The sequence below is a fragment of the Limanda limanda genome, chromosome 18 (assembly GCF_963576545.1).
Source record: "Limanda limanda chromosome 18, fLimLim1.1, whole genome shotgun sequence".
Lineage (NCBI taxonomy): Eukaryota > Metazoa > Chordata > Actinopteri > Pleuronectiformes > Pleuronectidae > Limanda > Limanda limanda.
The window spans coordinates 9187119-9312052 of record NC_083653.1 but is presented as its reverse complement, the minus strand read 5'-3'; the positions used below and the strand labels follow the sequence as shown (position 1 = coordinate 9312052).

At 40.7% G+C, this 124934-nt stretch overlaps 8 protein-coding genes, 1 long non-coding RNA gene and 4 pseudogenes across 9 annotated transcripts in view; all 13 read left to right on the top strand.

Moving 5' to 3' along the window:
* Nucleotides 1-4252, top strand: part of LOC133024467 (hydroperoxide isomerase ALOXE3-like) — a 7651-nt gene extending 3399 nt beyond the window's left edge. The window contains exons 7-14 of the mRNA XM_061091580.1: nt 1692-1835; nt 1973-2176; nt 2493-2579; nt 2722-2888; nt 3164-3285; nt 3388-3488; nt 3775-3945; nt 4073-4252. Coding sequence (XP_060947563.1) covers nt 1692-1835; nt 1973-2176; nt 2493-2579; nt 2722-2888; nt 3164-3285; nt 3388-3488; nt 3775-3945; nt 4073-4252 — 1176 coding nt within the window. The remainder of the gene's footprint in view (nt 1-1691; nt 1836-1972; nt 2177-2492; nt 2580-2721; nt 2889-3163; nt 3286-3387; nt 3489-3774; nt 3946-4072) is intronic.
* A 3781-nt stretch (nt 4253-8033) lies between these two features.
* Nucleotides 8034-18270, top strand: LOC133024514 (hydroperoxide isomerase ALOXE3-like). Its single transcript, XM_061091649.1, has 14 exons — nt 8034-8180; nt 8744-8948; nt 9081-9162; nt 9268-9390; nt 9486-9589; nt 14607-14779; nt 15677-15820; nt 15960-16163; nt 16508-16594; nt 16733-16899; nt 17198-17319; nt 17405-17505; nt 17791-17961; nt 18091-18270. Exons 1-14 carry the CDS (start codon nt 8034-8036, stop codon nt 18268-18270), a joined length of 2010 nt encoding a protein of 669 aa, XP_060947632.1.
* Nucleotides 18271-20787: 2517 nt separating this feature from the next.
* LOC133024878 (F-box only protein 30-like) lies at nt 20788-22767 on the top strand (annotated as a pseudogene).
* A 2016-nt stretch (nt 22768-24783) lies between these two features.
* Nucleotides 24784-30036, top strand: LOC133024561 (hydroperoxide isomerase ALOXE3-like). Its single transcript, XM_061091706.1, has 14 exons — nt 24784-24984; nt 25205-25409; nt 25541-25622; nt 25722-25844; nt 25927-26030; nt 26193-26365; nt 27197-27340; nt 27480-27683; nt 27931-28017; nt 28152-28318; nt 28782-28903; nt 29005-29105; nt 29385-29555; nt 29685-30036. Exons 1-14 carry the CDS (start codon nt 24838-24840, stop codon nt 29862-29864), a joined length of 2010 nt encoding a protein of 669 aa, XP_060947689.1. The 5' UTR covers nt 24784-24837; the 3' UTR covers nt 29865-30036.
* A 4506-nt stretch (nt 30037-34542) lies between these two features.
* On the top strand, nt 34543-35574 carry LOC133024839 (uncharacterized). Its single transcript, XR_009683131.1, has 3 exons — nt 34543-34737; nt 35099-35200; nt 35292-35574. It is a non-coding gene; the product is annotated as an uncharacterized LOC133024839 (long non-coding RNA).
* Nucleotides 35575-40109: 4535 nt separating this feature from the next.
* LOC133024634 (hydroperoxide isomerase ALOXE3-like) lies at nt 40110-53299 on the top strand. Its single transcript, XM_061091794.1, is given in 15 exon segments — nt 40110-40331; nt 47271-47475; nt 47607-47688; nt 47788-47910; nt 48006-48109; nt 48932-49027; nt 49030-49103; nt 50024-50167; nt 50308-50511; nt 51097-51183; nt 51285-51451; nt 51850-51971; nt 52074-52174; nt 52464-52634; nt 52764-53299. Coding segments are annotated over 15 exon segments (2007 nt in total). The 5' UTR covers nt 40110-40184; the 3' UTR covers nt 52944-53299.
* A 3778-nt stretch (nt 53300-57077) lies between these two features.
* LOC133024633 (polyunsaturated fatty acid lipoxygenase ALOX15B-like) lies at nt 57078-67792 on the top strand (annotated as a pseudogene).
* A 3821-nt stretch (nt 67793-71613) lies between these two features.
* Nucleotides 71614-78108, top strand: LOC133024602 (hydroperoxide isomerase ALOXE3-like; annotated as a pseudogene).
* A 2689-nt stretch (nt 78109-80797) lies between these two features.
* On the top strand, nt 80798-83353 carry LOC133024534 (F-box only protein 30-like; annotated as a pseudogene).
* A 1913-nt stretch (nt 83354-85266) lies between these two features.
* On the top strand, nt 85267-90626 carry LOC133024632 (hydroperoxide isomerase ALOXE3-like). Its single transcript, XM_061091793.1, has 14 exons — nt 85267-85466; nt 85687-85891; nt 86023-86104; nt 86204-86326; nt 86409-86512; nt 86675-86847; nt 87679-87822; nt 87962-88165; nt 88413-88499; nt 88634-88800; nt 89155-89276; nt 89378-89478; nt 89758-89928; nt 90058-90626. The coding sequence occupies exons 1-14, from the start codon at nt 85320-85322 to the stop codon at nt 90235-90237; spliced, it is 2010 nt and encodes a 669-aa protein (XP_060947776.1). The 5' UTR covers nt 85267-85319; the 3' UTR covers nt 90238-90626.
* A 2647-nt stretch (nt 90627-93273) lies between these two features.
* LOC133024613 (polyunsaturated fatty acid lipoxygenase ALOX15B-like) lies at nt 93274-99062 on the top strand. The gene is made up of 14 exons (XM_061091770.1): nt 93274-93420; nt 93665-93869; nt 94001-94082; nt 94181-94303; nt 94398-94501; nt 95367-95539; nt 96473-96616; nt 96754-96957; nt 97304-97390; nt 97532-97698; nt 97974-98095; nt 98198-98298; nt 98585-98755; nt 98883-99062. Exons 1-14 carry the CDS (start codon nt 93274-93276, stop codon nt 99060-99062), a joined length of 2010 nt encoding a protein of 669 aa, XP_060947753.1.
* A 3776-nt stretch (nt 99063-102838) lies between these two features.
* Nucleotides 102839-108915, top strand: LOC133024598 (hydroperoxide isomerase ALOXE3-like). Its single transcript, XM_061091749.1, has 14 exons — nt 102839-102985; nt 103545-103749; nt 103882-103963; nt 104069-104191; nt 104287-104390; nt 105250-105422; nt 106308-106451; nt 106591-106794; nt 107139-107225; nt 107364-107530; nt 107830-107951; nt 108048-108148; nt 108436-108606; nt 108736-108915. Exons 1-14 carry the CDS (start codon nt 102839-102841, stop codon nt 108913-108915), a joined length of 2010 nt encoding a protein of 669 aa, XP_060947732.1.
* A 6565-nt stretch (nt 108916-115480) lies between these two features.
* On the top strand, nt 115481-121406 carry LOC133024619 (hydroperoxide isomerase ALOXE3-like). Its single transcript, XM_061091778.1, has 14 exons — nt 115481-115627; nt 116204-116408; nt 116541-116622; nt 116723-116845; nt 116940-117043; nt 117751-117923; nt 118827-118970; nt 119101-119304; nt 119647-119733; nt 119876-120042; nt 120318-120439; nt 120542-120642; nt 120929-121099; nt 121227-121406. The coding sequence occupies exons 1-14, from the start codon at nt 115481-115483 to the stop codon at nt 121404-121406; spliced, it is 2010 nt and encodes a 669-aa protein (XP_060947761.1).
* Nucleotides 121407-124934: the final 3528 nt, after the last annotated feature.

Genomic DNA, 124934 nt, shown 5'->3' with positions numbered 1-124934 from the left:
ACGCAGTCACATAGTGACGACACATCCAAGATGGAGGCCGACAATGTTAGGCTTAAAACTACAAAACAAAATGGCGGGTTCGTTATGAATTTAGAGCCAGAATTGAGGGCGGGTCTACCGATGAATAATCTCCATTGGCCGCCGGACCACGTGTGAGGCACAAAGGAGGAGGTGGAACAAAGGATTCTTTGTTCTGGTTTAGCTTTGGCTTCAAAATGGCGGCCAGATGTTTTCAGGCCCTTTAAATATAGATTTAACTGTTACATGAACTGTATTCTAAATACAGATCGGAACGGGTGTATAGGTCGGTTTAGAAGGAGAGAGAGAGAGAGAAGGCATGCAAGGAGAGTTCAAAGAAGCTCTTAAAACACGCCAGAGATAGATTAACAGTGATTTAACCACTCAGCCCCAAGCGGACGTTGTGGGCTGAGGTTCTGATCGGTAAACTCACTGCAGACTAACACAGACGTTAACAGCGTGGCTGGAGGCTTTCCTCGCGGCGCTCAACCACTAACACAAAACCCGGAAATGAACCGGAAGTAGCGGCTCGTAGTAGCCGGTTAAACAATGAGACTCAGCGGTCTCGCAACAAATACAATCAAATATTAAACAATATACTACGTATCTGCCCAGATAATCAAGTCTCTTACTGTACAACCCTCGCGATGTGCCTGCGCGTCTGCGCGAATGTGTCGGGGGCCAGTGAATCACGTGGTCTCTCTCACGAGCGGAGCTCCGGGCTCGGCCGCTGGACCGGAAAAGGAAGCGAATTATTCGTGCTGTCTTGACGGAATGAAACTTCGTCTTCTTCTGTAACAGCGGAGAACATGCTGTTTTACAGGAACGGAGTGGATTGCCTCTTACTCCTCAGCGGGATGAACGTCGCGCTTCTGCAGGGGACGGCTGGTTTTAAGCCGTTTGTAGATCGTTGGAAAAAAGAAAAGTCTATGGAAGTGTCGGAGTCCGTCCAGCGGGGCACTTCCTGTTTCGGTCTTTCAAGTTAAGACAGCAAAAAGTCCTATCAAGATAAAACTTTGACTGAGATAAAAGAAGAAAATGAAACGACTTCAAATAAAATGATATTAAACAAACGTCTAATCGCCTCCTTAGTTACTGAGTCGTGTGGTTAGACCTCTTGAGGTCAGAAGACAACTTGAGCAGCGTGGAAAAGAGGCAGTTTTCTGGGAGCACAGGGGTTTTGTTCTACCTGGGAGGTACCTGCCGCCCTGGAGGAGGGGTCAAGGGTCAGTGTTGCCCTCAGCCAATTAGATGTCAGGGTCCCGACCTTAGTGGGCGGGGATTCGACCTCAGTGGGCGTTTCAGAGTCTCATTTGGGTTTTTGCAGAGCGGCCTGCAACATCTCCCCACCAGGGCCTGCTGGAGGGGGGGGCACAGTGGGGTTCAGGAGATGCTTTCCCCACCAAGGTGAGGCTCCAGGCTGTCTAGAGAAGGTGTGACTTAAGACTGAAACTGGTTGAACTGGTTTCAGCTGGGCCTTGTAGGCCTCAAGTATTTACAACCTATTGTTTGATGGTCACTCAGGACCTCACCCCCAACACATCTTATGTTTTGTCTATCAACTGTAAAGCACTTTGAACTGCACTAATTTAGTTTGAAAGGTCTGATTTAAGGTTGATTGATCCACTGATTAATTACAAATCTGTGTTTCATCTTGATTCCTTCCCATACAGAAAGGCAATATATTCCTCTATGACCAAAAGAAGCTGGATGGAATCCCCCCTTATGTCTACAATGGAGAATCTCTAACTGTGACTCCTGGTCTCTGTTTGTTCTACTTGAACCCAGAAAACAAACTGATGCCAATTGCAATACAGGTATATTTATACGAAAATCAAGTGTCGTCATTGAATCACATTCTTTTCCAAATTACTTTATGGTTTTTCTTTAATTTTTGCAAAAGTCCTGTTTCACTCTTCAAACTTCAAAGTCAATGTCTTTCGTCACATTCCAGCTGCATCAACAGCCCTCAGAGAAGAATCCAATCTTTCTGCCAAGTGACCTGGAGACAGACTGGCTGCTGGCCAAGATGTTTATCAAAAACGCAGATTCACTTGATCATGAAGCCGTCCATCACCTCATGAATACTCACTTCATGGGAGAGGTCTACACTGTTGCCACTCTGCGCTGCTTCCCAGTGATTCATCCCCTCTACAAGGTACGACGACACAGCAGAGATCACTCTGCTCGTACATGTGTTTTTCTTTTGGATCTGGACTGATGTTTCACTGGTATTTAAGGTTTTTGTTCATGAGTTTAGGGAGACCTGTTTTGTTATGGTTGTGTCTTCTCTTTGCTGATCAACACAGCCAGGATGGTCTGTCTGCTGTTTATTTCCTTGTTTACAGATTTAGTTGGTGTGAAGGATATAGTATGGGTCAGGGAAGAACCCATTTTTGTTGTAGATTCTGTGCCATTCTGGCTGAATTAGCATCTTAACTTGACATTTAAAATGTTCCTCTCTTTCTCTTCAGCTGTTGATTCCACACTTCAAGTCCACTCTTGACATAAACATTAGAGGCCGTGTCAGTCTAATGGGACCTAATGGGATGTTTGAAAAAGTAAGGCTCTTTCACATATATAATACAGTCAAAGCCGGACTATTCTATTCATCTTGAACTGTTGAAAAACTGAATTTCTATAAGATTTACAACAAAGCTATATTTGTCTAATGGAAAATATTTCTGGATAATTTATTATTAGAGTACAGCTGGAGTTGAGGGGATGATAGAGATCATGAGGAGGTCCCTCCGTGAAATGACCTACAGCTCCGTCTGTCTGCCAGAGAACATCGCTGCACGAGGACTGGAGTCAATCCCCAACTACTTCTACAGAGATGATGGATTGAAGCTGTGGTCCATCATAGACAGGTAACTTTAAATTTAGGTAATAAATATTGTAGATAAGTTCAATAATCTGTTTTACAACGAGCAGCTTGTCTTCAGTAAAGAAGTGGTGCAGCATGTAGGAGACAGGAATTAATGTTTTAATACTCTGCTGAGATTTTTTTTTTTTCATTTTGTATTAAAATGTCATCAAAGCAACCACTAGCTGGCGGTGAATCCTGTGGAAGAGTATTACACACTTCTTTTTTCCGAATTCTTCCACATAATTACTCAGAATCCCATTTTTTTGTATCAACCAGCTTTGTGAGGGCAGCAGTGGAGTACTACTATCCCTCAGACGCTGACATCTGTAAAGACACAGAGCTGCAGGATTGGATCTGTGAGATATTCACCTACGGCCTCTTGGGAAACAAAGCCTCAGGTATTTAACCAATGTTCTGCATACAACATATAGTCTATAAAAAATGTCCGATGCAAATTGTGAATGCCAAACATTAACTAATGATGGTGGTGCTGCCGACAGGATTCCCACACTGCTTTCATTGCATTGAGGAATTGATAAGATTCATCACCATGGTCATCTTCACAGTGTCCGCTCAACACGCAGCAGTCAATAATGGACAGGTGAGGCAAGAGTGAATAAGTTAGGACACTGGAATATGTGCTGAGGTTTGTTTTCACATTTCAAATATATGGGACGAGTGGCAGATGTAGAATCTGCTTCTTCCACTATCAGGTTTCATTTCCTACATTTACATCACTTTTTTTGTAACTTTTAATGAGATTCAGTCGATTCAATTATTCAGACATCAAATTTCCCAAACCTAACTACATGAAATAAAATAATACATAAATACAAAAATGTTGAATCATACATTACATCCATGTTGAAACTTCTCTCATCATCTAGTTTGACTACTACTTCTGGATGCCGAATGCCACCTTGATATTGCACAAACCTCCTCCGACCACCAAGGGGCAGTCAAGCATGGAGACAATTATGGAGACCCTCCCGAATGTTGGAGAGACTGTCGCCATATCAGTGTTGATAAATCAACTTTCAGATGAATACAGTGATGTTGTAAGTTTTATCTAAATATTAATGCATTTATTAATTCATACTTGTATAATTGAATAAGAATGTCATTTTTTCCACCATGATAAACTCTGCCGCTTTAATATTTCTGTCTCGACTTTGTCATTGGCAGATTCCTTTGGGTCAATATCCTGAGACAAGATTTGACGAGCCTGAGCTTACACAGGTGATTCTGGAGTTTCAAGCGGAGTTGTCAAAACTCGGTGAAGAAATCGCAAAGAGAAACTCGCAGCTTGAAGTTCCCTATGACTACCTGCTCCCTTCTCGCATTGAGAACAGCGTGTCTATTTGAGAAAGTCAGAGAGATCAATTCTGTATCATTAACCAACTGTATTTCATCCTGGGAGGTGTTTTTGTTGTGGGTAGGTGTTGCATGATTTGATAAAATATTTGTGTTATGTGGGCCTGTGGTGTAGTTGTTCAGCAACAACTTAATTGATGGACGTAGGAAAGAATAGCTTAAATTCCTTTGACTTTATTACACAAAAAGGGGATGTATAATTTAACTTTTTACTCTTTACTAACATTGAGTTTAAGCTTTTTCCATTCCTGTAATGGTGTGTAATTTGATGGATGTAGGAAATAATTCCTTATTTGGCGGTGTCTTAATGCTGTGACCTTGACAAACTGTATGCCCTTATTCGGTAATGTTTCCTACTGCAACAGCGACCGGACACAGCAGATAGACAGATGATGATTTCATGTCATTTTTTCATGTTATGTTTTCTGAAACGCCTCTGTATAAGAATTGGCTTTTTAGGACTTTGAGGCAGTTCAACTTTGAGCACCCTTGCTAGTTGGTTAACCTCTGCATAGCTTCCTATTAAAGACTCAAAGGCAACTCCAGTCTGAGAATCTCATTATTTCAAATCTCAAGATGAATTTCCATCACAAGCTCATATTTGCAACCTCCTTTTAGTTTTATAACATCTTGCGTGATTTATCAATTAATGTCCATCAGAAGTGCATGACTGATTGTTACGGTTTAGATGGAGAGATGGACCCAAATGCAGAGATTATAAAGTAAAAGGTAATTTAATTAAATAAGTTATTTAACAAAACAAACAAAACAGTAACACTAACAGGTAACAAACAAAACATGAGGCTTACGCAGGGATACAAAGCTCAGGAGATGAGGACAGCACCATGGAAGACAGGAGGGTAGATGAACAAACACCGCAGGAAACACAGACAATCCGACAGAGGACAAAGGGAAGACAGAGGCTTAAATACACAGGGAAGGCAGGGGCAATTGAACACAGGTGAAACACATGAGGGCAGGGCTGACGATCACAGACAGGAAGTGAAGACGGAGACAACACACAAGGAACAGAGACTACAAAATAAAAACAGGAAACAGAAACAGGGTGTGCAAACATGAAAACAACTAGAACACACACAACAGAGATTTACTAAACAGAAAACACTTTTACAATTAAACTTAAATTGCCAGACTGTTACACTGATGCAAATGTTGAAGCCATTATGTTAGGGCTCTTTATAATAAATACATTGGGACACTGCAGACATGTTGGGTAAAGCTGAGACATGTTGGGCAAAGTGACGACATGTTGGGGGAAATTAAGACATGTTGTGGAAACTGAAAACATGTTGGGGAAGATGACATTTTGGATAAAGTGAGGACACTTTGGTTATGAGAGGACATTTTGGTTAGGATAAGGGGCCAGAAAATGCAGTATACCAATCTGTGTCCTCACTAAGATAGAATTACAAACATTTGTGTGTGTGTTATATTTAGATGACACCAAACACTATCGACTCCACTGAGTACCAACCGCGCTATAATCTAACAGGGGCTAAAATAACCGTGCCGTGCCGTGTTAGACACACGTGACCATGTTGTTCAGATTCGGGGTCATTCTTGCTCCGGACTTGCAGCTCTTGGTCCTGGGCTCTCGTGAGGAGATGGGTCGGTGGGACCCGGACAGAGCGATGCACATGAAGCCCGTACACGAGCTTCAATTCAGAAACCTGACCCTTTGACTTCACCGCACATCTACTTTTAAATATCAGTGGAGTTTTGTCATAAAAGTACCTCTTCGAAGTATCAAATATTTCATTGCATGTAAAACATTCTACATGCAAAATTATAAATATATTATTCTGCAAATATTAGTACATTATTATTGAATCTATAGAGGAAATTTGATCTAGACACTGCTAGGCTTCATCGTACTTTCTTTTCAACTTGGTTTTTGAACACTATCTGTTGTTTGTCCCTGACCAGCTGCTTCACGTGAACGAGCTCTGATCTCACTGTGAGTGTTTCTCTAAGCGAGTGAATGAGGGCGGGGCAGAATGGCGGGGCCTGTGTGTGTGCGCTGTCTGGGAGCGCGCACCCACACACACACACACAAACACACGCACAAAAAGCACACAACCACACACACATTCGCCTGCTCCTGGAAAATATGTGCGACATGCACAACACTGCACAGGGAGCCACTGCAGAGGGGCTGAAGAGCCGCATGCAGCTTCAGAGCCGTGGGTTGCCGACCCCTGGCTCCGGCGAAACAACAATTTGTTTACTGTTCCGCTGTTAAAAAGATGCGGCCGACAAAACAATAGTTCGGCTATAACATTAGTTCCGCCTCACATTTCCCCCTGCTGGTCACGCGCCGCACATGTTATGCCCCCGACACAGTTTGATAATCGCTGCTTTAGATAGATGCTGCACAACATCAGGAGACTACGTCCCCTTCTCAATCAGAAGGTGGCGCAGGTTCTGGTCCAGGCCCTGGTCATCTCACGCCTAGACTGTTGCAACTCCCTCCTGGCAGGTCTACCTGCTAGCACCGTCCGACCTCTGCAGCTCATCCAGAATGCAGCGGCTCGACTGGTCTTTAACATACCCAAATTCACTCACACTACTCCTCTCCTCCGCTCCATTCACTGGTTACCAGTGGCTGCAGTCTACATCCAAAACATGATCAGTCGTTACACCCCATCCGGTTCACTCCACTCTGCATCTGCCAATCAGCTTGTTGCTCCCTCACTGCGAGCTAAACTCACAACTGTTTACTGTCCTGGCTCCTAAATGGTGGAATGAGCTCCCCAATGACATCAGGACAGCAGAAAGTCTATACATCTTCCACCTTACACTAAAAACACACCTGATCCGACTATACCTTGAATAAAAGTTTAAACTAACAATTTAGTAGCACATAAATGGCACTTACTTATAGCACTTTGTAATTTGGCTTTCTTGATTCTTGTTGTTCTGGGTTTGTATCCTCATGGTTGATACACTTATTGTAAGTCACTTTGGATAAAAAAGTCGCATAAATGTAAAGTAATGCAATGCAAGGTTAGGTAAGTGTGCTGGGTCCCAGCATGTCCAACACTGTTATTATCAGTACCAGGCAGGAATGTTGCAGCGCTGAAGGCAAATCAGGTTATAACCTGAGGCCCTGACCTCATTCCACCCCAAGAATGGCTGATTTCATAAGAAATAACAGTTGTTTAGGGTCCCCATACAGGTCTCTTAAAGTCCCCACAAACACAGGTTCAACCACCTATGGAGCGCGCCTGCAAGCTAGTTCAGGCTTCCAATTCGAGCTGCGCTGCTCCAATCATGTGACATACATCATTTGACATACCCCACTCTCCACAACCATGTATAATACTCACCCACCTTATCGGGTGGTCTATTTAAGCTGGGGACATTTTCCATCATCCCCTTTGCTCGCACTGCTGCTGCAGTAGTGCTACCAGTTGCTTCAGCCCCTCCACCATCCCAGCATCCACCTGTAGGCTCCAACAGGGTTACAAGTATTTGCTCAACATTCCAATTCTTCCTGTGTAATCATATAGGGGAGTGATTAAGTTGGAGCCTAGATGCCAAACACTAAACCTGTTCTGTTGCAATAAACGTCAGATTGTGAGTTGTCTGACTGAACTTATGACCAAATGAGGTGTGGTCTTGTAAAGATCTTAAATAGGGTGCAGGGTTGTGAGGAGAAGAGGCAGAGATCAAGAAAACAGAGCACAGAGAGGGAAAATCTGGACCCGGTATTTTGTTAGTTCTTCTGGACCGGATTCACTGAGTGACCATGGCTGAGTACAAGCTTCAGGTGTCAACAGGTGACATGCCAAGTGCAGGAACATGGGATCACGTTTCTGTCACTCTAATTGGAAGTGACGGAGAGAGTGAGAAAACTGATCTGGACAACTGGGGTAGAGACTTCTGCACCGGGAAAGTAAGTTGAATCCACCTGCACGACACTCTAAAATGTATTAACATACTAAAGGATAGTACATCCACAAGGTGACCAGGCCTTTCCTGTCAGGGCTTCCTTCCACTCTCTGGATCAATATCCTTGAGGTGGTCAGTCCAACAAACTCCTTATACTCTTTTAAATCTCTCATAAAGGCCCATTTCTACTGGTTCGCTTTCTCCCTGGTCCAGATTTTTCTGTCTATTTGAATCATTCCTTATTTTATTTTACATAGTTTCTACATAATCAAAATTTGATCAACACCAATTTTTCAGTTAAGATGAGCAGATTTCTGCTAGAACAAATCAATTACATTTTTGTGGATCACATCTATCATCTGAAAAAATCTACCATGTTTCAGCAAATTTCAACCACTTGTTTTGTTTCGGTGTGCTGGTTGTCCCACTTTCACCAGCCAGCTGCCATGTTTGTCTATCTCTGTGTACTGGGAAACGCTTGTGAGACTGATTACATCAAACCCAACCCTTTTCATACGATGTCTCACTTACTTCACTGTTTATATTTACATTAACTCTTACTTCCAGACCGGGACCTACACGGTGAAAACCAGTTTGTCTCTTGGGAAACTTCTGCTGGTCAAAGTGGATAAGGATCCCTTTCTCCATTTCCAAGAAGACGAGTGGTACTGCTCCACCATAGAGGTGACGACTCCAGAGGGAGTTGCCATTCTCTTCCCCTGTCACAGATGGATTTCCAGGGGAGAGTATGTGGAGCTGAGAGGAGGGAGAGGTCTGATATTTCATTATAATTAATTGTATAGATCTTTTTTATTAAACATTCTATATTTTTTTGGGGATATTTAATCCTCCAATTTTTTGACAGTTGAAATTTGTCTTCCTTAACGTTCTTTTCACTTCTCAGCCATGAAGTCTTTTGAGGATGACCATCCGCTGTTGATTGAACATCGGAAAAAAGAGCTGACACTTCGAAAGAGCTTGTACCAGTAAGTGTGCAGCACAGTACGTCCTGTACCTAAAGATCCAGGCATGTCCGCTTTGAGACAATTTACTTCTATGTAACTTTGTTCATGCGAGTAATTTTTTTTCAGGTGGAAGCTTCTAGCTGAAGGACTACTCCACATTAGCAGTTTTGAACATGCGTCTGAACTACCAGCTGAAATCCGCTTCTCTAAGGCCAAAGTGGACGAAATTGAAGATGCAAACAAACAACTGTGGGTCAACTGTAGATACAAATTTTCAACACAAACTGGTTCCAATATACTCACGCTCTTTTTTTCTCTTTCCCTTTTCGCTTGTCATAATTAAGTGGAATGAAATTCCACTCTGAGGGAATGGTCGGATCCACCGAAAAATGGAAAAATTTCGACGACCTGAAAAGACTCTTTAAATTGCAAAAGACACCAATGTCAGGTATTTCCTATTTTCCAGTAAGATTAGATCCTAGATTTCCTCAACAGAAATGTCTTTTCTTCTGGTTTCACAAATCAGAGGTGGCTGTGGCTCAGCAGGTAGAGGTTGTCTTACTAATCAGAAGTTCCATGGTCTGATACCTGGCGTCTTGTGGCTGTGAATGTGACTGGAGAACCGCTCTAGAAATACAGTAACAAGTGGCTACATGTTAGGATGTGGGACACAATTGTGAGACACAATTATCAGTTCACAAGTGATCTAACAGAAATTGACAGATTGGTAATCATTTAAATCTCCAAGGCTGATATTATACAGCCTATATATGGACTCATTGCTGTAAACCACACATGTGAATTGACTAAGCCTACATCCAAAGTAAAAACAATTATTCATACGTTATAATATACAGGGTAAATGTTTCCAACATACTGCCCGATATCATGAAAAATAATGCACCTACGATGTGACAAACATTTATAATATGAACAGTTGTATTTAGGTGCACTGAAAAAAGAAAATTGGATACAGTATATATGCATATATAACATTGTCATAGTTATCAAGCATTAAATAATTGAAATTGTTAAGTAAACATCTAACGACAGTTTATTTTCCCGCAGGCAAATGCATCATTCCACATCCCTTGTTATGGTTGTTGCATCTCAAATTTCAACAAGGAAATCTATTGAAATCAGCTGATTATGTCTCATGTCTAGTTCACTTAAACTTATAACTTGGAATGTCCAGGGACTGGGCCATGTAATTAAAAGGAAGAAGATTTTAACATATTTGAAAAAACAAAAATGTGATATAGCATTACTTCAGGAAACCAGGCTATCTGATACAGAACATTTGAAACTTAAGAGGGACTGGGTAGGCAAAGTTTACTTTTCCTCCCATTCACAGAATAAAAAAGGTACAGCCATTCTTATAAATAAGAACCTTCCCTTCATCTTGGAACATGAAGAAAAGGACTCAGAGGGGAGATTTATTTTGATTAAGGGTTCGATTCTTGGACAACATATAACTATTCTCAATATTTATGCACCAAATATTGATTCACCCCAGTTTATGTCGCAAATGATTTTGATGTTTAACCATCACTGCAAGGGCTTGGGCTTCCTAGCCGGCGATTTGAATTGTATAATGAACATCTCTCTGGATAAATCCTCTCCTGCAAACAAGTCTAACCCGAGAGCATCTGCTGTCCTTAAAAACTTATGCACAGATACCGGATTGATAGATATATGGCGACATTTAAATCCTAAAAGGAGAGACTACACGTTTTATTCAAATCCCCATAACTCGTATTCTAGACTAGACTATTTTTTTATTCCCAAAGACTTTTTACACTCTGTCCAGACTTGCTGTATAGATTCTATTGTCTTATCAGACCACGCTCCGGTACATCTATGCATTAACCCATTATTTAACATTCCTAGAACTCCCATTTGGAGATTCAATTCGTCATTTTTAAATAGTGACTCTTTTTGCGTTTTTGTCCGGAACAACTTATCACAATTCTGGCTCGACAATAAAAGCTCTCCAGTGTCCTCTGCCACGATTTGGGATGCAGCTAAAGCCACTTTACGTGGTTACCTTATATCCTACAGCTCTCATCAGAAAAAGGTTTTAGAGGAAAACAGAAAGAATCTTGAAAAAGAATTGACTAGGCTGGAGCAGATACATAAACAGTCACCTACTCTAGCAAACTTAAAGGCGCTAGTCGCTGTTAAGACTGCACTTAACTTGGATCATACTCGCCATGTTCAGAAACTGTTACTTTACACTAAACAGAAATATTATGAATTTGGCAATAAGTCCAGTCGCCTGCTTGCCCATCAACTGAAAAATCTAAATAATGATCGCTCAATTAATATGATAAGAACACAGAATGGGGATGTCACACATGATCCAACGATTGTCAATAGTACTTTCCGGGATTTTTATAAATCCCTGTATAGTACAGATAAGGCTGACGAGGCTGACATTGCTTCATATTTGAACAATGTCCCTTTACCTACTATTGCGGAGGAGGATCGCTACAGCCTAGATGCTGCATTCACTCCAGAGGAGGTCTGGGCTGCAATTCAGTCTATGCCAAATGGGAAGTGTCCAGGCCCCGACGGGTTTCCACTGGAATTTTTTAAGAAATTCTGGCCAGAGATCCGCACAATTTTTATGCCTGCCGTTAATGGTATCTTGAGAGATGGCATGCCCCCCTCCTGGAGGTACGCTTCCATTAGTTTACTTCTAAAAAAAGATAAAAACCCTTTAGATTGTTCATCATTTAGGCCTATTAGTCTCCTCAATGTGGACTACAAAATTATGGCAAAGGTACTGGTTCGGAGATTGGAAAACATCCTTCCGAAAATAATAAACCCAGATCAAGCGGGGTTTGTAAAATCAAGATATGGCACAGACAATGTACGTCGCGTTCTTAATATTGTTCAATATCTTAACGCACACAAAAATCCAGCACTTATAGTCTCCCTTGATGCCGAAAAGGCATTCGACCGGGTTGAATGGTCTTTTCTGTTTCCGGTGTTAGCAAAATTCGGCCTGGGCTCTAATTTCATTAACATGATTAAAACCTTCTATACAGACCCAATAACCACAGTTAATACAAATGGTTTGATGTCTGATGGCTTCCCGGTGCGCAGGGGTTGCAGACAGGGGTTTCCCCTGTCACCTTTACTGTTTATACTGTTTATTGAACCTCTGGCCGAGGCCATCAGAACTAACCCTGATATATTTGGGATTGGGGTGGGTGAGGAAAACCACATTATTTCCTTATTTGCAGATGATGTCCTTTTATATATTTATAAACCTGAGAAATCAATTCCGGCAGTTTTGAAATCTATAGCCACATTCAGTGCCCTGTCGGGTTATAAGATCAACCTGGGGAAGTCGGTTGTTACACCCTTTGATATCCCCCAGGATATGTCTATACAATCTCCTTTCCAAGTGTCCAGGAGGGGTTTTAAATATTTAGGTATCTTTGTCACCCCTGATTTAAATAATCTGTTTGAAACTAATTACTCACCTCTAATTCAAAGGGTTAAGAACGATCTGACAAAATGGGCCTCGATACCAACTTCTTTCCTCGGGAGAATCAACACTATAAAAATGAATATTCTTCCTCGATTGAACTATTTATTTCAAAATCTCCCGTGCTACCTGACCTCTGCATTTTTTAAGTCTCTGAATTCTCATGTATCTCGCCATATCTGGAACAATAAACATCCAAGAGTTAAGTTCTCTACTCTTACTAAGCCAAAGGATCTCGGAGGCCTGTCATTGCCTTCTCTACAACTATACTATTGGTCAGCACAACTTAAAATGATGTCAGAGTGGTTTTTGAATAGGAAAGATTCCTTATGGTTGGGTCTTGAATCTCAATCTTGTTATCCCAGAAAACTTACTTCCCTTCCATTCATCAATAATATAGATCATTTAAATCATCTCAAGAATAACATAATTGTTTATAACACACTACTAGTCTGGCGAGACGTGAGGAAATACCAGAATATTCCTCCTGTCCTCTCTCTCCGATCTCCCCTGGCTCTGAATCCAGATTTACCAGCACAGATTAGGAGTATTGGTCTGATGGAGTGGGCATCTAAGGGCCTATCTAACTTTATGGACCTGTTGGACTCCGACTCTGTTAAACCATTTGAGCAAATCAGGGCTGATTTTAATATTCCTCACAAAGACTTTTATAAGTATCTCCAAATTCGTCACTTCATAGGGTCCCTTCTGAGGACAGGCAAGATTCGCATGGGACTGTCAGAGTTGGAAAACACAATAATTCTGGCTAAGTCTCCCAAAAAACTGATATCAAAGATTTATGTTTCACTTTTTTATTTTGAATCTTCAGGTTATGACTCTTTGAAGCCGGTATGGGAGCGCGACCTGGAGGTGACGTTTAACCCTATAGACTGGGACAAGATCTGTAGTGGGGTTTTCCCCAAATGTACCTCAATCTCCATACATGAACAGAACTTTAAATTTTTTTTTAGAACCTATTACACACCTGTTCGCCTCCAGAGAATGTTCCCTGACACCTCTAACCTTTGTTATAAATGTAAAGTACATAAAGGTACATTTATTCACTTGTTTTGGTCATGCAACCTTATACAGACTTTCTGGAAGGGGGTACACTCTGTAATTCAGGAGGTCACGGGTAAAATATTCTTGCTGACTTCCTCTTTCTGTCTCCTCAGTCATACCCCAGACAATCTCTTTGATGCGGACACTAATTCTTTGTTGATAATTCTTTTATTTTTGGCTAAAAAATGTATTTTGCTGAGGTGGTCAACCCCTCAGGTCCCTACAGTCGACATGTGGATATCGCAGATTTCTGCTCTTTTCCCCATTGAGAAGTTGACCCACGACCTCAATCACAAATCAGTCAGGTTTTGGAAGATCTGGGAACCGGTGCATTCATTCTTACAAAAGCCATAACTCATATTCTTTTTCTGGAAGGGGAGGACTAACTGCTCTTTTATTTGATTTGTTTCATTCTTTTTATTTTATATACGCTATTCCCTTGTCTATCTCCTGTCATCCTGCTGATTGTGTATGTATGTATGTTTGTGTATACACGGATGTATGTGTGTATATATGTATGTGTGTATATATATATATATATATGTGTATATATATGTGTATGTATATATGTATGGGTATGTGTATGTGTGTATATAAATATATGTATATATGTGTGTAAGGATATATACTGCAGTGCTCATTGTTAGTTTGGGGTGGGATTTTTGTTGTTCTGTTTGTTTTGTTGTCTGTTCTGTTTTTCTAATGTTTGTTCTATAAAATGGTTAAAAACCAATAAAAAGAATATTAAAAAAAAAAAAAGAAATCAGCTGATTATGTTGAAAACATTTTCTTTTTGTGTTTTTTTTATACACATTAAAAAAACATGAATTTTATATGAATAGGATCATGTCGTACATCAAACCTGAGCAGATTAAACCTTATATCTCTGTTTCTTTTTTTTCAGAGTACGTTGCAGAGCACTGGAAGGAGGATGACTTTTACGGATACCAGTTTCTGAACGGAATCAACCCCACTTTGATCAAGCGCTGCTCAGAGCTTCCCCAAAACTTCCCTGTCACAGAGGAGATGGTGAAGCCGTTCCTGGCTGAGGGCAGCAGTCTGAGTAGGGAAATTGTGGTAAGAAAGAAGAGAAAATGAAATAATCTTTTCTCATCCTCAATCCTTGAATCATTGATTCAGATTGAAAACAGCAATTTAACATTTGTTATCGTGATGCAATTTCTCTTTGAGCAACACTGAGAGACAAATGCATGTTTTTGTAACAAGCAGAGACAACAAACAACATCGAACACAATTTATTAGCGACAATTAATTTAAAACTCTGCCTCACCAGTGATGACAAAGCCCAAAAAGACAGTACACATCACACCTTTTTTAAGTCTTTACACTGGCTACCTGTTAGTATTGAAAAAGACTTTAAAAAAGACTATAGAATGTGTTAATGTGTAATACTGTTACTGGTACAGAAAGTTTAAAGTTGACTGGGTCACAGACTTACTAGGGAGCACATTCAAACACAGGGATCCAAGAACCATTTAACCATTTACCAAGGTCACAATAGGTGGATGGAAGATAAACAACTGTTATTAATTCATAGAAATAAAGATTATAAAATAAATTAAATATAAATTAAGTTGCTTACATATGTGAAACATCCACAAAACCAACAAAGCATCTGAAATGCATGTGGTTTTTGAAGCTGGAGGGAAAGACCCCTCAGATTTGTTGATATTTAGTTTGGCTTTAATGTAGTGTTTTATAATTTATGGTTAATTTAATTTCTTAACTTTGTTTGATTGCTGTCTTTTTTCCATTATTGATTGCTTTGGTATGCGTTAGTCTTTAAATCTTAACATCTTCGTACTTCTTTTCAATTAATTTATACCATCCTATGTTTTGTCAATCACCTGTAAAGCACTTTGAATTTGTTTAGTTTGAAAGGTCTGATTTAAGGTTGATTGATCCATTGATTATTTACAAATCTGTGTTGCATCTTGATTCCTTTCCATACAGAAAGGCAATATATTCCTCTATGACCAAAAGAAGCTGGATGGAATCCCCACAAAAGTCTACAATGGAGAATCTCTGACTGTGACTCCTGGTCTCTGTTTGTTCTACTTGAACCCAGAAAACAAACTGATGCCAATTGCAATACAGGTATATCTAGATGAAAATCAAGTGTGCTCATTGAATCATATTATTTTCCACATGGCATAATTACTTGTATTACATTTTTTCAATAGTCTGTTTCAATTTTCAAACATTTAAAAGTCAATATTTTGTCATCACATTCCAGCTGCATCAACAGCCCTCAGAGAAGAATCCCATCTTTCTGCCCAGTGACCTGGAGACGGACTGGCTGCTGGCCAAGATGTTTATCAAAAACGCAGATTCACTTGATCATGAAGCCGTCCATCACCTCATGAATACTCACTTCATGGGAGAGGTCTACAGTGTTGCCACTCTGCGCTGCTTCCCTGTGATTCATCCCCTCTACAAGGTTTGACGACACAGCAGAGATCACTCTGCTCCTCAGTGTGTTTTTCTTTTGGATCTGAACTGATGTTTGACTGGTATTTAAGGTTTTTGTTCATGAGTTGAGGGAAACCTGTTTTGTTATGGTTGTGTCTTCTCTTTGCTGATCAACACAGCAAGGGTGTGTTGCTGTTTATTTCCTTGTTTGTTATAAATATATTATACAAAAAGTACCCGAAAGATTAAGTTGGTGAGAAGGATATAGTATGGGTCAGGGAAGAACCCATTAGTTGTTGTAGATTCTGTGCTATTCTGGCTGAAATTAGCATCTTAACTTGACGTTTAAAATGTTCCCCTCTTTCTCTTTAGCTGTTGATTCCACACTTCAAGTCTACTTTCGACATAAACGTTAGCGCCCGTACAAGTCTAATGGGCCCTAATGGGATCAATGGAAAAGTGAGGCTCTTTCACACATGTAAAACAAAGCCGGACTATTCTATTCATCTTGATCTGTTGAAAAACTGAATTTCTATGAGATTCACAACAAAGTTATATTTGTCTAATCGTACATATTTCTGAATAATTTATTATTAGACTTCAGCTGGAGATGAGGGGATGACAGAGATGATGAGGAGGTCCCTCCGTGAAATGACCTACAACTCCATCTGTCTGCCAGAGAACATCGCTGCACGAGGAATGGAGTCAATCCCCAACTACTACTACAGAGATGATGGATTGAAGCTGTGGTCCATCATCAACAGGTAATAATGTATTTATTCTGCTTAGATTTGTTTTTTAATTTTTGCGCCTGTCACATATTAGATACGTCATCAAAGCAGCCACCAGCTGGTGGTGAATCCTGTGGAAGAATTTGACATACTTTGCACTAGGTGGCTGGTTGGAGAAACTCCAGGTGTCGATTGAGATGCTTTGGCCTCACTTTTGGGGAGCTGTCATGATATCCATGTTTAATTTCAGTCTGTGGGTTTTAATAGGGACTTATTTTTACCACATTCTTTCACATAATTACTCAGAATTCTATTGTTTTGTGTTAACCAGCTTTGTGAGGGCAGCAGTGGAGTACTTCTATTCCTCAGACGCTGACGTCTGTAAAGACACAGAGCTGCAGGATTGGATCTGTGAGATATTCATCTACGGCCTATGCCTCAGGTTTTTAACCCGTGTTCTGTATTCAACATATAGTCCAATGTCCAATGCAAATTGTGAATGCCAAACATTAACTAATGATGGTGGTGCCGCCGACAGGATTCCCACACTGCTTTCATTCCATTGAGGAATTGATAAGATTCATCACCATGGTCATCTTCACAGTGTCGGCTCAACATGCAGCAGTCAATAATGGACAGGTGAGGCAAGAGTGAAAAAGTTAGGACACTGGAATATGTACTGAGGTTTGTTTTCACATTTAAAATATATGGGACGTGTGGCAGATGTGATCTGCTTCTTCCACCATGAGGTTTAATTTCCCAGATTTACATCACTTTTTTGTATTTTTTAATGAGATTCATACCAATCAATAATTTTGACATCAAATTTGCCACAACATAACTACATGAAAATAAAATAATGCATAAATACAAAAATGTTTAACCATACATTACATGCATGTTGAAATTTCTCTTATCATCTAGTTTGACTACTACTTCTGGACGCCGAATGCCACATTGATTTTGCACAAACCTCCTCCGACCACCAAGGGGCAGTCAAGCATGGAGACAATTATGGAGACCCTCCCGAATGTTGGAGAGACTGTTGTCATATCAGTGTTAATAAATCGACTTTCAGACAAATACAGTGGTGCTGTAAGTTTTATTTAAATATTAATGCATTTGTTAATCCATACTTGTATAATTGAATAAGAATTTGTCATTTTTTCCACCATGATAAACTCTGCCGCTTTAATATTTCTGTCTCGACTTTGTCATTGGCAGTTTCCTTTGGGTCAATATCCTGAGAAAAGATTTGACGAGCCTGAGCTTACACAGGTGATTCTGGAGTTTCAAGCGGAGTTGTCAAAACTCGGTGAAGAAATCGCAAAGAGAAACTCGCAGCTTGAAGTTCCCTATGACTACCTGCTCCCTTCTCTCATTGAGAACAGCGTGTCTATTTGAGAAAGTCAGAGAGATCAATTCTGTATCATTAACCAACTGTATTTCATCCTGGGAGGTGTTTTTGTTGTGGGTAGGTGTTGCATGATTTGATAAAATATTTGTGTTATGTAGGTCTGTGGTGTGGTTGTTCAGCAACAACTTAATTGATGGTTTCATGTCATTTTTTCATGTTAATTTTTCTGAAACGCCTCTGTGTATAAGTACTGGCTTTTTAGGACTTTGAGGCATTTCAACTTTGAGCACCCTAGCTTGTTGTGTAACCTCTGCAGAGCTTCCTATTAAAAAGACTCAAAGGCAACTCCAGTCTGAGAATCTCATTATTCTCAAGATGAATTTCCATCATACGCTCATATTTGCAACGTCCCTTCAGTTTTATAACATCATGTGTGATTTATCAATTCATGTCCGTCGGAAGTAAAGTGCATGACTGATGCACATGTTGAAACCATTATGTTAGGGCTCTTTATAATAAATACAACTGGACAGAGATGCATCTGACATTTTGGGATGGTGAGGACACTTTGGGAAAGTGGGGACATATTGGGGAAGGTTAGGAAACATTGGGACAGTGCAGACATGTTGGGCAAAGTGACGACATGTTGGGGGAAGTAAAGACATGTTGGGGAGCAAGGGACACTTTGGGGAAAGTTAGGAAACATTGGGACAGTGCAGACATGTTGGATAAAGCTGAGACATGTTGGGCAAAGTGATGACATGTTGGGGAAGATGACATTTTGGATAAAGTGAGGTCACTTTGGGTACAAGAGGACATTTTGGTTAGGATAAGGGGCCAGGAAATGCACTATGCCAATCTGTGTCCTCACTAAGATAGAATTACAAACATTTGTGTGTTATTAAGACGACACCAAACACTATGGACTACACTGAATACTAACCGCGCTATAATCTAACAGGGGCTAAAATAACCGTGCCGTGCCGTGTTAAACACCCGTGAGCATGTTGTTCAGATTTGGGGTCATTCCGGCTCCGGACAGTGCGGACGTGCAGCTCTTGGTCCTGGGCTCTCGTGAGGAGATGGGTCGCCAGGACCCGGACAGAGCGGTGCACATGAAGCCCGCACACAAGCTTCAATTCAGCAACCTGGCTTTGACTTCACTGCACATCTTCTATTAAATATCAATGGAGTTTTGTAGTAAAAGTAACTCTTCGATGTATCAAATATTTCATTGCATGTAAAAATGTCTACATTGTGATACTGTATATACTCTGTTCACTGTGTTTATAAATTATTCATATACTGTGTATTCAATTTCTTTCTAACTTTTAATGGCGTGTACAGAACATGGTGTACATGGTGTATGACTGCTGTGAGTCCAAAATGAAAATGTGATTCGATGAATCAACATGTGTTGCAGAGATATTAGAGGAGTTGAAGTCAATATGAATTGGTCTCAAGGAAAAAATATTTATTCAGTCAAATCACTACTATGTTAAGTTCATTGTGAATTCACAAGCAAATCGTATTTTTCCATTATTCAAAGCTAAAATGGATATAGGTCTGCATTGATATACCACTCAAAGGGCTTTACAATATAGTCTAACCACGCGCACAAACACTCATACAGTGCATATATGTGCGTTCTACATCACTCATACAGCGGCATTAACTCTTAACTCTCCACAGGCCAGTTAGAATTCATTGATACTTTATTGCTATGTGTATTTCAATGCAAGAAAGAATGTGAATGGTAATAATACCAGGTTAGCCACCTGAAAATTAACATTGAAAAGTCTGAACTACTTTTCCTTCCAAGGAATGGCTCTCCCGCCCACGACCTGACTATTACCTTTGACAACTCCGTGGTAGCCCCCACCAAGACTGCTTGGAACCTGGGTGTGACACTCGATAGTCCCCGCCCCAACAAAATGGGCACAGTTCAACATGTGTATTTACATAACATACACATGAACATTCAATTCACATTACATTCAGGAATTTCTGATGTGCAATAAAAAATCTTTTTCAAACAACTTTTTGTGACATTTTTTCAAAATTCAATTCAACATAATTTCCGCCTCACATTTCCTCCCCCTTGTCGTGCGCACCACCTTTTATGCTCTTTCTGGGGGTTGCATCATCATTATGTGTTTTTAGATTCCTACACAACTGCTCTGGGTACTTTGTCATTTTCCAAGTGTGAACACACAACTGAATCGATACCCATTACATTCTGAGTATGAAGTTAAGAGAGGAATCTGTTTTATCCACATGAAAGGTTGTGACCTCTTTCATATCAAGCTGGGAAACTTCCTAATAAGGTTGACACTGACATCTAGTGGTTAAACATAATGACAGCAGCCATACAAGACAGGCCCAAAGCTGTTTTAAACCATTTCATGGTTTTAATCTCATATGAATTCAATAAAGTGTAAGGAGAATACTTTTAGAAATAGATATTTGACAATATTCATGTTCAGTACTTTGGCATTAAATTGTTTTCCCTTTCCATTTATTTGGCAGGACGGTGGATTTGGTCACAGTCCCATTCAGGAGCTCTCCACACCCTCAGCTCTGAAGATGGAGAAGGATCATATTCACTGCATCTCCTGTGTCAACCAGAGATGCATGGTCAGACCTGAACCAGGCGTTTCTTGTGATCTCATCTCATGTCCTCATGTGTGTGGGGCAGTATTTCACTCCCGTAAACCTGGCGTGCACCATCTTCTTTGCGGACTACTGAGGGTCCCCTGTCTAAACAGTGGCTATGGCTGCCCCGCCATGCTGGTTCGCAACCAAATGTATGGACACCTCAAAGTGTGTCCGGCCCGCGTGGTGTGCTGTACTATGGAGTGGAACAGACCTATTAGCGGCCTGGACTATACCTCCTATGAGAGCTTTAGTCGCGGGGTGGAGGAGGTGGAGCAGCTGGACATGGCACTCGCTCTTTAGGATCAGCGTACACTCCTCGAGTCCCTCAAGGTGATTTCCATGGCACCTACTGCAGAGGGACAGACACTTGTTCCAGTTGGTAGGAGACCAAGGTAAAGAACTCGCCAGCGCCTGCCCCAGGTTCGGAGCACTTCGGTAAACTGTATGAGGCCAGAGTTGAGACTGCAAGAAGTTTAGCTGCTGCTTTAGACTTTGTTAGCAGTGCTGGTTCTGTTGATAGCAGCTCAGTGTGTGTAAACATAGGAGCTGCTGGGCAGGAGAGTAAATCGAGCAGCAGCACAGACCTTCAGAATGGACAAGAAGCCAAAGCAGAGGCTGACGGTGTGATGAAAAGAGAGATGGAGGAGAAAAGTGTTTGTTCTAGCTGTTCAAGTGGAAACTGCGCTCCTTAAACAAAGGGACCTCAGTCAGGAGCAACAGGGGCCTGTTTAGATGCAGCCTCTTCTGCTGAGGTGCAAGGTGACATGAATAATGGTGTTTCTCAGGAGGCAGCGACGCCTCAAATGTCGTCTCCACTGCATGTCAGCCCAGGTGTGGCACAGAGGGCTGGTCACGTGGTCCTGGAAGACAGGGGGCTAGTCCTATTAGAAAGCCATGTGTCTGAGCGGAAGTTCCACAACTACCAGTATTTCAGAGGTCAGAGCCAATATCCGTTACAAAATGGACGGATAGGTTTCCACCCAGACAGGTCACCATATAGATTGCGACCCAAAATGGAGGACAAGGCAGTGGATACCTCTGATCTGGAGCAGGATGACGACCCAATGGGTCTAGGAGAGATTGATTTGATCACAGCAGCACTGCTCTTCTGCTTAGAAGAGTCTAGGGAGTGTAGGAGGATCTCTGACACAGTCTATGTTGATGGCTACTGCGTCAACTTTGGCACACAGACGTTCACTTTCCCCGCAGCAATCTTGGTAACAAACACGAGAGTGGGTGACATGGCCTCTGCATCTGCCTGTGATCATGCTGCCCCCCAGCTCGCCTACCCAAGCCCTTTCCGCACCCTACGCCTCGGACTTGTCCTGGAAGCTCTGGAGGTGGAGGCGGTCCCACATAACCGTTACCTCCCTTCAAACCCCCGCTACCAACACATGTTCCCCTTCGTCTGTGGCCAGTCATTCCGTCGGGACCAGTTTTCTTCCCATTTCACCAACGTCCACGGTGACATCCACGCTGGTCTCAATGGTTGGATGGAGCACCGCTGTCCACTAGCCTATTATGGCTGCACATTTTCCCAACGGAGGTTTTACCCATCCACCCAGGGGGCCAAGGTGGTTCACGACAGACACCTGAGGTCCTTCGGGGTTCAGCCTTGCCCGAGGGCCAAACTTCCAAATGACTCCCAGTCTGACCAATTTAGCGGGCTTCCCAATGAGATATTTTGGCACATAGCTGGGTTCCTGGACAGTTTCAGCCTGTGTCAGCTGTCACTGGTTTCCCGGACTATGAGGGAGGTGTGTGCCAGTCTCCTGCAGACCAGGGGTATAGGTGAGCTGCAGTGGGAGCGGGGACAAGGAACTGGTGCTCATGGCACTGTGTCATGGCAGATCAAAAATAGAGTGAGTAGAAAACTACATCTGTAAACATGAACTCTCTCTAAATAACTTAAACTCGTCACAAAGATGTGTGTGCTTTTGCAAGTGGAAACATTCCAAATAGCTGCCAATAGCCTTAAATCATACTATGAATACGAATTAATTGTGACCATATCTCATAGAGTTATACAGTTAAATTTATAAAGGAAAAGTGCTAATTTATTTTTGTGCCAAGAAGATTAATTCCATTGTTGTCTGTTTGATGTATAAGCCAGCAGCTAGTTACTCAGGAAAGTAGGGCTCTACAACGTGTTTGTGGGCAATTCCCACGTTGACGAAAAATACATATTAACCTTGTAGCTTTGCATGAGTTTTTTGCTGAATATGCACCTGGTGAGATAAAGTCTATTTTCTTGAAGACAAATACGCACAGTAGATTTATATTATTCTATTTGATGTAATGAAAAGAGATTTAAAAGTTTCCACTGTCTGGTCGTCAAGTTGTAGCCTTGAAGAAAAAGCAGGTTATTGGTTATTGCATTATTTCTGTGTGACAGAAAGTTATGCCAGCACTGTACAAGATTTACTTGTGTCTCCTCTTTCTCGTCTTACTGATCCCGATTTATGATGTCAACCCCAATGCAAGTCTGCGTCTGTAGGACAGAGTCAAATAGATGGATATTAATATGAGGATAGCTCCATAAATGCATGTGATTTGCTACCATTCAATAAAATCTTTTCAGCCTTCTACATGTTTTCTTGAAGCTTCCTCCGGTTATCGTTCAGGCAGGGTTTTGTCTACGTTATCACAGATTTTCCTGGAAGATTCTTGCATTCCTAGACATCTGATATCTAGGAGAGAAATGCATTCGATCGATGAGGCGATTTTGAACATCCAGCAGCTGTGTCCGGGCACAGTTGGACTTGTCTGATTAAGTTTGTCACACTTCTCACACCGCTTCATATTGAGCGTGGGAAAAATCACCACATAGAGATCGAGAGGGCTCAAAGGTATCGGATGCGCCGCAGGTGACTCCTCTACAGGTGAGCATTAAGAAGATGAAACAATTAATATGCCATTACTTTAATCTATAGACTTTCCCAGAAATTGAATCAATAAAGTAAAGTATTTACCTTAACTCTCCAAGGGCCAGTTAGAATGCATGGATTCTTTATTGCTATTTGTATTTCACTGCAAGAAAGGAGTGTTAATGATAACAACACCAGGTTAGGTTAGTGTGCCAGTTCCCAGCATGACCAACCCTGTTATTATCAGTACCAGGAAGGAAAGTTGCAGCGTTGAATGCAAATCAGGTCATTACCTGAGGCCCTGACCTGATTCAACCCCAAGAGTGGCTGATTACACAATAAATAATGGTTGAGTAGGGTCCCCATGCAGGTCACTTAAAGACCCAAAAGTTTCTGGAAACCGCCTTGCCAAAAGGCCACATCTCACCTTATCAGAGGAGTCCGGTCTTTGAGTACAAAGTCAGTACTTTTGAGTTAACACATGTAAACAGATGTGAACTAGTGCAGACACAGCGACAGGACAAACCTTAGCAAATAAGTGTCATATCCTGGTGTAAAGGACTTCAAGCTGACGAAAAAAAAACAGAAACACAGGCTCCACCACCTTTGGACCGTGGCCTGCGCGCTAGTTCAGGCTGCCAATCAAGCTGCGCTGCTCCAATCATGTGACATTCCTCACTCTCCACAACCATCTATAATACAAATATTTAAGCAGAGAGAAATTTCCCATCATCCCCTTTGCTCGCTCTGCTGCTGCAGTATTGCCTCCAGTTGCTTCAGCCCCTCCACCACCCCAGCATCCACCTGTAGGCTACAAGAGGGTTACAAGTATTTGCTCATCACTCCCATCCTTCCTGTGCAACCATATGGGGGAGGGATTAAGTTGGAGCCTAGATGCCAAACACTAAACCTGTTCTGGTGCCATGAACGTTAGATGGTGTGTTGTCTGACTGAACTATTGTGAATGACAAATAGAGCTGTGGTCTTGGAAAAGTCAGAAAAAGGTTGGAGGGTTGTGAGGAGAAGTGGCAGAGAACAAGAAAACAGAGCACAGAGAGGGAAAGTCTGGACCGGATCCACTGAGTGACCATGGCTGAGTACAAGCTACAGGTGTCAACAGGTGACATGCCAAGTGCAGGAACATGGGATCATGTTTCTGTCACTCTAATTGGAAGTGACGGAGAGAGTGAGAAAACTGATCTGGACAACTTTGGCAAAGACCTCTGCACCGGGAAAGTAAGTTAAATCCACCTGCACGACACTCTCTAAAATGTATTAACAAGCAAATTTCACCCACTTGTTTTGTTTCGTAGGTTTACTCAAGGTGTGGTGTTTGTCCCACTTTCACCAGCCAGTTGCCATGTTTGCCTATATCTGTGTAACATTAAACCCAGCCCTTTTCAACAGATGTCGCACTTACTTTACTGTTTATATTTACATTAACTCTTACTTCCAGATTGGGACCTACACCGTGAAAACCAGTTCATCTCTGGGGAAAGTTCTGCTGGTCAAGGTGGAGAAGGATCCCCGTCTCTTTACCCTAGAAGACGAGTGGTACTGCTCCACCATAGAGGTGACGACTCCAGAGGGAGACGCCATTCTCTTCCCCTGTCACAGATGGATTTCCAGGGGAGAGTATGTGGAGCTGAGAGGAGGAAGAGGTCTGATATTATATTATTATTCATTTTACAGATCTTTTTTATTAAAGATTATATATTTTGGGGGGATATTAAATTTTCACATTTTATGACAGTTGAAATTTGACTGCTGTAACGTTCTTTTCACCTCGCAGCCATGAAGTTTTTTGAGGACGACCATCCCCTGTTGATTGAGCACCGGAAAAAAGAGTTGACACTTCAAAAGAGCTTGTACCAGTAAGTGTGCAGCACAGTAGGTCCTGTACCTAAAGATCCAGGCAGATCCGCTTTGAGACAATTTACATTTATGTAACGTTGTTCATTGATTTTTTTCAGGTGGAAGCCTCTCGCTGAAGGACTACTCCACATTAGCAGTTTTGAACATGAGTCTGAGCTCCCATCTGAAATCCGCTTCTCTAAGGCCAAACTGGACGAAATGCAAAACACAACCAAACGACTGTGGGTCAACTGTAGATAAAGATTTACAACACAAACAGGTTCCAATATACTCACGCTCTTTTTTTCTCTTGTCTTAAATAAGTGGATTGAAGTTCAAATTTAAGGGAATGGTCGGATCCATCAAAAAATGGGAAACTGTCGACCACCTGAAAAAACTCTTTAACTTCAAAAAGACACCAATGTCAGGTATTTCCTATTTTCCAGTACTTCAGATTAGATCATAGACTTCCTCAACAGAAATGTCATGTCCTCTCTGGTTTCACAAATCAGAGGTGGCTGTGGCTCAGTAGGTAGAGGTTGTCTTACTGACCAGAAGTTCAGTGGTCTAATACCTGACGTTTTTTTCAGAGTACGTTGCAGAGCACTGGAAGGAGGATGACTTTTACGGATCCCAGTTTCTGAACGGAATCAACCCCACTTTGATCAAGCGCTGCTCAGAGCTTCCCCAAAACTTCCCTGTCACAGAGGAGATGGTGAAGCCGTTCCTGGATGAGGGCAACAGTCTGAGGAGGGAAATTGCGGTAAGAAAGAAGAGAAAATTAAATAATCTTTTCTCATCCTCAATCCTTGAATCATTGATTCAGATCGAAAACAGCAATTTAACATTTGAGGCTTATTGTCATAGTGATGCCATTTCTTTTTGAGCAACACTGACAGACAAATGCATGTTTTTGTAACAAGCAGAGACAACAAACAACATTCTACACAATTTATTAGCGACAATTAATTTAAAACTCTGCCTCACCAGTGGTGACAAAGCCAAAAAGGACAGCACACATCACACCTTTTTCAAAATCTTGACACTCACTACTGGTATTGAAAAAAGACTATAGAATGTGTTAATGTGTAATACTGTTACTGGTGCTGAGAGTTATAAGTTAACTGGGTCACAGACCTACTGGTGAGCACATCCAAACACAATGACCCAAGAACCATTTAACCATTTACTAAGGTCACAATAGGTGGATGGACAATAAACAACAGTAATTAATTTATACTTACAAAATTATTAAATTATTAAAATATACAATAAGTTGCTTACATCCACAAAACCAACAAAGCATCTGAAATACATGTGGTTTTTGAAGCTGGGGGGAAGGACCCCTCAGATTTGTTGATATTTAATTTGGCTTTAATGTAGTGTTTTATAATTTATGGTTTAATTATACATATATTTAATTTCTTAACTTTGTTTGATTGCTGTCTTTTCCATTATTGATTGCTTTGGTATGCGTGAGTCTTTAAATCTTGATTTTTTTTGCATTTGTTTAGTTTGAAAGGTCTTATTTAAGGTTGATTGATCCATTGATTGATTACAAATCTGTGTTGCATCTTCATTCCTTCCCATACAGAAAGGCAATATATTCCTCTATGACCAAAAGAAGCTGGATGGACTCTCCACTTATGTCTACAATGGAGAATCTCTGACTGTGACTTCTGGTCTCTGTTTGTTCTACTTGAACCCACAAAACAAACTGATGCCAATTGCGATACAGGTATATTTAGATGAAAATCAAGTGTCGTCATTGAATCACATTATTTTCCACATTGCATTATTATTTTTATTAAATTTTTTCTAAAGGTCTGTTACACTTTTCAAACATTTTAAATAAAAAAAAATGTATTATATTCCAGCTGCATCAACAGCCCTCAGAGAAGAATCCCATCTTTCTGCCCAGTGACCTGGAGACCGACTGGCTGCTGGCCAAGATGTTTATCAAAAACGCAGATATGCTGGATCATGAAGCCGTCCATCACCTCATGAATACTCACTTCATGGGAGAGGTCTACAGTGTTGCCACTCTGCGCTGCTTCCCTGTGATTCATCCCCTCTACAAGGTACGACGACACAGCAGAGATCACTCTGCTCTTACCTGTTTATTTCTTTTGGATCTGAACTGATGTTTGACTGGTGTTATGGTTGTGTCTTCTCTTTGCTGATCGACAAAGCCAGGATATGCTGTCTGCTGTGTATTTCCTTGTTATAAATATATCACACAACATTTTTTGTTGTAGATTCTGTGCCATTCTGGATGAAATAAGCATCTTACTTTGACGTTTAACATTTTCCCCTCTTTCTCTTCAGTTGTTGATTCCACACTTCAAGTCCACTCTCGACATAAACATTAGAGCCCGTACACGTCTAATGGGACCTGATGGGATCTTTAAAATAGTAAGGCTCTTTCACATATATAATACAAAGCGGGACTATTCTATTCATATTTAACTGTTGAAAAAATGTCTATCAAATTTACAACAACGTTATATTTGGCTCATGGTAAATATTTCTGTATTATTTATTATTAGAGTACATCTGGACTTGAAGGGATGATAGAGATCATGAGAAGGTCCCTCCGTGAAATGACCTACAGCTCTGTCTGTCTGCCAGAGAACATCATTGCACGAGGACTGGAGTCAATCCCCAACTACTACTACAGAGATGATGGATTGAAGCTATGGTCAATCATCAACAGGTAACTTCATATTTAGGTTATAAAGCTTCCCCAAAACTTCCCTGTCACAGTCAATCCCCAACTACTACTACAGAGATGATGGATTGAAGCTATGGTCAATCATCAACAGGTAACTTCATATTTAGGTTATAAATATTGCAGATAAGTTCACTGATCTGTTTTGGTGTACCATGTAGGAGACAGGAATTAATGTATTTATACACTGCTGAGCTTTGGTGTTTTTTCTATTTTTATTTAAAAAATGGCATCAAAGCAGACACCAGCTGGTGGTGAATCCTTTGGAAGAAATGTTACATACTTTGCACTACGTGGCTGGTTGGAGAAACTCCAGGTGTCGATTGAAATGCCTTGGCCTCACTTTTGGGGAGCTGTCATGATATCCATGTTTAAATTCAGTTTGTGGGTTTTGATAGGGACTTCTTCAACATAATTATTCAGAATTCTATTGTTTTGTGTAAACCAGCTTTGTGAGGGCAGCAGTGGAGTACTACTATCCCTCAGACGCTGACGTCTGTAAAGACACAGAGCTGCAGGATTGGATCTGTGAGATATTCACCTACGGCCTCTTGGGAAACAAAGCCTCAGGTATTTAACCAATGTTCTGTATACAACATATTGTCTATAAAAAGTTTCCACTGCAATTGTGAATGCCGAACATTAACTTATGATGGTGGTGCTGCCGACAGGATTCCCAGACTGCTTTCATTCCATTGAGGAATTGATAAGATTCATCACCGTGGTCATCTTCACAGTGTCGGCTCAACATGCAGCAGTCAATAATGGACAGGTGAGGCAAGAGTGAACAGGTTAGGACACTGGAATATGTGCTGAGGTTTGTTTTCACATTTCAAATATATGGGACGAGTGGCAGATGTAGAATCTGCTTCTTCCACTTTCAGGTTTCATTTCCAACATTTCACTTTTTTTGTAACTTTAAATGACATTCAGTCGATTCAATTATTTTCACATCAAATTTGCCACACCTAACTACATGAAATAAAATAATACATAAATACAAAAATGTGTAATCATACATATGCATGTTGAAACTTCTCTCATCATCTAGTTTGACTACTACTTCCGGACGCCGAATGCCACCTTGATATTGCACAAACCTCCTCCGACCACCAAGGGGCAGTCAAGCATGGAGACAATTATGGAGACCCTCCCGAATGTTGGAGAGACTGTCACCATATCAGTGTTGATAAATCAACTTTCAGACGAATACAGTGATGTTGTAAGTTTTATTTAAATACTAATGCATTTGTGAATTCATTCTTGGATAATTGAATAAGAATTCATCATTTATTCCACCATGATAAACTCTGCCGCTGTAATATTTCTGACTCTACTTTGTCATTGGCAGATTCCTTTGGGTCAATATCCTGAGAAAAGATTTGACGAGCCTGAGCTTACACAGGTGATTCTGGAGTTTCAAGCGGAGTTGTCATACCTCGGTGAAGAAATCGCAAAGAGAAACTCGCACCTTGAAGTGCCCTATGACTACCTGCTCCCGTCTCACATTGATAACAGCGTGTCTATTTGAGAAAGTCAGAGAGATCTATTCTGTATCATTAACCAACTGTATTTAATCCTGGGAGGTGTTTTTGTTGTGGGTAGGTGTTGCATGATGTGATTAAATATTTTTGTTATGTGGGTCTATGGTGTGGTAGTTCAGCAACAACTTAATTGATGGACGTAGAAAATAATAACTTAAACATTACATTGACTTTATTTAAAAAAAAAGGTGATATATAATTACTCTTTACTAACATTGAGTTTTAGCTTTTTCCATTCCTGTAACCGACATGATGGCAGAGATGAATTAGCTGTAAGAAAACTCACTGATGTTGTGTTTTGGGGAAATACATGAATTCTTTGCTTAAACATTTAAGATAAAGATATACTGTGTATTATTACTTCCTGTCACCTATGTTCAACTTCGAATCCATTAAACTTGTAGTCGCGCATATTTGCATCCTCCCTTTAGTTTCATGACATTATCAATTTATGTCCATCAGAAGTAAAGTTAATGACATGTTGTAACCATTATGTTAGGGCTCTTTATAATAAATACATCTGGACAGGGATGCATCAGGCATTTTGGGAAGGTGAGGACACTTTTGGGAAAGTGGGGACATGTTGGGGGAAATTAAGACATGTTGTGGAAACTGAAGATAAATTGGGGAAGAAGACATTTTGGATAAAGCCAGGACATGTTGGGTTAGTGAGGACACTTTGGGGAAAGTGAGGACATATTGGGGAAAGTTAGGAAACATTGGGACAGTGAAGACATATTGGGTAAAGTGAAGACATCCTGGGCATAGTGAGGGCATTTTAGGAACCTGAGGACAATTTGGTCAGGATAAGGGGCTCAGAAATGCATTATACCAATCTGTGTCCTGACTAAGATAGAATTAAAACATTTGTGTGTGTGTTATATTTAGATGACACCAAACACTATTGACTTCACTGAATACTAACTGGGCAATAATCTAACAGGGGCTATAATAACCGTGCCGTGCCGTGCCATGTTAGACAAGCGTGACCATGTTGTTCAGATTCGGGGTTATTCTCCCTCCAGACAGTGCTGATGTGCAGCTCTTGGTCCTGGGCTCTCGTGAGGAGATGGGTCGGTGGGACCCGGACAGAGCGGTGCACATGAAGCCCGCACACGACCTTCAATTCAGCAACCTGGCTCTTTGACTTCACCGCACATCTACTTTTAAATATCAGTGGAGTTTTGTAGTAAAAGTACCTCTTCAATGTATCAAATATTTCATTGCATGTTAAACATTCTACATGCAACATTATAAATATATTATTCTGCAAATATTAGTACATTATTATTGAATCTATAGAGGAAATTAGATCTAGCCACTGCTAGGCTTCATCGTACTTTCTTTTCAACTTGATTTTTGAACACTATCTGTTGTTTGTCCCTGACCGGCTGCTTCAAGTGAACGAGCTCTGATCTCACTGTGAGTGTGCGCTGTCTGGGAACGCGCGCTCACACACACACAAACACACACACAAACAAGTACACAAGCACACCGACACACATATTCGCCCCGCTCCTGGTGAGTATGCGCGACACGCACATCACTATACAAGGAGCCACTGCAGAGGGGCTGAACAGCCGCATGCAGCTTCAGAGCCGCGGGGTGCCGACCCCTGGCTCCGGCGAAACAACAATTTGTTTTACTGTTCCGCTGTTTAAAAGATGCAGCCGCCAAAACAATAGTTTGGCAATAACATTAGTTCCGCCTCACATTTCCCCCTCCTGGTCGCGCGCCCAACCTGTTATATTTCCGACACAGTTTGATAATCGCTGCTGTAGATAGATGTTGCACAACATCAGGAGACTACGTCCCCTTCTCAATCAGAAGGTGGCGCAGGTTCTGGTCCAGTTCCTGGTCATCTCACGCCTAGACTGTTGCAACTCCCTCCTGGCAGGTCTACCTGCTAGCGCCATCCAACCTCTGCAGCTCATCCAGAATGCAGCGGCTCGACTGGTCTTTAACCTACCCAAATTCACTCACACAACTCCCCTCCTCCGCTCCATTCACTGGTTACCAGTGGCTGCAGTCTACATCCAAAACATGATCAGACCTTACACCCCATCCCATTCACTCCACTCTGCATCTGCCAATCAGCTTGTTGCTCCCTCACTGCAAGCTAAACTCACAACTGTTTGCTGTCCTGGCTCCTAAATGGTGGTATGAGCTCCCCAATGACATCAGGACAGCAGAAAGTCTATACATCTTCCACCTTACACTAAAAACACACCTGATCCGACTATACCTTCAATAAAAGTTAAAACCAGGGCTACGTTGTAGCACTAACGGGCCCGAGCACACCGCCATTTCAAGTCTGTTGCGGTCGGGGAATAGGGAGCGTTCAATGATCAAGCGCTCGTCTCCGCATTGCATGCGTTTGCGCACTGCGGTAAGGGGAAACGCTTTACTTCTTGTAGCCAGCAGGTGGCACTGTGATTTTAAGTCATGGTGTCTTTGTAGATGTCATCAGGTCGTGACTCCCTACGACAAGTATGGCAAAGTAAAAATGCGGAATTTGGCCAAAATCGTCACTGAATCCAAAATGGCGGGCTTCCTGTTTGGTTTAGCATATGTATCAGAGACATATTTCTTTGTCATGACAAGGCACATGTCCCTGTCGATTTTACTAGAAATAGGCCAATCGTAGTGCCGGGGCTGCCCTTTAGGGGGCGCTAGTCAGTTATTTTTCCACTCCCATTTCTTATACCCATCTGATAGTTTTCAGGGGGGGTTGTTGATACACACATGTAGTTTGAGGGCGATGGACCAGTGAACAAATAAGTTACAGCGATTTCATGTGTAATGGCGAGTTGAGGAACTTTGGTGCCACGCAATTAATATGGCGTTTGACGAAAAGTCACAGTAATCTTAAATCTTCATTATCAATGTCTTGAGACCCATTTGACACAGTTTGACATAGTTGCGCAAAGTGGATGAGGAGGAATACTTCCAAGTGTGAGATGTACCAAAAACAAGACATTTTCTGCTGCCACCAGGGGGCACTGTGATTTTAAGTCACTATTCTGGGTCGATGTCTTCGGGTCGCGACTCTTGTCTTATGTGTCTAGTTTGGACTGGATTGGACCAAATATGTCCGAGATACAGACGCCCGTGTTTTGATGGCGTTTAATCAAACTTTGACGCAACGCCACGGTCACACGCTCCGACGAAAAGTTGATATTGTTGTGATGACACTCGTCTAAATTTAAAGTTGATCCGATGAAAGCCCTACGACAAGTACATCAAAGTAAAAACGTGGAATATGGCCAAAATGGCCGGCTTCCTGTTGCGTTTTTCATAATGCACTGAGAGACTTTTTTGTGAGTCTGGTCATGATACACAACAGTCTTTTTTTCGTGAGAATCAGTGAATGCTAAATGAGGGGCACTGCATGAAAAGAAGCGTTTGTGTCATTATGTGTCGCAGGAAAGTGTTGGCACATTCTTCGGTTAACAGCTTTTCACACGAATCTGCAGGCAGCAAAGGAAACTCTCTGTTTCCTGCAGTTTTCAAGCCTGATATCTGTTGTGAGGTGACCCCCCTGCCTAGAGGAGGCTTTCACATGCAAATGACAATGCTCTGAGCTTCACAAATGCAAATCAGGATAGTTCCCCTCAGAGCAGATAACACCTTTTTCTAAGAGGCAGCAACTAAATTATCTGGCTGAGTACACCAGGCTTAAAATGTGTATAAAACCTGAAATTTTAAATTAAATGTTAAATTGTTCTTAAATAAGAAAGTGTGCTATAATGAATTACATTGTATACCACGAACAAAGGTCAATGCTGTCAAATGAAACAATGCACTTTATTTCAAATTTTTATTGTCATCCAAAACAATCCTGAATCTCAACCACTGTACAGAGTTGCATGATTACAGTCACTTTTTCATTTGTGCTGGTTAAATGCACAGAGGATTTGTTAACCACACCTCTACCAGCAATCCGCTCAACAGGAAGAAATTATGCTGGGTATGATATGTCTGTGCCCTGTAATCTCCAAACTTCTCCCGGCTTTCCATAAAAATATCTGTCCTCCCAAAATACTGGCATCATATTCACATGTCAATGGCACACTAAGCTGTTTTCCATGAATTTTAAATGCTACCTTTTCACCACTATTTTCAAAATTGCTACGAAACATTCATTGATTTAATGATTTATTTTTTCAGTGTAATATTTAATCCCCCATGGACTGCACAGTGACAAAACACAGCAGCCGGCTGTTTGGCTACAACATACATCTCCACTCAGTTTGATTATTATTTTAAATATAAAGAAGACACAATATAGAGCTGAAATTCCTTCATAATTTGAACTTCAATTGTCTAATTGTTGTTATTAAACTTTCTCAGTATTCCATTAAAACAGTCAACACTTTTGTCCAAAGCGACTTGCAATAAGTGCATTCAACTATGAGGTTACCAACACAGAACAGCGAGAATCATGTATGTAAATTTACTAAACACCAGAAAGAATAAACTGGGCCTCAGTCACATACTCATCCCATATGAAGGTGCAATTTAAAAGCTGTTTTAACCGCTGCTTTAAGATGACAAGGACAGCTGTGGAGATTTACTGTGAAAACCTCACGTCACCCGCTCGCGTCATCAGCTGATGGGCTCGTCCAATCACAGCCTCGTAAACGCAGTGCAGTGTCGAGTGTCCCACAGAGAGGAAACTCCGGTTTGTGTTAAGTTTGTTCCGTCCGAGTGACTCTGTTTTCGGGGTAAATAACTTGCTGAAGTCGACACGACGCTGTTTCCTTGGAGGAGAAGATGAGTGCGTGTGTAAGCAGAGCCGCAGGGCCCGGTGTGGACGAGGCGAGGCGGAGAAGAGGGGCACACAGTCCCTGAGTTAAGGTAAGAGCTAAGCTAGGAGCCGCCATTGCTAACTGCTAAGCTAACTCCTACATCTGAAAAGCATGCCAGCAACTTTGAGATAGCGAGAAAGTTGCTAAAATACGAATACAGCATCGAGTGCTTGAGCAGATGTAATGCATGTTTAAATATGTATGAATTACTTAGATCTAACAGTTTGTTCTCGTTAAGTTTTTCATCAGCGTGACTTTTTTCTGTATGTTTTTTTATTGCTCTCCTATGCATGTTGTATTTATTGCGTTTTTATGTTTCTATGTTCATTGTTTGCAGCAATAACCAGAGCAAATTCCTTGTATGTGTGAACGTACTTGGCAATAAAATACTTCTGATTCTGATTTTCCAGCTGCCTGTCCATGACGTAGTAAGACACACTATGAGCCAGTTAGATCCAACAAGACCTTACATCAGCATTGAGGAGTTCAGGAGTTGTCGGAGAAGAAAGAGGGTAAGGTTATATTGATTAAATATTTTTCCAGTTACATGTAAAGGTGTATGTTGTCATTGAACTGTGCTAATTTTATTGAATGTGTTTACAGCTGATTGAAGCGGGACAGATGACATGGATCCATCCTTCCACAGCCAGGAGCGCACCGACCTGTGTGCCACACTTCATATAAGACTGGAAGCTACACTGGATCTCACAGTTACACACCACAGACGTCTACACACTGGAGAAGATTCAGGCAGAGTCCCACAAAGAAGTCATGACCCCGAGGCTGCAGACAGACATTTCAAACTCCACCTGAGTTTTTCACTGGCTAGGCCAATTGTGTTTGTACAATATTTGTGCTGTATGTAAATAAAGCTTGACTCCACATATACCTTGTTCACATATGTTCCCTGTACAATATGTTCACCTATAACATCAAGCATCACATGAATGTATAGTTTTAATTAACTGCAGTGCTTTTGGTAAAGGCTTACTAATACATTTTAATAACTATTAATATATACATTTTTATTATTAATATTGTGTGGGAGGGGCTTACCCCACGTGTGGAATGCTGTGACCCCACGTGTGCACTGCAATGACCCATAGGGTGACCAATAGCAACACTTCTACCAGCCAATCACGTGTGACTTCGTTTCAAGGGTCTGTGGTGTCCTCCAATGGTGAGTAGAGAGAGGCTCTCGCCAGCGGCTGGATTCCGATTCATATGCTAATTAGATCACACGTCGCGATCGCTCCGCGCGGCTCAGCGAGCCCCCCGGCGGTTCTCTCCTTTGTTCTCCATATCCCCCATAAGGTTTGCAAACGCCGCTTGACTCAGCTTATTGTCACTGGCGAACGCCGAGGTAACTTCATGGAAACCGTAGGTAAAAGCAGGGGATTAGGCCTGTTCGAAGAGGTTCCCTGTGACAATAATACTGCTTTTCGTCTAGTGGGGCTTATCCGTAGCTGGCGCTGTTGAGCTATTTTGCCACGCCTATTTCCAATAACTCCAGAATACATAAATTGTCACACATTTCTACCTAACTGCAAAGTTTAAAACATTTTTGAGCATGGGAAAGCCCTCAAAAAGCCCATTCACTACGCTCAGAATAATCCTTACAATTTCAATAGGGCCTCCCACCGGAGGTGCTCGGGCCCTAATAATCTTTTCAATTTCAATAGGGCCTCACACCGTTTCGGTGCTCGGGCCCTAAATATAGGATTGAACATTCTGAAGGTCTAACATGCAACATCATGGTTTTGTCCTGGGTGGGTCTGATCCTTGAGTATCTTGTGTTTCACTTAGATAACACCCTTTATCTCCAGGGGCAGATTTTATTTACATAATTACCAAGATCACACCCTGAATGGGTGGGTAATAAGCTTTTCTTCAGTTTACCCTCCCAAAATAAAATGTGAATTTATGTGACTTGCCAGCATTACTAACTGAGCCTACTGAGGGAATTAAAATCCAAGCTCACTCGCTGGTTTAAGGCATAATGGCTCCCAGATGAGGTGTTATTTACACAACAATGCTGTCATATTACACACAGACACAAACGTTTGTACTTCTATCCTCTTGTGAGTGTGTGTGTGTGTGTGTGTGTGTGTGAACTATTATTTCAAGTAAGCTGTTTTAGTAGTTGGACACTTTACAGCTTAATTTTTCTATATAGAGTATGAGACTTGTTTCAGTGTCCGGAGGGCTGTTTTGTACCAACATGTGCAAATGATAGCTAGTCACTACAGCAGGAGGGTGTGACATTGCTGCCCTGCATAGCACTGTTCTGAAGATAAAGTGGAGCTCAACTAGCTATTTTACATCATCCAAGTTGTCATGGCTTCCGTCAGTCCCAGAGACCCTGCAGCAGCAGTAGAGTGAAACCTGTTGTATTGTCGATCTGTCTGCCACTGAGAATAGAAGGGCTCATGGGAATGTTTCATCGACACACACTTTGTACTCCATTTACACTTGAGACACTATTCTATAGCAATGGGAAAAAAAGTCCATGTGTCAGACAGAAACTACTGTGTTTTAAACCTCATCAATGTGGATACATTTAGGCCTTGCGCTCACACTATGACATTTTTAAGCTCCCAGTTTTGGAAACATTATGGATCTGTTAAGTTTCAATACTCTGGGGTCGCAATTAGTTGAATGGGCAAATAAATAAGTCTGGATGGGCAAAAGAAGACTTTTCGAAATTATGACATATTGATACACATGTTGACTTCAGATTGGTTGTCCTCAGTCAAGACTCACCTACCTGCAGTGAATGCAAAGGCTTACCAACACTCACTATCTGTAAAACTTCCACCTCTTTGTCTGTCCCAGCAAAGTAACACTTGGTTCTACTTTTCGTCACTGCTATTCCTCATTCGTATATTCTCTGTAACTAACTACAAATATAATCTGTACAATGCTATGCGCATGCCCTGCCCATTTTATGTTTATAGGCTGAAATGTTTATTTTTACACTGGCCAGTTTACCCTTTGTAAATCATACACAGTGTATGCCACACACTAACCCGCGTCAAGTCTAAATACATGTATAGCTGAAGGCTATATAAAACTAAACTTACATTACCCTATTAGTTTTATCATTAGTTACATTGTCAAACTATTGTTTTGTTTTTTTCAATGTACACATTATTGTGTCTCCAATTTCAAAAACTTTTTATGTGGCAGATGAATTATGGAAGATCCAGACCATAGACTGCATATAAAGCTGGTTGATGCATCTGCACCTCCTCCCCTACCCAGAAATGAAGCCAAAGTATCCCACATATGAATGCTGTATCTAAGGCAGGGGAGATAATATCTCATAATTATGACTTAGTATCTCATTATTATTATATAATTCGGGGTTTAGAGCTTATCACAGCACGAAGACAGCCTTGGCAAAAGTCACTAATGACCTTCTAATAGCTTCATATCAAAGATTTGTGTCTGTCCTAGTTCTGTTAGATCGTAGTGCAGCATTCGACACAATTGACCATCACATTTTATATCAGAGACTAGAACAGTTAATTTGCATTAAAGGAACAGCCCTAAACTGGTTTAAATCATATTTTTCAGATCAATTCCAATTCGTGCAAAATAATGATGAGTCATCTGTGCGCACCAAAGTTAACCACAGTGCCTCACAGGGCTCTGTGCTCGGCCCAGTTTTATTTTCTTTTTATATGCTTCCACTAGGAAACATTATCAGGGCAAACTTGGTAAATTTCAACTGCTATGCAGAGGACACCCAGTTATACTTGTCAATGAAACCTGAACAATATAATCCATTAACTAAACTCCAAGCATGTCTCAAGGACATAAAAACCTGGATGACCCGCAAATTTCTCTCATTAAACTCAGATAAAATTCAAATTCAAATAACTTTAGATCTCCATCTTGTTGTGAAGACACTGATCTAAATTTTAAGTTGATCTGATGAAAGCCCTACGACAAGTATGTCAAAGTAAATATGCAGAATATGGCCAAAATGGCCACAAAATCCAAAATGGCCGGCTTCCTGTTTACTCTAGCATATCTATTCAAGAGACTTATTTCTTTATCATGAAAAGACACATGTCCCTGTTGATTTTTGTAGAAGTAGGCCAATCGTAGTGCCCGGGGCTGCCCTTTAGGGGGCGCTAGTCAGTTATTTTGCCACGCCCATTCCTTATACCCATCTGACAGCTTTCAGGGGGGGCCTATTGACACACACACATGTAGTTTGAGGGAGATGGGCCCATGAACACGGAAGTTACAGCGATTTTGTGTGTCATGGCGAGGTGATGAACTTTGATGTGACGCCATTAATATGGCGTTTGACGAAAAGTCACAGTAATCTTATATCTTCATTATCAATGTCTTGAGACCCATGTGACACAGTTTGACATGGTTGCGCAAAGTGGATGAGGAGGAATACTTCCAAGTGTGAGACGTACCAAAAACAAGACATTTTCTGCTGCCACCAGGGGGCGCTGTGATTTTAAGTCACGATTCTTGGTCGATGTCTTCGGGTCGTGACTCTTATCTTATGTGTCTAGTTTGGACTGGATTGGACCAAATATGTCCTAGATACAGACGCCCGTGTTTTGATGGCGTTTAATCAAACGTTGACGCAGCGCCACGGTCACACGCTCTGACGAAAAGTTGATTTTTTTTGATAACTTTTGATCTCCATATTGTTGTGATGACACTCGTCTAAATTTAAAGTTGATCCGATGAAAGCCCTACGACAAGTACATCAAAGTAAAAACGTGGAATATGGCCAAAATGGCCACTAAATCCAAAATGGCCGGCTTCCTGTTGCGTTTTTCATAATGCACTGAGAGACTTTTTTATGCGTCTGGTCATGATACACAATCGTCTTTTTTTTCGTGAGGATCAGTGAATGCTAAATGAGGGGCCTTATCCGTAGCTGGCGCTGTTGAGCTATTTTGCCACGCCTATTTCCAATAACTCCAGAATACGTAAATTGTCACACATTTCTACCTAACTGCAAAGTTTAAAACATTTTTGAGCATGGAAAAGCCCTCAAAAAGCCCATTCACTACGCTCAGAATAATCCTTACAATTTCAATAGGGCCTCCCACCGGAGGTGCTCGGGCCCTAAATATAGGTTTGAACATTCTGAAGGTCTAACATGCAACATCATGGTTTTGTCCTGGGTGGGTCTGATCCTTGAGTATCTTGTGTTTCATTTAGATAACACCCTTTATCTCCAGGGGCAGATTTTATTTACATAATTACCAAGATCACACCCTGAATGGGTGGGTAATAAGCTTTTCTTCAGTTTACAATCCCAAAATAAAATGTGACTATACGTGACTTGCCATCATTACTAACCAAATGACCAAAAGAGGTGTGGTCTTGTAAAGATCTTAAATAGGGTGGAGGGTTGTGAGGAGAAGAGGCAGAGAGCAAGAAAACAGAGCAAGGAGAGGAAAAATCTGGACCTGGTATTTTGCTAGTATTCTGGACCGGATCCACTGAGTGACCATGGCTGAGTACAAGCTTCAGGTGACAACAGGTGACATGCCAAGTGCAGGAACATGGGATCATTTTTCTGTCACTCTAATTGGAAGTGACGGGGAGAGTGAGAAAAATGAACTGGACAACTTGGGTAGAGACTTCTGCACCGGGAAAGTAAGTTGAATCCACCTGCACGACACTCTAAAATGTATTAACATACTAAAGGATAGTACATCCACAAGGTGACCAGGCCTTTCCTGTCAGGGCTTCTACTCTCTGGATCAATATCCTTGAGGTGGTCAGTCCAACAAACTCTGTATACTATTTTAAATCTCTCATTAAGGCCCATTTCTACTGGTTCGCTTCCTCCCTGGTTCAGATTTAGTCTATTTGAATCAGTCCTTATTTTATTTTACATAGTTTCTACCTAATCAAAGTTTGATCAACACCAATTTTTCAGTTAAGATGAGCAGATTTCTACTAGAACAAATCGATTACATTTTTGTGGATCACATCTATCATCTGAAAAAATCTACCATGTGACAGCAAATTTCAACCACTTGTTTTGTGTAGTGTATTCACTAGAGTAAAAGATTTTAGCATGTGTTTAAATATAATGACAGGCTGATATTTATGATGTCTATTTTGGTGACTCTCAGACAGTCTCAGAGAGTCTTTCAGTTGTCTATTTAAGTAGGTCTTTCCTTGTTTGGAAGGACCTTTGACCTAGGGAATGACCCTTTACCAGCAAATGGTTAGAGGTGAAGGGACAATCTTTGACCAGTGTATTCTCATCTTCATGTACTAAACACGTCCTTATTAGGAGGCCTTAGGTGAGATGACATGTTACCCAAAGTCGTGGGTGGAACTAACCTCTCTATATAATGTGTGTTTGACCATGGCCTGTCAGACTTCACCATTTGGCTGTGTGATTTCTCCGAGTTCTAGAGCTTGTCTTGACCTGTACTACTTTGTGTAATTAACATTGTTATACTTGTAAGTACTGGGTCCGCGGTCCTTTTCCTTCATCATCAACTTCTACAACAACCACATCAACCTCTCGGCTGACCAGAATACACGTCAGACTTTGGCGTCACGATACTGAGACGATTTGTGTTCTACTACACTTCAACAGCTTCAACACGGTGAGGATCTCTCATTTTGTTTGGACGCTGGTTCGTTCATTGGGGCTGTTGTATGTGTGTCTGGGTCTATACACACCGATAAACGGCCTGTGTGTGGGGGTTTGTTGTGTTGTTTGATGTGAAGTAAAGCTCCGTGCTAAATTTGATTTTTGTTTGCGTAATGTATGACGCAAAAAGGGGGAGAACAGATATTAAGGTGAAGAACAGTACTAAAGGTACATGAAATGGTTTAATATAGTTGTTATTGTAATGATAAGGTGATTGAATGGCAGTGCAAGTTTGAGAAAATGGGCCCTCAACTTCTCAACAGTAAGTCATGTGCGTATTAATCACTGCATTACAGTTAAGCTAAGGTTTAACGTGATAAGGAACAGAGTAATAAGAGGAAGATAAGAGTAAAGAAATTATCACAGGAATCAGTCGCATAATCGGAATAGTCAAGCCCTCAGTGAAGGAGCTCGTAGTATGGGTCTCAGTTTTAATAACTGGAGATGTAGAATATACATTTGATAATATGCTCCCGCTCTGACATTGATGACGCATAGTTTCTGATGAAGCCAATCATCGAATATTTTCATCTCAATAACTGGAGATGAAGAAATATACATTCGATAATATGCTCCCGCTCGGATATTGTAACGGACAATGCTGATGAAGCCACTCATCAAATATCTACATCTCATCTGACAGCAAAAATTAAGATAATAAGGAAAATAAGGTAAAAACGGCTGATAGCAAGAATGCTCGTGATGTGAATAAGATCTTTGGCTGTGAATGTTCATGCGTTTGTGTGCAGGGAGACACTCCCAGATGGGTATGTGTGACAGAAATAGACCACTCTCAAAAGATGGTCTGTCTGTGTGTGTGTGTGTATTTTGTTTCCTTTTGGCCAGGATTGAATCAATATGATTGAATGAAATAATATAAGAGGACTATAAAAACATGAGCCTCGTAATAACACAATGAACCTCTTTTAAGGGAACTTATGAACTATGAACCTCCCTCATAAGAAGACATAATAACAAGATGAGCCTCATTAGGGCGACTTAAGTAAATGTATCCACACCTTTCATTCCCTCAACTGGTTTACAACTTTTTCCATGTGTGTTCATCTACAGGAAAAAGTACTGGGGATGTATGTGTGTGTGTGTGTCTTTGTGTCTATGAGAGATGCGCGCTCTCTCTCTCTACATGAATCCCTCTACACTCTCCTGTTGGAGAAGAAGGGGATTTTCACTGTTATTTACATTCTCTTGTGGGTCATGGTGACAGACTCGAACAATTAGAGAACTCTCTCTCTCTCTCTTTTTCTCTCTCATGTAATAATAAAATAAAGTGTGGAGTGAAAGTTGTATGAACTCCTTTAACAAATAATGGGAATAACATTTATACACTTTGCAACAGAGATCTCAATAGACTTTCAAAACAAAGGAGAGAGAGCTGTTTAAAATAATCAGATAACTTTAATATTTGTTTAAATGTTAAAGGACCTTTGACCATTGAAGTCAGGGTTTAATAATTAGGAAGTATGTGGAAGCACTGAAAGACAACAAAAAACTAAATATAGACCTCTCCTCAGTTCCCCTGAGAGAAAAGCATCTGTTCAGAGAAGGGGGAATGTGCATGCCAGGGGAGTATAATACATCTTCTAAAACTTTAGTACAGTGACATGAGAGAGGTTTTCAAGATATCACCTCTATAATTACACCTTTCTGTAAGACACAGGAAAAAGTCACAATAATTTAAGAAAACAATTCTTTTAATAGTTTAAGCTAAAAATGATAATTTGTTTGTTTGTTTCTTTATGGTAAAGAGAGACAGTATTGGGAAACAGAATTGCTTGCTTAAATCAGCTAGATTGGATATGGCTGTAGTTCTATAAAAATCTTTTACCGCTTGAACTCTTTATTTCATTGGGGTTTCATTAAATTCAACAAAACTTAGTTACAGGTTTAATTTGGGAACTAATTGGGTTTAATTTGACATTTTTGGACTTTAAATAATGGAAATTGTTTGCATTGACTAGACAATAAAAATGTGCTGGTATCAAGAGTGTTATAGAGCTACATTAAGGGCTGATATAAATAAGAATAACATATCTGGTTTTCCTCACTGGGAATGACACCTGTGCGGTGCACAGACAAAGGATCAAACAGTTAAATTGCTTTATGAAAGGACTGTTGAGTTTTTAATACAGCCGTGAATAAATAATAAATTATTGAGAACTTTATAGATATTATTATAACAAACTAAAGTATACATTGATGATGCGTTGTATGCAATTACAACTGGTGTTTAAAGGAGATAAAACATCTATTGACCTGAGTGCTGGCAGATTAAAAAAAAAAAAAAATTAAAAAAACAGCGTCTAGCCGGCCACTTTCTGTATCACATTTTCTCTGATAATAAAAGTTAATGCATGGGATGAATCAGGTTTAGAAAGGATGTTAACTGAAATTTTTACAGCATTGGTTAACACAGGCGCATAACTGTGTCTACAACAACAGCAGTTTGTTTTCTCCTACAGTATTATGGTTGATTTGTTGATTTATTGATTGAAAACAACAAAGGGGGGAGGAGTAATCTACATAGCTTCAAGTATCTTTAAAATCTTAGCGATTACATTTTTAAATTTACAATAAGAGAACAAAAGGAAGCCGCTACTATGGGGAAAAAGAGCACTGAAAGTCCAAAAGTACTTACTCCTGTTGATGTAGTACAGAAAAATAATCCTTTAATTAAAGACATCAACATTGCAAAAATATCTGAAAAGTGGCAGAAACGCTGGCCTGAAATTGACCAACCATGGCCGGTAGAGGGGACTTTCAACCCAGATGTAATTAAAATAATTAAATTACTTGTGTTCACATATAAGGTAGGACAAAAGGGGGGAAAAAAGGGACGGAAACGCAGAGAAAAGAAGCAAGTGGAGCTCGGCATTCTCCAGTTGTTTGAAAATGAGGGACAGAAACTGATCAAAGCTGCAAACGATAAGGAAGAGAGGAACTTAGAAAATACAAGACAAACAGAAAGACAAATAACACCGAAGGACCAGGTAGAAGAGTTGCATAAAGAACGTTCACAACTAACAGCTTTGAAAAATTCTTTGCAATCAGGAAAACAGTTGACACTCAAGAAGATGTTTCCTGTGGTTGTCAAAGGGCAGAATTTGGAGTACAAGCCTTGGCAGACTACAGATATGTCAAGCATAATTGAAAAGTTACCTACTCTTCAGGATGGAGCACATTCTTGGATTTCAAAGTTGGAAGAGATAACGGTTGGAGAACAACTTGCCATGGGAGATATTAAGAAAATCTTGGCTAATCTCCTTGGAGTTCATGCTATGGGAGATATTCTACAGAAAGCTGGACTTAATCAATATGTGGGAACTGCTGTGAATGATTCAGAATTGTTTTGTGCAAATAGAGGTCGAGTGTGTAGAGCGCTGAAAGAGACGTTTCCGACAAATTTACATCCTGACAACATTCTTATTGAACCACTGGGGCAGGAAGAAAATCCGAGGGCCTATGTGTCCAGAGCTCATCAAGTGTGGAGAAATGTCACAGGAAATGACCCTGATTTGAATCAAATGGAGCAGTCAATTTTGAGAGCCAAAATACAGAAAGAGTTGCCTCTACCAGTGAGAAGCAAACTGGCAGAGGTGGTTGGTCTTGGAAGCATGGAAAAAAGTGTTTATACGGAGCATATAGCCCATCAGGTGATGCTGTATAGGAAGAAGGAACAAGATCAAAAAGAACAGGACCAAGAGACCCTCAGAAAACTCAATCAAATACAACTGGTGGACAATAAGAAAATTAGGAAGCAAGCTCTGGTTATACAGAATCAGGCTCCACTAGATCAATCTCTTCTACAATCACAGCTGAACCAGGTTCAGGTTCCTGTCATCTCCTACCAAGAGTCAGCATTTGATCAAGAGCAGATCTGGAGAGGAAGGTTCGATCCAAATTTTGAACAGCATTCAGAAGAATGTTATAATTGTGCACAGTTTGCCTGTGAGTGTAACAACTTGATAGAATATGGAGGAGGAGAATACTGAAGAAACATCAGCGAAAGAAAGAACGGAGGATGACATGATTTGCGATTCATCCAAGGTTTCTAAGTTGTCAACGTCGCAGTACAACAGTGTGCTTTGTCTGTTCCAAATCTTTAAACAATCCTTTAGCAATGATTATCTTATGTTGATCTGGTAAATGCATTTTTCAGCATTCAAATTGAGAAAGATAGACAATATTGGTTTCTGTTTGAATCAGAGAAAGTTACACTTCGCATGTCTATGTGAGTGCTATTTACGACCAGGCATCAAAAGAAGCTTATAGGAGATGCGTTTGACCTGTCGGAAAACGCTGGATGATCTGCAAATGCTTAGCTATTTCATAGTTTCATATTACATTAGTGATGTGTTTCCAGGGGGGAAATGCAAAATGTGACTTATAATTTCTCATTTACTTACAGAATGTTAATCTGTATTGATGTTTTAATCTGTTTTGTATGCAAAAGATACTGGTTTTCTTTTCTTTCATTCTAGAACATATTGGGGGACGATCACTATGAGGGTGAATTGTTCAGGGACTCCGATGTGTTGAAAGGACTCAAAACACTTCAAACATGAATAATACGAATGGACTGAAGGACTCTGGACAAGGATGCAATATCCATATTCAAGACGCCATCGATACTACAACAGGGAGTCAATGCTGCTGAGAAACTGCAGTATCATACATGAGTAATATTAAAAGTGAATTATATTCTTTGTATGTTAATTACTGGGAAAAATGATGTTTTCTGTTATTGGCTAAATATACTGGGACCTCAGATGTTTTCTTTATTTTCTTGATGTTTAGGGACAGTGGGGCTAGGTAGGAAAAGGTCCATTGGAATGGTTCGATGGGACGACCAGCCTGACCTTGGACATTATTTTGTTATTATTTGCTGAGAGTTCCATATGTATTTGCTTAAAGTAATTTCCTTACACAATTCGCTAAACTTCCTCATTTCAATGGTGTAGGAGTACTATGTATGGTCGCCTAGGCAGAGGGGCCGTGAGAGAATTTTCCTGTCTAAATTGTTTGATGGATATTTCAAGAAAGATAGCTGCCAGACAGGTTTTTCGTTTCTCACTCCTAAACTTCATAACTGTTGCTATGTTGCTAAAATCATGCTGTAGACGGATTGTTATTTTTGGCATGATAATACACCTATCTGTTTTACTCTTTTGATTATGTCGAGACTTTATTTAGTCTCGAAGGGGGGTTATGTAGTGTATTCACTAGAGTAAAAGATTTTAGCATGTGTTTAAATATAATGACAGGCTGATATTTATGATGTCTATTTTGGTGACTCTCAGACAGTCTCAGAGAGTCTTTCAGTTGTCTATTTAAGTAGGTCTTTCCTTGTTTGGAAGGACCTTTGACCTAGGGAATGACCCTTTACCAGCAAATGGTTAGAGGTGAAGGGACAATCTTTGACCAGTGTATTCTCATCTTCATGTACTAAACACGTCCTTATTAGGAGGCCTTAGGTGAGATGACATGTTACCCAAAGTCGTGGGTGGAACTAACCTCTCTATATAATGTGTGTTTGACCATGGCCTGTCAGACTTCACCATTTGGCTGTGTGATTTCTCCGAGTTCTAGAGCTTGTCTTGACCTGTACTACTTTGTGTAATAAACATTGTTATACTTGTAAGTACTGGGTCCGCGGTCCTTTTCCTTCATCATCAACTTCTACAACAACCACATCAACCTCTCGGCTGACCAGAATACACGTCATTTGTTTTAAGGTTTATTCAAGGCGTGGTGTTAGTCTCACTTTCACCAGCCAACTGCCATGTTTGTCTATCTCTGTGTACTGGGAAATGCTTGTGAGACTGATAACATCAAACCCAACCCTTTTCATACGATGTCGCACTTACTTCACTGTTTATATTTACATTCACTCCTACTTCCAGACCGGGACCTACACGTTGAAAACCAGTTCATCTCTGGGGAAAGTTCTGCTGGTCAAGGTGGAGAAGGATCCCCGTCTCTTTACCCGAGAAAACGAGTGGTACTGCTCCACCATAGAAGTGACGACTCCAGAGGGAGACGCCATTCTCTTCCCCTGTCACAGATGGATTTCCAGGGGAGAGTATGTGGAGCTGAGAGGAGGGAGAGGTCTGATATTGTATTATTATTCATTTGATAGATCTTTTTTATTAAACATTATATATTTTGGGGGGAGATTAAATCTTAAAATTGTTTAAAAGGTGAAATTTGTCTTCCTTAACGTTCTTTTCACTTTTCAGCCATGAAGTATTTTGAGGACGACCATCCCCTGTTGATTGAGCACCGGAAAAAAGAGCTGATGCTTAAAAAGAGCTTGTACCAGTAAGTGTGCAGCACAGTAGGTCCTGTACCTACAGAGCCAGGCAGATCCGCTTTGAGACAATTTACTTTTATGTAACGTTGTTCCTCCGTTTTTTTCAGGTGGAAGCCTCTAGCTGAAGGACTACTCCACATAAGTGGTTTTGAAAATGCTTCTGAGCTACCAGCTGAAATCCGCTTCTCTTTGAACAAAAAGAACGAAATGCGAAAGACAGCCATACAACTGTGGGTCGACTGTAGATAAAGATTTACAGCACAAACTGGTTTCAATATTCTCACGCTCTTTTTTTCTCTTTCCCTTTTCGCTTGTCATAATTAAGTTGAATGAAATTCCACTCTAAGGGAATGGTCGGATCCACCGAAAAATGGAAAAATCTCGACGACCTGAAAAGACTCTTTAACTTCAAAAAGACTACAATGTCAGGTATTTCCTATTTTCCAGTACTTCAGATTAGATCATAGATTTCCTCCACAGAAATGTCTTTTCCTCTCTGGTTTCACAAATCAGAGGTGGCTGTGGCTCAGCAGGTAGAGGTTGTCTTACTAATCAGAAGATCGGTGGTCTGATACCTGGCGTCTGGTAGCTGTGAATGTGACTGGAGAACCGCTGTAGAAATACAGTAACAAGTGGCTACATGTTAGGATGTGGGATTTTACAGAAATTGGCAGATTGGTAATCATTTAAATCTCCAAAGCAGATTATTATACACTTATATATGGACTCATTGCTGTAAACCACACATGTGAATTGACTAAGCTTACCTCCAAAGTTAAAACAATCATTCATATGTTATTATATATAGGCTAAATGTTTCTGACATACTGCTCGATATCATGAAAAACAATGCACCTACGATGTGACCAACATTTATTCTATGAACAGTTTAACTTAGGTTTTTGGATAACTTTACTAGGCACTGAAAAATGTAATTGTATATATGTATATGTAATATTGTAATAGTTATCGAGCATTACATAATTGAAATTGTTAAGTTAACACCTAACTACAGTTTCATTTCCCACAGGCACATGCATCATTCCATATCCTTTGTTATAGTTGTTGCATCTCAAATTTCAAGGAAATCTATTGAAATCAGCTGATAATGTTGAAAACATTTTCTTCCTTTTCGTTTGATAAAAACTTCTGTCTTTAAATTAAAAAGACATGAGTTTTATATGAATAGGATCACGTTGTACATCAAACCTGAGCAGATAAAACCTTATATCTCTGTTTCTTTTTTTTCAGAGTACGTTGCAGAACACTGGAAGGAGGATGACTTTTACGGATCCCAGTTTCTGAACGGAATCAACCCCACTTTGATCAAGCGCTGCTCAGAGCTTCCCGAAACTTCCCTGTCACAGAGGAGATGGTGAAGCCGTTCCTGGCTGAGGGCAGCAGTCTGCGGAGGGAAATTGGGGTAAGAAAGAAGAGAGAATAAAATAATCTTTTCTCATCCTCAATCCTTGAATCATTGATTCAGATTGAAAACAGCAATTTAACATTTGTTAAAGTGATGCAATTTCTCTTTTAGCAACGCTGAGAGACAAATGCATGTTTTTATAACAAGCAGAGACAACAAACAACATTCAACACAATCTATTAGCGACAATTAATTTAAAACTCGGCCTCAACAGTGGTGAAGAAGCCCAAAAGGACAGCACACATCACACCTTTTTCAAAATCTTTACACTGGCTACTGGTATTGAAAAAGACTCTGAAAAAATACTACAAAATGTGTTAATGTGTAATACTGTTACTGGTACAGATAGTTTAAAGTTGACTGGGTCACAGACTTACTGGTGAGCACATTCAAACACAGGGATCCAAGAACCATTTACTAATGTCACAATAGGTGGATGGATGAATGGATTATTTTTCTGTATGACAAACATTAATTGATTGATACTAACAAAATTATAAAATAAATAAAATATAAATTAAGTTGCTTACATATGTGAAACATCCACAAAACCAACAAAGCATCTGAAATACATGTGGTTTTTGAAGCGGGGGGAAAGACCGCTCAGATTTGTTAATATTTAGTTTAGGCTTAAATGTAGTGTTTTATAATTTATGGTTCAATTAGACATATATTTAATTTCTTAACTTTGTTTGATTGCTGTCTTTTCCCTTACTGATTGCTTTGTTATGGGTTCGTCTTTAAATCTTCATTTTTTTTTAAACTTATTTTCAAATGATTTTTACCATCCTATGTTTTGTCAATCACCTGTAAAGCACTTTGAATGCATTAGTTTTGTTTGAAAGGTCTGATTTAAGGTTGATTGGTCCATTGATTGATTACAAATCTGTGTTGCATCTTGATTCCTTCCCATACAGAAAGGAAATATATTCCTCTATGACCAAAAGAAGCTGGATGGACTCTCCACTTATGTCTATAATGGAGAACCTCTGACTGTGACTTCTGGTCTCTGTTTGTTCTACTTGAACCCAGAAAACAAACTGATGCCAATTGCAATACAGGTATATTAATATAAAAATCAGGTGTCGTCATTGAATCACATTATTTTCCAAATTATAATATGATTTATCTTTCATTTTTTCAAAAGTCCAGTTTCACTCTTCTAACTATTTAAAAGTCAATATTTTTCATCACATTCCAGCTGCATCAACAGCCCTCAGAGAAGAATCCCATCTTTCTGCCCAGTGACCTGGAGACCGACTGGCTGCTGGCCAAGATGTATATCAAAAACACAGATATGCTGGATCATGAAGCCGGCCATCACCTCATGAATACTCACTTCATGGGAGAGCTCTACACTGTCGCCACTCTGCGCTGCTTCCCTGTGATTCATCCGCTCTACAAGGTACGATGACACAGCAGAGATCACTCTGCTCGTACCTGTGTTTGTCTTTTGGATCTGAACTGATGTTTGACTAGGGCGGCTGTGGCTGAGGGGTAGAGTGGTCGTCCTCCAACCTGAAGGTCGGCAGTTCAAACGCCAGTCTGACCCATCTGCATGCCGAAATGTCCTTGGGCAAGATGCTGAACCCCGAATGGCCGCCAATAGAATAACAAAGTGCTGCGAATAGATGCACTGTGTGAATGTGTGTGTGAATGGGTGAATGTAAAACTGTACTGTAAAGCACTTTAAGTGGTCATACAAAACTAGAAAAGCGCTCTATAAATACAAAACCATTTACCATTTATTTAAGGTTTTTGTTCATGAGTTGAGGGAAACCTGTTATGGTTGTGTCTTCTCGTTGCTGATCAACACAGCCAGGATGTGTTGCTGTTTATTTCCTTGTTTGTTATAAATATATCACACAAAAACTACCAGATTAAGTTGGTGGGAAGGATATGGTATGGGTCAGGGAAGAACCCATTTTTTGTTGTAGATTCTGTGCCATTCTGGCTGAAATAAACATCTTAACACCCTCTTTCTCTTCAGCTGCTGATTCCACACTTCAAGTCCACTCTCAACATAAACATTGTAGGCCGTCCCAAACTAATAGGACCTGATGGGATCTTTAAAACAGTAAGGCTCTTTCACATCAAACCGGACTATTGTATTCATCTTGATTTACAACAAAGTTATATTTGTCTAATAGAAAATATTTCTGGATAATTTATTATTAGAGTACAACTGGAATTGAAGGGATAATAGAGATCATGAGAAGGTCCCTACGTGAAATGACCTACAGCTCCGTCTGTCTGCCAGAGAACATCGCTGCACGAGGACTGGAGTCAATCCCCAACTACTACTACAGAGATGATGGATTGAAGCTATGGTCCATCATCAACAGGTAACTTCAAATTTAGGTAATAAATATTGCAGATAGGTTCACTGATCTGTTTTACAATCAGCAGCTTGAGTTCAGTAAAGAAGTGGTGCAGCATGTAGGAGACAGGAATTAATGTATTTACATACTGCTGAGCTTTGTTTTTTTTTCATTTTTGTATTAAAAATGTCATCAAAGCAACCATCAGCTGGCGGTGAATCCTTTGGAAGAAATGTTACATACTTTTCACAAGGTGGCTGGTCAGAGAAACTCCAGGTGTCGATTGAGATGCTTTGGCCTCACTTTTGGGGAGCTGTCATGATGTCCATGTTTAAATTCAGTCTGTGGGTTTTGATAGGGACTTCTTTTTTCCACATTCTTCCACATAATTACTCAGAATTCTATTGTTTTGTGTTAACCAGCTTTGTGAGGGCAGCAGTGGAGTACTACTATCCCTCAGACGCTGACGTCTGTAAAGACACAGAGCTGCAGGATTGGATCTGTGAGATATTCACCTACGGCCTCTTGGGAAACAAAGCCTCAGGTATTTAACCAATGTTCTGTATACAACATATTGTCTATAAAAAATGTCCACTGCAAATTGTGAATGCCGAACATAAACTTATGATGGTGGTGCTGCCGACAGGATTCCCAGACTGCTTTCATTCCATTGAGGAATTGATAAGATTCATCACCGTGGTCATCTTCACAGTGTCGGCTCAACACGCAGCAGTCAATAATGGACAGGTGAGGCAAGAGTGAACAAGTTAGGACACTGGAATATGTGGTGAGGTTTGTTTTCACATTTCAAATATATGGGACGAGTGGCAGATGTGTAATCTGCTTCTTCCACTATCAGGTTTCATTTCCTACATTTACATCACTTTTTTTGTAACTTTTAATGAGATTCAGTCGATTCAATTATTTTGACATCAAATTTGCCACACCTTACTACATGAAATAAAATAATAATACATAAATACAAAAATGTTTAATCATACATTACATGCATGTTAAAACTTCTCTCATCATCTAGTTTGACTACTACTACTGGATTCCGAATGCCACATTGATATTGCACAAACCTCCTCCGACCACCAAGGGGCAGTCAAGCATGGAGACAATAATGGAGACCCTCCCGAATGTTGGAGAGACTGTCGACATATTAATGTTGATAAATATACTTTCGGAGGAATACAGTGATGTTGTAAGTTTTATCTAAATATTAATGCATTTGTTAATTCATACTTGCATAATTGAATAAGAATTTCTCATTTTTTCCACCATGATAAACTCTGCTGCTGTAATATTTCTGTCTCGACTTTGTCATTGGCAGATTCCTTTGGGTCAATATCCTGAGAAAAGATTTGACGAACCTGAGCTTACAGAGGTGATTCTGGAGTTTCAAGCGGAGTTGTCAAAACTCGGTGAAGAAATCGCAAAGAGAAACCCGCAGCTTGATGTGCCCTATGATTACCTGCTCCCTTCTCGCATTGAGAGCGGCGTGTCTATTTGAGAAAGTCAGAGAGATCTATCCTGTATCATTAACCAACTGTATTTCATCCTGGGAGGTGTTTTTGTTGTGGGTAGGTGTTGCATGATTTGATAAAATATTTGTGTTATGTGGGCCTGTTGTGTAGTTGCTCAGCAACAACTTAATTGATGGACGTAGGAAATAATAACTTAAACATTACTCTGACCTTATTAAACAAAAAGGCGATATATAATTTAACTTTTTACTCTTTACTAACATTGAATTTGAGCTTTTTCCATTCCTGTAACCGACATGATGGCAGAGATGAATTATCTGTAAGAAAACACACTGATTTTGTGTTTTGGGGAAATACATGAATTATTTGCTTAAACAATAAAGATAACAATGTATTATGTATAACTGTGTTCAACTTCGAATCCATTAAACTTGTAGACGCTCATATTTGCAACCTCCCTTTATTTTTATAACATCATGCGTAATTTATCAATTCATGTCCATCAGAAGTAAACATTGGGACAGTGATGACATTTTGGTTAGATTAAGGGGCTCGGAAAGGCATTATATCAATCTGTGTCCTCACTAAGATAGAATTACAAACATTTGTGTGTGTGTTATATTTAGACGACACCAAACACTATCGACTCCACTGAATACTAACCCCGCTATAATCTAACAGGGGCTAGAATACCCGTGCCGTGCCCGTGTTAAAAACCCGTTACCATGTTGTTCAGATTCGGGGTCATTCTCCCTCCAGACAGTGCGGATGTGCAGCTCTCGTGAGGAGATGGGTCGGTGGGACCCGGACAGAGCGGTGCACATGAAGCCCGCACTCGAGCTTCAATTCAGCAACCTGGCTCTTTGACTTCACTGCACATCTACTTTTAAATATCAGTGGAGTTTTGTAATAAAAGTAACTCTTCGATGTATCAAATACTTAATTGCATGAAAAACATTCTACATGCAAAATTATAAATATATTATTCTGCAAACATAATTATTGAATATATAGAGGGAATTAGATCTAGATACTGCTAGGCTTCATCATACTTTCTTTTCATCTTGGTTTTTGAACACTATCTGTTGTTTATCCCTGACCGGCTGCTTCACGTGAACGAGCTCTGATCTCACTGTGAGTGTCTCTCTAAGCGAGTGAATGGCAGAGTGCCGGGGCCTGTGTGTGTGTCTGTGCGCTGTCTGGGAGCCCACACCCACACACACAGACACACGCACAAAAAGACACACAAACAAGCACACAAACACACCCACACACACATTCGCTCGCTCCTGGTAAGTATGTGCAACATGCACAACACTGTACAGGGAGCCACTGCAGAGGCGCTGAAGAGAGGCACTGGTTGCCGACCACTGACAACAAAAAACAACGATTTGTTTTACTGTTCCGCAGTTAAAGAAATGCGGACGTCAAAACATCAGTTCGACTGGAACATTAGTTCCGCCTCACATTTCCCCCTCCTGGTCGCGCGCCCCACATGTTCTGCCTCCGACACAGTTTGATAATCGCTGCTGTAGATACATGCTAAACAACATCAGGAGACTACGTCCCCTTCTCACTCAGAAGGTGGCGCAGGTTCTGGTCCAGGTCCTGGTCATCTCACGCCTACAGCCGTGGCCAAAAGTTTTGAGAATGACATAAGTATTGGTTTTCACAAAGTGTGTTGCTTCAGTGTTTTCAGATCTTTTTATCAGATGTAACTATGGTATACTGAAGTATAATAACAAGCATTTCATAAGTGTCAAAGGATTTTATTGACAATTACATTAAGTTTATGCAAAGAGTCAATATTTGCAGTGTTGACCCTTCCTTTTCAAGACCTCTGCAAGTCGCCCTGGTATGCTGTCAATTAACTTCTGGGCCACATCCTGACTGATGTTAGCTCATTCTTGCATAATAAACGCTTGGACTTTGTCAGAATTTGTGGGTTTTTGTTTGTCCACCCGCCTCTTGAAGATTGACCACAAATTCTCAATTGGATTAAGGTCTGGGGAGTTTCCTAGCCATGGACCCAAAATTTTTATGTTTTGTTCCCCGAGCCACTTAGTTATCACTTTCGCTTGATGGCAAGGTGCTCCATCATGTTGGAAAAGGCATTGTTCCACACCAAACTGTTCTTGGATGGTTGGGAGAAGTTGCTCCCGGAGGATGTTTTGGTACCATTCTTTATTCATGGCTGTGTTCTTTGGCAAACTTGTTAGTGAGCCCACTCCCTTGACTGAGAAGCAACCCCACACATTAATGTTCTCAGGATGCTTTACTGTTGGCACGACATAGGACTGATGGTAGCGCTCACCTTTTCTTCTCCAGACAAGCTTTTTTCCAGATGCCCTAAACAATCGGTAAGGGGATTCATCAGAAAAATTTACTTTTCCCTAGTCCTCAGCAGTCCAATCCCTATACCATTGAGAGAATATCAGTCTGTCCCTGATGTTTTTCCTGGAGATAAATGGATTCTTTGCTGCCCTTCTTGACACCAGGCCATCATCCAAAAGTCTTCGCCTCACTGTGCGTGCAGATGCACTCACACCTGCCTGCTGCCATTCCTGACCAACCTCTGCACTAGTGGTGCCCCGATCCTGCAGCTGAATCAACTTTAGGAGACGGTCCTGGTGCTTGCTGGACTTCCTTGGGTGCCCTGAAGCCTTTTTAACAATAATTGAACCTCTCTCCTTGAAGTTCTTGATGATCCGATAAATGGTAAATTCAGGTGCAATCTTACTGGCAGCAATATCCTGGCCTCTGAAGCCCTTTTTGGGCAAAACATTGATGACTGCATGTGTTCCCTTGCAGGTAACCATGTTAACAGAGGAAGAACAATGATTTCAAGCACCACCCTCCTTTTAAAGCTTCCAGTCTGCTGTTCTGTCTAAATCAGCATGACAGATTGATCTCCAGACTTGTCCCCATCAACACTCTCCCCTGTGTTAACAAGAGAATCACTGACATGATGTCAGCTGGTTCTTCTGTAGCAGGGCTGAAATGCAGTGGAAATGGTTTTTTGGGGATTAAGTTAATTTTCGTGGCAAAGAGGGACTTTGCAATTAATTGCAATTCATCTGATCACTCTTCATAACATTCTTGAGTATATGCAAATTGCCATTATAAAAACTGAGGCAGCAGACTTTGTGAAAATGTATATTTGTGTCATTCTCAAAACTTTTGGCCACCGCTGTAGACTGTTGCAACTCCCTCCTGGCAGGTCTACCTGCTAGCGCCGTACGACCTCTGCAGCTCATCCAGAATGCAGGCTGCCCGCATCCGTTTCAAACGGATCTAGTCCAGTCTACATCCAAGAAATGATCAAACGTTGCACCCCTACCCTCACTCCACTCTGCATCTGCAAATGTGAAATTATACTTTCTTCATTCTTGTTGTTCTGGGTTTGTAACCTCATGGTTGATACACGTATAGTCACTTTGGATAAAAATGTCTGCTAAATGTAATGTAATGCAATGCTTATGCAATGGTTAGGTTAGTGGGCTGGGTCCCAGCTTGACCAAACCTGTTTTAGCAGGCAGGAATGTTGCAGCGCTATATGCAAATCAGGCTATTACCTGAGGCCCTGACCAGCCATAACGAGTGGCTGATTACATAAGAAATAACGATTGTGTAGGGTCCCCATTTAGGTCTCTTAAAGTTCCTTAAGTTTCTGGAAACACCCCTGTTAAGCGGTCACATCTCACCCTGTCAGAGGTGTTCGGTCTCTGAGTACAAAGTCAGTTTGAGTTCAATTAACACATGTAAACAGAGGTTTACATGTGTCCCCTTTGCTCGCACTGCTGCTGCAGTATTGCTACCAGTTGCTTCAGCCCCTCCAGCACCCTAGCATCCACCTGTAGGCTCCAATGGGGGGTTACAAGTATTTGCTCAACATTCCAATCCTTCCTGTGTAACCATATGGGGGAGTGAGCAAGTTGGATCGGAAGCCCAAACCTGTTCTGCTGCAATAAACGTTTGACCGTGAGTTGTCTGACCGGAATATGTTTAAGGACCAAAAGAGGTGTGGTAATGTAAAGGTCTTAAATAGGGTGGAGGGTTTTGAGGAGAAGAGGCAGAGAACAAGAAAACAGAGCACGGAGAGGAAAAATCTGGACCTGGTATTTTTGCTAGTTTTTCTGGACCAGATCCACTGAGTGACCATGGCTGAGTACAAGCTACAGGTGTCAACAGGTGACATGCCAAGTGCAGGAACATGGGATCACGTTTCTGTCACTCTAATTGGAAGTGACGGAGAAAGTGAGCAAACTGATCTGGACAACTTTGGCAAAGACCTCTGTACCGGGAAAGTAAGTTAAATCCACCTGCACGACACTCTAAAATGTATTAACAAGCAGTGTTGGGAGTAACGGCGTTTAAGTATAACGGCGTTACTAACGGAGTTCTTTTTCAGTAACGGAGTAATCTAGTTAATTACTTTTGTCATCGTTACAACGCCGTTATCGTTATTGATAATGTAAAGTGGCGCGTTACTACAATTTGGTTGAATGAAGCGGTCAGTCGGCGATCTCAACCGGCAGCGACTCCGCAGTCGCCGACCGGCCAGGGCTTACTCAGTCTCTCTCAGAGGTCCGCTCCTTAGTTTCGAGGGTTTCCACTGCCTCTCTTTCACTTCCTCCGCTATAGTGGTCACGCTGTTTTGCCGGCTTCCTCCGCACTTCCGCATTCTCCTGTCCCTTGCGACTCCTTCTCCACCAATAAATAGGCTTGACGTCGCTCGCTACGTCATCATCCGGCGACGGCTGTCAAACAACACTCTGGTGGGGGGGGGGGGTCTCTCGATCCGTTACAATATTACACCCCAGCTGCGTGGAGAGAGCTGTCTCACTGCACGCTCTGACTACAGCTCAAGACAGCGACAATGGCGACGAGCCAGGGAAATTCAAAAGTAGCGTTCAATAACTGGAAGTACCGGCACTACTTCTCACACTACTTAATGGCCAGATTTTCCTTTGTTTCTTTTTACCCAAGTTTACATTTGCACTTGAATTTTATTTTCAATATTTATTTTTATATGTTTTAATTCTATGCATCATATGGCAGGCTGCAATCTATTGAGTTTAAATAAATACCAAATGTTCTAAAATACTGTATATAGTGTTTTTATTCTTCAATCAGTTAATATAAACATCTTTGACGTTAAAGATGTTACAGAACGTAACAGCGTTATAAAACATGAAAAATAACGCCAGTTACTTTGCTGAGTAACTAATTACTCTAACAATGTGGTAACTGAGTTACTAACTCAATTACTTTTTGGGAGAAGTAATTTGTAACTGTAACTAATTACTTTTTAGAAGTAACTTGACCAACACTGTTAACAAGTTTCAACCACTTGTTTAGTTGTGAGGTTAATTCAAGGTGTGTTGTTTCTCCCACTTTCACCAGCCAGCTGCCATGTTTGTCTATCTCTGTGTACTGGGAAATGTTTATTAGACTGGTAAAATCAAACCCAACCCTTTTCAACAGATGTCGCACTTACTTCACTGTTTATATTGATATTAACTCTTACTTCCAGACTGGGATCTACATGGTGAAAACCAATGCGTCTCTGGGGAAACTTCTGCTGGTCAAGGGGGAGAAGGATCCCCGTCTCTTTACCCGAGAAGACGAGTGGTACTGCTCCACCATAGAAGTGACGACTCCAGAGGGAGACGCCATTCTCTTCCCCTGTCACAGATGGATTTCCAGGGGAGAGTATGTGGAGCTGAGAGGAGGGAGAGGTCTGATATTGTATAATAATTCATTTGATAGATCTTTTTTATTAAACATTATATATTTTGGGGGGGATATTAAATCTTCAAATTGTTTGAAAGGTGAAATTTGTCTTTCTTAACGTTCTTTTCATTTCTCAGCCATGAAGTATTTTGAGGACGACCATCCCCTGTTGATTGAGCACCGGAAAAAAGAGCTGATGCTTAAAAAGAGCTTGTACCAGTAAGTGTGCAGCACAGTAGGTCCTGTACCTACAGACCCAGGCAGATCCGCTTTGAGAGAATTTACTTTTATGTAACGTTGTTGCTTTGTTTTTTTCAGGTGGAAGCCTGTAGCTGAAGGACAACTCCACATAAGTGGTTTGGAAAATGCTTCTGAGCTTCCAGCTGAAATCCGCTTCTCTAAGAACAAAACAGACGAAATGCAAGACACAACCAAACGACTGTGGGTTGACTGTAGATAAAGATTTACAACACAAACTGGTTCCAATATACTCACGCCTCCTTTTCTCTTTCCCTTTTCCCTTGTCTTAATTAAGTGGAAAGAAATTCCACTTTAAGGGAATGGTCGGATCCATCGAAAAATGGGAAAATGTCGACGACCTGAAAAGACTCTTTAACTTCAAAAAGACACCAATGTCAGGTATTTCCTGTTTTCCAGTACTTCAGATTAGATCATAGATTTCCTCGACAGAAATGTCCTCTCTGGTTTCACAAATCAGGGGTGGCTGTGGCTCAGCAGGTAGAGACTGTCTTACTAATCAGAAGATTGGTGGTCTGATACCTGGCGTCTGGTAGCTGTGAATGTGAGTGGAGAACCGCTGTAGAAATACAGTAACAAGTGGCTACATGTTAGGATGTGGGAAATGCAGAATTATCAGTTCACAAGTGATCTAACAGAAATTGGCAGATTGGTAATCATTTAATTCTCCAAAGTTGATTATTATACAGCCTATATATGGACTCATTGCTGTAAACCACACATTTTAATTTACAAAGCTTACCTCCAAAGTTAAAACAATCATTCATATGTTATAATATATAGGCTTTATGTTTCCAACATACTGCTCTATATCATGAAAACCATGCACCTACGATGTGACCAACATTTATTTTATCAACGGTTTTAGTTAGGTTTTTACAAAACTTAACAATGCACTGAAAAAATTAAATTGTATATATGTACATGTAATATTGTATTAGTTATTGAGCATTACATAATTGAAATTGCTAAGTTAACACCTAACTACAGTTTCATTTCCCACAGGCACACGCATCATTCCATAGCCCTCGTTATGGTTGTTGCATCTCTAATTTCAACAAGGAAATCTGTTGAAATCAGCTGATAATGTTGAAAACATTTTCTTCTTTTTCGTTTAATAAAAACTTCTGTCTTTAAATTAAAAAGACATGAATTTTATATGAATAGGATCACGTAGCATATCTAACCTGAGAAGATACAACCTTATATCTCTGTTTCTTTTTTTTTCAGAGTACGTTGCAGAGCACTGGAAGGAGGATGACTTTTACGGATCCCAGTTTCTGAACGTAATCAACCCCACTTTGATCAAGCGCTGCTCAGAGCTTCCCCGAAACTTCCCTGTCACAGAGGAGATGGTGAAGCCGTTCCTGGCTGAGGGCAGCAGTCTGCGGAGGGAAATTGAGGTAAGAAAGAAGAGAAAATAAAATTATTTGATCTTATCCTCAATCCTTGAATCATTGATTCAGATCGAAAACAGAAATTTTATATTTTAAGATTATTGTCAAAGTGATGCCATTTCTCTTTGAGCAACACTAAGAGACAAATGCATGTTTTTGTAACAAACAGAGAGAACGAACAACATCGAACACAATTAATCAGTGACAATTAATTTAAAACTCTGCCTCACCAGTGGTGACAAAACCCAAAAGGACAGCACACATCACACCTTTTTCAAAATCTTTACACTCGCTACTGGTATTGAAAAAGACTCTGAAAAAGACTACAGAATGTGTTAATGTGTGATACTGTTACTGGTACAGATACTTGAAAGTTGACTGGGTCACAGACCTCCTGGTGAGCACATCCAAAAACAGGGATCCAAAAACCATTTAACGATTTAGCGAGGTCACAATAGGGGGATGGATGATTGGTTGATTTTTCTGTATGACAAACATTAATTGATTCATACTTATGAAGCCCGGGTATAACTTGAGGCTATAATGGTTCTATGGTATTAATGATGTTTTATCTAAGGTGAATAGATGCAAATAAAATAACTGTTAATGGGGCAATAGAATATGGTTGTGCAATAATTGGTCTACAGAGTTTCAGTTATGGGTTTAAAAGAATAAAAAAGGTGGGAGTGTAGTCAATCTGGCATGCTAGGTAGGTGAAGTGGTCAGTAGTTGGTGGGAATGTCAATCACTCAAGAATGGTGACTCCTTATTGGATGGGAGGCGGGATCAGAGAGGAGACACGGGAGATGCAGGAGACAGAGAGAGAGAAGAGGAAAAAGAGAGAGACGGAGTTGAAGAGACTTGAGATAAAGTGAACTTAAGAAGACGACAACAGCAGCAGTGGACAGTTAAGCCACTCTCAGATTGAGTGTAACTAAGGCTGTAGTGTTTTCCTTCAGCCACCGAACGAGCACTTTATTTTATGTGTTGTTCTGAAACTAGTTAGCTAGCTCAGCACTGTAAACTTAGAGCTAGTGCTAGATAGCCACCGGGAGCAGCTCCATCAAGCTAAGAGGGACGAGTGCCGGCCAGCGACGAGGGGTTGCTAAGCAACGGACGGCAACGGACGGCAACATCAACTGTGCACGCGGCACCGACGTGGTGGTTGTGAGTAGCCCTGGTGGGGCGAAGAAGGACACAGTAACAGGCCTGCAACGGGGGGTTCAACTGATAGATTTTTATTTGTTATTTTCCATTCCGGCTGTTGTATTTTCTTTTATACCTGTATGCATGTCCCTGTTGTGAGAGGTGACTGTAATTTCATGTGCCACATTGTCTAAAGTTTGTTATCCTAAGAAGAGTGTTTTGATAGTTGCTATCGTGTGTGGCCTAGTTACAAATGTGAGGTGTTGTTTTATTTTATTTCATTGATAAGGGAGATTTCTATTTTCATTATTGGTCTAGTGCCCATATCCCTTTGAGTCTGATATATAGTGCCTAAATATAGTTTAAACAGTTTTACAACTACTAAATCTTATTTGTTGTAGTGAAGCTTTATTATTTAAAATACGTGACTGCTTGGGTTAAATAAATCATTTGTAAATAATTGACCAAGTTTTATGGACTCCACTCACTTTCAAGTAGCAGACGTTATTCAGATTCAGGTGGTATAAACTGAGCTCAGATAACAGCCTCGTCTTAACTGGGAATTGACTAAAGGGCTACACTTATAAAATTATAAAATACATAAAATATACATTAAGTTGCTTACATATGCACCTGATCAAAATCTTAAGACCAGTTAAAAAATTGCATGAATTTGCATTTCGCACTGTTGGATCTTAGGAAGGTTCTAAGTAGAGCTTCAAAATGCAAAAAGAAGAAATGGGAACAAGTGACCAAAAGTTGTGAGCAGGCAATTTATTGAAAACAACAATTTAACTCAAATAGGCTGTTCATCAGCTGATCAAAAGTTTAAGACCACAGCCTTTAAAAGCCAAAATCTGTGCAAAAATTTGGATTCCATGTCATTTCCTGTCAAGTAATCACACTGTGAAGATCTCTTGATGGCAAAGGCAAAAAAGCTCACCGTCTTTGAACGTGGTAGGATTGTTGAACTGCATAAACAAGGCCTCTCACAACGTGCCATCGCTGCTGAGGTTGGACGCAGTAAGACAGTCATTTTGCATTTCTTAAAAGATCCTCAGGGTTATGGAACAAAAAAATCAAGTGGTAGACCCAAAATCTCACCGGCGCTGAGCCGGAGGATCAGAATGGCTGTCCGTCAAGACACGGGACGATCCTCGTCCCAAATTAAGGCGATTACTGGTGCTGACTGCAGCCCAATAACCATCAGACGGCATCTGCGAAGGAAGGGCTTCAAAAACAAGAAACGTCTTCAAAGGCCACGTCTCCTTCAACGCCACAAAATTGCCCGTTTAGACTTTGCAAGGGAGCACCAAACATGGGACATTCAAAGGTGGAAGAAAGTTTTATTCTCTGACGAGAAAAAATGTAACCTTGATAGTCCTGATGGCTTCCAACGTTACTGGCATGACAAGGAGATGCCAACTGAGATGTTTTCTACGCGACACAGTGGAGGGGGCGCCATCATGATCTGGGATGCTTTTTCCTTCAATGGAACAATCGAGCTCCAGGTTGAGCAGGGGCTTCAAACAGCAGCTGGCTATGTGGAGATGTTGCAGCGGACGTCCCTCATGACTGAGGGCCCTCGTCTGTGTGGTAACGACTGGGTTTTTCAGCAGGACAACGCTCCAATTCACAATGCCCGTCTGACCAAGACTTTTTTCCAGGAGAATAACATCACTCTTTTGGACCATCCTGCGTGTTCCCCTGATCTTAATCCAATTGAGAACATTTGGGGATGGATGGCAAGGGAAGTTTACAAAAATGGACTTCAGTTCCAGACATTGGATGCCCTTCGTGAAGCCATCTTCACCACTTGGCGCAACATTCGCACTAGCCTTTTGGAAACACTTGCATCAAGCATGCCAAAACGAATTTTTGAAGTGATCAACAATAATGGTGGAGCTACTCATTACTGAGTCGGAGGTTTTTTTTTGTTTTTTTTTTAGCTGTGGTCTTAAACTTTTGATCAGCTGATGAACAGCCTACTTCAGTTAAATTGTTGTTTTCAATAAATTGCCTGCTCACAACTTTTGGGCTATTGTTCCAATTTCTTCTTTTTGCATTTTGAAGCTCTACTTAGAACCTTCCTAAGATTCAACAGTGCAAAATGCAAATTCATGCAATTTTTTAACTGGTCTTAAGATTTTGATCAGGAGTGTATATGACACATCCACAAAACCAACAAAGCATCTGAAATACATGTGGTTTTTGAAGCTGGGGAGAAGGACCCCTCAGATTTGTAAAAATTTAGTTTGGCTTTAATGTAGTGTTTTATGATTTATGGTTTAATTAGACATATATTTAATTTCTTAACTTTGTTTGATTGCTGTCTTTTCCCTTACTGATTGCTTTGGTATGCGTTCGTCTTTAAATCTTCATTTTTTTTTTAAACTTATTTTCAAATAATTTTTACCATCCTATGTTTTGTCAATCACCTGTAAAGCACTTTGAATGCATTAGTTTAGTTTGAAAGGTCTGATTTAAGGTTGATTGATCCATTGATTGATTACAAATCTGTGTTGCATCTTTATTCCTTCCCATACAGAAAGGCAATATATTCCTCTATGACCAAAAGAAGCTGGATGGACTTCCCACTTATGTCTATAATGGAGAACCTCTGACTGTGCCATTGGTCTCTGTTTGTTCTACTTGAACCCAGAAAACAAACTGATGCCAATTGCAATACAGGTATATTTATATGAAAATCAAGTGTCGTCATTGAATCACATTATTTTCCAAATTATATTATGATTTATCTTTCATTTTTTCAAAAGTCCAGTTTCACTCTTCTGACTATTTAAAAGTCAATATTTTTCATCACATTCCAGCTGCATCAACAGCCCTCAGAGAAGAATCCCATCTTTCTGCCCAGTGACCTGGAGACCGACTGGCTGCTGGCCAAGATGTTTATCAAAAACGCAGATACACTGGATCATGAAGCCGTCCATCACCTCATGAATACTCACTTAATGGGAGAGGTCTACACTGTCGCCACTCTGCGCTGCTTCCCTGTGATTCATCCGCTCTACAAGGTACGACGACACAGCAGAGATCACTCTGCTCGTACCTGTGTTTGTCTTTTGGATCTGAACTGATGTTTGACTGGGGCGACTGTGGCTGAGGGGTAGAGTGGTCGTCCTCCAACCTGAAGGTCGGCAGTTCGAACGCCAGTCTGACCCATCTGCATGCATCTTGCCCAAGTGTCCTTGGGCAAGATGCTGAACCCCGAATGGCCCCCCATAGAATAACAAAGTGCTGCGAATAGATGCACTGTATGAATGTGTGTGTGAATGGGTGAATGTAAAACTGTACTGTAAAGCGCTTTGAGTGGTCATACAAGACTAGAAAAGCGCTCTATAAATACAAAACCATTTACCATTTATTTGAGGTTTTTGTTCATGAGTTGAGGGAAAACTGTTATGGTTGTGTCTTCTCTTTGCTGATGAGCACAGCCAGGATGTGTTGCTGTTCATATCCTTGTTTGTTATAAATATATTACACAAAACTACCAGATTAAGTTGGTGGGAAGGATATGGTATGGGTCAGGGAAGAACCCATTTTTTGTTGTAGATTCTGTGCCATTCTGGCTTAAATAAACATCTTAACACCCTCTTTCTCTTCAGCTGCTGATTCCACACTTCAAGTCCACTCTCAACATAAACATAAGAGCCCGTGTCAGTCTAATAGGACCTGATGGGCTCCTTAAAACAGTAATGCTCTTTCACATCAAACCGTTATATATTATACTATACTATAGCAACTATTCTATTCATCTTGATTTACAACAAAGTTATATTTGTCTAATGGTAAATATTTCTGTATTATTTATTATTAGAGTACATCTGGAATTGAAGGGATGATAGAGATCATGAGAAGGTCTCTCCGTGAAATGACCTACAACTCCGTCTGTCTGCCAGAGAACATCGCTGCAAGAGGACTGGAGTCAATCCCCAACTACTACTACAGAGATGATGGATTGAAGTTGTGGTACATCATCAACAGGTAACTTTAAATTTAGGTAATAAATATTGCAGATGAGTTCACTGATCTGTTTTACAATCAGCAGCTTGTCTCCAGTAAAGAAGTGGTGCAGCATGTAGGAGACAGGAATTAATGTATTTATATACTGCTGAGCTTTGTTTTTTTTAAATTTTTGTATTAAAAATGTCATCAAAGCAGCCACTAGCTGGCGTGAATCCTGTGGAAGAAATGTTACATACTTTGCACTAGGTGGCTGGTTGGAGAAACTACAGGTGTCGATTGAAGAGGTCACTTTTTGGAAGCTGTCATGATGTCCATGTTTAATTTCAGTCTGTGGGTTTTGATAGGGACTTCTTTTTTCCACATTCTTCCACATAATTCATCAGAATTCCATCGTTTTGTCTTAACCAGCTTTGTGAGGGCAGCAGTGGAGTACTACTATCCCTCAGACGCTGACGTCTGTAAAGACACAGAGCTGCAGGATTGGATCTGTGAAATATTCACCTACGGCCTCTTGGGAAACAAAGCCTCAGGTATTTAACCCATGTTCTTTATACAACATATAGTCTTTAAAAATGTCCAATGCAAATTGTGAATGCCAAACATTAACTAATGATGGTGGTGCTGCTGACAGGATTCCCACACTGTTTTCATTGCATTGAGGAATTGATAAGATTCATCACCATGGTCATCTTCACAGTGTCGGTTCAACACGCAGCAGTCAATAATGGACAGGTGAGGCAAGAGTGAAAAAGTTAGGACACTGGAATATGTATTGAGGTTTGTTTTCAAATTTCAAATATATGGGACGAGTGGTAGATGTGTAATCTGCTTCTTCCACTATCAGGTTTCATTTCCTACATTTACATAACTTTTTTTGTAACTTTTAATGAGATTCAGTCGATTCAATTATTCAGACATCAAATTTGCCACACCTAATTACATGAAATAAAATAATTAGGGCTGTCAAAGTTAAAGCGTTAAGTTAAAGCGTGACCTAGATTAATGCGATAAAATATTTTAACGAAGTTAACGCAGCTTTGTTTACATCCGGTGTGCGGAAGAAAATTCAGCTCCTCCAGCAAGCTGCCAACGTCGCGCTTCAAACACAGCCCGTCAAATGATAAGTCCTGTCTGAATGAAAGCACAGCAAACTGCACAAGGACAGCAAGAAGAGTTGCTAGTTCAAGATGTTGCCACCCGGTGGAATTCTGCCTTGGAGGTTATCAAACGGATCCAGCGAAACAAGGGTCCGCTCGCTGCTACCCTGGCTCAGCGCTGGCTGAACTATATTTCTTTTATTTTGCAGTGTTTGTCTTATTTTGAAGGCCCACAGCAGGAACTTCTGGGGATTAGTGTAGCAGCGCACCCTTTATTGTCTCAGAAGCAGATTCCCCCGGTCTGAGTGAGTTGTGTCGCTCTGTCTGTTAGTGTTTTAGTTAGTTTCTAATGGTTATTTTAGTGCATGAAACTGGTTTAGTAATATGCAACTTTTCTTTTGTAGATAACTGTGACTGTGTCCCGTTATATGTTACAGAAAATAAAGTTAAACTGTTTCACTGACGTCACACAGGCAACTCCACTCTTTCCGTCCTCCCATGTGCATTTTTTTAATCTTCCTCGAACTGTGTGTGTGTTTGTGCGCCTGTTTGTGTGTGTAGTCCTACTCTGCGCTGCTGAAGCGCCGCGATTACTCGTTAATTCATTAGATTTAGTCTTTAGAAGAAAAACAAACTTTTAATCGCGATTAATCGCGATTAATGAATTTCAAAATGTGAGATTAATTAGTTAATTTTTTTTAATCTATTGACAGCCCTAAAAATAATACATAAATACAAAAATGTTGAATCATACATTACATGCATGTTGAAACTTCTCTCATCATTTAGTTTGACTACTACTTCTGGACGCCGAATGCCACATTGCTATTGCACAAACCTCCTCCGACCACCAAGGGGGAGTCAAGCATGGAGACAATTATGGAGACCCTCCCGAATGTTGGAGAGACTGTTGATGAATCAACTTTCGGACGAATACAGTGATGTGGTAAGTTTTATTTAAATATTAATGCATTGTTAATTCATACTTGTATAAGTGAATAAGAATTTGTCATTTTTTCCACCATGATAAACTCTGCTGCTGTAATATTTCTGTCTCGACTTTGTCATTGGCAGATTCCTTTGGGTCAATATCCTGAGAAAAGATTTGACGAGCCTGAGCTTACACAGGTGATTCTGGAGTTTCAAGCGGAGTTGTCATACCTCGGTGAAGAAATCGCAACGAGAAACTCGCAGCTTGAAGTGCCCTATGATTACCTGCTCCCATCTCGCATTGAGAACAGCGTGTCTATTTGAGAGAGTCAGAGAGATCAATACAGCTTCATTAACCATCTGTATTTCATCCTGGGAGGTGTTTTTGTTGTGGGTAGGTGTTGCATGACGTGATTAAATATTTTAGTTGATATGTGGGCCTGTGGTGTGATAGTTCAGCAACAACTTAATTGATGGACGTAGGAAATAATAACTTAAACATTACTCTGACCTTATTAAATAAAAAGGCGATATATAATTTAACTTTTTACTCTTTACTAACATTGAATTTTAGCTTTTTCCATTCATGTAACCGACATGATGGCAGAGATGAACTAGCTGTAAGAAAAAACACTGATGTTGTGTTTTGAGGAAATACATGAATTATTTGCTTAAACAACACAGATAAAGATGTACTGTGTATAATTACTTCCTGTCACCTGTGTTCAACTTCGAATCCATTGAACTTGTAATCGCTAAACTTGTAATATTTGCAACCTCCCTTTATTTTCATTACATTATGAGCAATTTATCAATTTATCAATTCATGTCCATCTGAAGTAAACATTGGGACAGTGAAGACATATTGGGTAAAGTGAAGACATCCTGGGCATATTGAGGGCATTTTGGGAAAGTGAGGACATTTTGGTTAGGATAAGGGGCTCGGAAATGCATTATACCAATCTGTGTCCTCACTAAGATAGAATTACAAACATTTGTGTGTGAGTTATATTTAGACAACACCAAACACTATCGACTACACTAAATACTAACCCCGCTATAATCTAACAGGGGCTATAATAACCGTGCCGTGTACTGTTAATGTTATTCGGGGTCATTCTGGCTCCGGACAGTGAGGAGGTGCAGCTCTTGGTCCTGGGCTCTCGTGAGGAGATGGGTCGGTGGGACCCGGACAGAGCGGTGCACATGAAGCCCGCACACGAGCTTTAATTCAGCAACCTGGCTCTTTGACTTCACTGCACATCTACTATTAAATATCAATGGAGTTTTGTAGTAACAGTAACTCTTTGATGTATCAAATATTTCATTGCATGTAAAAATGTCTACATTGTGATACTGTATATACTCTGCTCACTGTGTTTATAATTATTCATATACTGTGTATTCAATTTCTTTTTATCTTTTAATGGCGTATACAGAACATGGTGTATACTGTGTATGACTGCTGTGAGTCCAAAATGAAAATGTGAATCGATGAATCAACATGTGTTGCAGAGATATTAGAGCAGTTGAAGTCAATATTAATTGGGCTCAAGAAAAAATATCTATTCAGTCAAACCACTATTATGTTAAGTTCATTGTGAATTCACAAGCAAATCCTATTTTTCCATTATTCAAAGCTAAAAAGGATACAGGTCTGTATTTATATACCACTCAAAGGGCTTTACAATATAGTCTAACCACTCGCACAATCACTCATACAGTGCATATATGTGCGTTCTACATCACTCATACAGCGGCATTAACTTAACTCTCCACAGGCCAGTTAGAATTCATTGATTCTTTATTATGTATATTTCAATGCAAGAAAGAATGTGAATGATAATAATAACAGGTTAGCCACCTGAAAATTAACATTGACAAGTCTGAACTACTTTTCCTTGCAGGGAATGGCTCTCCCGCTCAAACAACTTTTTGTGACTTTTTGTGAAAGAATTAAATTCAACAAAATTTCCGCCTCACATTTCCTCCCCCTGGTCGTGCGCCCCACCTGTTATTCCTCCGACACAGTTTGAGAATCAGTGCTGTAGATAGATGCTGCACAACATCAGGAGAATACGTCCCTTTCTCACACAGAAGTTGGCGCAGATTCTTGTTGTTCTGGGTTTGTACCCTCATGGTTGAATACACTAACTGTAAAACGCTTTGGTAAAAGCATCAGTTAAATGAAATGTGATATTAGGTTCAGAAAACTTGCTAAGCCTGGTGGTAGGGCTGCTAGAAGGCACCCGCGGGGGGGGGGGGGGGGGGGGATTTTGAATCGGATTTTGAGCTGGACACCATATATCATACCATCTTATACTCTAAACAGGTTGCACTTTGTTTAATATGCACACCTAACTTGTTTATTTTGAAAAGGGGTTAAATAGATACTTTGATATCTTTTTGAGTTGCACTGCTGACTTAACTTATAAGCCCTCTTTTTTATTTATTTTTATCACGTTGGAGCTGCTAGTTTAAACCTACAGTTTTGCACTTTAATATTTGAGCCTTTGTTTACATTTTGTTTTGTGCTGCATTAACATAGCAGTCAGGCCTCTTATTTCAGAAACAATGAACCGTAACAGTTTGGTTACCAATAAAAGGTAAGCCTACTACTTCTTTGCTTTCAGCCAGCTACTCAAACAGACAAGCAACAAAATAACAAACAAACAAAATACACAGGCAAGTGTCGGCCTACTTTGAAATAAATTAAACACAGAACTTTGTAGGGCTATTTGAATCCTCCCCATGTTTGTGGAAAATGTATGAAATAAGAAGTACCCTATTTTTAAATAAATAAAACCAAATATCTGCAGCCTAATAGTGTAACGGACTAGGTTTATGTTTATGTTTGGTTTTGACTTATGTTCAGTAAAACACTGTTGAAGGAGCGTTCTGATGTCTGACGGTCAGTGAAGGTGACGTATGTTCATTAAAACACTGTGTTGAAGGAGCGTTCTGATGTCCGACGGTCAGTGAATGGGTATGGGTGGGACATGTGACTGTTTGGACCAATAGGATGGTTGCTTTGGGATCGGGGCCATGTCTCTGATCGGGGCTCAATGAGGAAGTGAAGTGTTGTTGATGTGCGCGAGTGACGTATTATTATTATTATTTTTTTTTTAAATAAAAAAAGCCTACCCTGGCGGGGGGGGGGGGGGGGAGCCTGGCGGCCCGCCAGGCCTATACAGCACTGGGGGAAACCCTGAGGTTAGTGTGCCAGTTCCCAGCATGACCAACCCTGTTATTATCAGTACCAGGCAGGAATGTTGCAGCTCCGAAAGCAAATCAGGTCATTACCTGAGGCCCTGACCTGATTCCACCCCAAGAATGGCTGATTACATAATAAATAACGGTTGTGCAGGGTCCCCATGCAGGTCTTTTAAAGTCCCTAAGGTTTCTGGAAACACCCCTGTTAAAAGGTCACATCTCACCCTATCAGAGGAGTTCGGTCTTTGAGTACAAAGTCAGTACTTTTGAGTTAAATTAACACATGTAAACAGATGTGAACTAGGGCCGACAAAGCAACAGGACAAACCTGCGCAAATAAGTGTCATATCCTAGTGTAAAGGACTTCAAGCTGACAACAAAAACAACAGAAACCCAAGGAGCGTCGCCTGCAAGCTAGTTCAGGCTGCCAGCTCATGTTGCGCTGCTCCAATCATGTGACAAACCTCACTCTCTACAACTATCTATAATACATACCCACCTTATCAGGTGGTCTAGTTAACCAGAGAGACATTTCCCATCAACCCCTCGCTCTGCTACTGCAGTATTGCTACCAATTGCTTCAGCCCCTCCACCACCCTAGCATCAACCTGTAGGCTCCAACAGGGGGGGGGGGGGGGGGTTACAAGTATTTGCTCATCACTCCCATCCTTCCTGTGTAACCATATGGGTGAGTGATTAAGTTGGAGCCTAGATGCCAAACACTTAACCTGTTCTGTTGCAATAAACGTCAGATTGTGAGTTGTCAGACTGAACTTTTTTTGATGACCAAAAGAGGTGTGGTCTTGTAAAGATCTTAAATAGGGTGCAGGGTTGTGAGGAGAAGAGGCAGAGAACAAGAAAACAGAGCAAGGAGAGGAAAAATCTGGACCTGGTATTTTGCTAGTATTCTGGACCGGATTCACTGAGTGACCATGGCTGAGTACAAGCTACAGGTGTCAACAGGTGACATGCCAAGTGCAGGAACATGGGATCATGTTTCTGTCACTCTAATTGGAAGTGACGGAGAGAGTGAGAAAAATGAACTGGACAACTGGGGTAGAGACTTCTGCACCGGGAAAGTAAGTTGAATCCACCTGCACAACACTCTAAAATGTATTAACATACTAAAGGATAGTACATCCACAAGGTGACAAGGGCTTTCCTGTCAGGGCTTCCACTCTCTGGATCAATGTCCTTGAGGTGGTCAGTCCAACAAACTCTGTATACTATTTTAAATCTCTCATAAAGGCCCATTTCTACTGGTTCACTTTCTCCCTGGTTCAGATTTAGTCTATTTGATTCAGTCCTTATTTTATTTTTCATAGTTTCTACCTAATCAAAGTTTGATCAACACCAATTTTTCAGTTAAGATGAGCAGATTTCTACTAGAACAAATCGATTACATTTTTGTGGATCACATCTATCATCTGAAACAATCTACCATGTGACAGCAAATTTCAACCACTTGTTTTGTTTCGGTGTGGTGGTTGTCCCACTTTCACCAGCCAACCGCCATGTTTGTCTATCTCTGTGTACTGGGAAATGCTTGTGAGACTGATAACATCAAACCCAACCCTTTTCATACGATGTTGCACTTACTTCACTGTTTATATTTACATTCACTCCTACTTCCAGACCGGGACCTACACGGTGAAAACCAGTTTGTCTCTTGGGAAACTTCTGCTGGTCAAGGGGGAGAAGGATCCCCTTCTCCTTGTCGAAGATGACGAGTGGTACTGCTCCACCATAGAGGTGACGACTCCAGAGGGAGATGCCATTCTCTTCCCCTGTCACAGATGGATTTCCAGGGGAGAGTATGTGGAGCTGAGAGGAGGGAGAGGTCTGATATTGTATTATTATTCATTTGATAGATATTTTTTATTAAACATTCTATATTTTTTGGGGATATTAAATCCTCACATTTTTTGACAGTTGAAATTTGTCTTCCTTAACGTTCTTTTCACTTCTCAGCCATGAAGTATTTTGAGGATGACCATCCGCTGTTGATTGAACATCGGAAGAAAGAGCTGAGACTTGGAAAGAGCTTGTACCAGTAAGTGTGCAGCACACTACGTCCTGTACCTAAAGATCCAGGCATGTCCGCTTTGAGACAATTTACTTTTATGTAACTTTGTTCATGAAAGTAAAATTTTTTCAGGTGGAAGCCTCTAGCTGAAGGACTACTCAACACTAGCAGTTTTGAACATGATTCTGAACTACCTGCTGAAATCCGTTTCTCTAAGGCCAAAACGGACGAAATAGAAGATGCAAGCAAACAACTGTGGGTCGACTGTAGATAAAGATTTTCAACACAAACTGGTTCCAATATACTCACGCTCTTTTTTTCTCTTTCCCTTTTCCCTTGTCATAATTAAGTGGAATGAAATTCCACTCTGAAGGAATGGTCGGATCCACCGAAAAATGGAAAAATCTCGACGACCTGAAAAGACTTTAACTGCCAAAAGACACCAATGTCAGGTAATTCCTATTTTCCAGTACTTCAGATTAGATCATAGATTTCCTCCACAGAAATGTCTTTTCCTCTCTGGTTTCACAAATCGGAGGTGGCTGTTGCTCAGCAGGTAGAGGTTGTTTTACTAATCAGAAGATCGGTGGTCGGATACCTGGCGTCTGGTGGCTGTGAATGTGATTGGAGAACCGCTGTAGAAATACATTAACAAGTGGCTACATGTTAGTGAGAGGGGGATGATGTGGGCGACACATTCCGTATCCCTAGTTATGGTTCTTGCATCTAAAATTTCAACAAGGAAATCTATTGAAATGAGCTGATAATGTTGAAAAAATTTCTTCTTTTTCGTGAAATAAAAACTTATGTCTTCTGTTTTTTTATACACATTAAAAAAACACGAATTTTATATGAATATGATCATGTCGTACATCAAATCTGAGCAGATACAACCTTATATCTCTGTTTCTTTTTTTTCAGAGTACGTTGCAGAGCACTGGAAGGAGGATGACTTTTACGGATACCAGTTTCTGAACGGAATCAACCCCACTTTGATCAAGCGCTGCTCAGAGCTTCCCCAAAACTTCCCTGTCACAGAGGAGATGGTGAAGCCGTTCCTGGCTGAGGGCAGCAGTCTGAGTAAGGAAATTGTGGTAAGAAAGAAGACAAAATAAAATAATCTTTTCTCATCCTCAAACCTTGAATCATTGATTCAGATTGATAACAGCAGTTTAACTTTTGTTACCATGATGCAATGTCTCTTTGAGCAACACTGACAGACAAATGCATGTTTTTATAACAAACAGAGACAACAAACAACATTGAACACAATTTATTAGCAACAATAATGTAAAACTCTGCCTCACCAGTGGTGACAAAGCCCAAAAGGACAGTACACATCACACGTTTTTTAAGTCTTTACACTGGTTACCTGTTAGTTTTGAAAAAGACTTTAAAAAAAACTATAGAACGTGTTAATGTGTAAAGGGCGATATATGCTTCTCCATTTTTACTGACACAGACAGATAGGACCGCCCTCTCCGCCGTGGAACGCCCTATCCGAGCGCCTTGGAGAGCTTTTCGTGCACCTCTGATTTTTCTAACTATCCGTGGGCATGGCGAGAGCCTAGGGACAGCCTTTGGCTGTGATTGGTCCGCTAACGACATAATTTCGGAACGACATAATTTCTGGACCTCAAATTTCCTGTCTCATCCCCATGTCACAATAAACCCAAACACAACTACAATTCTACGATTAATGTGACGTGTGTGTTAAGCCAGCGGAGTTGTCCGGCTGACGGTGGCTGGTGAGAGCACTAACGGCATGTGTGTACGGTCACATACGGTTATAACGCCGTGTCATAACGGCGCTAGCATGCTAGCCACCATGCTAACCATGCAAACACTGGGTAGTAGTTAGTATCAGGAGTCCCTGCTGACTGTGTGTGGAAGCTCGGGTTGAAGCTAGCTGGGGGGGAAGCTAGCAGCTGCCTCCGTGTAGCTTCAAGCTGTGGGATTAGCAACGCAGTTCGGAAACAAGACCAGGGAACCGCTGCGCTAAGAAACGATAACATCAGCATTTTGACCCGCTGGGTGTCACTTTATTTAGTTCTGTTAGTTGCCATGGTTCAGTGTGTGTGAGGAAATCCAGGAAGACCGGAGGAGGTAAACATCCGTGGACCTCTTCTTTGCGCCCAGAGGTAGGCTTCTCTAAGCTCTTCTTCCGTTGCGCCACCTACTCTTCTGGTGGTGAAAAGTTGTCCGAGAAGCATAAATCAAGAGTCCGTGGTATCCGTGCGTCCCTCTCCGCGCCACGGACACGTAGAAGCATACTGGAGCCTTAATACTGTTACTGGTACAGATAGTTTAAAGTTGACTGGGTCACAGACTTACTGGTGAGCACATTCAAACACAGGGATCCAAGAACCATTTAACCATTGACCAAGGTCACAATAGGTGGATGGACGCTAAACAACTGTTATTAATTCACAGTAACAAAATTATAAAATAAATAAAATATAAATTAAGTTGCTTACATATGTGAAACATCCACAAAATCAACAAAGCATCTGAAATGCAGCTGGAGGGAAAGACCCCTCAGATTTGTTGATATTTAGTTTGGCTTTAATGTAGTGTTTTATAATTTATGGTTTAATTTTATATATTTCATTTCTTGTTTGATTGCTGTCTTTTCCATTATTGATTGCTTTGGTATGCGTTGGTCTTTAAATCTTAACATCTTTGAACTTCTTTTCAATTCATTTTTACAATCCTAAGTTTTGTCAATCACCTGTAAAGCACTTTGTATGCATTTATTTAGTTTGAAAGGTCTGATTTAAGGTTGATTGATCCATTGATTATTTACAAATCTGTGTTGCGTCTTGATTCCTTCCCATACAGAAAGGCAATATATTCCTCTTTGACCAAAAGAAGCTGGATGGAATCCCCCCTGTGACTCCTGGTCTCTGTTTGTTCTACTTGAACCCAGAAAACAAACTGATGCCAATTGCAATACAGGTATAATTAGATGAAAATCCAGTGTGGTCATTGAATCATATTACTTTCCACCTTGCATTATTATTTTTATAAAATTTTTTCAAAAGTTTTCAAACATTTAAAAGTTCATATTTTGTCATCACATTCCAGCTGCATCAACAGCCCTCAGAGAAGAATCCCATCTTTCTGCCCAGTGACCTGGAGACCGACTGGCTTCTGGCCAAGATGTTTATCAAAAACGCAGATTCACTTGATCATATAGCCGTCCATCACCTCATGAATACTCACCTCATGGGAGAGGTCTACAGTGTTGCCACTCTGCGCTGCTTCCCTGCGATTCATCCGCTCTACAAGGTACAACGACACAGCAGAGATCACTCTGCTCCTATGTGTATTTTTCTTTTGGATCTGAAGTGATGTTTGACTGGTATTTAAGGTTTTTGTTCATGAGTTGAGGGAGACCTGTTTTGTTATGGTTGTGTCTTCTCTTTGCTGATCAACACAGCCAGGATGTGTTGCTGTTTATTTCCTTGTTTGTTATAAATATATCGCACAAAAAGTACCCGAAAGATTAAGTTGGTGAGAAGGATATAGTATGGGTCAGGGAAGAACCCATTTTTTGTTGTAGATTCTGTGCCATTCTGGCTGAAATTAGCATCTTAACTTGACGCTTACAATTTTCCCCTCTTTCTCTTCAGCTGTTGATTCCACACTTCAAGTCCACTCTGGAAATAAACGTTAGAGCCCGTGTCAGTATAATAGGACCTAATGGGATGGATAGAAAAGTAAGGCTCTTTCACATATATAATACAAAGCCGGACTATTCTATTCATATTGATCTGTTGGAAAACTGAATTTCTATAAGATTCACAACAAAGTTATATTTATCTAATCGAACATATTTCTGAATAATTTATTATTAGACTCCAGCTGGACATGAAGGGATGATAGAGATCATGAGAAGGTCCCTCCGTGAAATGACCTACAGCTCCTTCTGTCTGCCAGAGAACATCGCTGCACGAGGAATGGAGTCAATCCCCAACTACTACTACAGAGATGATGGATATAAGCTGTGGTGCATCATCAACAGGTAATAATGTATTTATTCTGCTAAGATTTGTTTTTTAATTTGTATGCCTGTCACATATTAGATACGTCATCAAAGCAGCCACTAGCTGGTGGTGAATCCTGTGGAAGAATTTTACATACTTTGCACTAGGTGGCTGGTCGAAGAAACTCCAGGTGTCGATTGAGATGCTTTGGCCTCACTTTTGGGGAGCTGTCATGATATCCATGTTTAATTTCAGTCTGTGGGTTATAATAGGGACTTCTTTTTCCACATTCCTCCACATAATTACTCAGAATCCCATTGTTTTGTGTTAACCAGCTTTGTGAGGGCAGCAGTGGAGTACTACTATCCCTCAGACGCTGACGTCTGTAAAGACATAGAGCTGCAGGATTGGATCTGTGAGATATTCACCTACGGCCTCTTGAGAAACAATGCTTCAGGTATTTAACCCATGTTCTTTATACAACAAATAGTCTTTAAAAAATGTCCAATGCAAATTGTGAATGCCAAACATTAACTAATGATGGTGGTGCTGCTGACAGGATTCCCAGAGTGCTTTGCTTACATTGAGGACGTGATAAGATTCATCACCATGGTCATCTTCACAGTGTCGGCTCAACATGCAGCAGTCAATAATGGACAGGTGAGGCAAGAGTGAAAAAGTTAGGACACTGGAATATATACTGAGGTTTGTTTTCACATTTCAAATACATGGGACGCGGGGCAGATGTGTAATCTGCTTCTTCCACTATCAGGTTTAATTTCCTACATTTACATAATATTTTTGTCGATTCAATTATTTTGACATCAAATTTGCCACAACCTCACTACATGAAATAAAATAAGACATCAATACAAAAATCATACATTTTAAACATACATTAAATGCATGTTGAAACTTCTCTCATCATCTAGTTTGACTACTACTTCTGGACGCCGAATGCCACATTGATATTGCACAAACCTCCTCCGACCACCAAGGGGCAGTCAAGCATGGAGACAATTATGGAGACCCTCCCGAATGTTGGAGAGACTGTCACCGTGTCAGTGTTCATAAGTCAACTTTCAACCAAATACAGTGATGTTGTAAGTTGTATTAAAGTATAAATGCATTTGTTAATTCATACTTGCATAATTGAATGAGAATTTGTCGTTTTTTCCACCATGATAAACTTTGCTGCTGTAATGTTTTTGTCTCGACTTTGTCATTGGCTGGTTCCTTTGGGTCAATATCCTGAGAAAAGATTTGATGAGCCTGAGCTTACACAGGTGATTCTGGAGTTTCAAGCGGAGTTGTCAAAACTCGGTGAAGAAATCGCAAAGAGAAACTCGCAGCTTGAAGTTCCCTATGACTACCTGCTCCCTTCTCGCATTGAGAACAGCGTGTCTATTTGAGAAAGTCAGAGAGATCTATCCTCTATCATTATCCAACTGTATGTCATCCTGGGAGGTGTTTTTGTTGTGGGTAGGTGTTCATTGATTTGATAAAATATTTGTGTTATGTGGGTCTGTGGTGTTCAGTAACAAATTAATTGATGGACGTAGGAAATAATTCCTTACTTAGCAGTGTCTCAGTGCTGTGACCTTGACAAACAGTGTGTATGCCCTTATTCTGTAATGTTTCTTCCAACTGCAACAGCGACTGGACACAGCAGATAGACAGATGACAATTTCATGTCATTTTTTCATGTTGTTTTTTCTGAAACGCCTCTTTGTATAAGTACTGGCTTTTTCAGACTTTGAGGCAGTTCAATTTTGAGCACCCTAGCTTGTTGTGTAACCTCTGCAGAGCTTCCTATTAAAAAGACTCAAAGGCAACTCCAGTCTGAGAATCTCATTATTTCAAATCTCAAGATGAATTTCCATCACACGCTCATATTTGCAACATCCCTTTAGTTTTATGACATCATGTGTGATTTATCAATTCATGTCCATCAGAAGTAAAGTGCATGACGGATGCACATGTTGAAACCATTATGTTAGGGCTCTTTATAATAAATACAACTGGCCAGAGATGCATCTGACATTTTGGGATGGTGAGGACACTTTGGGAAAGTGGCGACATATTGGGGAAAGTTAGGAAACATTGGGACAGTGCAGACATGTTGGGCAAAGTGACGACATGTTGGGGGAAGTAAAGACATGTTGGGGAGCAAGGGACACTTTGGGGCAAGTTAGGAAACATTGGGACAGTGCAGACATGTTGGATAAAGCTGAGACATGTTGGGCAAAGTGACGACATGTTGGGGGAAATTAAGACATGTTGTAGAAACTGAAGACATGTTGGGGAAGATGACATTTTGGATACAGTGAGGTCACTTTGGGTACAAGAGGACATTTTGGTTAGGATAAGGGGCCAGGAAATGCACTATACCAATCTGTGTCCTCACTAAGATAGAATTACAAACATTTGTGTGTTATTTAGACGACACCAAACACTATGGACTACACTGAGTACTAACCGCGCTATAATCTAACAGGGGCTAAAATAACCGTGCCGTGTTAAACACCCATGAGCATTTTGTTCAGATTTGGGGTCATTCTGGCTCCGGACAGTGCGGACGTGCAGCTCTTGGTCCTGGGCTGTCGGGAGGAGATGGGTCGGTGGGACCAGGACAGAGCGGTGCACATGAAGCCCGCACACGACGTTCAATTCAGCAACCTGGCTCTTTGACTTCACTGCACATCTTCTATTAAATATCAATGGAGTTTTGTAGTAAAAGTAACTCTTCGATGTATCAAATATTTCATTGCATGTAAAAATGTCTACATTGTGATACTTTATATACTCTGTTCACTGTGTTTATAATTATTCATATACTGTGTATTCAATTTCTTTCTAACTTTTAATGGCGTGTACAGAACATGGTGTATACTGTGTATGACTGCTGTGAGTCCAAAATGAAAATGTGAATCGATGAATCAACATGTGTTGCAGAGATATTAGAGGAGTCAATATGAATTGGGCTCAAGGAAAAAATATCTATTCAGTCAAATCACTACTATGTTAAGTTCATTGTGAATTCACAAGCAAATCGTATTTTTCCATTAATCAAAGCTAAAATGGATATAGGTCTGTATTGATATACCACTCAAAGGGCTTTACAATATAGTCTAACCACGCGCACAAACACTCATACAGTGCATATATGTGCGTTCTACATCACTCATACAGCGGCATTAACTCTTAACTCTCCACAGGCCAGTTAGAATTCATTGATACTTTATTGCTATGTGTATTTCAATGCAAGAAAGAATGTGAATGGTAATAATATCAGGTTAGCCACCTGAAAATTAACATTGACAAGTCTGAACTACTTTTCCTTCCAAGGAATGGCTCTCCCGCCCACGACCTGACTATTACCTTTGACAACTCCGTGGTAGCCCCTACCAAGACTGCTTGGAACCTGGGTGTGACACTCGATAGTCCCCGCCCCAACAAAATGGGCACAGTTCAACATGTGTATTTACATAACATACACATGAACATTCAATTCACATTACATTCAGGAATTTCTGATGTGCAATAAAAAATCTTTTTCGTGACATTTTTTCAAAATTCAATTCAACATAATTTCCGCCTCACATTTCCTCCCCCTGGTCGCGCGCACCACCTGTTATGCTCTTTCTCGGGATTGCATCATCATTATGTGTTTTTAGATTCCCACACAACTGCTTTGGGTACTTTGTCATTTTCCAAGTGTGAACACACAACTGAATCGATACCCATTACATTCTGAGTATGAAGTTAAGAGAGGAATCTGTTTTATCCACATGAAAGGTTGTGACCTCTTTCATATCAAGCTGGGATACTTCCTAACAAGGTTGACACTGACATCTAGTGGTTAAACATAATGACAGCAGCCATACAAGACAGGCCCAAAGCTGTTTTAAACCATTTCATGGTTTTAATCTCATATTAATTCAAATAAAGTGTAAGGAGAATACTTTTAGAAATAGATATTTGACAATATTCATGTTCAGTACTTTGGCATTAAATTGTTTTCCCTTTCCATTTATTTAGCAGGACGGTGGATTTGGTCGCAGTCCCATTCAGGAGCTCTCCACACCCTCAGCTCTGAAGATGGAGAAGGATCATATTCACTGCATCTCCTGTGTCAACCAGAGGTGCATGGTCAGACCTGAACCAGGCGTTTCTTGTGATCTCATCTCATGTCCTGATGTGTGTGGGGCAGTATTTCACTCCCGCAAAGCTGGCGTGCACCATCTTCTTTGCCGACTACTGAGGGTCCCCTGTCTGAACAGTGGCTATGGCTGCTCCGCCATGCTGGTTCGCAACCAAATGTATGGACACCTCGAAGTGTGTCCGGCCGGCGTGGTGTGCTGTACTATGGAGTGGAACAGATGGCCCATTAGCTGCCTGGACTATACCTCCTATGAGAGCCTTAGTCGCGGGGTGGAGGAGGTGGAGCAGCTGGACATGGCACTCGCTCTTTAGGATCAGCGTACACTCCTAGAGTCCCTCAAGGTGATTTCCATGGCACCTACTGCAGAGGGACACTTGTTCCAGTTGGTAAGGAGACCAAGGTAAAGAACTCGCCAGCGCCTGCCCCAGGTTCGGAGCACTTCGGTAAACTGTATGAGGCCACAGTTGAGACTGCAAAAGTTTAGCTGCTGCTTTAGACTTTGTTAGCAGTGCTGGTTCTGTTGATAGCAGCTCAGTGTGTGTAAACAGAGGAGCTGCTGGGCAGGAGAGTAGATCGAGCAGCAGCACAGACCTTCAGAATGGACAAGAAGCCAAAGCAGAGGCTGACGTTGTGATGAAAAGAGAGATGGAGGAGAAAAGTGTTTGTTCTAGCTGTTCAAGTGGAAACTGCGCTCCTAAAACAAAGGGACCTCAGTCAGGAGCAACATGGGCCTGTTAAGATGCAGCTTCTTCTGCTGAGGTGCAAGGTGCCATGAATGCTGGTGTTTCTCAGGAGGCAGCGTCTCCTCAAATGTTGTCTCCACTGCATGTCAGCCCAGGTGTTGCACAGAGGGCTGGTCACGTGGTCCTGGAAGACAGGGGGCTAGTCCTATTAGAAAGCCATGTGTCTGAGCGGAGGTTCCACAACTACCAGTATTTCAGAGGTCAGAGCCAATATCCGTTACCAAATGGACGATGGGTTTCCAACCGGACAGGTCATCATATAGATTGCGACCCAAAATGGAGGACAAGGCAGTGGATACCTCTGATCTGGAGCAGGATGACGACCCAATGGGTCTAGGAGAGATTGATTTGATCACAGCAGCACTGCTCTTCTGCTTAGAAGAGTCTAGGGAGTGTAGGAGGATCTCTGACACAGTCTATGTTGATGGCTACTGCGTCAACTTTGGCACACAGACATTCACTTTCCCCGCAGCAATCTTGGTAACAAACACGAGAGTGGGTGACATGGCCTCTGCATCTGCCTGTGATCATGCTGCCCCCCAGCTCGCCTACCCAAGCCCTTTCCGCACCCTCCGCCTCGGACTTGTCCTGGAAGCTCTGGAGGTGGAGGCGGTCCCACATAACCGTTACCTCCCTTCAAACCCCCGCTACCAACACATGTTCCCCTTCGTCTGTGGCCAGTCATTCCGCCGGGACCAGTTTTCTTCCCATTTCACCAATGTCCACGGTGACATACACGCTGGTCTCAATGGTTGGATGGAGCACCGCTGTCCACTAGCCTATTATGGCTGCACATTTTCCCAACGGAGGTTTTACCCATCCACCCAGGGGGCCAAGGTGGTTCACGACAGACACCTGAGGTCCTTCGGGGTTCAGCCTTGCCCGAGGGCCAAACTTCCAAATGACTCCCAGTCTGACCAATTTAGCGGGCTTCCCAATGAGATACTTTGGCACATAGCTGGGTTCCTGGACAGTTTCAGCCTGTGTCAGCTGTCACTGGTTTCCCGGACTATGAGGGAGGTGTGTGCCAGTCTCCTGCAGACCAGGGGTATAGTGGAGCTCCAGTGGGAGCGGGGACAAGGAACTGGTGCTCATGGCACTGTGTCATGGCAGATCAAAAATAGAGTGAGTAGAAAACTACATCTGTAAACATGAACTCTCTCTAAATTACTTAAACTCGTCACAAAGATGTGTGTGCTTCTGCAAGTGGAAACCTTCCAAATAGCTGCCAATAGCCTAAATCATACTATGAATACGAATTATTTGTGACCATATCTCATAGAGTTATACAGTTACATTTATAAAGGAAAAGTGATAATTTATTTTTGTGCCAAGAAGATTAATTCCATTGTTGTCTGTTTGATGTATAAGCCAGCAGCTAGTTACTCAGGAAAGTAGGGCTCTATCCATAGGCATTAAAATCTGCATACCACCACCTCTAAGGCTTGTTACGAGTAAAGTTAAGAACGTTGTTTAAAACACACAAATAAATCTGCAATCAATCAACGTAGTGCCCCTCTTCACCCAAACATCCTTTTCTATTCACTGTTTCAGGTGTGGAGATTCAGCACTGCCTTCAGCCCCCTGTCGTCCTGGGGTTTCACCGATCTCCCCAGCATGTCGGACCACCTGAAGAAGTGCCACTACAACACGGTGGAGCACAAGACGGAGCCCATCCCCCTTCCTGCCATGTGCACCGCACGCGACGGACCATCGCTGCATCGTGTCCTGCGTCCCGTGTACACCTGACCAAATTGGGCTGACCGCCCGCAGAATCACTGTAGTATTACGTGGATGGTGCAATTTCAACGTTTTTCAGTTTTGAATAAGCAATGAACTCTTCCTGCATTACACAATAGATATGAAGAAGCCTTAATGAATGAAATAACACTTTACCTGTCACAACGTGTTTGTGGGCAATTCCCACGTTGACGAAAAATACATATTAACCTTGTAGCTTTGCATGAGTTTTTTGCTGAATATGCACCTGGTGAGATAAAGTCTATTTTCTTGAAGACAAATACGCACAGTAGATTTATATTATTCTATTTGATGTAATGAAAAGAGATTTAAAAGTTTCCACTGTCTGGTCGTCAAGTTGTAGCCTTGAAGAAAAAGCAGGTTATTGGTTATTGCATTATTTCTGTGTGACAGAAAGTTATGCCAGCACTGTACAAGATTTACTTGTGTCTCCTCTTTCTCGTCTTACTGATCCCGATTTATGATGTCAACCCCAATGCAAGTCTGCGTCTGTAGGACAGAGTCAAATAGATGGATATTAATATGAGGATAGCTCCATAAATGCATGTGATTTGCTACCATTCAATAAAATCTTTTCAGCCTTCTACATGTTTTCTTGAAGCTTCCTCCGGTTATCGTTCAGGCAGGGTTTTGTCTACGTTATCACAGATTTTCCTGGAAGATTCTTGCATTCCTAGACATCTGATATCTAGAAGAGAAATGCATTCGATCGATGAGGCGATTTTGAACATCCAGCAGCTGTGTCCGGGCACAGTTGGACTTGTCTGATTAAGTTTGTCACACTTCTCACACCGCTTCATATTGAGCGTGGGAAAAATCACCACATAGAGATCGAGAGGGCTCAAAGGTATCGTATGCGCCGCAGGTGACTCCTCTACAGGTGAGCATTAAGAAGATGAAACAATTAATATGCCATTACTTTAATCTATAGACTTTCCCAGAAATTGAATCAATAAAGTAAAGTATTTACCTTAACTCTCCACAGGCCAGTTAGAATGTATGGATTCTTTATTGCTATTTGTATTTCACTGCAAGAAAGGAGTGTTAATGATAACAACACCAGGTTAGGTTAGTGTGCCAGTTCCCAGCATGACCAACCCTGTTATTATCAGTACCAGGAAGGAAAGTTGCAGCGTTGAATGCAAATCAGGTCATTACCTGAGGCCCTGACCTGATTCAACCCCGAGAGTGGCTGATTACACAATAAATAATGGTTGAGTAGGGTCCCCATGCAGGTCACTTAAAGACCCAAAAGTTTCTGGAAACCGCCTTGCCAAAAGGCCACATCTCACCTTATCAGAGGAGTCCGGTCTTTGAGTACAAAGTCAGTACTTTTGAGTTAACACATGTAAACAGATGTGAACTAGTGCAGACAAAGCGACAGGACAAACCTTAGCAAATAAGTGTCATATCCTGGTGTAAAGGACTTCAAGCTGACGAAAAAAAAACAGAAACACAGGCTCCACCACCTTTGGACCGTGGCCTGCGCGCTAGTTCAGGCTGCCAATCAAGCTGCGCTGCTCCAATCATGTGACATTCCTCACTCTCCACAACCATCTATAATACAAATATTTAAGCAGAGAGAAATTTCCCATCATCCCCTTTGCTCGCTCTGCTGCTGCAGTATTGCCTCCAGTTGCTTCAGCCCCTCCACCACCCCAGCATCCACCTGTAGGCTACAAGAGGGTTACAAGTATTTGCTCATCACTCCCATCCTTCCTGTGTAACCATATGGGGGAGGGATTAAGTTGGAGCCTAGATGCCAAACACTAAACCTGTTCTGGTGCCATGAACGTTAGATGGTGTGTTGTCTGACTGAACTATTGTGAATGACAAATAGAGCTGTGGTCTTGGAAAAGTCAGAAAAAGGTTGGAGGGTTGTGAGGAGAAGTGGCAGAGAACAAGAAAACAGAGCACAGAGAGGGAAAGTCTGGACCGGATCCACTGAGTGACCATGGCTGAGTACAAGCTACAGGTGTCAACAGGTGACATGCCAAGTGCAGGAACATGGGATCATGTTTCTGTCACTCTAATTGGAAGTGACGGAGAGAGTGAGAAAACTGATCTGGACAACTTTGGCAAAGACCTCTGCACCGGGAAAGTAAGTTAAATCCACCTGCACGACACTCTCTAAAATGTATTAACAAGCAAATTTCACCCACTTGTTTTGTTTCGTAGGTTTACTCAAGGTGTGGTGTTTGTCCCACTTTCACCAGCCAGTTGCCATGTTTGCCTATATCTGTGTAACATTAAACCCAGCCCTTTTCAACAGATGTCGCACTTACTTTACTGTTTATATTTACATTAACTCTTACTTCCAGATTGGGACCTACACCGTGAAAACCAGTTCATCTCTGGGGAAAGTTCTGCTGGTCAAGGTGGAGAAGGATCCCCGTCTCTTTACCCTAGAAGACGAGTGGTACTGCTCCACCATAGAGGTGACGACTCCAGAGGGAGACGCCATTCTCTTCCCCTGTCACAGATGGATTTCCAGGGGAGAGTATGTGGAGCTGAGAGGAGGAAGAGGTCTGATATTATATTATTATTCATTTTACAGATCTTTTTTATTAAAGATTATATATTTTGGGGGGATATTAAATTTTCACATTTTATGACAGTTGAAATTTGACTGCTGTAACGTTCTTTTCACCTCGCAGCCATGAAGTTTTTTGAGGACGACCATCCCCTGTTGATTGAGCACCGGAAAAAAGAGTTGACACTTCAAAAGAGCTTGTACCAGTAAGTGTGCAGCACAGTAGGTCCTGTACCTAAAGATCCAGGCAGATCCGCTTTGAGACAATTTACATTTATGTAACGTTGTTCATTGATTTTTTTCAGGTGGAAGCCTCTCGCTGAAGGACTACTCCACATTAGCAGTTTTGAACATGAGTCTGAGCTCCCATCTGAAATCCGCTTCTCTAAGGCCAAACTGGACGAAATGCAAAACACAACCAAACGACTGTGGGTCAACTGTAGATAAAGATTTACAACACAAACAGGTTCCAATATACTCACGCTCTTTTTTTCTCTTGTCTTAAATAAGTGGATTGAAGTTCAAATTTAAGGGAATGGTCGGATCCATCAAAAAATGGGAAACTGTCGACCACCTGAAAAAACTCTTTAACTTCAAAAAGACACCAATGTCAGGTATTTCCTATTTTCCAGTACTTCAGATTAGATCATAGACTTCCTCAACAGAAATGTCATGTCCTCTCTGGTTTCACAAATCAGAGGTGGCTGTGGCTCAGTAGGTAGAGGTTGTCTTATTGACCAGAAGTTCAGTGGTCTAATCCCTGACATTTTTTTCAGAGTACGTTGCAGAGCACTGGAAGGAGGATGACTTTTACGGATCCCAGTTTCTGAACGGAATCAACCCCACTTTGATCAAGCGCTGCTCAGAGCTTCCCCGAAACTTCCCTGTCACAGAGGAGATGGTGAAGCCGTTCCTGGCTGAGGGCAGCAGTCTGAGGAGGGAGATTGGGGTAAGAAAGAAGAGCGATTAAAATAATCTTGTCTCGTCCTCAATCCTTGAATTGTTGATTCAGATTGAAATCAGCAATTTAACATTTGAAGAGTATTGTCAAAGTGATGCCATTTCTCTTTGAGCAACACTGACAGACAAAAACATGTTTTTATATCAAGCAGAGACAACAAACAACATAGAACACAATTTATCAGCAACAATTAATTTAAAACTCTGCCTCACCAGTGGTGACAAAGCCAAAAAGGACAGCACACATCACACCTTTTTCAAAATCTTGACACTCACTACTGGTATTGAAAAAAGACTATAGAATGTGTTAATGTGTAATACTGTTACTGGTGCAGAGAGTTATAAGTTAACTGGGTCACAGACCTACTGGTGAGCACATCCAAACACAATGACCCAAGAACCATTTAACCATTTACTAAGGTCACAATAGGTGGATGGACAATAAACAACAGTAATTAATTTATACTTACAAAATTATTAAATTATTAAAATATACAATAAGTTGCTTACATCCACAAAACCAACAAAGCATCTGAAATACATGTGGTTTTTGAAGCTGGGGGGAAGGACCCCTCAGATTTGTTGATATTTAATTTGGCTTTAATGTAGTGTTTTATAATTTATGGTTTAATTATACATATATTTAATTTCTTAACTTTGTTTGATTGCTGTCTTTTCCATTATTGATTGCTTTGGTATGCGTGAGTCTTTAAATCTTGATTTTTTTTGCATTTGTTTAGTTTGAAAGGTCTTATTTAAGGTTGATTGATCCATTGATTGATTACAAATCTGTGTTGCATCTTCATTCCTTCCCATACAGAAAGGCAATATATTCCTCTATGACCAAAAGAAGCTGGATGGAATCCCCACTTATGTCTACAATGGAGAATCTCTGACTGTGACTTCTGGTCTCTGTTTGTTCTACTTGAACCCACAAAACAAACTGATGCCAATTGCGATACAGGTATATTTAGATGAAAATCAAGTGTCGTCATTGAATCACATTATTTTCCACATTGCATTATTATTTTTATTAAATTTTTTCTAAAGGTCTGTAACACTTTTCAAACATTTTAAATAAAAAAAAATGTATTATATTCCAGCTGCATCAACAGCCCTCAGAGAAGAATCCCATCTTTCTGCCCAGTGACCTGGAGACCGACTGGCTGCTGGCCAAGATGTTTATCAAAAACGCAGATATGCTGGATCATGAAGCCGTCCATCACCTCATGAATACTCACTTCATGGGAGAGGTCTACAGTGTTGCCACTCTGCGCTGCTTCCCTGTGATTCATCCCCTCTACAAGGTACGACGACACAGCAGAGATCACTCTGCTCTTACCTGTTTATTTCTTTTGGATCTGAACTGATGTTTGACTGGTGTTATGGTTGTGTCTTCTCTTTGCTGATCGACACAGCCAGGATATGCTGTCTGCTGTGTATTTCCTTGTTATAAATATATCACACAACATTTTTTGTTGTAGATTCTGTGCCATTCTGGATGAAATAAGCATCTTACTTTGACGTTTAACATTTTCCCCTCTTTCTCTTCAGTTGTTGATTCCACACTTCAAGTCCACTCTCGACATAAACATTAGAGCCCGTACACGTCTAATGGGACCTGATGGGATCTTTAAAATAGTAAGGCTCTTTCACATATATAATACAAAGCGGGACTATTCTATTCATATTAAACTGTTGAAAAAATGTCTATCAAATTTACAACAACGTTATATTTGGCTAATGGTAAATATTTCTGTATTATTTATTATTAGAGTACATCTGGACTTGAAGGGATGATAGAGATCATGAGAAGGTCCCTCCGTGAAATGACCTACAGCTCTGTCTGTCTGCCAGAGAACATCATTGCACGAGGACTGGAGTCAATCCCCAACTACTACTACAGAGATGATGGATTGAAGCTATGGTCAATCATCAACAGGTAACTTCATATTTAGGTTATAAATATTGCAGATAAGTTCACTGATCTGTTTTGGTGTACCATGTAGGAGACAGGAATTAATGTATTTATACACTGCTGAGCTTTGGTGTTTTTTCTATTTTTATTTAAAAAATGGCATCAAAGCAGACACCAGCTGGTGGTGAATCCTTTGGAAGAAATGTTACATACTTTGCACTACGTGGCTGGTTGGAGAAACTCCAGGTGTCGATTGAAATGCCTTGGCCTCACTTTTGGGGAGCTGTCATGATATCCATGTTTAAATTCAGTTTGTGGGTTTTGATAGGGACTTCTTCAACATAATTATTCAGAATTCTATTGTTTTGTGTAAACCAGCTTTGTGAGGGCAGCAGTGGAGTACTACTATCCCTCAGACGCTGACGTCTGTAAAGACACAGAGCTGCAGGATTGGATCTGTGAGATATTCACCTACGGCCTCTTGGGAAACAAAGCCTCAGGTATTTAACCAATGTTCTGTATACAACATATTGTCTATAAAAAGTTTCCACTGCAATTGTGAATGCCGAACATTAACTTATGATGGTGGTGCTGCCGACAGGATTCCCAGACTGCTTTCATTCCATTGAGGAATTGATAAGATTCATCACCGTGGTCATCTTCACAGTGTCGGCTCAACATGCAGCAGTCAATAATGGACAGGTGAGGCAAGAGTGAACAGGTTAGGACACTGGAATATGTGCTGAGGTTTGTTTTCACATTTCAAATATATGGGACGAGTGGCAGATGTAGAATCTGCTTCTTCCACTTTCAGGTTTCATTTCCAACATTTCACTTTTTTTGTAACTTTAAATGACATTCAGTCGATTCAATTATTTTCACATCGAATTTGCCACACCTAATTACATGAAATAAAATAATACATAAATACAAAAATGTGTAATCATACATATGCATGTTGAAACTTCTCTCATCATCTAGTTTGACTACTACTTCTGGACGCCGAATGCCACCTTGATATTGCACAAACCTCCTCCGACCACCAAGGGGCAGTCAAGCATGGAGACAATTATGGAGACCCTCCCGAATGTTGGAGAGACTGTCACCATATCAGTGTTGATAAATCAACTTTCAGACGAATACAGTGATGTTGTAAGTTTTATTTAAATACTAATGCATTTGTGAATTCATTCTTGCATAATTGAATAAGAATTCATCATTTATTTCACCATGATAAACTCTGCCGCTGTAATATTTCTGTCTCGACTTTGTCAATGGCAGATTCCTTTGGGTCAATATCCTGAGAAAAGATTTGACGAGCCTGAGCTTACACAGGTGATTCTGGAGTTTCAAGCGGAGTTGTCATACCTCGGTGAAGAAATCGCAAAGAGAAACTCGCACCTTGAAGTGCCCTATGACTACCTGCTCCCGTCTCACATTGATAACAGCGTGTCTATTTGAGAAAGTCAGAGAGATCTATTCTGTATCATTAACCAACTGTATTTAATCCTGGGAGGTGTTTTTGTTTTGGGTAGGTGTTGCATGATGTGATTAAATATTTTTGTTATGTGGGTCTATGGTGTGGTAGTTCAGCAACAACTTAATTGATGGACGTAGAAAATAATAGCTTAAAAAATTCATTTGACTTTATCAAACAAAAAGGGGATATATAATTTAACTTTTTACTCTTTACTAACATTGAGTTTTAGCTTTTTCCATTCCTGCAATGGACATGATGGCAGAGATGAATTAGCTGTAAGAAAACGCACTGATGTTGTGTTTTGGGGAAATACATGAATTATTTGCTTAAACAATAAAGATAAAGATGTACTGTGTACAATTACTTCCTGTCACCTGTGTTCAACTTCGAATCCATTAAACTTGTAGTCGCTCAAATTTGCATCCTCCCTTTAGTTTCATGACATTATCAATTTATGTGCATCAGAAGTAAAGTTAATGACATGTTGAAACCATTATGCTAGGGCTCTTTATAATAAATACATCTGGACAGAGATGCATCAGACATTTTGGGAAGGTGAGGACACTTTTGGGAAAGTGGGGACATGTTGGGGGAAATTAAGACATGTTGTGGAAACCGAAGATATGTTGGGGAAGAAGACATTTTGGATAAAGCCAGGACATGTTGGGTTAGTGAGGACATATTGGGTAAAGTGAAGACATCCTGGGCATAGTGAGGGCATTTTAGGAACGTGAGGACATTTTGGTTAGGATAAGGGGCTCAGAAATGCATTATACCAATCTGTGTCCTCACTATGATAGAATTACAAACATTTGTGTGTGTGTTATATTTAGATGACACCAAACACTATTGACTCCACTGAATACTAACTGGGCTCTAAACGCGCTTAAATAACGTGCTATGTTAAACACCCGTGACCATGTTGTTCAGATTCGGGGACCACGTGCAGCTCTTGGTCCTGGGCTCTCGTGAGGAGATGGGTCGGTGGGACCCGGACAGAGCGATGCACATGAAGCCTGCACACGAGCTTCAATTCAGCAGCCTGGCTCTTTGACTTAACTGCACATCTACTTTTAAATATCAGTGGAGTTTTGTAATAAAAGTAACTCTTCGATGTATCAAATACTTCATTGCATGTAAAACATTCTAAATGCAAAATTATAAATATATTATTCTGCAAATATTAGTACATTATTATTGAATCTATAAAGGGAATTAGATCTAGACACTGCTAGGCTTCATCATACTTTCTTTTCAACTTGGTTTTTTGAACACTATCTGTTGTTTGTCGCTGACCAGCTGCTTCAAGTGAAAGAGCTCTGATCTCACTGTGAGTGTCTCGCTAAGCGAGTGAATGGCAGGGTGCCGGGGCCTGTGTGTGTGTCTGTGCACTGTCTGGGAGCCCACACACACACACACACACAAACACACGCACAAAAAGACACACAAACAAGCACACAAACACACCCACACACACATTTGCTCGCTCCTGGTAAATATGTGCGACATGCACAACACTGTACAGGGAGCCACTGCAGAGAGGCTGAAGAGCCGCTGGTTGCCGAACACTGGCTCCGGCGAAACAACGATTTGTTTTACTGTTCCGCAGTTAAAGAAATGCGGACGTCAAAACATCAGTTCGGCTGGAACATTAGTTCCGCCTCACATTTCCCCCTGCTGGTCGCGCGCCGCACATTTTATGCCTCCGACACAGTTTGATAATCGCTGCTGTAGATACATGCTGCACAACATCAGGAGACTACGTCCCCCTTCTCACTCAGAAGGTGGCGCAGGTTCTGGTCCAGTTCCTGGTCATCTCACGCCTAGACTGTTGCAACTCCCTCCTGGCAGGTCTACCTGCTAGTGCCGTACAACCTCTGCAGCTCATCCAGAATGCAGGCTGCCCGCATCCGTTTCAAACGGATCTAGTCCAGTCTACATCCAAGAAATGATCAAACGTTCCCCCCCTACCCTCACTCCACTCTGCATCTGCCACTCAGATTGTTGCTCCCTCACTGCGAGCTAAAAACTCAATCACAACTGTTTGCTGTCCTGGCTCATAAATGGTGGAATGAGCTCTCCAATGACATCAGGACATTAGAAAGCCTATACATCTTCCACAGTAAACTAAAAAACACAGTTGATCCGACTATACCTTGAATAAAAGTTTAAACTAAAAATTGAGTAGCATTTAAATGGCAATTACTTATAGCACTTTTTAGTTTGACTTTCTTGAAGAAATTATACTTTCTTCATTCTTGTTGTTCTGGGTTTGTACCCTCATGGTTAATACACGTATTGTAAGTCACTTTGGATAAAAATGTCTGCTAAATGTAATGTAATGCAATGCTTATGCAATGGTTAGGTTAGTGGGCTGGGTCCCAGCTTGACCAAACCTGTTTTACCAGGCAGGAATGTTGCAGCGCTATATGCAAATCAGGCTATTACCTGAGGCCCTGACCAGCCATAACGAGTGGCTGATTACATAAGAAATAACGATTGTGTAGGGTCCCCATGTAGGTCTCTTAAAGTTCCTTAAGTTTCTGGAAACACCCCTGTTAAGCGGTCACATCTCACCCTATCAGAGGTGTTCGGTCTCTGAGTACAAAGTCAGTTTGAGTTCAATTAACACATGTAAACAGAGGTTTGCTCGCACTGCTGCTGCAGTATTGCTACCAGTTGCTTCAGCCCCTCCAGCACCCTAGCATCCACCTGTAGGCTCCAATGGGGGGTTACAAGTATTTGCTCAACATTCCAATCCTTCCTGTGTAACCATATGGGGGAGTGAGCAAGTTGGATCGGAAGCCCAAACCTGTTCTGCTGCAATAAACGTTTGCCCGTGAGTTGTCTGACCGGAATATGTTTAAGGACCAAAAGAGGTGTGGTAATGTAAAGGTCTTAAATAGGGTTGAGGGTTGTGAGGAGAAGAGGCAGAGAGCAAGAAAACAGAGCACGGAGAGGAAAAATCTGGACCTGGTATTTTGCTAGTTTTTCTGGACCGGATCCACTGAGTGACCATGGCTGAGTACAAGCTTCAGGTGTCAACAGGTGACATGCCAAGTGCAGGAACATGGGATCATGTTTCTGTCACTCTAATTGGAAGTGACGGAGAAAGTGAGCAAACTGATCTGGACAACTTCGGCAAAGACCTCTGTACCGGGAAAGTAAGTTAAATTTACCTGCACGACACTCTAAAATGTATTAACAAGCAAAATTTCAACCACTTGTTTTGTTTCGTAGGTTAATTCAAGGTGTGTTGTTTCTCCCACTTTCACCAGCCAGCTGCCATGTTTGTCCATCTCTGTGTACTGGGAAATGTTTATTAGACTGGTAACATCAAACCCAACCCTTTTCAACAGATGTCGCACTTACTTCACTGTTTATATTGACATTAACTCTTACTTCCAGACTGGGATCTACATGGTGAAAACCAGTTCGTCTCTGGGGAAACTTCTGCTGGTCAAGGTGGAGAAGGATCCCCGTCTCTTTACCCGAGAAGACGAGTGGTACTGCTCCACCATAGAAGTGACAACTCCAGAGGGAGACGCCATTCTCTTCCCCTGTCACAGATGGATTTCCAGGGGAGAGTATGTTGAGCTGAGAGGAGGGAGAGGTCTGATATTGTATTATTATTCATTTGATAGATCTTTTTTATTAAACATTATATATTTTGGGGGGAGATTAAATCTTAAAATTGTTTGAAAGGTGAAATTTGTCTTCCTTAACGTTCTTTTCACTTCTCAGCCATGAAGTATTTTGAGGACGACCATCCACTGTTGATTGAACATCGGAAAAAAGAGCTGATGCTTAAAAAGAGCTTGTACCAGTAAGTGTGCAGCACAGTAGGTCCTGTACCTAAAGATCCAGGCAGGTCCGCTTTGAGACAATTTACTTTTATGTAACGTTGTTCCTTTGTTTTTTCAGGTGGAAGCCTCTAGCTGAAGGCCTACTCCACATAAGTGGTTTTGAAAATGCGTCTGAACTACCAGCTGAAATCCGCTTCTCTAAGGCCAAAACAGATGAAATGCAAGACACAACCAAACAACTGTGGGTCGACTGTTGATAAAGATTTACAACACAAACTGGTTTTAATATTCTCACGTTCTCTTTTCTCTTTCCCTTTTCCCTTGTCTTAAATAAGTGGAATGAAATTCCACTTCAAGGGAATGGTGGGATCCATCGAAAAATGGGAAAATTTCGACGACCTGAAAAGACTCTTTAACTTCCAAAAGACACCAATGTCAGGTATTTCCTGTTTTCCAGTACTTCAGATTAGATCATAGACTTCCCTCGACAAAAATGTCTTGTCCTGTCGGGTTTCACAAATAAGGTGTGGCTGTGGCTCAGCAGGTTGAGGTTGTCTTACTAATCAGAAGATCGGTGGTCTGATACCTGGCGTCTGGTGGCTGTGAATGTGACTGGAGAACCGCTGTAGAAATACAGTAACAAGTGGCTACATGTTAGGATGTGGGAGACGCAGAATTATCAGTTCACAAGTGATTTTACAGAAATTGGCAGATTGGTAATCATTTAAATCTCCAAAGCAGATTATTATGCACTTATATATGGACTAATTGCTGTAAACCACACATGTAAATTGACTAAGCCTACCTCCAAAGTTAAAACAATCATTCATATGTTATAATATATAGGCAAATGTTTCCAACATACTGCTCGATATCATGAAAAACAATGCACCTACAATGTGACCAACATTTATTTCGATGAACAGTTTTACTAAGGTTTTTGGAAAACTTTACGATGCACTGAAAAAATTAAATTGTATACTGTATAAGTATATATAAGATTGTAATAGTTAGAGCATTACATAATTGAAATTGTTTAGTTAACAGCTAACTACAGTTTATTTTCCCGCAGGCATCATTCCATATCCCTTGTTATGGTTGTTGCATCTCAAATTTCAACAAGGATATCTATTGAAATCAGCTGATAATGTGAAAACATTGCCTTCCTTTTCGTTAAATAAAAACTTCTGTCTTCTGGGGTTTTTATACAAATTAAAAATACATGAATTTTATATGAATAGGATCACGTTGTAGATCAAACCTGAGCAGATAAAACCTTATATCTCTGTTTCTTTTTTCTTCAGAGTACGTTGCAGAGCACTGGAAGGATGATGACTTTTACGGATCCCAGTTTCTGAACGGAATCAACCCCACTTTGATCAAGCGCTGCTCAGAGCTTCCCCGGAACTTCCCTGTCACAGAGGAGATGGTGAAGCCGTTCCTGGCTGAGGGCAGCAGTCTGCGGAGGGAAATTGCGGTAAGAAAGAAGAGAAATTAAAATAATTTTATCTCGTCCTCAATCCTTGAATCATTGATTCAGATCAAAAACAGAAATTTAACATTTTAAGATTATTGTCAAAGTGATGCCATTTCTCTTTGAGCAACACTGAGCGACAAATGCATGTTTTTATATCAAGCAGAGACAACAAACAACATCAAACACAATTAATCAGTGACAATTAATTTAAAACTCTGCCTCTCCAGTGGTGACAAAGCCTAAAGGATAATACACATCACACCTTTTTAGAAATCTTTACACTCGCTACTGGTATTGGAAAAGACTTGAAAAACGACTATAGAATGTGTTGATGTGTAATACTGTTACTGGTACAGATAGTTTAAAGTTGACTGGGTCACAGACCTACTGGTGAGAGCATCCAAACACATGGATCCAAGAACCATTTAACCATTTACCAAGGTTCCAATAGGTGGATGGATGAATGGATGATTTTTCTGTATGACAAACATTAATTGATTCATACTTATAAAATTATAAAATAAATAAAATATACATTAAGTTGCTTACATATATGAAACATCCACAACTAACAAAGCATCTGAAATACATGTGGTTTTTGAAGCAGGGGGGAAGACCCCTCAGATTTGTTAATATTTAGTTTAGGCTTAAATGTAGGGTTTCATGATTTATGGTTTAATTAAACATATATTTAATTTCTTAACTTTGTTTGATTGCTGTCTTTTCCATTATTGATTGCTTTGGTATGCGTTCGTCTTTAAATCTTAATTTTTTTTTAACTTATTTTCAATTCATATTTACCATCCTATGTTTTGTCAATCACCTGTAAAGCACTTTGAATGCATTAGTTTAGTTTGAAAGGTCTGATTTAAAGTTTATTGATCCACTGATTAATTACAAATCCGTGTTGCGTCTTGATTCCTTACCATACAGAAAGGCAATATATTCCTCTATGACCAAAAGAAGCTGGATGGACTCTCCACTTATGTCTACAATGGAGAATCTCTGACTGTGACTTCTGGTCTCTGTTTGTTCTACTTGAACATAGAAAACAAACTGATGGCAATTGCAATACAGGTATATTTATACGAAAATCAAGTGTCGTCATTGAATCACATTCTTTTCCAAATTACTTTATGGTTTTTCTTTAATTTTTGCAAAAGTCCTGTTTCACTCTTCAAACTTCAAAGTAAATGTTTTTCGTCACATTCCAGCTGCATCAACAGCCCTCAGAGAAGAATCCAATCTTTCTGCCAAGTGACCTGGAGACAGACTGGCTGCTGGCTAAGATGTTTATCAAAAACGCAGATATGCTGGATCATGAAGCCGTCCATCACCTCATGAATACTCACTTCATGGGAGAGGTCTACACTGTTGCCACTCTGCGCTGCTTCCCAGTGATTCATCCCCTCTACAAGGTACGACGACACAGCAGAGATCACTCTGCTCGTACATGTGTTTTTCTTTTGGATCTGGACTGATGTTTCACTGGTATTTAAGGTTTTTGTTCATGAGTTGAGGGAAACCTGTTTTGTTATGGTTGTGTCTTCTCTTTGCTGATCAACACAGCCAGGATGGTCTGTCTGCTGTTTATTTCCTTGTTTGTTATAAATACATCACACAAAAACTACCGGACAGATTTAGTTGGTGTGAAGGATATAGTATGGGTCAGGGAAGAACCCATTTTTGTTGTAGATTCTGTGCCATTCTGGCTGAATTAGCATCTTAACTTGACATTTAAAATGTTCCTCTCTTTCTCTTCAGCTGTTGATTCCACACTTCAAGTCCACTCTTGACATAAACATTAGAGGCCGTGTCAGTCTAATGGGACCTAATGGGATGTTTGAAAAAGTAAGGCTCTTCACATATATAATACAGTCAAAGCCGGACTATTCTATTCATCTTGAACTGTTGAAAAACTGAATTTCTATAAGATTTACAACAAAGCTATATTTGTCTAATGGAAAATATTTCTGGATAATTTATTATTAGAGTACAGCTGGAGTTGAGGGGATGATAGAGATCATGAGGAGGTCCCTCCGTGAAATGACCTACAGCTCCGTCTGTCTGCCAGAGAACATCGCTGCACGAGGACTGGAGTCAATCCCCAACTACTTCTACAGAGATGATGGATTGAAGCTGTGGTCCATCATAGACAGGTAACTTTAAATTTAGGTAATAAATATTGTAGATAAATTCAATAATCTGTTTTACAACGAGCAGCTTGTCTTCAGTAAAGAAGTGGTGCAGCATGTATGAGACAGGAATTAATGTTTTAATACTCTGCTGAGATTTTTTTTTTTTCATTTTGTATTAAAATGTCATCAAAGCAACCACTAGCTGGCGGTGAATCCTGTGGAAGAGTATTACACACTTCTTTTTTCCGAATTCTTCCACATAATTACTCAGAATCCCATTTTTTTGTATCAACCAGCTTTGTGAGGGCAGCAGTGGAGTACTACTATCCCTCAGACGCTGACATCTGTAAAGACACAGAGCTGCAGGATTGGATCTGTGAGATATTCACCTACGGCCTCTTGGGAAACAAAGCCTCAGGTATTTAACCAATGTTCTGCATACAACATATAGTCTATAAAAAATGTCCGATGCAAATTGTGAATGCCAAACATTAACTAATGATGGTGGTGCTGCCGACAGGATTCCCACACTGCTTTCATTGCATTGAGGAATTGATAAGATTCATCACCATGGTCATCTTCACAGTGTCCGCTCAACACGCAGCAGTCAATAATGGACAGGTGAGGCAAGAGTGAATAAGTTAGGACACTGGAATATGTGCTGAGGTTTGTTTTCACATTTCAAATATATGGGACGAGTGGCAGATGTAGAATCTGCTTCTTCCACTTTCAGGTTTCATTTCCTACATTTACATAACTTTTTTTGTAACTTTTAATGAGATTCAGTCGATTCAATTATTCAGACATCAAAATTGCCAAACCTAACTACATGAAATAAAATAATACATAAATACAAAAATGTTGAATCATACATTACATCCATGTTGAAACTTCTCTCATCATCTAGTTTGACTACTACTTCTGGATGCCGAATGCCACCTTGATATTGCACAAACCTCCTCCGACCACCAAGGGGCAGTCAAGCATGGAGACAATTATGGAGACCCTCCCGAATGTTGGAGAGACTGTCGCCATATCAGTGTTGATAAATCAACTTTCAGATGAATACAGTGATGTTGTAAGTTTTATCTAAATATTAATGCATTTATTAATTCATACTTGTATAATTGAATAAGAATGTCATTTTTTCCACCATGATAAACTCTGCCGCTTTAATATTTCTGTCTCGACTTTGTCATTGGCAGATTCCTTTGGGTCAATATCCTGAGACAAGATTTGACGAGCCTGAGCTTACACAGGTGATTCTGGAGTTTCAAGCGGAGTTGTCAAAACTCGGTGAAGAAATCGCAAAGAGAAACTCGCAGCTTGAAGTTCCCTATGACTACCTGCTCCCTTCTCGCATTGAGAACAGCGTGTCTATTTGAGAAAGTCAGAGAGATCTATTCTGTATCATTAACCAACTGTATTTCATCCTGGGAGGTGTTTTTGTTGTGGGTAGGTGTTGCATGATTTGATAAAATATTTGTGTTATGTGGGCCTGTGGTGTAGTTGAGCAACAACTTAATTGATGGACGTAGGAAATAATAGCTTAAATTCCTTTGACTTTATTAAACAAAAAGGTGATATATAATTTAACTTTTTACTCTTTACTAACATTGAGTTTAAGCTTTTTCTATTCCTGTAATGGTGTGTAATTTGATGGATGTAGGAAATAATTCCTTATTTGGCGGTGTCTTACTGCTGTGACCTTGACAAACTGTGTATGCCCATTCGGTAATGTTTCCTACTGCAACAGCAACCGGACACAGCAGATAGACAGATGATGATTTCATGTCATTTTTTCATGTTATGTTTTCTGAAACGCCTCTGTATAAGAATTGGCTTTTTAGGACTTTGAGGCAGTTCAACTTTGAGCACCCTTGCTAGTTGGTTAACCTCTGCATAGCTTCCTATTAAAGACTCAAAGGCAACTCCAGTCTGAGAATCTCATTATTTCAAATCTCAAGATGAATTTCCATCACAAGCTCATATTTGCAACCTCCTTTTAGTTTTATAACATCTTGCGTGATTTATCAATTAATGTCCATCAGAAGTGCATGACTGATTGTTACGGTTTAGATGCAGAGATGGACCCAAATGCAGAGATTATAAAGTAAAAGGTAAATTAATTAAATAAGTTATTTAACAAAACAAACAAAACAGTAACACTAACAGGTAACAAACAAAACATGAGGCTTACGCAGGGATACAAAGCTCAGGAGATGAGGACAGCACCATGGAAGACAGGAGGGTAGATGAACAAACACCGCAGGAAACACAGACAATCCAACAGAGGACAAAGGGAAGACAGAGGCTTAAATACACAGGGAAGGCAGGGGCAATTGAACACAGGTGAAACACATGAGGGCAGGGCTGACAATCACAGAGAGGAAGTGAAGACGGAGACAACACACAAGGAACAGAGACTACAAAATAAAACAGGAAACAGAAACAGGGTGTGCAAACATGAAAACAACTAGAACACACACAATAGAGATTTACTAAACAGAAAACACTTTTACAATTAAACTTAAATTGCCAGACTGTTACACTGATGCACATGTTGAAACCATTATGTTAGGGCTCTTTATAATAAATACATTGGGACAGTGCAGACATGTTGGGTAAAGCTGAGACATGTTGGGCAAAGTGACGACATGTTGGGGGAAATTAAGACATGTTGTGGAAACTGAAAACATGTTGGGGAAGATGACATTTTGGATAAAGTGAGGACACTTTGGGTATGAGAGGACATTTTGGTTAGGATAAGGGGCCAGAAAATGCAGTATACCAATCTGTGTCCTCACTAAGATAGAATTACAAACATTTGTGTGTGTGTTATATTTAGATGACACCAAACACTATCGACTCCACTGAGTACTAACCGCGCTATAATCTAACAGGGGCTAAAATAACCGTGCCGTGCCGTGTTAGACACCATGTTGTTCAGATTCGGGGTCATTCTTGCTCCGGACGTGCAGCTCTTGGTCCTGGGCTCTCGTGAGGAGATGGGTCGGTGGGACCCGGACAGAGCGGTGCACATGAAGCCCGCACACGAGCTTCAATTCAGAAACCTGACCCTTTGACTTCACCGCACATCTACTTTTAAATATCAGTGGAGTTTTGTCATAAAGGTACCTCTTCGAAGTATCAAATATTTCATTGCATGTAAAACATTCTACATGCAAAATTATAAATATATTATTCTGCAAATATTAGTACATTATTATTGAATCTATAGAGGAAATTTGATCTAGACACTGCTAGGCTTCATCATACTTTCTTTTCAACTTGGTTTGTGAACACTATCTGTTGTTTGTCCCTGACCGGCTGCTTCAAGTGAACGAGCTCTGATCTCACTGTGAGTGTTTCTCTAAGCGAGTGAATGAGGGCGGGGCACAGTGGCGGGGCCTGTGTGTGTGCGGTGTCTGGGAGCGCGCACCCACCCACACACACACAAACACACGCACAAAAAGCACACAAACACAACCACACACACTTCGCCTGCTCCTGGAAAATATGTGCGACATGCACAACAATGCACAGGGAGTCACTGCAGAGGGGCTGTAAAGCCGCATGCAGCTTCAGAGCCGCGGGGTGCTGACCCCTGGCTCCGGCGAAACAACAATTTGTTTACTGTTCTGCTGTTAAAAAGATGCGGCCAACAAAACAATAGTTCGGCAATAACATTAGTTCCGCCTCACATTTCCCCCTGCTGGTCGCGCGCCGCACATTTTATGCCTCCGACACAGTTTGATAATCGCTGCTTTAGATAGATGCTGCACAACATCAGGAGACTACGTCCCCTTCTCAATCAGAAGGTGGCGCAGGTTCTGGTCCAGGCCCTGGTCATCTCACGCCTAGACTGTTGCAACTCCCTCCTGGCAGGTCTACCTGCTAGCACCGTCCGACCTCTGCAGCTCATCCAGAATGCAGCGGCTCGACTGGTCTATAACATACCCAAATTCACTCACACTACTCCTCTCCTCCGCTCCATTTACTGGTTACCAGTGGCTGCAGTCTACATCCAAAACATGATCAGACGTTACACCCCATCCCGTTCACTCTGCATCTGCCAATCAGCTTGTTGCTCCCTCACTGCGAGCTAAACTCACAACTGTTTACTGTCCTGGCTCCTAAATGGTGGAATGAGCTCCCCAATGACATCAGGACAGCAGAAAGTCTATACATCTTCCACCTTACACTAAAAACACACCTGATCCGACTATACCTTGAATAAAAGTTTAAACTAACAATTTAGTAGCACTTAAATGGCACTTACTTATAGCACTTTGTAGTTTGGCTTTCTTGATTCTTGTTGTTCTGGGTTTGTACCCTCATGGTTGATACACTTATTGTAAGTCACTTTGGATAAAAAAGTCGCATAAATGTAAAGTAATGCAATGCAAGGTTAGGTTAGTGTGCTGGGTCCCAGCATGTCCAACACTGTTATTATCAGTACCAGGCAGGAATGTTGCAGCGCTGAAGGCAAATCAGGTTATAACCTGAGGCCCTGACCTCATTCCACCCCAAGAATGGCTGATTACATAAGAAATAACTGTTGTGTAGGGTCCCCATACAGGTCTCTTAAAGTCCCCACAAACACAGGTTCAACCACCTATGGAAAGCGCCTGCAAGCTAGTTCAGGCTTCCAATTCGAGCTGCGCTGCTCCAATCATGTGACATACATCATTTGACATACCCCACTCTCCACAACCATGTATAATACACACCCACCTTATCGGGTGGTCTATTTAAGCTGGGGACATTTTCCATCATCCCCTTTGCTCGCACTGCTGCTGCAGTATTGCAACCAGTTGCTTCAGCCCCTCCACCATCCCAGCATCCACCTGTAGGCTCCAACAGGGTTACAAGTATTTGCTCAACATTCCAATTCTTCCTGTGTAATCATATAGGGGAGTGATTAAGTTGGAGCCTAGATGCCAAACACTAAACCTGTTCTGTTGCAATAAACGTCAGATTGTGAGTTGTCTGACTGAACTTATTTTAATGACCAAAAGAGGTGTGGTCTTGTAAATATCTTAAATAGGGTGCAGGGTTGTGAGGAGAAGAGGCAGAGATCAAGAAAACAGAGCACAGAGAGGGAAAATCTGGACCCGGTATTTTGTTAGTTCTTCTGGACCGGATCCACTGAGTGACCATGGCTGAGTACAAGCTTCAGGTGTCAACAGGTGACATGCCAAGTGCAGGAACATGGGATCATGTTTCTGTCACTCTAATTGGAAGTGACGGAGAGAGTGAGAAAACTGATCTGGACAACTGGGGTAGAGACTTCTGCACCGGGAAAGTAAGTTGAATCTACCTGCACGACACTCTAAAATGTATTAACATACTAAAGGATAGTACATCCACAAGGTGACCAGGCCTTTCCTGTCAGGGCTTCTACTCTCTGGATCAATATCCTTGAGGTGGTCAGTCCAACAAACTCCTTATACTCTTTTAAATCTCTCATAAAGGCCCATTTCTACTGGTTCGCTTTCTCCCTGGTCCAGATTTTTCTGTCTATTTGAATCATTCCTTATTTTATCTTACATAGTTTCTACCTAATCAAAATTTGATCAACACCAATTTTTCAGTTAAGATGAGCAGATTTCTGCTAGAACAAATCAATTACATTTTTGTGGATCACATCTATCATCTGAAAAAATCTACCATGTTTCAGCAAATTTCAACCACTTGTTTTGTTTCGGTGTGGTGGTTGTCCCACTTTCACCAGCCAGCTGCCATGTTTGTCTATCTCTCTGTACTGGGAAACGCTTGTGAGACTGATAACATCAAACCCAACCCTTTTCAACAGATGTCACACTTACTTCACTGTTTATATTTACATTAACTCTTACTTCCAGACCGGGACCTACACGGTGAAAACCAGTTTGTCTCTTGGGAAACTTCTGCTGGTCAAAGTGGATAAGGATCCCTTTCTCCTTTTCCAAGAAGACGAGTGGTACTGCTCCACCATCGAGGTGACGACTCCAGAGGGAGTTGCCATGCTCTTCCCCTGTCACAGATGGATTTCCAGGGGAGAGTATGTGGAGCTGAGAGGAGGGAGAGGTCTGATTTTTCATTATAATTAATTGTATAGATCTTTTTTATTAAACATTCTATATTTTTTTGGGGATATTAAATCCTCAAATTTTTTGACAGTTGAAATTTGTCTTCCTTAACGTTCTTTTCACTTCTCAGCCATGAAGTCTTTTGAGGATGACCATCCACTGTTGATTGAACATCGGAAAAAAGAGCTGACTCTTCGAAAGAGCTTGTACCAGTAAGTGTGCAGCACAGTACGTCCTGTACCTAAAGATCCAGGCATGTCCGCTTTGAGACAATTTACTTTTATGTAACTTTGTTCATGCAAGTAATTTTTTTTCAGGTGGAAGCTTCTAGCTGAAGGACTACTCCACATTAGCAGTTTTGAACATGCGTCTGAACTACCAGCTGAAATCCGCTTCTCTAAGGCCAAAGTGGACGAAATTGAAGATGCAAACAAACAACTGTGGGTCAACTGTAGATACAAATTTTCAACACAAACTGGTTCCAATATACTCACGCTCTTTTTTTCTCTTTCCCTTTTCGCTTGTCATAATTAAGTGGAATGAAGTTCCACTCTGAGGGAATGGTCGGATCCACCGAAAAATGGAAAAATCTCGACGACCTGAAAAGACTCTTTAAATTGCAAAAGACACCAATGTCAGGTATTTCCTATTTTCCAGTAAGATTAGATCATAGATTTCCTCCACAGAAATATGTTGTCCTCTCTGGTTTCACAAATCAGAGGTGGCTGTGGCTCAGCAGGTAGAGGTTGTCTTACTTATCAGAAGTTCCATGGTCTGATACCTGGCGTCTTGTGGCTGTGAATGTGACTGGAGAACCGCTGTAGAAATACAGTAACAAGTGGCTACATGTTAGGATGTGGGACACAATTGTGAGACACAATTATCAGTTCACAAGTGATCTAACAGAAATTGGCAGATTGGTAATCATTTAAATCTCCAAGGCTGAAATTATACAGCCTATATATGGACATTGCTGTAAACCACACATGTGAATTGACTAAGCCTACATCCAAAGTAAAAACAATTATTTATACGTTATAATATACAGGGTAAATGTTTCCAACATACTGCCCGATATCATGAAAAATAATGCACCTACGATGTGACAAACATTTATATTATGAACAGTTGCATTTAGGTGCACTGAAAAAAGAAAATTGGATACAGTATATATGTATTTATAACATTGTCATAGTTATCAAGCATTAAATAATTGAAATTGTTAAGTAAACATCTAACGACAGTTTATTTTCCCACAGGCACAGGCATCATTCCACATCCCTTGTTATGGTTGTTGCATCTCAAATTTCAACAAGGAAATCTATTGAAATCAGCTGATAATGTTGAAAACATTTTCTTCTTTTTCGTAAAATAAAAACTTATGTCTTTTGTTTTTTTTATACACATTAAAAAAAACATGAATTTTATATGAATAGGATCATGTCGTACATCAAACCTGAGCAGATTAAACCTTATATCTCTGTTTCTTTTTTTTCAGAGTACGTTGCAGAGCACTGGAAGGAGGATGACTTTTACGGATACCAGTTTCTGAACGGAATCAACCCCACTTTGATCAAGCGCTGCTCAGAGCTTCCCCAAAACTTCCCTGTCACAGAGGAGATGGTGAAGCCATTCCTGGCAGAGGGCAGCAGTCTGAGTAGGGAAATTGTGGTAAGAAAGAAGAGAAAATGAAATAATCTTTTCTCATCCTCAATCCTTGAATCATTGATTCAAATTGAAAACAGCAATGTAACATTTGTTATCGTGATGCAATTTCTCTTTGAGCAACATTGAGAGACAAATGCATGTTTTTGTAACAAGCAGAGACAACAAACAACATCGAACACAATTTATTAGCGACAATTAATTTAAAACTCTGCCTCACCAGTGGTGACAAAGCCCAAAAGGACAGTACACATCACATCTTTTTTAAGTCTTTACACTGGCTACCTGTTAGTATTGAAAAAGACTATAGAATGTGTTAATGTGTAATACTGTTACTGGTACAGATAGTTTAAAGTTGACTGGGTCACAGACTTACTGGTGAGCACATTCAAACACAGGGATCCAAGAACCATTTAACCATTTACCAAGGTCACAATAGGTGGATGGAAGATAAACAACTGTTATTAATTCATAGAAATAAAGATTATAAAATAAATAAAATATAAATTAAGTTGCTTACATATGTGAAACATCCACAAAACCAACAAAGCATCTGAAATGCATGTGGTTTTTGAAGCTGGAGGGAAAGACCCCTCAGATTTGTTGATATTTAGTTTGGCTTTAATGTAGTGTTTTATAATTTATGGTTAATTTAATTTCTTAACTTTGTTTGATTGCTGTCTTTTTTCCATTATTGATTGCTTTGGTATGCGTTAGTCTTTAAATCTTAACATCTTCGTACTTCTTTTCAATTAATTTCTACCATCCTATGTTTTGTCAATCACCTGTAAAGCACTTTGAATTTGTTTAGTTTGAAAGGTCTGATTTAAGGTTGATTGATCCATTGATTATTTACAAATCTGTGTTGCATCTTGATTCCTTTCCATACAGAAAGGCAATATATTCCTCTATGACCAAAAGAAGCTGGATGGAATCCCCACAAAAGTCTACAATGGAGAATCTCTGACTGTGACTCCTGGTCTCTGTTTGTTCTACTTGAACCCAGAAAACAAACTGATGCCAATTGCAATACAGGTATATTTAGATGAAAATCAAGTGTGCTCATTGAATCATATTATTTTCCACATGGCATAATTACTTGTATTACATTTTTTCAATAGTCTGTTTCAATTTTCAAACATTTAAAAGTCAATATTTTGTCATCACATTCCAGCTGCATCAACAGCCCTCAGAGAAGAATCCCATCTTTCTGCCCAGTGACCTGGAGACGGACTGGCTGCTGGCCAAGATGTTTATCAAAAACGCAGATTCACTTGATCATGAAGCCGTCCATCACCTCATGAATACTCACTTCATGGGAGAGGTCTACAGTGTTGCCACTCTGCGCTGCTTCCCTGTGATTCATCCCCTCTACAAGGTTTGATGACACAGCTGAGATCACTCTGTTCATCAGTGTGTTTTTCTTTTGGATCTGAACTGATGTTTGACTGGTATTTAAGGTTTTTGTTCGTGAGTTGAGGGAAACCTGTTTTGTTATGGTTGTGTCTTCTCTTTGCTGATCAACACAGCAAGGGTGTGTTGCTGTTTATTTCCTTGTTTGTTATAAATATATATCAGAAAAACTACCCGAAAGATTAAGTTGGTGAGAAGGATATAGTATGGGTCAGGGAAGAACCCATTAGTTGTTGTAGATTCTGTGCTATTCTGGCTGAAATTAGCATCTTAACTTGACGTTTAAAATTTTCCCCTCTTTCTCTTTAGCTGTTGATTCCACACTTCAAGTCTACTTTCGACATAAACGTTAGCGCCCGTACAAGTCTAATGGGCCCTAATGGGATCAATGGAAAAGTGAGGCTCTTTCACACATGTAATACAAAGCCGGACTATTCTATTCACCTTGATCTGTTGAAAAACTGAATTTCTATGAGATTCACAACAAAGTTATATTTGTCTAATCATACATATTTCTGAATAATTTATTATTAGACTTCAGCTGGAGATGAGGGGATGACAGAGATGATGAGAAGGTCCCTCCGTGAAATGACCTACAACTCCGTCTGTCTGCCAGAGAACATCGTTGCACGAGGAATGGAGTCAATCCCCAACTACTACTACAGAGATGATGGATTGAAGCTGTGGTCCATCATCAACAGGTAATAATGTATTTATTCTGCTTAGATTTGTTTTTTAATTTTTGCGCCTGTCACATATTAGATACGTCATCAAAGCAGCCACTAGCTGGTGGTGAATCCTGTGGAAGAATTTAACATACTTTGCACTAGGTGGCTGGTTGGAGAAACTCCAGGTGTCGATTGAGATGCTTTGGCCTCACTTTTGGGGAGCTGTCATGATATCCATGTTTAATTTCAGTCTGTGGGTTTTAATAGGGACTTCTTTTTTCCCACATTCTTCCACATAATTACTCAGAATTCTATTGTTGTGTGTAAATCAGCTTTGTGAGGGCAGCAGTGGAGTACTACTATCCCTCAGACGCTGACGTCTGTAAAGACACAGAGCTGCAGGATTGGATCTGTGAGATATTCATCTACGGCCTCTTGAGAAACTATGCCTCAGGTTTTTAACCCGTGTTCTGTATTCAACATATAGTCCAATGTCCAATGCAAATTGTGAATGCCAAACATTAACTAATGATGGTGGTGCCGCCAACAGGATTCCCACACTGCTTTCATTCCATTGAGGAATTGATAAGATTCATCACCATGGTCATCTTCACAGTGTCGGCTCAACATGCAGCAGTCAATAATGGACAGGTGAGGCAAGAGTGAAAAAGTTAGGACACTGGAATATGTACTGAGGTTTGTTTTCACATTTAAAATATATGGGACATGTGGCAGATGTGTAATCTGCTTCTTCCACCATGAGGTTTAATTTCCCAGATTTACATCACTTTTTTGTATTTTTTAATGAGATTCATACGAATCAATTATTTTGACATCAAATTTGCCACAACATAACTACATGAAAATAAAATAATGCATCAATACAAAAATGTTTAATCATACATTACATGCATGTTGAAATTTCTCTCATCATCTAGTTTGACTACTACTTCTGGACACCGAATGCCACATTGATATTGCACAAACCTCCTCCGACCACCAAGGGGCAGTCAAGCATGGAGACAATAATGGAGACCCTCCCGAATGTTGGAGAGACTGTTGTCATATCAGTGTTAATAAATCGACTTTCAGGCAAATACAGTGGTGCTGTAAGTTTTATTTAAATATTAATGCATTTGTTAATCCATACTTGTATAATTGAATAAGAATTTGTCATTTTTTCCACCATGATAAACTCTGCCACTTTAATATTTCTGTCTCGACTTTGTCATTGGCAGTTTCCTTTGGGTCAATATCCTGAGAAAAGATTTGACGAGCCTGAGCTTACACAGGTGATTCTGGAGTTTCAAGCGGAGTTGTCAAAACTCGGTGAAGAAATCGCAAAGAGAAACTCGCAGCTTGAAGTTCCCTATGACTACCTGCTCCCTTCTCGCATTGAGAACAGCGTGTCTATTTGAGAAAGTCAGAGAGATCAATTCTGTATCATTAACCAACTGTATTTCATCCTGGGAGGTGTTTTTGTTGTGGGTAGGTGTTGCATGATTTGATAAAATATTTGTGTTATGTAGGTCTGTGGTGTGGTTGTTCAGCAACAACTTAATTGATGGACGTAAGAAATAATTCCTTATTTGGCAGTGTCTCAGTGCTCTGACCTTGACAAACAGTGTGTTTGCCCTTATTCTGTAATGTTTCTTCCAACTGCAACAGCGACTGGACACAGCAGATAGACAGATGACGATTTCATGTCATTTTTTCATGTTATGTTTTCTGAAACGCCTCTGTGTATAAGTACTGGCTTTTTAGGACTTTGAGGCAGTTCAACTTTTAGCACCCTAGCTTGTTGTGTAACCTCTGCAGAGCTTCCTATTAAAAATACTCAAAGGCAACTCCAGTCTGAGAATCTCATTATTTCAAATCTCAAGATGAATTTCCATCACACGCTCATATTTGCAACGTCCCTTCAGTTTTATAACATCTTGTGTTATTTATCAATTCATGTCCTTCAGAAGTAAAGTGCATAACTGATGCACATGTTGAAACCATTATGTTAGGGCTCTTTATAATAAATACAACTGGCCAGAGATGCATCTGACATTTTGGGATGGTGAGGACACTTTGGGAAAGTGGGGACATATTGGGGAAAGTTAGGAAACATTGGGACAGTGCAGACATGCTGGGCAAAGTGACGACATGTTGGGGGAAGTAAAGACATGTTGGGGAGCAAGGGACACTTTGGGGAAAGTTATGAAACATTGGGACAGTGCAGACATGCTGGGCAAAGTGACGATATGTTGGGGGAAGTAAAGACATGTTGGGCAGCAAGGGACACTTTGGGGAAAGTAAGGAAACATTGGGACAGTGCAGACATGCTGGGCAAAGTGACGACATGTTGGGGGAAGTAAAGACATGTTGTAGAAACTGAAGACATGTTGGGGAAGATGACATTTTGGATAAAGTGAGGTCACTTTGGGTACAAGAGGACATTTTGGTTAGGATAAGGGGCCAGGAAATGCACTATACCAATCTGTGTCCTCACTAAGATAGAATTACAAACATTTGTGTGTTATATTTAGACGACACCAAACACTATGGACTACACTGAATACTAACCGCGCTATAATCTAACAGGGGCTATAATAACCGTGCCGTGCCCGTGTTAGACACCCGTGACCATGTTGTTCAGATTCGGGGTCATTCTGGCTCTGGACAGTGCGGACGTGCAGCTCTTGGTCCTGGGCTCTCGGGAGGAGATGGGTCGGTGGGACCCGGACAGAGCGGTGCACATGAAGCCCGCACACGACCTTCAATTCAGCAACCTGGCTCTTTGATTTCACTGCACATCTACTTTTAAATATCAGTGGAGTTTTGTAGTAACTCTTTGATGTATCAAATATTTCATTGCATGTAAACATTTCTACATTGTGATACTGTATATACTCTTCTATTATATTATTCATATACTGTGTATTCAATTTCTTTCTAACTTTTAATGGCGTGTACAGAACATGGTGTACATGGTGTATGACTGCTGTGAGTCCAAAATGAAAATGTGAATCGATAAATCAACATGTGTTGCAGAGATATTAGAGGAGTTGAAGTCAATATGAATTGGGCTCAAGGAAAAAATATCTATTCAGTCAAACCACTATTATGTTAAGTTCATTGTGAATTCACAAGCAAATCGTATTTTTCCATTATTCAAAGCTAAAATGGATACAGGTCTGTATTTATATACCACTCAAAGGGCTTTACAATAGAGTCTAACCACGCGCTCAAGCACTCATACAGTGCATATATGTGCGTCCTACATCACTCATACAGCGGCATTAACTCTTAACTGTCCACAGGCCAGTTAGAATTCATTGATACTTTATTGCTATGTGTATTTCAATGCAAGAAAGAATGTGAATGATAATAATACCAGGTTAGCCACCTGAAAATTAACATTGACAAGTCTGAACTACTTTTCCTTCCAAGGAATGGCTCTCCCACCCACGACCTGACTATTACCTTGGACAACTCCGTGGTAGCCCCCACCAAGACAGCTTGGAACCTGGGTGTGACACTCGATAGTCAACTCTCCCTTACTGCCAACATTACTGCAACAACACGTCCCCCCCGCCCCAATAAAATTGGCACAGTTCAACATGTGTATTTACATAACATTCACATGAACATTCAATTCACATTCAATTTCAGGAATTTCTGATGTGCAATAAAAAAAATTTTTCAAACAACTTTTTGTGACATTTTTTCAAAATTCAATTCAACATAATTTCCGCCTCACATTTCCTCCCCCTGGTCACGCGCCCCACCTGTTATGCCTCCGACACAGTTTGAGAATCAGTGCTGTAGAAAAATGCTGCACAACATCAGGAGACTTAACCCCTGCTCACACAGAAGTTGGCGCAGATTCTTGTTGTTCTGGGTTTTTACCCTCATGGTTGAATGCACTAATTGTAAGTCGCTTTTGTAAAAGCATCAGTTGAATGAAAATGTGACATTAGGTTAGTGTGCCAGTTCCCAGCATGACCAACCCTGATATTATCAGTACCAGGCAGGAATGTTGCAGATCCAAAGGCAAATCAGGTCATTACCTGAGGCCCTGACCTGATTCCACCCCGAGAATGGCTGATTACATCATAAATAACGGTTGTGTAGGGTCCCCATGCAGGTCTCCTAAAGTCCCTAAAGTTTCTGGAAACACCCCTGTTAAAAGGTCACATCTCACCCTATCAGAGGAGTTCGGTCTTTGAGTACAAAGTCAGTACTTTAGATCTAAATTAAAACATGTAAACAGATGTGAACTAGTGCAGACAAAGCAACAGGACAAACCTGAGCAAATAAGTGTCATATCCTGGTGTGAAGGACTCCAAGCTGAATACCCCCCCCAACAAACACAGGTTCAACCACCTTTGGAGCGTCGCCTGCGAGCTAGTTCAGGCTTCCAGCTCGAGCTGCGCTGCTCCAATCATGTGACATACATCATTTGACATACCCCACTCTCCACAACCATCTATAATACACACCCACCTTTTCGGGTGGTCTATTTAAAAAGATAGACATTTTCCATCATCCACTCCAGCTCGCACTGCTGGTGCAGTATCGCTACCAGTTGCTTCAGCCCCTCCACCATCCCAGCATCCACCTGTAGGCTCCAACTGGGGGGTTACAAGTATTAGAAATGTCATCAAAGCAGCCACTAGCTGGCGGTGAATCCTGTGGAAGAAATGTTACATACTTTGCACTAGGTGGCTGGTTGGAGAAACTCCAGGTGTCGATTGAGATGCTTTGGCCTCACTTTTGGGGAGCTGTCATGATGTCCATGTTTAAATTCAGTCTGTGGGTTTTGATAGGGACTTCTTTTTTCCACATTCTTACACATAATTACTCAGAATTCCATTGTTTTGTGTAAACCAGCTTTGTGAGGGCAGTTGAGTACTACTATCCCTCAGACGCTGACGTCTGTAAAGACACAGAGCTGTAGGATTGGATCTGTGAGATATTCACCCACGGCCTGTTGAGAAACTCTGCCCCAGGTATTTAACCCATGTTCTGTATTCAACTTAAAGTTATAAGATAAGATTCATCACCATGGTCATCTTCACAGTGTCGGCTCAACATGCAGCAGTCAGTAATTGACAGGTGAGGCAAGAGTGAAAAAGTTAGGACACTGGAATATGTATTGAGGTTTGTTTTCACATTTCAAATATATGGGTCGTATGGCAGATGTGTAATCTGCTTCTTCCACCATGAGGTTTAATTTCCCACATTTACATCACTTTTTTGTATTTTTTAATGAGATTCATTCGATTCAATTATTTTAACATCAAATTTGCCACAACATAACTACATAAAAATAAAATAATGCATAAATACAAAAATGTTTAATCATACATTACATGCATGTTGAAATTTCTCTCATCATTTAGTTTGACTACTACTTCTGGATGCTGAATGCCGCATTGATATTGCACAAACCTCCTCCGACCACCAAGGGACAGTCAAGCATGGAGACAATTATGGAGACCCTCCCGAATGTTGGAGACACTGTCGCCATATCAGTGTTGATAAATCGACTTTCAAGCCAATACAGTGATGTTCTAAGTTTTGTTTAAATATTAATGCATTTGTTAATTCAGACTTGTATAATTGAATAAGAATTTGACATTTTTTCCACCATGATAAACTCTGCTGCTGTAAAATTTCTGTCTCGACTTTGTCATTGGCAGATTCCTTTGGGTCAATATCCTGAGACAAGATTTGACGAGCCTGAGATTACACAGGTGATTCTGGAGTTTCAATCGGAGCTGTCATATCTTGGTGAAGAAATCGCAAAGAGAAACTCGCAGCTTGAAGTTCTCGATGACTACCTGCTCCCTTCTCGCATTGAGAAAAGCGTGTCTATTTGAAAAAGTCAGAGAGATCTATTCTGTATCATTAACCAACTGTATTTCATCCTGGGAGGTGTTTTTGTTGTGGGTAGGTGTTTCATTATTTGATAAAATATTTGTGTTATGTGGGCCTGTGGTGTAGTTGTTCAGCAACACCTTAATTGATGGACGTAGGAAATAATTTCTTATTTGACGGTGTCTCACTGCTGTGACCTTGACAAACAGTGTGTATGCCCTTATTCGGTCAAGTTCCCAACTGCAACAGCGGCGGGACACAGCAGATAGACAGATGACGATTCCATGTCATTTTTTCTTCATGTTATGTTTTCTGAAACGCCTCTGTGTATAAGTACTGGCTTTTTTGGACATTGGGGCAGTTCAACTTTGAGCACCCTTGCTAGTTGGTTAACCTCTGCAGAGCTTCCTATTAAAAAGACTCAAAGGCAACTCCAGTCTGAGAAACTCATTATTTCAAATCTCAAGATGAATTTCCATCACACGCTCATATTTGCAACCTCCCTTTAGTTTTCTAACATCTTGCGCGATTAATCAATTAATGTCCATCAGACGTGAAGTGCATGACTGATGCACATGTTGAAACCATTATGTTACCATACACTTTGGGAATTCATTGATTCTTTATTGCTATGTGTATTTCAATGCAAGCAAGAATGTGAATGATAATAAAACCAGGGTAGCCACCTGAAAATTAACATTGACAAGTCTGAACTAGTTTTCCTTCCAAGGAATGGCTCTCCCGCCCACGACCTGACTATTACCTTTGACAACTCCGTGGTAGCCCCCACCAAGACTGCTTGGAACCTGGGTGTGACACTAGATAGTCAACTCTCCCTTACTGCCAACATTACGGCAACAACACGTGAACATTCAATAATGTTGATGTGCAATAAAAAACCTTTTTCAAACAATTTTTTGTGACATTTTTAAAAAATTCAATTCAACATAATTTCCGCCTCACATTTCCTCCCCCTGGTCGCGCGCCCCACCTGTTATGCCTCCGACACAGTTTGAGAATCAGTGCTGTAGATAGATGCTGCACAACATCAGGAGACTACGCCCCCTTCTCACACAGAAGTTGGCGCAGATTTTGTTGTTCTGGGTTTTTACCCTCATGGTTGAATGCACTTATTGTAAGTCACTTTGGTAAAAGCATCAGTTGAATGAAATGTGATTAGGTTAGTGTGACAGTTCTTGGCATTACCAACCCTGTTATTATCAGTACCAGGCAGGAATGTTGCAGAGCTGAAGGCAAATCAGGTCATTACCTGAGGCCCTGACCTGATTCCACCCCGAGAATGGCTGATTACATAATAAATAACGGTTGTGCAGGGTCCCCATGCAGGTCACTTTAAGTCCCTTAAGTTTCTGGAAACACCCCTGTTAAAAGGTCACATCTCACCCTATCAGAGGAGTTTGGTCTTTGAGTACAAAGTCAGTACTTTTGAGTTAAATTAACACACGTCAACAGGTGTGAACTTGTGCAGACAAAGCAACAGGACAAATCTGAGCAAATAAGTATCATATCTTGGTGTAAAGGAGTTCAAGCTGAACCCCCCCACAAACACAGATTCCACCACCTATGGAGCGTCGCCTGCGAGCTAGTTTAGGCTGCCAGCTCAAGCTGTGCTGCTCCAATCATGTGACATGATTTGACTCTCCACAACCATCGATAATACACACCCATCTTATAGGGTGGGCTATTTAAGGGGAGAGAAATCATCATCATCCCCTTTGCTCGCTCTGCTGCTGCAGTATTGCTACCAGTTGCTTCAGCCCTTCCACCATCCCAGCATCCACCTGTTGGCTCCAACAGGGTTACAAGTATTTGCTCATCACTCCCATCCTTCCTGTGTAACCATATGGTTGAGTGATTAAGTTGGAGCCTAGATACCAAACACTAAACCTGTTCTGTTGCAATAAACGTCAGATTGTGAGTTGTCTGACTGAACTTTTTTTAATGACCAAAAGAGGTGTGGTTTGGTAAAGATCTTAAATAGGTTGGAGGGTTGTGAGGAGAAGAGGCAGAGATCAAGAAAACAGAGCACAGAGAGGGAAAATCTGGACCCGTATTTTGTTAGTTCTTCTGGACCGGATCCACTGAGTGACCATGGCTGAGTACAAGCTTCAGGTGTCAACAGGTGACATGCCAAGTGCAGGAACATGGGATCACGTTTCTGTCACTCTAATTGGAAGTGACGGAGAGAGTGAGAAAAATGAACTGGACAACTGGGGTAGAGACTTCTGCACCGGTAAAGTAAGTTAAATCCACCTGCACGACACTCTAAAATGTATTAACATACTAAAGGATAGTACATCCACAAGGTGACCAGGACTTTCCTGTCAGGGCTTCCTTCCACTCTCTGGATCAATATCCTTGAGGTGGTCAGTCCAACAAACTCCTTATACTCATTTAAATCTCTCATAAAGGCCCATTTGTACTGGTTCGCTTTCTCCCTGGTTCAGATTTTTCTGTCTATTTGAATCGTTCTATATTTTATTTTACATAGTTTCTACCTAATCAAAGTGTGATCAACACCAATTTTTCAGTTAAGATGAGCAGATTTCTGCCAGAACAAATTTATTACATTTTTGTGGATCACATCTATCATCTGAAAAAATCCACCATGTTTCAGCAAATTTCATTCACTCGTTTTGTTTTGAGGTTTATTCAAGGTGTGGTGTTTGTCAGACTTTCACCAGCCAGCTGCCATGTTTGTCTAACTCTGTGTACTGGGAAACGCTTGTGAGACTGATAACATCAAACCCAACCCTTTTCAACAGATGTCGCACTTATTTTACTGTTTATATTTACATTAACTCTTACTTCCAGACCGGGACCTACACGGTGAAAACCAGTTCGTCTCTTGGGAAACTTCTGCTGGTCAAAGTGGATAAGGATCCCTTTCTCAATTTCCAAGAAGAGGAGTGGTACTGCTCCACCATCAAGGTGACGACTCCAGAGGGAGATGCCATGCTCTTCCCCTGTCACAGATGGATTTCCAGGGGAGAGTATGTGGAGCTGAGAGGAGGGAGAGGTCTGATATTGTATTATTATTCATTGGATAGATGTTTTTTATTAAACATTATATCTTTTTTTAGGGATATTAAATCTTCACATTTTTTGAAAGTTGAAATATGACTGCCGTAGCGTTCTTTTCACTTCTCAGCCATGAAGTATTTTGATGACGACCATCTCCTGTTGATTGAACATCGTAAGAAAGAGCTGAAGCTTAAAAAGAGCTTGTACCAGTAAGTGTGCAGCACAGTAGGTCCTGTACCTAAAGATCCAGGCAGGTCCGCTTTGAGACAATTTACTTTTATGTAACGTTTTTCCTTTTTTTTTTTTCAGGTGGAAGCCTCTAGCTGAAGGATTACTCCACATTAGCAGTTTTGAACACGAGTCTGAGCTCCCAGCTGAAATCCGCTTCTCTAAGGCCAAAGTGGACGAAATTCAAGACACAACCAAACAACTGTGGGTCGACTTTAGAAAAAGATTTTCAACACAAACTGGTTTCAATATACTCACGCTTTTTTTTCTCTTTCCCTTTTCCCTTGTCTTAAATAAGTGGAATGAAATTCAAATTTAAGGGAATGGTCGGATCCATCGAAAAATGGAAAAATCTCGACGACCTGAAAAGACTCTTTAACTTCCAAAAGACACCAATGTCAGGTATTTCTTATTGTCCAGTACTTCAGATTAGATCATAGACTTCCTCGACAGAAATATGTTGTCCTCTCTGGTTTCACAAATCAAAGGTGGCTGTGGCTCAGCAGGTTGAGGTTGTCTTACTAACCAGATGTTCGATGGTCTGATACCTGGCGTCTGGTGGCTGTTAATGTCACTGGAGAACCGTTGTAGAAATACAGTAACAAGTGGCTACATGTTAGGATGTGGGAGACACAGAATTATCAGTTCACAAGTGATTTTACAGAAATTGGCAGATTGGTAATCATTTCAATCTCCAAAGCTGATTATTATACAGCTTATGGACTCATTGCTGTAAACCACACATGTGAATTGACTAAGCTTACCTCCAAAGTTAAACCAATCATTCATATCTTATAATATATGGGCAAATGTTTCCTACATACTGCTCGATATCATGAAAAACAATGCACCTACAATGTGACCAACATTTATTCTATGAACAGTTCTAGTTAGGTTTTTACAAAACTTTACAATGCACTGAAAAAAGAAAATTGGATACAGTATATATAATATTGTAATAGTTATCAAGCATTTCATAATTTAAATTGTTAAGTTAATCATGGTTTCTATACAAATTAAAAAAACATGAATTTTTTCATGACTAGGATCATGTTGTACATCAAACCTGAGCAGATAAAACCTTATATATCTCTTTCTTTTTTCTTCAGAGTACGTTGCAGAGCACTGGAAGGAGGATGACTTTTACGGATCCCAGTTTCTGAACGGAATCAACCCCACTTTGATCAAGCGCTGCTCAGAGCTTCCCCAAAACTTCCCTGTCACAGAGGAGATGGTGAAGCCGTTCCTGGATGAGGGCAACAGTCTGAGGAGGGAAATTGCGGTAGAGAGAAAATTAAATAATCTTTTCTCATCCTCAATCCTTGAATCATTGATTCAGATCGAAAACAGCAATTTAACATTTGAAGCTTATTGTCATAGTGATGCCATTTCTTTTTGAGCAACACTGACAGACAAATGCATGTTTTTGTAACAAGCAGAGACAACAAACAACATTCTACACAATTTATTAGCGACAATTAATTTAAAACTCTGCCTCACCAGTGGTGACGAAGCCGAAAAGGACAGCACACATCAAACCTTTTCAAAATCATTACACTGGCTACTGGTATTGAAAAAGACTAAAAACGATTATAGAACGTGTTGATGTGTAATACTGTTACTGGTACAGAGAGTTTAAAGTTGACTGGGTCACAGACCTCCTGGTAAGCACATTCAAACACAGGGATCCAAGAACCATTTAACCATTTATCGAGGTCACAATAGGTGGATGGATAAATGGATGATTTTTCTCTACGACAAACATGAATTAATTTATACTTACAAAATTTAGTTGCTTACATATGTGAAACAGCCACAAAACCAACAAAGCATCTGAAATACATGTTGATTTTGAAGCTGGGGGGAAGGACCCCTCAGATTTGTTAATATTTAGTTTGGCTTCAATGTTGTGTTTTATAATTTATGGTTTAATTATACATATATTTAATTTCCTAATTTTGTTTGATTGGTGTCTTTTCCATTATTGATTGCTTTGGTATGAGTTAGTCTTTAAATCTTAAAATGTATTTACCTATTTTCAATTCCTTTTTGCCATCTTATGTTTTGTCTATCAACTGTAAAGCACTTTGAACCGACTAGTTTAGTTTGAAAGGTCTGATTTAAGGTTGATTGATCCACTGATTAATTACAAATCTGTGTTTCATCTTGATTCCTTCCCATACAGAAAGGCAATATATTCCTCTATGACCAAAAGAAGCTGGATGGAATCCCCCCTTATGTCTACAATGGAGAATCTCTAACTGTGACTCCTGGTCTCTGTTTGTTCTACTTGAACCCAGAAAACAAACTGATGCCAATTGCAATACAGGTATATTTATACGAAAATCAAGTGTCGTCATTGAATCACATTCTTTTCCAAATTACTTTATAGTTTTTCTTTAATTTTTGCAAAAGTCCTGTTTCACTCTTCAAAGTCAATGTTTTTCGTCACATTCCAGCTGCATCAACAGCCCTCAGAGAAGAATCCAATCTTTCTGCCAAGTGACCTGGAGACAGACTGGCTGCTGGCCAAGATGTTTATCAAAAACGCAGATATGCTGGATCATGAAGCCGTCCATCACCTCATGAATACTCACTTCATGGGAGAGGTCTACAGTGTTGCCACTCTGCGCTGCTTCCCTGTGATTCATCCCCTCTACAAGGTTTGATGACACAGCTGAGATCACTCTGTTCATCAGTGTGTTTTTCTTTTGGATCTGAACTGATGTTTGACTGGTATTTAAGGTTTTTGTTCGTGAGTTGAGGGAAACCTGTTTTGTTATGGTTGTGTCTTCTCTTTGCTGATCAACACAGCAAGGGTGTGTTGCTGTTTATTTCCTTGTTTGTTATAAATATATATCAGAAAAACTACCCGAAAGATTAAGTTGGTGTGAAGGATATAGTATGGGTCAGGGAAGAACCCATTTTTGTTGTAGATTCTGTGCCATTCTGGCTGAATTAGCATCTTAACTTGACATTTAAAATGTTCCTCTCTTTCTCTTCAGCTGTTTATTCCACACTTCAAGTCCACTCTTGACATAAACATTAGAGGCCGTGTCAGTCTAATGGGACCTAATGGGATGTTTGAAAAAGTAAGGCTCTTTCACATATATAATACAGTCAAAGCCGGACTATTCTATTCATCTTGAACTGTTGAAAAACTGAATTTCTATAAGATTTACAACAAAGCTATATTTGTCTAATGGAAAATATTTCTGGATAATTTATTATTAGAGTACAGCTGGAGTTGAGGGGATGATAGAGATCATGAGGAGGTCCCTCCATGAAATGACCTACAGCTCCGTCTGTCTGCCAGAGAACATCGCTGCACGAGGACTGGAGTCAATCCCCAACTACTTCTACAGAGATGATGGATTGAAGCTGTGGTCCATCATAGACAGGTAACTTTAAATTTAGGTAATAAATATTGTAGATAAGTTCAATAATCTGTTTTACAACGAGCAGCTTGTCTTCAGTAAAGAAGTGGTGCAGCATGTATGAGACAGGAATTAATGTTTTAATACTCTGCTGAGATTTATTTTTTTTCATTTTGTATTAAAATGTCATCAAAGCAACCACTAGCTGGCGGTGAATCCTGTGGAAGAGTATTACACACTTCTTTTTTACGAATTCTTCCACATAATTACTCAGAATCCCATTTTTTTGTATCAACCAGCTTTGTGAGGGCAGCAGTGGAGTACTACTATCCCTCAGACGCTGACGTCTGTAAAGACACAGAGCTGCAGGATTGGATCTGTGAGATATTCACCTACGGCCTCTTGGGAAACAAAGCCTCAGGTATTTAACCAATGTTCTGCATACAACATATAGTCTATAAAAAATGTCCGATGCAAATTGTGAATGCCAAACATTAACTAATGATGGTGGTGCTGCCGACAGGATTCCCACACTGCTTTCATTGCATTGAGGAATTGATAAGATTCATCACCATGGTCATCTTCACAGTGTCCGCTCAACACGCAGCAGTCAATAATGGACAGGTGAGGCAAGAGTGAATAAGTTAGGACACTGGAATATGTGCTGAGGTTTGTTTTCACATTTCAAATATATGGGACGAGTGGCAGATGTAGAATCTGCTTCTTCCACTTTCAGGTTTCATTTCCTACATTTACATAACTTTTTTTGTAACTTTTAATGAGATTCAGTCGATTCAATTATTCAGACATCAAATTTGCCAAACCTAACTACATGAAATAAAATAATACATAAATACAAAAATGTTGAATCATACATTACATCCATGTTGAAACTTCTCTCATCATATAGTTTGACTACTACTTCTGGATGCCGAATGCCACCTTGATATTGCACAAACCTCCTCCGACCACCAAGGGGCAGTCAAGCATGGAGACAATTATGGAGACCTTCCCGAATGTTGGAGAGACTGTCGCCATATCAGTGTTGATAAATCAACTTTCAGATGAATACAGTGATGTTGTAAGTTTTATCTAAATATTAATGCATTTATTAATTCATACTTGTATAATTGAATAAGAATGTCATTTTTTCCACCATGATGAACTCTGCCGCTTTAATATTTCTGTCTCGACTTTGTCATTGGCAGATTCCTTTGGGTCAATATCCTGAGACAAGATTTGACGAGCCTGAGCTTACACAGGTGATTCTGGAGTTTCAAGCGGAGTTGTCAAAACTCGGTGAAGAAATCGCAAAGAGAAACTCGCAGCTTGAAGTTCCCTATGACTACCTGCTCCCTTCTCGCATTGAGAACAGCGTGTCTATTTGAGAAAGTCAGAGAGATCAATTCTGTATCATTAACCAACTGTATTTCATCCTGGGAGGTGTTTTTGTTGTGGGTAGGTGTTGCATGATTTGATAAAATATTTGTGTTATGTGGGCCTGTGGTGTAGTTGTTCAGCAACAACTTAATTGATGGACGTAGGAAATAATAGCTTAAATTCCTTTGACTTTATTAAACAAAAAGGTGATATATAATTTAACTTTTTACTCTTTACTAACATTGAGTTTAAGCTTTTTCTATTCCTGTAATGGTGTGTAATTTGATGGATGTAGGAAATAATTCCTTATTTGGCGGTGTCTTACTGCTGTGACCTTGACAAACTGTGTATGCCCTTATTCGGTAATGTTTCCTACTGCAACAGCGACCGGACACAGCAGATAGACAGATGATGATTTCATGTCATTTTTTCATGCTATGTTTTCTGAAACGCCTCTGTATAAGAATTGGCTTTTTAGGACTTTGAGGCAGTTCAACTTTGAGCACCCTTGCTAGTTGGTTAACCTCTGCATAGCTTCCTATTAAAGACTCAAAGGCAACTCCAGTCTGAGAATCTCATTATTTCAAATCTCAAGATGAATTTCCATCACAAGCTCATATTTGCAACCTCCTTTTAGTTTTATAACATCTTGCGTGATTTATCAATTAATGTCCATCAGAAGTGCATGACTGATTGTTACGGTTTAGATGCAGAGATGGACCCAAATGCAGAGATTATAAAGTAAAAGGTAAATTAATTAAATAAGTTATTTAACAAAACAAACAAAACAGTAACACTAACAGGTAACAAACAAAACATGAGGCTTACGCAGGGATACAAAGCTCAGGAGATGAGGACAGCACCATGGAAGACAGGAGGGTAGATGAACAAACAGAGGACAAAGGGACGACAGAGGCTTAAATACACAGGGAAGGCAGGGGCAATTGACCACAGGTGAAACACATGAGGGCAGGGCTGACAATCACAGAGAGGAAGTGAAGACGGAGACAACACACAAGGAACAGAGACTACAAAATAAAACAGGAAACAGAAACAGGGTGTGCAAACATGAAAACAACTAGAACACACACAACAGAGATTTACTAAACAGAAAACACTTTTACAATTAAACTTAAATTGCCAGACTGTTACACTGATGCACATTTTGAAACCATTATGTTAGGGCTCTTTATAATAAATACATTGGGACAGTGCAGACATGTTGGGTAAAGCTGAGACATGTTGGGCAAAGTGACGACATGTTGGGGGAAATTAAGACATGTTGTGGAAACTGAAAACATGTTGGGGAAGATGACATTTTGGATAAAGTGAGGACACTTTGGGTATGAGAGGACATTTTGGTTAGGATAAGGGGCCAGAAAATGCAGTATACCAATCTGTGTCCTCACTAAGATAGAATTACAAACATTTGTGTGTGTGTTATATTTAGATGACACCAAACACTATCGACTCCACTGAGTACTAACCGCGCTATAATCTAACAGGGGCTAAAATAACCGTGCCGTGCCGTGTTAGACACCCGTGACCATGTTGTTCAGATTCGGGGTCATTCTTGCTCCGGACGTGCAGCTCTTGGTCCTGGGCTCTCGTGAGGAGATGGGTCGGTGGGACCCGGACAGAGCGGTGCACATGAAGCCCGCACACGAGCTTCAATTCAGAAACCTGACCCTTTGACTTCACCGCACATCTACTTTTAAATATCAGTGGAGTTTTGTCATAAAAGTACCTCTTCGAAGTATCAAATATTTCATTGCATGTAAAACATTCTACATGCAAAATTATAAATATATTATTCTGCAAATATTAGTACATTATTATTGAATCTATAGAGGAAATTTGATCTAGACACTGCTAGGCTTCATCATACTTTCTTTTCAACTTGGTTTGTGAACACTATCTGTTGTTCTTCCCTGACCAGCTGCTTCAAGTGAACGAGCTCTGATCTCACTGTGAGTGTTTCTCTAAGCGAGTGAATGAGGGCGGGGCAGAGTGGCGGGGCCTGTGTGTGTGCGGTGTCTGGGAGCGCGCACCCACTCACACACACACACGAACACACGCACAAAAAGCACACAAACACAACCACACACACTTCGCCTGCTCCTGGAAAATATGTGCGACATGCACAACACTGCACAGGGAGTCACTGCAGAGGGGCTGTAGAGCCGCATGCAGCTTCAGAGCCACGGGTTGCCGACCCCTGGCTCCGGCGAAACAACAATTTGTTTACTGTTCCGCTGTTAAAAAGATGCGGCCAACAAAACAATAGTTCGGCAATAACATTAGTTCCGCCCCACATTTCCCCCTGCTGGTCGCGCGCCACACATTTTATGCCTCCGACACAGTTTGATAATCGCTGCTTTAGATAGATGCTGCACAACATCAGGAGACTACGTCCCCTTCTCAATCAGAAAGTGGCGCAGGTTCTGGTCCAGGCCCTGGTCATCTCACGCCTAGACTGTTGCAACTCCCTCCTGGCAGGTCTACCTGCTAGCACCGTCCGACCTCTGCAGCTCATCCAGAATGCAGCGGCTCGACTGGTCTTTAACATACCCAAATTCATTCACACTACTTCTCTCCTCCGCTCCATTCACTGGTTACCAGTGGCTGCAGTCTACATCCAAAACATGATCAGACGTTACATCCCATCCCGTTCATTCCACTCTGCATCTGCCAATCAGATTGTTGCTCCCTCACTGCGAGCTAAACTCACAACTGTTTACTGTCCTGGCTCCTAAATGGTGGAATGAGCTCCCCAATGACATCAGGACAGCAGAAAGTCTATACATCTTCCACCTTACACTAAAAACACACCTGATCCGACTATACCTTGAATAAAAGTTTAAACTAACAATTTAGTAGCACTTAAATGGCACTTACTTATAGCACTTTGTAGTTTGGCTTTCTTGAAGAAATTATACTTTCTTCATTCTTGTTGTTCTGGGATTGTACCCTCATGGTTGATACACTTATTGTAAGTCACTTTGTATAAAAAAGTTGCATAAATGTAAAGTAATGCAATGCAAGGTTAGGTAAGTGTGCTGGGTCCCAGCATGTCCAACACTGTTATTATCAGTACCAGGCAGGAATGTTGCAGCGCTGAATGCAAATCAGGTTATAACCTGAGGCCCTGACCTCATTCCACCCCAAGAATGGCTGATTGCATAAGAAATAACAGTTGTGTAGGGTCCCCATACAGGTATCTTAAAGTCCCCACAAACACAGGTTCAACCACCTATGGAGCGCGCCTGCAAGCTAGTTCAGGCTTCCAACTCGAGCTGCGCTGCTCCAATCATGTGACATACATCATTTGACAAACCCCACTCTCCACAACCATCGATAATACACACCCATCTTATAGGGTGGGCTATTTAAGGAGAGAGAAATCATCATCATCCCCTTTGCTCGCACTGCTGCTGCAGTATTGCTACCAGTTGCTTCAGCCCCTCCACCATCCCAGCATCCACCTGTAGGCTCCAACAGGGTTACAAGTATTTGCTCAACATTCCAATTCTTCC

What these genes read in the sequence shown, in the direction of transcription:
- LOC133024514 (XM_061091649.1), top strand. Translation starts at nt 8,034, where the DNA reads ATGGCTGAGTACAAGCTTCAGGTGTCAACAGGTGACATGCCAAGTGCA. An exon ending in TGATTCATCCCCTCTACAAG is followed by an intron (nt 16,164 to 16,507) that starts GTTTGACGACAC and finishes CTTTCTCTTTAG; the next exon opens with CTGTTGATTCCACACTTCAA. An exon ending in CTGTGGTCCATCATCAACAG is followed by an intron (nt 16,900 to 17,197) that starts GTAATAATGTAT and finishes TGTGTTAACCAG; the next exon opens with CTTTGTGAGGGCAGCAGTGG.
- LOC133024561 (XM_061091706.1), top strand. Translation starts at nt 24,838, where the DNA reads ATGGCTGAGTACAAGCTACAGGTGTCAACAGGTGACATGCCAAGTGCA. An exon ending in CAAAAAGACACCAATGTCAG is followed by an intron (nt 26,031 to 26,192) that starts GTATTTCCTATT and finishes CGTTTTTTTCAG; the next exon opens with AGTACGTTGCAGAGCACTGG. An exon ending in CAGCAGTCAATAATGGACAG is followed by an intron (nt 29,106 to 29,384) that starts GTGAGGCAAGAG and finishes CTCATCATCTAG; the next exon opens with TTTGACTACTACTTCCGGAC.
- LOC133024632 (XM_061091793.1), top strand. Translation starts at nt 85,320, where the DNA reads ATGGCTGAGTACAAGCTACAGGTGTCAACAGGTGACATGCCAAGTGCA. An exon ending in TGATGCCAATTGCGATACAG is followed by an intron (nt 87,823 to 87,961) that starts GTATATTTAGAT and finishes ATTATATTCCAG; the next exon opens with CTGCATCAACAGCCCTCAGA. An exon ending in TGATTCATCCCCTCTACAAG is followed by an intron (nt 88,166 to 88,412) that starts GTACGACGACAC and finishes CTTTCTCTTCAG; the next exon opens with TTGTTGATTCCACACTTCAA.
- LOC133024613 (XM_061091770.1), top strand. Translation starts at nt 93,274, where the DNA reads ATGGCTGAGTACAAGCTTCAGGTGTCAACAGGTGACATGCCAAGTGCA. An exon ending in GTCTGCGGAGGGAAATTGCG is followed by an intron (nt 95,540 to 96,472) that starts GTAAGAAAGAAG and finishes CTTACCATACAG; the next exon opens with AAAGGCAATATATTCCTCTA. An exon ending in CAGATGAATACAGTGATGTT is followed by an intron (nt 98,756 to 98,882) that starts GTAAGTTTTATC and finishes TGTCATTGGCAG; the next exon opens with ATTCCTTTGGGTCAATATCC.
- LOC133024598 (XM_061091749.1), top strand. Translation starts at nt 102,839, where the DNA reads ATGGCTGAGTACAAGCTTCAGGTGTCAACAGGTGACATGCCAAGTGCA. An exon ending in GAGACTTCTGCACCGGGAAA is followed by an intron (nt 102,986 to 103,544) that starts GTAAGTTGAATC and finishes TCTTACTTCCAG; the next exon opens with ACCGGGACCTACACGGTGAA. An exon ending in GCAAAAGACACCAATGTCAG is followed by an intron (nt 104,391 to 105,249) that starts GTATTTCCTATT and finishes CTTTTTTTTCAG; the next exon opens with AGTACGTTGCAGAGCACTGG.
- LOC133024619 (XM_061091778.1), top strand. Translation starts at nt 115,481, where the DNA reads ATGGCTGAGTACAAGCTTCAGGTGTCAACAGGTGACATGCCAAGTGCA. An exon ending in TGATTCATCCCCTCTACAAG is followed by an intron (nt 119,305 to 119,646) that starts GTTTGATGACAC and finishes CTTTCTCTTCAG; the next exon opens with CTGTTTATTCCACACTTCAA. An exon ending in CTTGGGAAACAAAGCCTCAG is followed by an intron (nt 120,440 to 120,541) that starts GTATTTAACCAA and finishes TGCTGCCGACAG; the next exon opens with GATTCCCACACTGCTTTCAT.